The sequence below is a fragment of the Bos indicus x Bos taurus genome, chromosome 10 (assembly GCF_003369695.1).
Source record: "Bos indicus x Bos taurus breed Angus x Brahman F1 hybrid chromosome 10, Bos_hybrid_MaternalHap_v2.0, whole genome shotgun sequence".
NCBI classification, from domain to species: domain Eukaryota; kingdom Metazoa; phylum Chordata; class Mammalia; order Artiodactyla; family Bovidae; genus Bos; species Bos indicus x Bos taurus.
In genome coordinates this window covers 44,362,934-44,507,112 of record NC_040085.1, presented here as the reverse complement: position 1 = coordinate 44,507,112, position 144,179 = coordinate 44,362,934, and the positions used below count along the sequence as shown (strand labels likewise).

At 39.5% G+C, this 144,179-nt stretch overlaps 3 protein-coding genes and 1 long non-coding RNA gene across 6 annotated transcripts; 2 read left to right on the top strand and 2 right to left on the bottom strand.

The window, feature by feature from the left end:
• Positions 1 to 17,817: 17,817 nt before the first annotated feature.
• On the top strand, positions 17,818 to 23,315 carry GCNT3 (glucosaminyl (N-acetyl) transferase 3, mucin type). The gene is made up of 3 exons (XM_027553863.1): positions 17,818 to 18,314; positions 19,742 to 19,927; positions 21,513 to 23,315. The coding sequence occupies exon 3, from the start codon at positions 21,564 to 21,566 to the stop codon at positions 22,884 to 22,886; it is 1,323 nt and encodes a 440-aa protein (XP_027409664.1). The 5' UTR covers positions 17,818 to 18,314; positions 19,742 to 19,927; positions 21,513 to 21,563; the 3' UTR covers positions 22,887 to 23,315.
• Positions 23,316 to 42,368: 19,053 nt separating this feature from the next.
• Positions 42,369 to 74,179, bottom strand: GTF2A2 (general transcription factor IIA subunit 2). Its single transcript, XM_027553866.1, has 5 exons — positions 74,047 to 74,179; positions 49,539 to 49,659; positions 48,831 to 48,935; positions 45,084 to 45,210; positions 42,369 to 42,668 (listed from the first exon to the last, which is right to left on the bottom strand). The coding sequence occupies exons 2-5, from the start codon at positions 49,608 to 49,610 to the stop codon at positions 42,643 to 42,645; spliced, it is 330 nt and encodes a 109-aa protein (XP_027409667.1). The 5' UTR covers positions 49,611 to 49,659; positions 74,047 to 74,179; the 3' UTR covers positions 42,369 to 42,642.
• Positions 42,369 to 100,075, bottom strand: BNIP2 (BCL2 interacting protein 2). 3 transcript variants are annotated; one of them, XR_003513107.1, is made up of 13 exons: positions 92,285 to 92,385; positions 90,683 to 90,859; positions 88,751 to 88,927; positions 85,646 to 85,748; positions 84,926 to 85,057; positions 83,452 to 83,538; positions 83,232 to 83,330; positions 82,460 to 82,495; positions 79,879 to 79,926; positions 49,539 to 49,659; positions 48,831 to 48,935; positions 45,084 to 45,210; positions 42,369 to 42,668 (listed from the first exon to the last, which is right to left on the bottom strand). XR_003513107.1 is itself a non-coding variant. In XM_027553864.1 (11 exons), exons 2-11 carry the CDS (start codon positions 92,332 to 92,334, stop codon positions 79,875 to 79,877), a joined length of 981 nt encoding a protein of 326 aa, XP_027409665.1. In that variant the 5' UTR covers positions 92,335 to 92,391; positions 99,844 to 100,075. The 3 variants fall into 3 exon arrangements, 2 of the variants coding, with proteins under 2 accessions (XP_027409665.1, XP_027409666.1); XM_027553864.1 differs by lacking the exons at positions 42,369 to 42,668; positions 45,084 to 45,210; positions 48,831 to 48,935; positions 49,539 to 49,659 and adding exons at positions 91,331 to 91,398; positions 99,844 to 100,075 and having other exon boundaries at positions 79,875 to 79,926; positions 92,285 to 92,391; XM_027553865.1 differs by lacking the exons at positions 42,369 to 42,668; positions 45,084 to 45,210; positions 48,831 to 48,935; positions 49,539 to 49,659; positions 82,460 to 82,495 and adding exons at positions 91,331 to 91,398; positions 99,844 to 100,075 and having other exon boundaries at positions 79,875 to 79,926; positions 92,285 to 92,391.
• Positions 43,018 to 48,189, top strand: LOC113900266. Its single transcript, XR_003513108.1, has 3 exons — positions 43,018 to 43,313; positions 44,436 to 44,479; positions 45,701 to 48,189. It is a non-coding gene; the product is annotated as an uncharacterized LOC113900266 (long non-coding RNA).
• Positions 100,076 to 144,179: the final 44,104 nt, after the last annotated feature.

Sequence of the window (144,179 nt, the reverse complement as noted above, 5' to 3'; positions counted from 1 at the left end):
GACCTTTTCCAGTCCTGTGGCCACTGCTGAATTTTCCAGATTTGCTGGCATATTGAGTGCAGCACTTCCACAGCATCATCTTTCAGGATTTGAAATAGCTCAACTGGAATAGGCTTTATCTGTAAGAAGGTGGCTGGCCAAAGGAGTGAAATAGTGGAGTGTCAGGCCAGAGAGTAAATGACTATTTTACCACATTGTGACAAGTGCCAAAAGAGGTTCAGGTTTTGACTGGACAATCCTGGTATCTAAGGCTTCTGCTTATAAAACAAAATGGAAAAAAAAATTAATAGGAACAAACATTAGGTCTCAGCCTAGGAGTGACCTTTCTCACAAGTCCTCCCTAACCCACATGTTTGTTTCCAAAGCACCTTATCATATCACCTAAAACATGGTCTAACACAAGCCTGTATTCTCTAGAAGTCTGTTAACTTCCTCAAGATAAGGGCCTACCTTTGGCCCACCAAGAACTCCCTTGTATGCAGTATTGAAATGATAAATATTCTTTGTGAAAATATTCTAAAAAGAATGTATCATTTGCTTCCCCTGATGAATATCTTTTTTTCTAGAAAACTTGCTCTTCATATTTAGGTTTTTAAAAACTCTCCCTTTGAATGTTTAAAAGTAGCAAAATCAATTCTTTAATGAAAAATCTAATAAAATGTGTTATTAAATCTACAGACATGATGTAGATGATCACAAATTGTCATCTCACATTGGCATATTTATTTTGGGGCCAGAAAATATTTATCTGGCATGACAGATATGTTAATTGATATATCTTGATATCTGCAGATGAGGAAGTTGACAAAAAGGAGGATGTCAAAGAAAGGCATGGGTGTGGGGAATCCTGCATCTGTCCCGGGTGCCCTGGATGGCGCTTTCAGTGGTCGTGTCTTTGAGCAAGGTTCGTTCAGTATAAAGGAACCATGCTGAACGGACGAGTCTGGATTTTATTTTTTGAGCCCATTCCCTAAGCAAAGGGAAATTGTAAGGTATTTGTTTTTGGCAGGGGAGTTGCATGGGCAGAGCTGTTTCAGGGAGATAATCTGAAAACAAGGGAGGCCAGATTGGGACAGGGGAATAATATAAGAGGCTGCAGCTATAGAGTTTAAAGGCAAGAAAGGAGGGTGGTGAGGATGGAGAGCTAATCAAGGAGGAATCTGAGGGCTTAGCAATCTGCCAGAAGACTATTGCACTTATTGTCCTTATTGCCTGGGAATTATTGCTCCATAAACGTCTTACTGAACGAGCGATTTCCTGTAGATAGGAAGAAACAAGGAGGAAGCTAAGGTTACTGCCAAGTCCAGCCCCAGTGCCTGGGTAGACAGTAGAGTTGGCCAAGATTTGTAATGATGGGTCTGGAGCAGGAGTGGGAGAGATGTGCTCAGGCTGGGTCAGCAGAGGGGTCATCAGCCTCTATTTCCTTTTCCCAGTTGTGCTTCCTGTGACTATGGTTCTGCCCCGCTGCCAGCTTCTCCCATGCTATCAGCCATCATCATTTTTGGGGGGGAGAAAGCAGGTTGGATATTCTTGTTTTTTAAGAAGCTTCTGGGCATTTGCATGCTCCCCGGGAAAATCTCATCATTTTTGTTGCAACTGTAGTAAGATCTTAATAAGACAAAAGGCTCAATAACTGGCAAAGGATGTTCTGTTTAACTGAATTTTTCTGATGTCCTTCAGGTAAAGTAGGAACCTTTTAAAAATACTTGGATGGCATACTTGTAAAAAGGAGAAGTCTACTTTACTTCAAAGGCAGATGGCTGACAATTATCATTAAGAAAAATTATTTAGAACTTAGGAATAAGAGGGAGAGGTAGGCAGCATACCCTTGCAGTGATGACATGAACACAGGGGCATTCTTCAACAGGCTCACCCAAGGGTTAGTTACTTACCCGAGGCAGGACTTCTCACTTTCACGCTATTCACCTTTTGTGCAGGATACGTCTTGGTATGGGATTTGTCCTCTGCATGGTAGGATGTTAGCAGCATCACTAGCCTCTACTCACTAGATGTCATCCCTCCCCCTGCCTTCCACCCTCACCCCCGGCTGAGTTGTGGCCAGAAGCCATCATCTCCAGATGATGCCAAATATCCCTTGAGAGGCAACATCACTCCTGTTTGAGAACCACTGATTTAGAGAATGAACATTTGACTTGGCTATTTGCTGTTAAGGGCACAGACTCAGTCAAGTAACTGCTCCATTTGCAGATCTTACTCTGTTGAGATGCAAACAATTTCTCCTCAGTAGAAGGAAGATTCCAAATGTTATGGTTTCCTATTATCTTGCAGGGCATTAGCCAGTGGTGTATCTGCAAGAGGAACTTGACTCTAGCCTTCTTTTATCAGTTCAGTTCAGTCGCTCGGTCATGTCTGACCCTTTGTGACCCCATGGACTGCAGCACGCCAGGTCTCCCTGTCCATCACCAATTCCTGGAGTTTACTCAAACTCATACCAATTGAGTCAGTGATGCCATCCAACCATTTCATCCTCTGTTGTCCCCTTCTCTTCCTGCCTTCAATCTTTCCCAGCATCAGGGACTTTTCAAATGAGTCAGCTCTTCGCATCAGGTGGCCAAAGTATTGGAGTTTCAGCTTCAATATCAGTCCTTCCAATGAACACCCAGAACTGATCTCCTTTTGGATGAATTGGTTGGATCTCCTTGTAGTCTAAAGGACTCTCAAGAGTCTTCTCCAATACCACAGTTCAAAGGCATCAATTCTTCGGTGCTCAGCTTTCTTCACAGTCCAACTCTCACAACCATGCATGACCACTGGAAAAACCATAGCCTTGACTAGACGGACCTTTGTTGACAAAGTAATGTCTCTGCTTTTTAATAAACTGTCTAGGTTGGTCATAACTTTCCTTCCAAGGAGTGAGCGTCTTTTAATTTCATGGCTGCAATCACCATCTGCAGTGATTTTGGAGCCCCCAAAAATAAAGTCTGACACTGTTTCCCCATCTATTTCCCATGAAGTGATGGGACCAGATGCCATGATCTTCGTTTTCTGAATGGTGAGCTTTAAGCCAACTTTTTCACTCTCCACTTTCACTTTCATCAAGAGGCTTTTGAGTTCCTCTTCACTTTCTGCCATAAAGGTGGTGTCATCTGCATATTTGAGGTGATTGATATTTCTCCCGGCAATCTTGATTCCAGCTTGTGCTTCTTCCAGCCCAGCGTTTCTCATGATGTACTCTGCATATAAGTTAAATGAGCAGGGTGACAAAATACAGCCTTGACGTACTCCTTTTCCTATTTGGAACCAGTCTGTTGTTCCACATCCAGTTCTAACTGTTGCTTCCTGACCTGCATACAAATTTCTCAAGAGGCAGGTCAGGTGGTCTAGTATTCCCATCTCCTTCAGAATTTTCCACAGTTTATTGTGATCCACACAGTCAAAGGCTTTGGCATAGTCAGTAAAGCAGAAATAGATGTTTTTCTGGAACTCTCTTGTTTTTCGATGATCCAGCGGATGTTGGCAATTTGATCTCTAGTTCCTCTGCCTTTTCTAAAACCAGCTTGAACATCTGGAAGTTCACAGTGTGTACAAATAGCAAGTTTCTCAAAATGCTCTTGGAACAAGCTTTACTATCTGACTGTTTCCATTAAGCAGTCAGCTGAGCATTTGATGCATTTCAGGGGTCGCACAGAGTCGGACACGACTGAAGCGACTTAGCAGCAGCAGCAGCAGCAGTGTATGTTTAGAAAGAGATTTTTTAAAAAAACTTTTGGGAAAATTATGCATCAGCATGGTTAACTTTTCCTGGCAATCTCATGACTTGGGTCTGCCAGTGCGAACTTTGGGTCAGAAGGCTCCTAGCTTTTGGATTTGGTTTCCAAGCCTTCTCAGATCTCTCCCTGTGGTACTTCTACATTCTTCCTGTCCCTCACAACCCTTTCCTCTGGCTGTTCCCATAGACCAGCCACCTACCTGGTTGGGCCCTCATCATATCCACTTGACCACTCGTCATATCTGCCCTGCAGTCCTCGTCACTGCCAGTCTTTTGCTCTTTCCTCCCAACCCTGGTAAAGTCCACCACTAAATAAGGATTTCTGAACCGTGGCTCTGACGTGATGCTTGCAGGACAAAGACTCCAGGCAGCAGAAACACAGAATTTTATTTTCTTTTTAAAAATTTTGTTGAAGTATAGTTGATGTACAATATTGTGTTAATTTCTATTGGACAGCAAAGTGACTCAATTACATATATGTGTGTATATATATATTCTTTTCCATTATGTTTTGTCATCTGTTCAGTTCAGTCGCTCAGTCATGTCCGACTCTTTGAGACCCCATGAATCGCAGCATGCCAGGCCTCCCTGTCCATCACCATCTCCCGGAGTTCACTCAGACTCACGTCCATCGAGTCAGTGATGCCATCCAGCCATCTCATCCTCTATTGTCCCCTTCTCCTCTTGCCCCCAATCCCTCCCAGCATCAGAGTCTTTTCCAATGAGTCAATTCTTCACATGAGGTGGCCAAAGTACTGGAGTTTCAGCTTTAGCATCAGTCCTTCCAAAGAAATCCCAGGGCTGATCTCCTTCAGAATGGACTGGTTGGATCTCCTTGCAGTCCAAGGGACTCTCAAGAGTCTTCTCCAACACCACAGTTCAAAAGCATCACTTCTTCGGCACTCAGCCTTCTTCACAGTCCAATTCTCACATCCATACATGACCTCTGGAAAAACCATAGCCTTGACTAGACGGACCTTTGTTGGCAAAGTAATGTCTCTGCTTTTGAATATGCTATCTAGGTTGGTCATAACTTTCCTTCCAAGGAGTAAGCGTCTTTTTGAATACAGTTCCCTGGGCTATACAGTCAGACCTTGTTGTTTATCTTGTATAATATTGATAGTTTGCCTCTGCTAATCTCAGACTCCCATTCCTTCTCTCTCCTACATCTCCGCCTCCTTGGCAACCACAAATCTGTTCTCTGAATCTGTGAGTCTGTTTTTGTTTCATAGATATGCTGATTTGTATTTTAGATTCCACGTATAAGTGACATATGGTATCTGTCTTTCTCCTTCTGACTTATTTCACTTCGTATGATGATCTCTTGGTCCATCCATGTTGCTGCAAATGGCATTATTTCATTCTTTTTTTTATGGCTGATCAATGCATTGTGTGTGTGTGTGTGTGTGTGTGTGTGTGTGTACACCACACACCACATTTTCTTTATCCATTCACTGTCAATGGACATTTCCATGTCTTGGCTATTGTGAGTACTGCTGCGGTGAAAAAATTGGTCTTTCAGATTCAAGGTCAGAGGTTTGGATTAAGGTTTAGAGTTAGGGTTCCCACACAGTGAGGAAACAGAGACCCAAGGAAGTCAAATGCTGTGTTAAGTTGCTTCAGTCATGTCTGACTATTTTCAACCCCATGGACAGTAACTCACCAGGCTCCTCTGGCCATGGGATTTCCCAGGCAAGAATACTGGGGTGGATTGCCATTTCCTCCTCCAGGGGATCTTCCCAACCCAGGGATCGAACCCACATCTCCTGCATTGGCAGGCAGTAGCTGATTATAAAATCACACAGAGAGGGAGAGAAATCAATTTGAAGAGGTTAGTCATCAGGTTGAATGTCCTGAGGTGGTCTCTGCACACTGGCTTTTGCATAAATCCCAGATACTATTACCTCTTCCCTTGTTGTTTCCTTTCCATTATGTCATTCCATTGCACTCGATAAATCCCAGGTGTTACCTCTTTCCCCGTCATTTCCATTCCATTTCCATTGCAGGGCAGAAAATGGTTGCATTCATGGGCATGAGGAAGGGAGTGCCAGTTAACCCAAGCGTTTCGGGCTTCAATCAGAACTTCTCAGGGCAATCTTGACCAACATTCCTTGAGCTTTAGTATCTTGCCTGCCTTTACCCCGGTAAGGGCTGTCTGGCTTCCTTCTTCTGCCACTCATTGGATTGTGTGGCTGGTTTTTCCTGATACTCCTGTAGTTAATCTGTTTGCTTTCCACTGGCTGTTTCCGCTTTCTTCCAGCCCCCTGGCCTCCCAGCGCTACTTCATTTTCCTGCACGAACACCACCTTCTAAACTCTTCTTTTTGTGCTTCTCCCACCAAGAACCGATAAGTGTGTTAGCTGCTTAAAAAACTTTCCCCCTACGAGTATAATTGAGTCAGCTTTGTGTCAGATGCTGTTTGTCTTTGCACAAGTGTCTGGATCACAATGTGTACCATATCACTTTTCTTTCCTCAATCGGGATTGTGATTAGAGCCCCACTTAGAGTATCGTATTTAATACCTGAGCTCTGTCACTCAGAATGTAGCCAAGATTAAATGCTTCTTAATAGAGGTAATAATATTTCATGTGGTGTGTATGTGGCTCAGTTGTGTCTCATTCTTTGTGAGCCCATGGGCTGTAGCCTGCCAGGCTCCCCCGTCCATGGAATTCTCTAGGCAAGAATACTGGAGTGGGTAGCCATTCCCTTCTCCAAGGGATCTTCCTGACCCAGGGATCAAACCCTTTCCCTCATTGTAGGCAGATTCGTTACCATCTGAGGCACCAAAAATCCCATTTTATAATACCAGTTAAGATTTAGTTTGTTTGTTCTTTCTTTATTCAGGTTCTGATATTCCTCACAAAATCACCAGCAGTGTGGTTTTTCAAAATCATGACCTGGTGTTTATGTAATCAAAATTGAATGTATTTTTAGAGCTTAGTGACACTCCCCCTTCACGCACCACTGTGTTCTTAGGTCCCCATGTCCCCTCCTCCCCCCCATTCATTGGTTCTTGGCATTTTCCTGAAGTGCCAAGTCAAAAGGCTCACAGCTTTATTTCAAAGCATAGTTGTTTGATCCTATTATAATCATTACCTTGCCTATTTCATTCCATACATCAAAATATATTCCAGATTAATCCAAAATTTAAATGTTAAAAATCACAAAATCTTTTTAAAGAAAATGTGAGTGAATAGTTGTATGGCCCTGGAGTGGAAATGAGCATTCTATGCACTATATGAATTTCAGAAGCCAAAGCGAAAGCATAGATAAATTCAACTACATTTAAGATAACTGCAAACTTCAATACATCAATGTTGACCGTTGGAAAGAACCTCATAAAACATAGTCGAACAACACATTGGGAGGAAATGCCTCTAAAACCAGAACAAAGGATAAATAACTGATAAATTCAAAGAGCTCTTATAAATCAGTTAGAAAAACTAACAGCCCTATAGAAAAATGGACAGAAAAAATCAACCGGAAAGAAATATAAGAAGAAATACAGGGACTTCCCTGGTCGTCTAGTGGTTAGTACTTAGCACTGTCACTGCTAGGGCCTGAGTTCAATTCCTAGTTGGGGAACTAAGATCCTGCAAGCCTCATAGTGTGGCCAAGAAAAAAAGCAAATGGCCAAAAACAGGAAAAGAAGCTCAAGCTCACTAATAATCAAAGAAAAGTAGACAGAAATCATAGTGGGATAGCATTTGTCATCTTTTGATTGTGGGAAAGTCAAAAAAGAAAGATAATATCCGGGAATGCTGAGGGGAAACAATTACTTTTGTGGTTAAAGTGGGTAAAACCTTTTGCTGCTGCTGCTGCTAAGTTGCTTCAGTCGCGCTCTGTGTGACCCCATAGACGGCAGCCCACCAGGCTCCCCCGTCCCTGGGATTCTCCAGGCAAGAACACTGGAGTGGGTTGCCATTTCCTGCTCCAATGCATGGAAGTGAAAGTGAAGTTGCTCAGTCGGGTACGACTCTTAGGGACCCCATGGACTGCAGCCTTCCAGGCTCCTCCCTCCATGGGATTTTCCAGGCAAGAGTACTGGAATGGGGTGCCTTTTGGGTAGTGCCAATTTAGACAGTTTTAAAGCTGTATAATCTTTGACCTAGAAATTATTCTTTTAGTAATTTAGTCAATAAAAATAACTGAACAAATACACAAAACTATAATTTTTAATGTAGCAATTTTTATAATTGGAAATGCATTGGGAATAACTTCATTTACATTGACAAAAATGTATGGACAGTGAATGATTTTCAGTGTGTATTGTAGAGAGAAAAAAGCAAGATTCAAAAGGGCAGATAAAACAGCATCCTCTTTTTTCATCATCATCATGATAATATTGGCTTCCCAGGTGACTCTGTGGTAAAGAATTCACCTGCCAACATAGGAGAAGCAAGAGACATGGGTTCGATCCCAGGGTCAGGAAGATATCCTGGAGGGGGAAAAGGCAACCCACTTCAGTACTCTTGCCTGGGAAACCCCATGGACATAGGAGCCTGGAAGGTTGCAGTTCATAGCGTCACAAAGAGTTGGATACAACTGAGCATGCACACACACACACACAATAATAATAATAATATATGTTCACTGCTGTTGATATGCATTTTTCTAGAAGTTTCCTACCATGATTCAATCATTAGGTTTCTGGATGGATTCAGTGATCTTCCCTCCCTTCAGAGAAGGGCAGGTTTCAGCCATTCAACCACCTGGTTACTCACTAATTCCATAAATGTTTGTCGTGCCCCTGAGGCAGTGAGAGTGAGCTTAAGTAAACTGACTCTGAAACTGATTGCCTGTGTGTGAACCCATTACATGGTGCTCTTCTTGGGCAGGTTAATTTCTCCCCTTAGACATGATCCACTCTACCTTCCACTGTGAGTGGAGAAACTGAGGCCCAATGAAGGTAAAGCCTGCGTTCTTGATGGATCTCAGGGAGAGGCAGAGGCCGAGCTGGAATTGCTCCAGGAGAGGCAGCCTGGCTAGGAACTGTATTCCTAGTGTGGTCAGTGAATTGCGGACAAGGGAGTGGTTGTCAGGTCAGACCCCGGGGTAGAAATTCTGACCCTGCCACCTGCTAGTTGTGTAGCCTTGAGTAAGTTCCTCCGTGTCTCTCTGCCTTGCAGGATTTGTTGTGAGAATTAAATGTGAAGGGCTTGAGACCGTGCCTGGAACACAATATGTTTCAGTCCATGTTGCTTATTATTTGCAAGCCTTCAGGGATTAAGAGGTGGGCCAGAAAGCATGGTCCTTGCAACTGAAGGAATTTATGACATCGTGGAGACAGTGTTGGGAAATACTATGATGAAGTAATGTTTCAGGATCTTAAGAGGACAAGGAAGCAGGGGGTCACAACCAAGCTGAGGCCCAGAGGTGACAGGGGTGGCCTTTCCCTCTGGGTGGAGGCAGTAAACTGGGTCAAAGTCCAGAGTTGAGCGGAGAAGTGGTCATTTCCAGGAGCTGAATGTAAAGTGGGAGAAATTCTTGATCTCATGCTAGGGTGAGGAACGCTATTGTTCTCTTGAGGATAAGGCAACTAAGTTGAACCTTCAGCCTGACTGTTTCCTCTAACTCTACTCTTTGCCTGACAGATCTGTACACTCATCCAGTATGAGCCTAAAGGCTACCTCCTTCAGGATGTCTTCCAGGGATCCCAGTTTCCCACAGAGCTTTCTACTTGGTACGAGTATCCTTGGTACTTTCCACACTTAATTGTCCTTGACTGTTGATTGCTCTTCCCTACTAAACTGTGAGCTCCTCCATGACTGTATGATATTTGCATGGCTCTTGTTTACCAGTGCATGCCTGTTGGTATGGATGAGATAATGGAGGCAGGGAGAGGGTCTGGGAGCTTCCCAAGGAGAAAGAGGTCCAATTTCTGTTTTGAATCCCTGAATTCCACACCCATTCCACCATGGGCTCCTGTTCACTGTCAACCATGGGAAGTGTACCCAGGCCGGACGTGGGCTGCAGCTGCCCAGCTTTACTGTCCAGGGCAAAGACAATGCTTGTACTTAATACTCTGTAATAACCTACAAGGGAAAAGAATCTGAAAAGGAATATATATATATATGAGTGAGTGAAAGTCACTCAGCTATGTCCAACTCTTTGCAACCCCATGGACTATAGCCCACCCATTTCCTTTTTCCATGGGATTCTCCAGGCAAGAATACTGGAGTGGGTGGCTATTCCTTTCTCCAGGGGATCTTCCCGACCCAGGGATCACACCCGGGTCTCCTGAACTGCAGGCAAATTCTTTACCATCTGAGTCACTGTATATACATATGTAACTGAGTCACTGTGCTGTGCACCTGAAACAAACATGACCCTATAAATCAATCATCCTTCAGTTTGAAAAAAGTAACAAAGGAAAAAAAAAAAGACAAAACTAGCCTCCCACGAGCTGGAACTACAGTATCTGAAGCCTTGAGAGGTACCATGGACCGAGTTTGGTCTGTCTGGCCTCCCAGTTGCTCAGGAATCCACTCTGCCTTTCCGACCAGCAGGTGTAGGTGGGGGAGACGTCACAGACACCACTGGTCCCTACAAGCCTGCGCTCCTCCTCCTCACCTTGCCCTCTGCTCCCCACCCAAGAAGGTAGACTCTCTCCACCCAGGGTGCAGCATGTTGTTGCAACAGTCTATGACTGAAAGATGGCGATGACCATGACCACACACGCGAAACCTGCTAGGGGTCCACAGGGTGTACAGTAGATGTGACCTTATGGGCTCAGATAGCTAGAGAGGGTCCCATCCTAGGGTGTACGGTAGATATGATCTTATGGGCTCAGATAGCTAGAGAGGGTCCCATCCTAGGGTGTACGGTAGATATGATCTTATGGGCTCAGATAGCTAGAGAGGGTCCCATCCTAGGGTGTACAGTAGATATGATCTTATGGGCTCAGATAGCTAGAGAGGGTCCCATCCTAGGGTGTACGGTAGATATGATCTTATGGGCTCAGATAGCTAGAGAGGGTCCCATCCTAGGGTGTACGGTAGATATGATCTTATGGGCTCAGATAGCTAGAGAGGGTCCCATCCTAGGGTGTACGGTAGATATGATCTTATGGGCTCAGATAGCTAGAGAGGGTCCCATCCTAGAAGTACTTTCTTTTTGTGCTCTCCAAAAGGACGGCATGAAGGGCCAGTGGTTTTTTTATTTCTATTTTGTTTTTTAAGCTCAAGAAACTAGAACCAAGATATGTGTTGTTTTGTCATCTAATGCATTTTAATCTTTCCCTATGAGTTGGCATGGTGGTCATTTTCCTTTAAGAGATAATATGAGTGAAGGGGCATTTGGTGTTCGGTGGTGCAAGCGTTTCAATTATTTTATTTAGGTTCTTGTTAGAACATCCAATTTTACATTAAAAAGATATTTTCTATTAGTATCCAGCTAGACTTAAATACATGCACATACACACAATCCTACATTACGCATCCCCCTCCCCCAAATAAAGACTAGATCTGTTCACACAGACCTGCAAAGAGGTAAAATAAAGAAAAAGCATCAGGCTTGACTTCTGCAATCAAAGACAGCATGATTTTTTTTTTTTAATTGAACTATAGTTGATTTAAAATACTGTGTTAGTTTCTGGTATATAGCAAAGTGATTCATATATATATATATATATATTTCTTTTCATATTCTTTTTTATTGTTTATTACAGGATATGGAATATGGTTCCCTGTGCTATACAGTAGGACCTTGTTGTTTATTTTATATATAGTCGTTTGAGTCTGCTGATCCCAAATTCCCAATTTATCTCTCCCCTAGCCCCTTTCCTCCTTTGTAACCATAAATTTGTTTTCTGTTTGTTAGACTGTTTCTGTTTTGTAAACAAGTTCATTTGTATCATATTTCAGATTCTACATATATGTGATATCATATGGCATTTGTTTTTCTCTGACTTTTTTCACTTAGTGAGATAATGTCTAGCTCTATCCATGTTGCTGCAAATGGCATTATTTCATTTTTTTGTGGCTAAGTAATATTCCATTGTATAAAGATACCACATCTTTATCCATTCCTCTATCAATGGACATTAGATTGCTTCCACATCGTGGCTATTATTAAAGATTGAAGAGCACTATTTTGTTTTGCTTCCTAAGATCCAAAATCACTGCAGATGGTGACTGCAGACATGAAATTAAAAGACGCTTACTCCTTGGAAGTAAAGTTATGACCAATCTAGATAGCATATTGAAAAGCAGAGACATTACTTTGCCAACAAAGGTTTGCCTAGTCAAGGCTATGGTTTTTCCTGTGGTCATGTATGGATGTGAGAGTTGGGCTGTGAAGAAGGCTGAGCACCAAGGAACTGATGCTTTTGAACTGTGGTGTTGGAGAAGACTCTTGAGAGTCCCTTGGACTGCAAGGAGATCCAACCAGTCCATTCTAAAGGAGATCGACCCTGGGTGTTCTTTGGAAGGAGTGATGCTAAAGCTGAAACTGCAGTACTTTGGCCACTTCATGCGAAGAGTTGACTCATTGGAAAAGACTCTGATGCTGGGAGGGATTGGGGGCAGGAGGAGAAGGGGACGACAGAGGATGAGATGGCTAGATGGCATCATTGACTCGATGGACATGAGTCTGAGTGAACTCTGGGAGTTGGTGATGGACAGGGAGGCCTGGCGTGCTGTGATTCATGGGGTAACAAAGAGTCAGACAAGACTGAGCGACTGATCTGAAGATGATTCTAAAATAGCTTTTTTTAAAAATTAAAAATTAGAATGCCTGTGCATTCTAGATAAATCAGAAAACTGATGAGACAAAAAGGGGAAACTGAAAACCAGCAACAATCACATAACCCAGAATACCATGGTTAATATTTTAGTACATTCCTTTCCAGACGTTTCCCTGAAATGTGTTTTCAAATAAGAAACAATAATGGTGGTGGTGTTATAGAGATGGGAGAGGTGGTGGTAGAGAGTACAGAAATTAGAGCTCCTGTTCTGAACTTTGCAGGTTTCAGAACTTCTTTTTACTCCCCTGAAACCTATGCCTGTTTCATACCTATGTTTCTAAATGTCCCTGAGTTAGGAAACAGCTTTTGCATCTGTGATTCATGTCAGAGACCTGAAAAAATAGTGGCCACATAAGGCAGAAAATTTCTTTCTCATATAAATGAAGCCTAGAAGTAGGCAGTCTAGAACTGGTAAAGGGGCTTGATGGCTCCCTTCCTCAATGTTGCCTCCAGGTCCTAAGTAGCTGCCAGAGCTCCAACCATTACATCTGCTTTCATGATAATAAAAAGAAAGGAAAGAAGAGCTTAGCCTCTCCCTTTTAAGGAGCTTTCCTAGAAGCCCATTTTACACTTTAAATTGTATTTTTGTTTATGATTTTTTCACAGTCAAATCTGTTTCTTTTTTGTTTATAATTTTCAGGTTTTGGTATAATAGTTAAAGTACTTTCCCAACCTAAGTATCATTATTCTGTATATTTCCTGAAATTTTAGAACTGTCTTTTCCTTTTGGGTTTAATCTGTAGTTTATTTATGTTTATAGTGTGGGGTAGGGATCTAACATTCTTTTTCCAAATGACTTCCATAAGGGGATGTTTTCTTTAATCCATAATATCTGTTCCTCTTGTAACGATCAGCCAAGATCCTTCCTGAAACAATGCAGGAGGCATTCAGACAAATTCTTAATTTTCTTTTTCTAGATTTCACTAAAACCTACACTAAATTGTTTGCACTTGTACTTCTAACCATCTCTTTTTTTAGTTTTAAACTCTGGTCCTCCATTATATCCAACACATATCTTTTTTTGCACTTATACATGGCATTATAATCTACTTTCAAACATTTCTCCCACACAGGACTATAAACAACTTTGTTTATAGTTGTTGTTCAGTTGCTAAGTCATGTCTGACTCTTTGTGACCCCACTGTAGCACTCCCGGCTTCCCTGTCCTTAACAGTCTCCTGGAGTTTGCTCAGACTTATGTCCATTGAGTCAGTGATGCCATCCAACCATCACATCCTCTGTCATCCCCTTCTCCTCCTGCCCTCACTCTTTCCCAGCATCAGGTTCTTTTCCAGTGAGGCAGCTCTTGACATCAGGTGGCCAATGTATTGGAGCTTCAGCTTCAGTATCAGTCCTTCCAATGAATATTCAGCTTGAGAGTAGGGACTGTCTTAATCCACTTGGTATCTCTAATACTGAAATGTTAGCAGCTTCCTCAATGTTAAATGCAGTGAGTGAATAAAACAGTGTCATTGTATATGTCATTTGTTACAGGTTCCCTTTAAAAGGTTACTTTATAATGACTCAGTAGGAGATAACATCATCTCAAATTAATATGCCTTTAAATTTCAATTTTGGAGGGTTTCTTCTGAGGAAGTTTCTTAAGCAAAATTGATTCCATTAATGCTGCTTGGATTTCAATTGGCTTCAACTCTGTGGTATTGTATTTTTGTGTACAGTTGGAGGGTGCCTCTATCCATCAAGTCCAGTAATTATTAGTAAGCCTTGGTTTCATGACTCCAGTACTTAGAGGACCTTCAAGGGACACCAAGGATGCTGTTGGATTCAGGAAACCTTTCTGGTGCATCGTCATTTGCAAATTCTCGCACGAGCTGCTGTAAGGAGGCAGATCTGAGTCAGAAATCGTCCTTGCCCTTGGGCTCATGACACCACAATGAGGACGAACAAGTGTGTCTTGATGTGTTCATGGAGTGGGAGTTGGGGTGGCACAGAAAAAGCCTGGCCATGGCTGCTCTTCCACCTGTGGTGCTGAGAAGCAGGAACCCTGGGCTTGGTAGAAAGCAGAGCATCACCCAAAAGTGAGGGCAGAGAGAGTGAGGAAAAGGGGCTTCCTTTATAACTTAGCGAGTGATCCACCTTGGGAATGGGAGGAGCAGGGAGAGCTGGATTAGTTTACCTGAGGAGATTGTTTTCTTCTTTTCTCTCAGAAGCTTCCTCTGCATTTAGCGAGTAAGTTCTTACTGAGTTCTGTGGGTGTTTTTTTTTTTTCTTCTTCTTCCTTTTTTTCTTTTATTTCTTGAATCTTTTTTCTTTAGAAGTGTGGAGTGTGTCCAGGGGGAGGGAGAGTTTTGTGTGGGACCAGAGAGTGCCCCCAGCCAGCCAGCCTTAGCTGAGCCTGAGTTGTGTTCTACACCCCTGATTGGAGACAAAGATGATCACGCTGGGCCTCTGAACCACTTCTCTGTGGCTAGAGGCCATAGTCCATCTTCTCCAAGAGCGTACTGACACAGAACACTGAATGAGGTTAGGGCTTAAAGTGCCTACACCCCACCTTTCTCAGCACCTTCTCTCTCTTTCAGACTCCAGTTCGACCTATCTGATAATGTATTAACTTGGCTTGGTTATCTCTTTTTATTTCCTCTGTCTCTGAGTCATGGCCCCTTCTCCTTAGCCAGTCAGTGGGGCTCCCCTTGCTCTCTCTGACCACATGCAAACTTTCTCTTCTGGGGAGCCTTAGAATTCTGCTAATACCTACTGCACTAGGAAGTGAGAGAGAACGAATATGTTTTCAGGAGCTTGCAGTTAATGAGAGGACAAAACTGACAGATACTAGAGGTGAATACCACCCTAATGAAATAAGTAAAAGGATGCATTTGCTAATTTGTAAACTCAGCATCAAATGGTTGGATCTCTGCTGCCTGGACCTTCCTCTGACCCTCTTGTTGGGTGTGTGTGCGTTTGTGCACGCTGGGCTGTGTCCGACTCTTTGCAGTCTTTCTCAGAGTAGGCTGCCAGGCTCCTCTGTCCGTGGGATTCTCCAGGCAAGAATACTGGAGTGGGTTGTCATTTCCTACTCCAGGGGATCTTCCTGACCCAGGGATGGAAACTGTGTCTCTTGAGTCTCCTGCACTGGGAGGTAGATTCTTTACTGCTGTGCCCTCTGGGAAGCCCAGGGTTCCCTGTACCTCCCTCAAGGTTAACACCAAACTCTACTGCATTCTTCCAGATCCATCATGGTGAGCCTGCCTCAGTTTCCCCATTGTTGAAACTCCTAGACCATTTCACAGACAGAGGTTTGTGATTAAAGACCACAGAAGCAGGTAAAACTGTTTGCCAGTAATCAGATGAAACTCATGATTAGGAGAAAAGGGTTGAGTAGTCTGAGTGCGAAAAGTCTGCTATTTCAGAAATGAAACCAAAGCAATAGTCCTTGTGATAACTCAGGACTGTGTCAGATTTATATTTATTATTGGGCTTAATGTTGCTTTCATTTTCAATACTTGAGGGAGGTGAGTGTGTGTGTGTACGTGTATGCTCAGTCATGTGCGACTCTTTGTGACCCCAGTGGGATTTTCCCAGCAAGAATACTGGGGTGGGTTGCCATTCCTTCCTCCAAGGGGTCTTCCTGATAGAGGGATCGAACCTGTGTCTCCTGCAGTGACAGGTGAATTCTTAACCACTGAGCCACCAGGGCCCTCATCAGTTTCATTGCTCCGGACTTGAAAATATCTTTGTCCCCAGGCTCACTTGGCTTTATTGTATCTCAACAAGGCTAAAAGAAACCCACATGAAGGGATTAATTTCCTAGGTCTGGGTTCCTGCCTTGAAACTTGCTTGGTCGCCAGGTACTCTGAGAATGGGCTGTTCCTCCTTTCTTCTTCTACTTTTTTTTTTTTTAAAGTATTTATTTATTCATTTTACTATCTGTATTGGGTCTCAGTTGTGGCACTAGGGGTCTTCCTCGTGTTGCTCAGACTTTCTAGTTGTGGCACAGGGGCTCAGTAATTGTGGTACACAGCCTTAGTTGCCTGACGGCATGTGGGATCTTAGTTACCCAGTCACAGATGGAACCTGTGTCCCCTGCATTGCAAGGCAGATTCTTAACCATGGGGCAGTCCCCTGTTCCTCCCTCTTGCCAGTGCTGAACTTTCTCTTCAAGGCCAGCACGGAGTTAGGTGTGGAATCTGCTGTACTGTGATCTCTGCGGGTTGCCTGGCTCCTGATCTTCCTGTGTCTCTCTCCAGCCATTGTTTTCTCTCCTGAATTTCCCTGGGGTCAGCTTACACTTACCCCTCCTCCCTGCAGTGCTAATACTGACCACTTAGACGAAGAGCACAGAGAAGGGGCCAATTCCAGGTCTCTTCCCTGATCTACCCATCTAGCCACATCACCAGCATCAACATTTTCTCTTGATCCAGAGTTAAAGAACACTATTTGTACCCTCCTTGAGCTATTCTGTGAGAAAACTAGGCCCCATTGGAGACTACCTAACAGTAACCTTCACCAAGGGGCTGCATATGCCAGCTTTAAAGTCAAGCTGCTCACTGTTGTTGTTCAGTCGATAAGTGGTATCCAACTCTTTGCAACCCTATGGATTGCAGAACACCAGGCTCCTCTGTCTCTCATATGTTATCTTGCTTAATCTTTACAACAATTCAATAAAATGGGTATTATATATATAGCCCCACCTATATAAAGGAAGTCGTTGAAGCACAGAGGGATTAAAGAATCTGCCAATGAACACACAGCTAGAAAGTAACAGAGCCAGGATTCAGAGCTAGATCTCTCCTGCCAAAACCCAGGTGTGCCCATAACTACCAGCCACTTGGTGTTGCTAATATGTAGACTATCTTAACAAAATATATCCACCATTTGTTAATGTTCTATTAGCATATATTTAACAAATAAAAGTGGATATCTGTTTAGGTTACCTTAAAAATAAAATATTTAAGATATATCTCTATTGAAAGATTGTGAATTTTTTTTTTTTTTAATGGGAAAGATGGTGGGACTTTGAGGAGGTCATCAAAGCAAAGAAAGATATAAAACAAATTAGAAAGATTTTGCTACATCCAGTGTTATCCTTTAATTGTTTTTGCCTCAGAGTGACCAAAGCTGGCAGAAGACAAGAGCTGATGGAGGGAGGGGGCATCAGAGGGGGCGCATATGACTCCATATGGCTGCCTGCCCTTGGTTTGTCTTCATCTATAGTCAGAAACCGGCAGTGCATGCTAAGTTGCTTGTCACCTCTGACTCTTTGCAACTCTATGGACTATAGCCCGCCAGGCTCCTCTGTCCATGGGATTCTCCAGGCAAGAATACTAGAGTGGGTTGCCATTCCTTTCTTCAGGAGATCTTCCCGACCCAAGGATCGAACCCACGTCTCTTACATCTTTACCACTAGCCTACCAGGGAAGCCTCCATAAACAGGCAGAGGAGGTTCCCCAAAAGGAAAAGACCTAAATTCCCGATGCTTTACTGGGGGCTGCGTAAACAATTCTCGTAGAAGGAAGGCAGCACTAACTCATCCCGGATATTACACTGTTGTCTTTACATGAAGCCTGCCCTTCTGGACTCACCTTTGTTATATGGAATAGGGGAGTCTGCAAATCATGTTAGTGCTTTATCAGTGCCCCTGTTACACTCTGCCAATAGGGGGCGCTGGAGGGAGGCTGGAGGCGGAACTTCCTGTTGTCTTTCTCTGTACACTGCTTCTGTTAGCATCACCATGGCAACTCCCTTTTTCCTTGCTGTGGCCATTCCTTTACGTGCCTGCACTGAATCCGGTTAACAGTAACGGAGGACAGAGACACTAGGCTCTTCAGGAGAGGTCTGGATCTCAGGCAAAGAGGATCTCCACTGAGCTCAGTGACCCAGGTACCATCTGCTTAGAGTTGCCATCTCAGAGGTCTGAGTTGCTCCTTATTGGCACCCCTCTTCCCCAATTCTCAAGTAAACAGTTCCTAAGTATCTCCCTCCTTCCAGCAATTGCTGCTGCTGCTGCCAAGTCGCTTCAGTCGTGTCTGACTCTGTGCAACCCCACAGACGGCAGCCCACCAGGCTCCCCTGTCCCTGGGATCCTCCAGGCAAGAACATGGGAGTGGGTTGCCATTTTCTTCTCCAATGCGTGGAAGTGAAAAGTGAAAGTGAAGTTGCTCAGTCGTGTCCGACTCTTAGCGACCCCATGGACTGCAGCCTACCAGGCTCCTCTGTCCATGGGATTTTCCAGGCAAGAGTACTGGAGTGGGGTGCCATCGCCTTCTCTGGCAATTGCTACTTCCCTAATAATTTAGCATCGACTATCCCTCCCCTGACTTTCACTTACTTACTTGATACCTAGTTAAATTCTTTCCATGAAATTATTAATATTAAATTTGCTATTTCAAACATTTGATGAGGAATGCTGCGTTTTTGGAGAAGTGGCTTGAGGGTGAGAGAGACAAAGAGTGGCAAGCAATGTGAGCAGTTTTTTGTTTTTTCTTGGGTGTGGCATATGAGGATCTTAGTTCCCTACCTAGAAATTGAACCTGTGCCCCCTACTTTGGGAGGTCATAGTGTTAACCACTGGACCATCAGGGAAAAACCTGTCAGCAAAGTCCCTGCCAGCAGTTTTGAAGGAGGCATTTTTCACACTGTATTGACAAAACCATCTATGACTTTCTTGGCGTTATCCTTTGTTCAGACTGCCAAGAACCCTAGAGTCTCAAACATTAGTGAGGGAGATCTACAATTTGGAACCTCAAGGATCTTTCTACAGCCTAAAGATTATTAACAGTCATGGAAAAGCAAATGGATTTTTTGTTTGTTTTATTTTTTTGAGAAGTTTCCATGAAAGAACAAACTCTGTTTTTTACTTACTTTTCCCCTTCAAATAAAACAACAAAAGAAACAACTTTGAAGGTCATTTTTATTGCTTCAGTCTTTTTTTTTTTTTTTTTGCTTCAGTCTTCAGGGAACGTAAGGGGAGTAATATCTGATCTCCAGGTCAAAAGAAGGCGAGGGCACACCTGTATGTGTTCATGGTTCCTTGTTAGGAGGGAAAAAAGCTTTCGGGTTCTTGCATGAGTATTGACAAGTTATGAATGATTTTGCAGCAGGAGAGCATGGCTACAAACTGGACTGTTCCGGATCAAAAAGCTGCTTGCCTTCTCAGACATTGCCAGCATTTTTTTCTGCTTGCTCACCTCCCTCAGTGACTTGTTCTTGAAAATATGACCCTGAATGATATATCTGAGCTTGCTCTCTTATCTGAGAGCAGGAAGCCAGGTGAGTGACGGAGGCACCTGCTGGTCTTTACTTTACAGAGATTAAGGGAGGAGCCTGCCACAGTCTCTTGGATGTCCTGTGGAAGTTAGAAAACATATTCTGGAGAGGCTGAAAGGAGACCAGGAGATATGGTGTTCATGTTCGCTTCCATAGAACCCGACCCTTGGAAAAAGAAACACACCGTGGCAATAGATCTTCCCTAGATAGGACAGAAGTGATTAAAGGTGAGTTTTCTTTATTGTTCATTTTTCCTTCCTCTTAGATTTCCATAAGTTATCCCTCAAGTGGATACAATCTTATGCATCAAAGGAGATTGTGATAAGGGAAAAGAGTTATTGCTGGAAGGATATGTCACATTTTGTTTCTCTTTCTCACCTTTTAGGAATTTTTCCCCCCCTATAGTATCTGGTTTTCTTTGGTACTAAGTATCCTAGTGATTCAAATAGACATTTAAATACATACTTTTTCATATTCTTTTTCGTTATGTTTTGTCACAGGATATTGAATATAGTTCCCTGTACTGTATATAGGACCTTGTTTATTTTTTTACCTAGTAATTTCTAAGTATCCTGTATTATATTTAAAATGTAACTGTGGTGGAGGAACAAGAATCAAGCTTACAGACACACACACACACAGACACACACGCACGCACACAAACTGGGGGGGACCAGGGAATATGGATGAGTCCCAGATTTGCTTCTTATAAGTATGTGGTATTTGGCAAGTTATTTAGCTTCTGTTTTCCTCTCTATAAAAGAGGCTTAATAATACTGTGTCTTAAGCACGTTGTGAAGATCCAACAGGACAACGTAAAGAAATACTTCTGACTCATAGAAAGCACTCATTAAATACTGATATGCATAGCTCCGTGTGTCTCTGTGTGTGGATGGTTGAGTCGCAAAGTCGTGTCTGACTCTTGCGACCCCAGGGACTGTAGCCTGCCGGGCTCCTCTGTCCATGGAATTCTCCAGGCAAGAATACTGGAGTGGGTTGCCATTTCCTTCTCCATGTGTGTAGATATATTTTATTTATCTATGTTTGGCCTCACTGTGCAGCATGTGGGATATTAGTTCTACAACCAGGGATTGAACCTGCACCCACTGCCTTTGAAGCGTGAAGTCTTAACTACTGGACCACCAGGAAAGTCCCTGGATAGACTGTAAATCTGAGTCGGCTGAGAGTTATCTATATGAATAACTACAATGTATTTTTGGAATTATGTTCAATTTTTTGTACTTGTTTAAGAACATTTTCTTTAAAGCATGGCTAAATGCTATATCTAACCAGTGAATTATGTGTGGTGAAAGCATCTAAAATATGAACTGTCAAATAAGACCAAGAAGTGAACTTTATCTTTTAAAAGCACTTTGGATTTCTAGAACTGAAGGTGAGAGTATGAACTTCCTGTCTTTTCTGTCTAGACCAATCACAAATTCTGTCCTCCAGATAAAAGCTATTTTAGACACAGGGTGGTAAGGTGTGGGCAGAAGTCCTCTCTTCCTTGGAATAAAGGGTGGGGACTTCCTCTTACTCAGTACTCCTCCACAACAGCAGGTACCCAGGGCTGCTTCCTTTTCTCTTTCCCGGGTGGAGGTGGAGCCAGTCCTAACTCCAGTCCCAGCATGATCAGCTGGTTTGCAGCATCAGGTTACAGATCTCCATCCACAAGGGTCCTAGGCAGGACTTGACTGAGGATATTTGTCTAGAGAAGAAATCTATCTTTGCCATCACTCTGGAGTTGAACTTGATGTTCCTTGAGGATGTTCCGGATTAGTTTGTAACTAAAGGCATTTTGTTCTGTCCAAGGATCTCCTCCTCCACCTTCCCTGTGCCCAAACTCTACTGATCTCCCATCCCATGAAGATGACTGGGTGGAAGAAGAAGCTTTGCCGGGGGCATCATCTGTGGGCTCTGGGCTGCTATATGCTGCTGGCCGTTGTTGCTCTGAGGCTTTCTCTCAGGTTGAAATGTGATGTAGATTCCTTGGATCTGGAGTCCAGGGACTTCCAAAGTCAGCGTTGTAGGGACGTCTTGTACAAGAACCTGAAGCTGCCAGCAAAGAGATCCATCAACTGTTCTGGGATCACACGAGGGGACCAGGAAGCGGTGGTCCAGGCTCTCCTGGACAACCTGGAAGTCAAGAAGAAGCGGTTGCCTTTCACTGACACCTATTACCTCAACATAACCAGAGACTGTGAGCAGTTTAAGGCCCAAAGGAAGTTCATACAGTTCCCACTGAGCAAAGAAGAGTTAGACTTCCCCATTGCATACTCGATGGTGGTCCATGAGAAGATTGAAAACTTTGAACGGCTGCTGCGAGCTGTGTATGCCCCTCAGAACATATACTGTGTCCATGTGGATGTGAAGTCCCCAGAAACTTTCAAAGAGGCAGTCAAGGCCATTATTTCCTGCTTCCCCAATGTCTTCATGGCCAGTAAGTTGGTCCCAGTGGTTTATGCCTCCTGGTCCAGAGTGCAGGCTGACCTGAACTGTATGGAAGACTTGCTCCAGAGCTCGGTGCCATGGAAATACTTACTGAATACATGTGGGACAGACTTCCCCATAAAGACCAACGCCGAGATGGTTCTGGCCCTCAAGATGTTGAATGGGAAGAACAGTATGGAGTCTGAGATACCTTCTGAGTACAAAAAAAATCGCTGGAAATACCGCTATGAGGTGACAGACAGACTGTACCTAACCAGCAAGATGAAGGACCCTCCCCCTGATAATTTACCTATGTTCACGGGGAATGCCTATTTTGTGGCTTCTCGAGCCTTTGTCCAACATGTCTTAGAGAACCCCAAATCCCAAAGACTGATTGAATGGGTCAAAGACACCTATAGCCCCGACGAACACCTCTGGGCCACCCTTCAGCGTGCTCCATGGATGCCTGGCTCTGTTCCTTACCACCCCAAGTATCACATCTCAGACATGACTGCCATCGCCAGGCTGGTCAAGTGGCAGGGCCACGAGGGAGATGTCAGCATGGGGGCGCCTTATGCACCCTGCTCTGGAATCCATCAGCGGGCCATCTGCATTTACGGGGCCGGGGACCTGCACTGGATTCTCCAGAACCATCACCTCTTGGCAAACAAGTTTGACCCAAGGGTGGATGATAACGTCCTGCAGTGCTTAGAAGAGTATTTACGTCATAAGGCCATCTATGGGACTGAACTTTGAGCTGTACTGTGGGCGGATCGCTACCCAAGGGCCAGGGACATGTGCCAACATGCCCAGGGCGTACTGGTACTGTGTGGGGTGGGGGACGAGGGCTGTGGAATTCATGGCATCCCCCAGGGTCAGAGGGCTGCTTTTGGAGTGTGGAGAGTAGATATGCTGACTTGCAGACTGCTTCCCTGGGTGAACACTGACTCAGCCCACTTCCAATAGCTCCTTCACACACTTTCTCGCTGAGTTCATAATACGAACCAGCTGTCTGGGCAAGTGTGGGAGGAGACCCTGGATTTCAGTTGAATTGGTATTGAGTTTTCCACTCTCTAGAGGTGCCCATTCCTAATAATTCTAGGCTTGGTAGTGGGGAGGGGACTTTGATGGACAGAAGGCCTTCTGTTTTGTACTATTAACTTAATAAATAGCTTTTGATTAAAATCTCTACCTCTTTTTTTTTGGTTTAGTAAGCCAGAAATAAAACCGTGAAACTGTTTCTGATAACTCTTGGTGACATTTGAAATCCCCGGTGGCCAGCAAGAGAATCACCATTATTCCCTAGTGATCATGGCAGGCTGTATAAATGGTTGATGCACAAGAATGTAAAGCCCCCCTTGTTTTGTTAACATTGCCAGTAAAAAAGCCAGGGTGATTTAACCAATGTGACCATCCATATCCTTACAGGAAAATTACAGCACTAATTTTGCAAGCTTCACAGCCAAAGCTTAATGTTTCATAACAAAGATTGTAGCAGCCATTAGGTAAGGTCATCGTATAATTTACTGTCAAAACTGGGACTCATTTTAGTTGGCGGGGGCTGGGTGGCCTGTAGTATTAATGATTATTTAGATAACAAGAATAAACTAGGTCTAGTTACTCATCTTTATGCCTCTTGAGTCAAAACTCTTATTTAGGTATGTGAACGGAATGGTCACTGATTTTGTGGTTTATACATTTCCTTGGGGGAGACAGTTGTGTGTGTATGTTGTATGTGCATTCTCTGCCCCAGCCTTCTGGCCACCTGCCCAACAAATGTTACCCAGTGAAACAGTTCCTTTTCTAAAGCTCCAGGGATAATTATCAGGTTGTGTTAGTTGCTTAGTCATGTTGGAGTCTTTGCGACCGTTTGCGACCCCATGGACTGTAACCCGCCAGGCTCCTCTGTCCATGGGATTCTCCAGGCAAGAATACTGGAGTGGATTGCCATTCCCTTCTCCACAGGATCTTCCCAACCCAGGGATCGAACCCTGGTCTCCTGCATCACAGGCAGATTCTTCACCATTTGAGCTACAGGGAGATCTCACTTTATCAGAAGGCAATTAGCTGCAAGTTATATTCTTCTGTGATGAGGAAGTGATCTTTTGTAAACAGATAAGTGTATCTTGTATATGGTAGAACTGGTTTTCTGCATACAGTACATTCTGGAAAAGTGATTTATACACCAGTTTGTATAATCTGGGGCTTCCCTGATGGCTCAGTTGGTAAAGAATCTCACCTGCAATGAGGGAGACCCCGGTTAGATCCCTAGGTTGGGGAAATCTGCTAGAGAAGAGAAAGGCTACCCACTCCAGTATTCTTGGGCTTCCCTTGTGGCTCAACTGGTAATGAATCTGCCTGCAATGTGGGAGATCTGGGTTTGATCCCTGGGTTGGGACGATCTCCTGGAGAAGGGAAAGGCCATCCACTCCAGTATTCTGGCCTAGAGAATTCCATGGACTGTATAGTCCATGGGGTCGCAAAGAGTTGGAACACAACTGAGCAACTTTCACTCACTCACTCACTTGTATAATTTGATCCTGCAATGAGCCTGTATTTCTTCATTTCTGATTTTGATTCAGTTCATCGAGTGTTCTCTCACAATCAACTTCCCCAGCATTCCATGTACCCTGACATAGCTATGACTATCTGGCACAGTGACTTTTCTAAGTTAGTGATTGCTTCTGTAAGGTTGTATTCCTTTGATAATGGGCAATGCACCACCTTACCTGCACTGTTGCAGGGTCCTCGTCACCTTGCTCTCATCATGGAGATGACTAATGAGTAGTCAGTTGCTCTGCAGTGAGCCCTTAAGGTCTGTTCTTAGCGGCAATGACTGTAGACCTCTCCACCTGTTAGCCTTTTGAATGTCCTTGGTCCCCCTCTGAGTGGGCTGCAAGGGGGCAGAAAAGTTTCCAAGTACACATGTCCTGAAAAAAGAACTTGGGTCTTTGGCTTCATGGTCAACTTCCTCTTTAAATTTTCATGTGGGAAAAAAAGTATGTCTTTATATAAATACATTAAAAAGATTAAAATGTGAACTTATCGTTTTGGGGGAACAAGCTTATACATTCAGGTGAATAGGAAATGCTCTTTATTTAATAACAAACACAAGGTCTTCATATCATAAGGGTCAAATTTCGCCCTCCTTGGATTAGTGTATTTTAGAAATTGTACAATTAAACCAACCCATCTGTTGATTTTTCCTTCTCTCATATCTGTTTCTATACCTTATCTCTGGAAAGGAAACATCCTATTGATGAATTGAGCAATTGTGTTTGTATTCCTTTAGAAAGCTTGAATTTCCTCTTTTGATTTGTGGACTGTTGATAAGTGTTGTTTTAATCACTATATTTTTGCTGCACACTCTGCCCATTGTAATATGCCCTCTTGATTTTGTGAAAATTTAAGAAAAGAAAAGGCAGTTAATCTTGTTTGGAAACAGATGATATAATTTATTTGGGGAGAACAAGTATTTGAATTAAAAATGGACAGAATAATTAAATCCATGGCCTGCCTTAAGTACTTCAGCTGAACTGAATTTATCTACTGTGACTTCTTTCCCTTAGTTAGCCAGTCATTACAGAGATAGAGTTCCCATCTCTATGAAGCTTTGAGTGTATGACAAGCAATGGAATAGCTCATTCATTCATTCCACAAATGTTAATTAAGCTCTTACTATTTGCTAGGCATTGTTCTTGACACCAGGGGTAGTGTAGTCAATAAAACAGACAGAGATTCCCATGCTAATGTTGTTCACATACCAGTGGGAAAACAACTATAAACAGTTAACATATATGTATATTAGCAGGCAAATGCTAGAGAGAAATTGAGGGAAGTGAATGAGACCTTCCAGTGGGGAGGAAAATTTTAAATAGTGTGGTCAGGTCAGGGAGGTTACATTTTAATGAAAAATGTAACATTTGAGTAATCATCCGAAGGAGATGAAGGAATGACCCGTGAGGATAAATGGGGGAAGAACATTCTAGGCCAAGAGGAAAGACTTGCATAGCCCTGAAGCAGGAACACACCTGTCATGTTTAAGGAACAAGGAAACTGGTGTAAATGGAGCAGAGGAAAGGGAGGGGTGAAAGAGTTAAGAATACAGGGGAAGAGGATGTATCCTGATGGCTTTTGTGACCCATAAGGTGGACTTTGTCTTCTCTGAGAGATTATAGGCCACTGGAAGGTTTCGAGCAGAGGGCTGACATGATCTAACGCTTGAATCCTGCACTGAGGACAGATTGGCTGGCTGGGAGGCAGGGGTGGGGGCAGGGAGGCTAGTGTAGAGGCCAGCGTGCTGATCCCAGCACTGCAGCAGTGGCGAAGACCCGGGTAGCAGCAGGAGAAATGGTCAAAGTGGTCAGATCCTGAGAATGTTTTGAAGGATCAATATGAGAGTTTGCTGACAGATGGAGTTTGCTTATGAGAGCAGTGGAGGAGTCAGGGATGACTCCAGTGGTTTTGTTCGGGTGTTAAGTTTAGGAGGACAGGGCTACCATTGACCAAGACAGGCACACTGTGAAAGAGTGGTTGTTTAGGGGAAGACCATGGGTTTGACTTTGAAGATATAAAATTGAAGATGCCTATTAGACATCTGAGAACAGATGCTGAGGGGATGACTGTGACAGGAGTCTGGGTTCAGGAGAGAGGTCTGGACTGGAGACACTTAACCTGGTGCTCCTCAGTTTATATATCATACAAAGCCATGAAATGGGATGAGAGCCCCCAAGGAGTAAACAGAAATAGAAAAGAGCCTCCCAGATGAGTTCTGAGGGCCTTCCGAAATGCAGAGGTTATGGAGGTAAGGAGGAGCCAACAAAAGAAGAGTTGGAGGGGAGCAGCTGGTGTAGTAGAAGGAAAGCAACTGGCTGCGCAGTGTTCTGGAACAGCGACTCGGGAACGAGGAAGTGGACGACTGTGCCCCAAATCACTGAGAGTCGCTTAAAATGAGAACAAAGACATGACTATTGGATTTAACAACGTAGAGCTGGCCTTGATAAGATCAATTTTTTTGTGGTGTTTGGAGGTGAGCATATGATTGGAGGTGGTTCAGAGAGAATGTTAGAGCAAATCTGGCTTTGGCCAGTATAGATAAATGTTTTGAGTTTTGCTTTAAGGCAAGAGAAGGAGAATAAAAGTAAAACAATGGAAGGTTAAGAGTGTGTGTCCTAAAAATTAGAAAAGTGCATGTTTGTAGGTTGATGAGAAAGATCTAGTCTAGAGGAAAAGATGCAGGGATGAGATGGGTTACCTGCCAGAGTGACATCCTAGTGAAGAAGATGGAGTTGTTATGTAGCGCACAGGAGAGGGCCTGTCTCTGATGGAAGCACGGATGACAGTTCACCCACAGCAGCAGGACTGAAGGCAGGATAGATGGACTCAGAGGTACACAGATGGGTCAATGTGGTGGTCTGTAGAGTTTGTGGAGTTCTATCCTTCTCTTTAATTAACATTTTATTTTAGGTATAATATACATACAGAAAGGGGGATTCCCGTGGCACAAGAATCTGTCTGCCCAGGCGGGAGATGTGGGTTCTATCTGGGTTGGGAAGATTCCCTGGAGTAGGAAATGGCGACCCACTCCAGGATTTTTGCCTAGAAAATCCCATGGAGAGAGGAGCCTGGTGGGCTATAGTCCTTGGGACTGAGTCAGACACGACTGGGAGACTGAGTATGTGCACATACACACACACACACACATGGAAAAGTACAAAAATCCCAAATATATAGATTATAATTTTTACAAAGTGAACAAATCTGTGTAACTAGAACCCTGATCAAAAATCAGAACATTATCAGCAACCCAGAGGGCTCCTGTGTCCCTTTCCAGTTACCACCTAGGCTGCAGCAAAGATAACCAGACATTGAAACCCAGCAGGACCCTGCAAGGCCCTTCTGGGCACAAGCCCTTCTGTGTCTCCAGTTCTTGTTTGTAGGAAAAGCTTTCCCTCCCTAGGTATTCCTAAAATTTCAAAGAGCAGACTCGAATTAATGACTAGAGAAAATAAATGTGGAAAGAAAGAGCTTGAACATTGGAGTCAGAGGACTTCTAGTTCCTCCTGAAGGGAGGTAGGTAACAGTCTGATACATATCTTTGAATTGTCCTGCAGAAACTAAGACTCACATCTGGTGGAGGATCACAAGATCATAGACCCCAGACTGGTAGAACCAGAAGATTGACGATTAACATTCCTGAAACCTCATCCAACCTGATCACTCATACTGCAACCCTCACCTCTCAAGTTGCCTTTAAAAACCAAAAACCACTGGGAACTTCAGGTCTTCTGAGTATTTAGCTGCCCAGTCTGCTTGCTTTTGTTGTTTGGTTGCTCAGTCATGACTGACTCTTTTGTGACCTTTGGCCTACATGTTCATGGTTCATGTGTCCATGGGATTTCCCAGGCAAGAATACTGGAGTGGGTTGCCATTTCCTTCTCCAAGGGATCTTTCTGGTCCAGGGATTGAACCTGGGTCTCATGCATTGCAGGCAGATTCTTTACCATCTGAGCCACCAGGGAAGCCCACAAATAATAGTACTTTCCTTTATCACCATCCTGTGTTAGTGGATTGGCTCTGCAACATTCAGGTAAGTGGATCCAAGTTCTCTAACACCACTGTTCTGTGACCTGTTTGAATTTTTCTAAGTATTATGTTCTCTTTTGTTTATGACTCTTTAAACTCAACATTTTGAGTTTCATCTATGTTGCATGTAGTCGAAGCTCAATGATTTTCACTGCTGTGTGATATTTCCTATGTGAATATACCATAGTTTTATCCATTCAACTGCTGCTGAATATTTGGGTTAACTTTTATGAATTGTGCTCCATGAACTTCTTGAAATGTTATATAGGGAATATATGTCTACATTTCAGTTTAGTAGGTATGTAGGAGTGAAATTGCTGGGCCATAAGTTATACACATGTTTACCTTTAATAAGTACTGTCATCGTTTTTACAACATGATCTACCAAAATAACTCCCACCAGCAAGGTGTGAAAGTTGCATTTGCTTCATTTCTTTGCTAATATTACTAATCTTTTTCATTTTAATCATTCTGGTGGGTGCTGGTGATATCAGATGGTGGTTTTAATTTGCATTTCCCTACTGTTCAGTAGCTTTTCAAATGCTTGCCACTTGGATATTCTGAAGTTCTCTTTCAATTACTTTTATTTTGTTCAGGCTTCCCTTGTAGCTCAGTTGGTAAAGAGTCTGCTTTCTATGCGGGAGTGAGTGAGTAAAGTTGCTCAGTCCTGTCTGACTCTTTGAGACCCACAGACTGTAGCCTACCAGGTTCCTCCGTCCATGGAATTTTCCAGGCAAGAATACTGGAGTAGGTTGCCATTTCCTTCTCCAGGAGATCACCCCGACCCAGGGATTGAACCCAGATCTCCCACATTGTGGGCAGACGCTTTACCATCTGAGCCACCAGGGAATGCAGGAGACCCGGGTTCAATTCCTGGGTTGGGAAGATCTCCTGGAGAAGGAAATAACAACCCACTCCAATATTCTTGCCTGGAGAATCCCATGGACAGAGGAGCCTGGTGGGCTGAAACAGCAAGATGATTTTATGAGGAAATGGGGAAGAGATAGTGGAGGTTTAAAAAGAGGAAAATGTATTAAATGTTTCAGATTGGGAACCGGAAAAGAAACCAGGAAAAAAAATGATGCCTGGCAGCATTAAGAACCCATTGACGTTAGGGAAAGTGAATATAAAAAGAAATCAGCCACTCATTCACATCCAGCTGCAAGAGTACTGGCCTATAGTAGGAAGAGTAGGCTTTACTCAGGTTTGTGATTTATCCTAGCAAATATAAGAAAAATTATCAACTCCTGACCAACCTTGCTTTATCTACATGCAGACTAAATTTCTAACCCCAACTGGGCTATTTTGAAGTAAAGCCCAAATATGTTTTTATTTTAATTTATTTTTAAAATAATTTTATGTATTTACTTATGACCATGCTGTGTCTTCCCTGGTGGCTCAGAGGTTAAAGTGTCTGCCTGCAATGCGGGAGACCTGGGATGGGAAGATTCCCCTGGAGAAGGAAATGGCAACCCACTCCAGTATTCTTGCCTGGAGAATCCCATGGATGGAAGAGCCTGGTGGGCTACAGTCCACGGGGTCGCAAAGAGTCGGACATGACTGAGTGACTTCACTTCATGCTGTGTCTTCACTGCTGTGAGGGCTTTTCTCTAGTTGGGACAAGCAGGGGCTACTCTCGACGTGCGGTGTGTGGGCTGCTCATTGCAGTGGCTTCTTGTAGTAGAGCACATGCTCTAGGGCTTGCAGGCATTAGTGGTTGTGGCAAATGGGCTTAGTAGCTCTAAGGCACATGGGATCTTCCCGGACCAGGGACTGAACTCATATCTCCTGCACTGGCAGGTAGATTCTTTACCACTGAGCCACTAGGGAAGCCCCTAAATATCTTTTTAAATTAACTTATTCTGCAGTATGTAAATCTCAACTGAGATAAGTAATAAACATTTAAAAAACTCAACATTTTATATCATACCTAACATAGTAACCACTATGACCATTCAGGTATGACCTAAATCAAATTGCTTATGATTATACAGTGGAAGTGAGAAATAGATTTAAGGGACTATATCTGACAGATAGAGTGCATGATGAACTATGGATGGAGGTTCGTGACAATGTACAGGAGACAGGGATCAAGGCCATCCCCATGGAAAAGAAATGCGAAAAAGCAAAATGGCTGTCTGGGGAGGCCTTACAAATAGCTGTGAAAAGAGACGCGAAAAGCAAAGGAGAAAAGGAAAGATATAAGCATCTGAATGCAGAGTTCCAAAGAATAAACAGGAGAGATAAGAAAGCCTTCCTCAGCAATCAATGCAAAGAAATAGAGGAAAACAACAGAATGGGAAAGACTAGAGAGCTCTTCAAGAAAATCAGAGATACCAAGGGAACATTTCATGCAAAGATGGGCTCCATAAAGGACAGAAATGGTATGGACCTAACAGAAGCAGAAGATATTAAGAAGAGGTGGCAGGGATACACAGAAGAACTATACAAAAAAGATCTTCATGACCCAGATAATCACGATGGTGTGATCACTCACCTAGAGCCAGACATCCTGGAATGTGAAGTCAAGTGGGCCTTAGAAAGCATCACTACGAACAAAGCTAGTGGAGGTGATGGAATTCCAGTTGAGTTATTTCAAATCCTGAAAGATGATGTTGTGAAAGTGCTGCACTCAGTATGCCAGCAAATTTGGAAAACTCAGCAGTGGCCACAGGACTGGAAAAGGTCAGTTTTCATTCTAATCCCAAAGAAAGGCAATGCCAAAGGATGCTCAAACTACCACACAATTGCACTCATCTCACATGCTAGTAAAGTAATGCTTAAAACTCTCCAAGCCAGGCTTCAGCAATACGTGAACCACGAACTTCCAGATGTTCAAGCTGTTTTAGAAAAGGCAGAGGAACCAGAGATCAAATTGCCAACATCTGCTGGATCATCAAAAAAGCGAGAGAATTCCAGAAAAACATCTATTTCTGTTTTATTGACTATGCCAAAGCCTTTGCCTGTGTGGATCACAATAAACTGTGGAAAATTCTGAAACAGATGGGAATACCTGACCTGCCTCTTGAGAAACCTATATGCAGGTCAGGAAACAACAGTCAGAACTGGACATGAAACAACAGACTAGTTCCAAGTAGGCAAAGGAGTATGTCAAGGCTGTATATTGTAACCTTGCTTATTTAACTTATATGTAGAGTACATCATGAGAAATGCTGGGCTGGAAGAAGCACAAGCTGGAATCAAGACTGCTGGGAGAAATATCAATCACCTCAGATAGGCAGATGACACCATCCTTATGGCAGAAAGTGAAGAGGAACTCAAAAGCCTCTTGATGAAAGTGAAAGAGGAGAGTGAAAAAGTTGGCTTAAAGCTCAACATTCAGAAAACGAAGATCATGGCATCTGGTCCCATCACTTCATGGCAAATAGATGGGGAAACAGTGGAAACAGTGGCAGACTTTATTTTTGGGGGCTCCAAAATCACTGCAGATGGTGATTGCAGCCATGAAATTAAAAGACGCTTACTCCTTGGAAGGAAAGTTATGACCAATCTAGGTAGCATATTGAAAAGCAGAGACATTACTTTGCCAAAAAAGATCCATCTAGTCAAGGCTATGGTTTTTCCAGTAGTCATGTATGGGTGTAAGGGTTGGACTGTGAAGAAAGCTGAGCGCCAAAGAGTTGATGCTTTTGAACTGTGGTGTTGGAGAAGACTCTTCAGAGTCCCTTGGACTGAAAGAAGATCCAATCAGTCCATCCTAAAGGAATCAGTCCTGAATATTCATTGGAAGGACTGATGCTGAAGCTGAAACTCCAGTACTTTGGCCACCTCATGTGAAGAGTTGACTCACTGGAAAAGACTCTGATGCTGGGAGGGATTGGGGGCAGGAGGAGTAGGGGACGACAGAGGATAAGATGGCTGGATGGCATCACCGACTTGATGGACGTGAGTCTGAATGAACTCTGGGAGTTGGTGATGGACAGGGAGGCCTGGCGTGCTGCAATTCATGGGGTCACAAAGAGTCGGACACGGCTGAGTGACTGAACTGGACTGAACATAGTAAAAGTAATTCTTTGATACCAAATGTTTTAAAATTTTGCCCAGTGTCTTAATTATGTTGTACAGTGGCTTATTTGAATTAAGACACATTGAGTTGATAAATCTCATAAATCTCTGTTAATTTTAGATTCCTTTCTCGGTCTTTTTTGTTTTGGCTGTTTGTTAAACAAGTTTTTTGTTTTTTCCGTGAATAGTCACCATGCTTTGGATTCTGCTGATACGATGCCAGCAATACTATTTAACATATTTAATATGTTCCTGTCCCCAATATTTCTTATAAACTGGTACTTAGATTTAGAAGCTTAAAAGGATTCAGGTTTGAAGTTTTGTCAAGAAAATTTCATTTTAGTATCTTGTATTTCCTATTCCATCACAGCAGGGGGTAGATATGTCTGTTTGGCCTTTTTTTTTAATGTTGGGATTGAACTATGGGGTTTGGAAGTTGTCAGGTGGATTATACATTTCCTATAACCTTTTCACCTAATCATTTAAGCAGCCATTGAAGATCATTGTTTAGTCCTATTATTTTATAACAAATTACAAAATGGTATCCTAATTCTATAAATCCTTCATTTAAAATTTAATGTGAAGCAAAACTTCCTTATCAACTGTATTGCTAGTCTGAAGAACAATATTTCCCTTTACCAGTTTAATGCAGAATAATGAATTGGTTACCTAATGAAAATGAATCTACGTGTATTTTAGAACTCCAGAAATGTTAAAAAAAACAACTTACATGCTGTGACTCACTGCACTTATTTTAATGATGTTCCATCTTTGGCTAGTGTATTTTCCTATGGCTAAAGGACCAAAGTATCACAAGCCTAGTGGCTTAAAACAACAGAAATTCACTGTTTCACAGGTCTGGATGACAGAAGTCTAGAACCAGTTTCACTGGGTCAGGACGGGTTTTGGCGTGGCCACGCTCCCTCTGGAGGCTTTTGGGGAGAACCTGCTCCTGGTGTCTTCCAGCCTCTGTGGCTGCCGGCATTCCTTGGCTTGTAGCTGCATTGCTCATCTCTCCCTCCACGGTCATATTGCTTTCTTTTCTCCTGTATGCCAAGGCTCCTTCTGCATCCCTCTTATAGATACATGTGATTGCACTTAGGAGCCATGCTGATTATCTTACACTTTCCCCCATTCCGAGATCCTTAATAACATTTGCAAAACTTTTGCCACATGAGGAAACATTTACACATTCCAGGGATCAGAACTTGGTATCTCTGGGAGTCATTTTTCAGCAGAGTGAGAACTTTTTAAAGTTGGCTGTTTCCTTGGGATATGATTCCAGTAATTTTGGATAACTTCCGGATTTTCTGTTATAAAAAGCCTTTCTAAGATTGTATTTCTATCCTTTACCTTTAGTTAGCTATTCTCATAAAATTTTTCTGGTTTTTAAATGTGAATGGTATTTTTAAACCACAATTTTGGCATTAGAGATGCTCTTTGTAAATGGGTTGTCACTGAAACAAAGGATCCAGGAATCAAGAGGGTGAGTGTGGCTCTCAGTAAAGTTACATTCAATAACCCATTGAAAATAATTTTTGCTTCCTGTACCTGCAACTTTGGGCTCTGCTTTTTGGGCCCCAAGGGAGGAATTCTTCCACCAGGAAACCAACAATGTTCCCACTGAACTGGAAATTGAGATTCCCCCTTGAGTATTTAGGGGTTTTGTGCTCCTGGACCAATGGGAAAACAAGGGGGTTATTATATTGACTGGGGTGGAAAGTGAGTACTTGCCTGTGTCTGATTCTTTGCAACTCTGTGGATGGTAGCCTGCCAGGCTCCTCTGTCCATGGAATTCTCCAGGCAAGAATACTGGAGTGGATAGCCATTCCTTCTCCAGGCTATCTTCCCATCTCCAAGGATCAAATCTGGATCTCCTGCACTGCAGGTGGACTCTTTACTGTCTGAGCCACCAGGGAAGCCCATTGTCTGGGGTGGTTGACCCCAATTATCAAGGGACATATAGCTGCTGCTGAACTCTGTGGTGTTGGAGAAGACTCTTGAGTCCCTTGGACTGCAAGGAGATCCAACCAGTCCATCCTAAAGGAAGTCAGTCCTGAATATTGGAAGGACTGGTGCTGAAGCTGAAACTCCAATACTTTAGCCACCTGATGCGAAGAACCAATTCATTGGAAAAGACCCTGATGCTGGGAAAGATTGAAGGCAGGCGGAGAAGGGGACGACACAGGATGAGATGGTTGGATGGCAGGAGTTTGAGTAGGCTCTGGGAGTTGGTGATGGGACAGGGAAGCCTGGCGTGCTGCAGTCCATGAGGTTGCAAAGAGTCAGACCTGACTGAGCAACTGAACTGAACTGAAACACTGTAACTCACTGGAGTGCAGTTCAGTTCAGTTCAGTTCAGTGGCTCAGTTGTGTCTGACTCTCTGCGACCCCATGTAAGAGTCCAACTCTTACATCCATACATGACCACTGGAAAAACCATAGCCTTGACTAGACGGACCTTTGTTGGCAAAGTAATGTCCCTGCTTTCCAATATGCTACCTAGGTTCATCATAACTTTCCTTCCAAGGAATAAGCGTCTTTTAATTTCACGGCTGCAATCACCATCTGCAGTGATTTTGGAGCCCCCAAAAATAAAGTCTGCCACTGTTTCCGCATCTATTTGCCACGAAGTGATGGGACCAGATGCCATGATCTTCGTTTTCTGAATGGTGAGTTTTAAGTCAACTTTTTCCACTCTCCTCTTTCACTTTCATCAAGAGGCTCTTTAGTTCTTTGCTTTCTGCCATAAGAGTGGTGTCATCTGAGTATCTGAGGTCATTGATATTTCTCCCTGAAGTCTTGATTCCAGCTTGTGCTTCTTCCAGCCCAGCGTTTCTCATAGTTTACTCTGCATAGAAGTTAAATAAGCAGGGTGTCAATATACAGCCTTGACGTACTCCTTTTCCTATTTGGAACCAGTCTGTTGTTCCATGTCCAGTTCTAACTGTTGCTTCCTGACGTGCATACAGATTTCTCAAGAGGTAGGTCAGGTGGTCTGGTATTCCCATCTCTTTCAGAATTTTCCACAGTTTGTTGTGAACCACACACTCAAAGGCTTTGGCATAGTCAATAAAGCAGAAATAGATGTTTTTCTGGAACCCTTGATTTTTTGATGATCCAGCAGATGTTGGCAATTTGATCTCTGGTTCCTCTGGCTTTTCTAAATCCAGCTTGAACATCTGGACCAGAAGTTCACGGTTCACGTACTGTTGAAGCCTGGCTTGGAGATCTACTTTCAGCAACTTTTAAACACCCAGTTGACCCTTGAACAATGAGGCCTAGGGTTGCTGACCCTTTGCAGTTGGCCTGTATAACCTACAGCTGGCCTTCTGCACCGGCCAACTATGACTTGCAGTTGGCCTTCTATATGTGGTTTTTCTGAATCCGTGGTTCCGCATCTGCGGATTCAACCTCCTGTGGGTCGTGTAGCACTGTCATGTGTGTGTATGTGTGCTCAGTCGTGTCTGACTCTTTGCAAACTCATGGCCTATAGCCCACCAGGCTCTTCTGTTCATGGGATTTGCCAGGCAAGAATAATGGAGTGGGCTGACATTTCCTTCTCCAGCTTGTGGTACTTACTATTAAAAAAAAAAAAAAATCCCTGTATAAGTGGACTTGCACAGTTCAAACTAGTGTGAATGATAGTATTTAACATTTTTTAAATTGGAGAATTGCTTTACAATGTTGCATTGGTTTATGCTGTACAAGTGTGAGTCTACACATCTCTCTTCCCTCTTGAGCTCCCCGTCACTCTCCTCATCTCACCCCTCTGATGCTGCTGCTGCTGCTAAGTCGCTTCAGTCGTGGCCAACTCTGTGCGACCCCACAGATGGCAGCCCACCAGGCTCCCCCGTCCCTGGGATTCTCCAGGCAAGAACACTGGAGTGGGTTGCCATTTCCTTTTCCAATGCATGAAAGTGAAAAGTGAAAGTGAAGTCGCTCAGTCACGTCCGACTCTTAGCGACCCCAAGGACTGCAGCCCACCAGGCTCCTCCGTCCATGGGATTTTCCAGGGAAGAGTACTGGAGTGGGGTGCCATTGCCGTCTCTGCATCTCCCCGCTCTAGCTCATCACAATGCACTAGGCTGAGGCTCTCTGTGTTATATAGCAACCTCCCATTAGCTATCTTAGCACACGATGTGTATACACTTCAGTCCCACTCTCTCCTTCACTTGTTACCTAGTCATTGTGCTGCACATTATATTCCCTGGACTTATTTATTAGCTGCAGGTTTGTATCTTATGACACCTTCACTCATTTTGCTCACCCAGGTCACCACCTACCTCTGGCAGTATCTGTTCTCTGTACCTATGAGTTGTTTATTTTAGATTCTACATGTAAGTGAGTTTAGATAGTCTATCTTTCTCTAACTTCTTTCACTTAGGATAATGCCCTCAGGATCTATGTTGTGGCAAATAACAAATTTCCTTTTTTAAAAAATGGCTGAATAATATTCTGGTCCTTGTGGGCCACACATAACACTGTATGCATTCACCCATCCATCCACGGTCACTTATTTTCACATCTTGACTACTGTAAATAGTGCTGCTTTAAACATGGGTGCGGGTTATCTTTTTAAGATAAAAGATTTCATTTACTTCACATAAATACTCAGAAGTGGAATTGCTGCATCCTATTCTAAGGTTTTAAATTTCTGAGGAATCTCCAAAGTCTTCCGTAAGTGGTTGCACCAATTTACGTTCCTGCCAACAAGGCATGATGGTTGCCCTTTTCTCTCATCTTTGCCAATGCTTGTTTGTCTTTTTGATAGTAGTATTCTAACAGGTGTGCGGTGATTATCTTACTGTGGTTCTGTTGCAATTCCCTGGTTAATGATGGGCATCTTTTTGTGTACCTGTTGGTGTTACTTATGTCTTCTTCGAGAAAATGTCTATTCAGATCTTCTACTTTTAGCTATTGAGTTGTCTGAATTGTTTATTTTTTGGATATAAATCCATCAGATATGTAATTTGCAAATGTTGTCTTCCATTCTTTAGGTTGCCTCTTCATTTTATTGATGATTTCCCTTGCTGTGCAGAGCAGCTTTTTAGTTTGATGTAGTCCCACTTAGTTTTGCTTTTGCTGCCTTCGCTTTTGGTATCAAAAAAAAAAAAAACCTGCCAAGACTGATGTCAGAGAGATTTACGCATTTTCTTTTAGTCTAATGACTTTTGGTCTTAGGTTCTTTAGTGCATTCTGAATTAATTTTTTGGTGTACTGTAATAGTGGTCCAGTTTTGTTCTTTTGTATGTGGATGCCCAGTTTTCCCAATGCCATTTATGAACAAGACTGTCCTTGTCCCACTGCATATTCTTGCCTCCTTTGTCATAAATTGATCATTTATGTGTGGGTTTATTTCTGGGCTCTCTATTCTGTTCCATTGATCTATGTGTGTGTGTGTGTTGTTTTTAATGCCAATGTAGTACAGTGCTGTTTTTTTTTGGGGGGGGGGCGGGACAGTGTTTTGATTACTATAGATTCATAATATAGTCAGAAAGCAGAAAGTGTGATGATTTCAGGGTTGTTCTTGCTTTAGCTATTGAAGGTGTTTTGTGGTTCACTTTGGGGAACAGAATGAGTAAAAGCAGAGGAAGAAAGGATTAGAGAATAAGACAGTTGGAATATTCAAGAGAGAATACTGTTGACAGTTTTCTTGCACAATGCTCTCTTGAACTAATCCTGCTAAATCCTTTGCTGCATGCTTCATAACACCTTCAGGCATTTACCTTCAGTTCAGTTCAGTTGCTCCGTCGTGTCCGACTCTTTGCGACCCCATGAATCGCAGCACGCCAGGCCTCCCTGTGCATCACCAACTCCCGGAGTTCACCCAGACTCATGTCCATCGAGTCAGTGATGCCATCCAGCCATCTCATCCTCTGTCGTCCCCTTCTCCTCCTGCCCCCAATCCCTCCCAGCATCAGAGTCTTTTCCAATGAGTCAACTCTTCACATGAGGTGGCCAAAGTACTGGAGTTTCAGCTTTAGCATCATTCCTTCCAAAGAAATCCCAGGGCTGATCTTCAGAATGGACTAGTTGGATCTCCTTGCAGTCCAAGGGACTCTCAAGAGCCTTCTCCAACACCACAGTTCCAAAGTATCAATTCTTCGGTGCCCAGCTTTCTTCACAGTCCAACTCTCACATCCATACATGACCACTGGAAAAACCATAGCCTTGACTAGACAGATCTTTGTTGGCAAAGTAATGTCTCTGCTTTTGAATATGCTATCTAGGTTGGTCATAACTTTCCTTCCAAGAAGTAAGTGTCTTTTAATTTCATGGCTGCAGTCACCATCTGCAGTGATTTTGGAGCCCCCCCAAATAAAGTCTGACACTGTTTCCCCATCTATTTCCCATGAAGTGGTGGGACCAGATGCCATGATTTTCGTTTTCTGAATGGTGAGCTTTAGGCCAACTTTTTCACTCTCCACTTTCACTTTCATCAAGAGGCTCTTTAGTTCCTCTTCACTTCTGCCACAAGGGTGGTGTCATCTGCATATCTGAGGTTATTGATATTTCTCCCAGCAATCTTAATTCCAGCTGTGCTTCTTCCAGCCCAGGGTTTCTCATGATGTACTCTGCATATAAGTTAAATAAGCAGGGTGACAATATACAGCCTTGACGTACTCCTTTTCCTATTTGGAACCAGTCTGTTCTTCCATGTCCAGGTCTAACTGTTGCTTCCTGACCTGCATATAGGTTTCTCAAGAGGCAGGTCAGGTGGTTTGGTATTCCCATCTCTCTCAGAATTCCAGAGTTTATTGTGATCCACCCAGTCAAAGGCTTTGGCATAGTCAAGAAAGCAGAAATAGATGTTTTTTCTGGAACTCTCTTGCTTTTTCATGATCCAGCAGATGTTGGCAATTTGATCTCTGGTTCCTCTGCCTTTTCTAAAACCAGCTTGAACATCTGGAAGTTCGTGGTTCACGTATTGCTGAAGCCTGACTTGGAGAATTTTAAGCATTACTTTAGTAGCGTGTGAGATGAGTGCAACTGTGTGGTAGTTTGAGCATTCTTTGGCATTGCCTTTCTTTGGGATTGGAATGAAAACTGACCTTTTCCAGTCCTGTGGCCACTGCTGAGTTTTCCAAATTTGCTGGCATATTGAGTGCCTCACTTTTACAGCATCATCTTTCAGGATTTGAACTAGCTCCACTGGAATTCCATCACCTCCACTAGCTTTGTTCGTAGCATTTACCTTAAGACAAGGTAAATGCCTTGCCTCAAACCTTGTGTACATTTTATCTACCTATGTACTAGAAAAATAAGATTCTATCATTACTACAGCATATAAAATGGTTGAATTTTCACCAATTTACAGGGCATTTTTAGAACAGATCAACAAAACTAAAGTTGCAAATTCTTATTTTAGTTCTGCTAATAGAGGAATAGACTTTTTTTTCTTGCATATTAAGAAGCAAGTAAGCTTATTATCACTAGAGTCTGTGGGAGAGCACAAACTGGTATACACTCTGGCCGTGTCTCTCCTGTAATCTCTACTAAAGTCTGAGTACTACCATGGTGGGAAGATTGAAACAGCTATATCACTATGCAAATGTTAGCCATGTGATGTGTATGCAAATAATTACAACGGAGAGGGAATGTCAGGCTGTGACTGCTGCACTCATGCCCAGGGAAAAACAGGTGTGCCAATGATGGCTGAGCTGAATGCAAGAACTGGTTTCAACCTGTGGAATGTGGTATAATCCCTAGGGACTACACCTGGGGCATTAGAGGTGCACCTTAAACACTTGGCACTCCGTACCTGTTACCTGGGTGAATGTGAGTGAGTACTGAGACCCATGCAAGTCCTTCCTGTCCTTTGCTGTGTTTTCTCATGACTTCTTTGTAAAGAACTCATAAGGAAAGAGATCAATATGGGTTACACTCAATACAAGTGGGTTTAAGTTCTGAAGAATGGGTAGGATTTTGATTCTGAAAGGTAAGTCATGAGAAATGAAGGAAACTACATAACCAAAGACAGAAATCTTTTTTTGTATCTTTCTCAAATTAACTGAGCAGACTATGCGATCGTTGGTACGAAAGAGTAGGAAGAGAACACTGGAATAGATTATGCAGAATGGGCTGCAAGAATGAAAGTTAAGTTTTAATGTTAAGAATCAAGGACTGCACTGACATACTGATGTAACACTAGGGGCACCCAGTCCTTCCTACCATTACTAGGTTACAGTAGTCAACCATTTCCTATAAGAAACTCAAGACCTAGGCCAAAGTGCTTCTGTATCTTTTGCAAACACAATCTAGTGACATCATTTATAGGATTTAAAATTCCCAAAAGTATACACCTCCAGTCATATAGACTTCAAGGTCTGTATGACTGTTCATAACATGAAAGTCTAAACCATTATTCCTTAGGAAACAGAAGTTTTTCAACCATTCTAAGTTTACTATCAACATTACTCATCTTGTAACCATTCTAAGTTTACTATCAACATTACTCATCTTGTAACCATTATCCTGAACCTTCAAAATAAAAAGGTATTGATCTTGACTAACTGCAGTTAAGACAAATCCTAATTACATAAAGCCTTTGGTAATTAAGTTTCTAAATCTATAAAAGTGGAACAAAGTTCTTCCAGGGTCTTTGTGAGGATTATCTAGAAGAAAAACACACAGCACCTGGTGTTTACCATAATCAAGTTAATGATGTCGGTCCTTCTCTTACACAGATCAGACTGACTTAAAAACGTGACACCTACAGCCTAACATGCTTTCTCAACAACAAAAGAAAAGCTGAGGGATTGTGTGCAACATAAAGATCTTTTTAATATTTTAATAGGTTTATGATGGAGTGAGAGTGAAAAGACAGCATCATACTGAAAAGGGTTGAATTGGGGGGGACCACAGGCTGGGGCTCTAAAAGCCTGCTCCTACTAAATATAAACATTCTGCGAGGCATTTTTAGAAATGCCACATTCTTCATCATGTATTCCTAGACTGACAAAACTTTTCCTTCAAGTACACAAAGATATGGCAGATGGTTAACAGGACTTTTTACTTAAAGTCTAGTAACTGATAAGATGTAGAGCACTCTAGAAATGCAACTTGACTGTTATGGCCAATTTAATTACATGTCATGTGAAGACTATTTTATGATGTTGCAAATAGGTTTTTTGGTTTTATTCTAGCTATGAAAGTCACTCAGTCATGTCCGACTCTTTGCAACCAGGATTTGTCCAGGCCAGAATACTGGAGTGGGTAGCCTTTCCCTTCTCCAGGGGATCTTTCCAACCCAGGGGTCGAATCCAGGTCTCCTGCATTGCAGGTGGATTCTTTACCAGCTGAGCTACAAGGGAAGCCCTTATTTTAGCTATATAAGCTGTCTAAAGATGGTCTAATTTTTTCTTAGTTGAGTTTTTCACAACAATGATTACCCTTGTTTTTGCACTCTGAAAAAGATTTTTATAAGGAAAGTTCCAGTCTGGAATTCTGGTTTTGCCCCTGCTAATGCTTTCATCAGCTGAACTCGCAACTGATAACTAACTTGACTCTGTTGAAATGAACGCATGTTCTAATTTCCTTTGCAAGGAACATGGTACTCTTTCAAAATGCTTATCTAGTATCCATATATTGTGAGCTTAGTGGCTCTAGCAGTTATTACTCACATTGAGTTTTAAAATGAATTTATTAAAGAATGGTCCTAGGAAGGCAACAATGTTTGATTTGTCATTAAAAAAAAAGTTCTGTTTCTTCATGCTGTATAATAAAGAGGGTACAGAGTTATGAGCTTCTTTCTATTGGAATTCTCTGATAGTATAGCACAGAGTAGTCATTTCTGCAATGCTAGAATAAATTAAAAAAAAAAGTCTCTTCTATGCTTCTCTTCAAAAAGCGATGAACAGTAACAGGATGGCATTAAAAAGCCATTTCTTTTTTCTATTCATTCTGTAGTATTCGAGCCAGTATCTAGGAAACAGAGGAGAGAAAGAGTAAATTCAAGAAGCAACTTAAATATTTCAAGAAAATCTTTCAAAAGTAAAACAGGAACTAACGGTGGTGAAGAAGCAGAGACAAAAAGCTGACCACAGTAGTATCTTCTGTACTTAAATGTCATTTTACCTTAATGGGAGAGTCAACCTTTAGCCTCCATATTTATGTTAAGAAAAATCAAGCCATACTACATTTGGTTTATATACTTTTTTTCAGGTCCTCTACTTTCCCAATAAAACCACAAAGGACAATAATGTATAATCAGAAGAAATTTGTATTTAATTCCTGGTGAGGAAAAAAACCCCCAAATTCTAGTCACTATCACTTTTTCTCTGCTTCTCTATTAGGAACTGAACTGTATTTCAGATAGCTGACCTGTAGAAAAAATGGTTTTATTTCACAGTAGCACTGCATTTATCTAGTTAGGAATGGTACTACTTAATCTCCTACCTCTAACTGCCACAGCCATTTATATTTTAATGACTGTTTTTTTCTGCTGACATAGAGGAACACGGAACACAATCTAAACTTTTCTTGAATACTCAACAATTTCTTCTTTGAAGAGCAATCACTTATACTGTGCTGTAAGTGCAGCAGGCTCCTCAGAAGCCACCGAAGGAGGTAAGGCTGCTTTGTACTTTACATCCACTGAAGTTTGAGAAAATAAGATATATCTTTTATTTTTAAGAAGCAAGAGAAATATACTTTAAGGACCATTTATAAGTAAAATACATATGTTTACATGGAGTCTTTGATATTAAGTTTGCTCAGGGGCCTTCACTGACTTTTTGGTTATTAAATACGTTTCAAATAATTGAAACCGACACTCTGCTAGTCTATAACTGTGCTGTCCAATATGGTAGCCACTGGCTAGGCACATGTGCTTCAAGTTAACTAATATATATGAGACCATTAACTATCTCAGCTACCCTAACCCATTCCAAGTGCTTAATATCAGATGTGGCTACAGGAGAGTACAGATAGAAAATTTCCATCAGGATGCTGATCCATATAATTAACTCATTTTGGTAGAGGTCTAGAAATTACACAGTAATGCTAAAATCCTATAGTAAAAGTTTGAAAACTTAAGGGTTATAAGGATGCTATCAGCCTAAATTATAAGACAGACTTGGGGAAAAAATATATTATCTGACATACACAGAAATGTTATCACTTGTGATCCAGGAGCTATTTTTAAACAGACTTTTGTTGTTGTTATAACAAGGACCAATGTATATGATAACTATGTAAAGTTATCCTAAAGTTCTTAGAATGATTATTTCTAGTTAACCTTCTGAAACATACAAGCCACTGTAACATTGCTCATTTTAGACTCTGACATCTGGAAAACACAATTTCTTTAAAAAAGGGAGAAAGGTATAATTTCAGGCAGCTATCAAAAATCAGGCTTAAGAGAACAACAGTTAATGAACTGTGTGAAAAACGATGTATTCACAAATGAGTATTACTATAAAGATATATATAAATGAAGGCTAGACGATTATATACTCAAGTGATACGTTATCTCCAGATGATGTTACAAATGATGTCTTTTCTTCTGTGTGGTTTTCTGTCTTTATATCTTTTCAGTGATTAGAGCGTTTCTTTGAAACCCAAATTATAACAATAAAAACCTAACCTATAACCCAAGAAATGTAGGGTTTTGCTCTCCACACTTGTCTTTCTCTTGCTTTTCACAAGTCCCCTTCTTGGAATGTAACAGTCTTTTCTATTGAATTTCAGGAATAATTGCTTTAAATGCAAACTGTTCAGAATACAAAGTAAAAGTAAGTATATTTAAAATACAATTTATACATTTATTTTTGCTAATTGAATTTAATCATGGGACATAAAGCAGGGACATACAGTTTCTGAAACATTAAAGGCGTGAACAAGTTCCTAGGTCTGCTGTGAAAATATCTGTGAGTAGCAGATGAGAAGACTAGATGTTTACCCTTATGAGTGATGGGGCTCTTATAATTATTTAAAAGATTTTAAATAATCACTTTAAAATGTATAGCTATTCAGTAACACAGAAACCATAGGATAAATTGTTGAAATTAAACACTTAAGGAAAAAGAAAAAGCTTGAGAAATACTTCAAACCTGTAACAGAAATAGGGAAGAAAAGCTTACTAATTTGTTCCCCTTTCCCCCAACACAAATTCAACCTGTGCAAGTAGTCTATGTGTCATATGAAATGTTTATACCTAAAGTTAGTAAGAGGACTATTTGAGATCTAGAATTTAGAATCTGAGAAAGGAGCCAGGTCTCTAGCTGGGAGTAGATCATTAGCCAACTTTCCCCCTTACTTTCAGATGATTGTCTAAAGACGCATGAAAACAAGATTTCAAGTAGTTTTGCTTTCACAGTAATTAGGGTAGACACTTACTTTTACCATCACAGGCTACAATTTTCACTTTATCCACTTTAATAAGTTCTGTCACCTCTCTGAATTCAACATCATTCAATACAAAAGTCCACACGTTATCGCAGAATCTGTATGTATTTAGAGAGCCCTTTAAAACAAAACATTGAGGCAAACCATGAAGTCATTTTTGCCCCCTCACATTTTTCTCCAGACAACTTATGAAGTCCTAGCTACAAGTACATAATTCTCAAAATAGGATGAAAATTAAGGAAAATACAGCAAGCAAGCTAAGTGTTAAAATACCATACTATTACTTAAAAAAAATCATAGAGAAATATGCCAAGGTAAGAGTTTATTTTAGTTAGCAGACTATTTCCAGCACTGGAAGAGCCTGCAAATTACTCACCTGAAATCTGAAGGGAAATTTGAATTTGTATTTCTACTGCCCTCATGTGGTGAAATTATGAAAATGTATTTGAATTTTTATGAAACTATTTTAAGAAAGCAACCTATTTTATTGTGTATGTTAATTCTCCAAATTTGTACAAATGCATGGAATTCCTAGAAACATTACTATATTAGCCACTAAGATAACATTATTGTCCTGTGCAACTGACATTCTAATTTATTTCTTTTAGGAAAAATATGTGTCTGAACATTAAAAAGGTCTTTCTGAAGAGTGTGATGGTGCAAGGATGAATGCTAGCAGAGTATAATCAAAACCTGAGAGACATACACATGCACATGGATTCACAAAACACTGAAATTTAGTATGTGATAAGACACTTACATGCCTAAAACCTTCAAACCAGAAAAAAAATTCAGCACAAAACTGTTCCCTGCAGCGTTACCTGTAATACCAAAAATGTGAGTTCTCACTAATGTCTTACAAAGTTAGGATGACTAGGGTAACTATAATGGTTATGACTCAGTTTACTAAATTCATTAAATAATAGGAATAATTACCATCCTAGGTGCTAAGGATACAATGGTAAACAATAGACATATGATCCCTGCCACTCAGGAGGTTTAGCTGAGCAGGGAGGATCGTTAAAACAAGTAAATACGTAGCGTGAAGTGCTATGTAAGCATGAGTTACTTGGAGTATAGCAGAAGACAGGACAGAGGACGCTTGCGTTCCAAAGACTAAGGAGTCAAGGAAACAAAGGTGGGACAGCAGCAATGAAGACAAATACCTGGTATGGGATAAGAAGTTCCAGAAACCAGAATATGACAGGAGGTCCTAAGGTAAAAGAGATCATGAACCTTGGGAAAGCTTTCATATCCTGAGGGTATCAGGAGGTCAGTGAAGGATCTCAAGCAGAGGAGTAATGTACTAAAATTGCATTTTTGGTGATGGCATGAAGACCAGACAACAGGGGAGTGTGACTGGAGGAAGGAGCCCCTAAAAAGCTATAGCTGGCTGTGTCAAACAGGTGAGAGAGGCTGGGAAATAGCAGGAGCAAAGGGTCCTGAGAAGTGGAGAGGTTTTAAAAGATGGATCTGTCAAAACTTGACAACCAACTGGATATGGTTGGATAGTGAAGAGAGAAGTCTCTGTTAGTCCCAAGTTTCTGGCTCCTGTAACAAGCCAGAAAAAGCTGGTTTGAGAGGAAAGTTAAATTTGAGTTTGAGTTACAACTTACTGTATCCAGTGCACAGCTGGACTGTAAAAGCAAGTATGGGAGACTATCAGCTTTAAAGTCAAAGACTGGATGAGATCATGAAAGGAGCATATGTGAAGCCCTAGATAACCCCTTAGGAAAACCAACAATTAAGTGACAGAGACAGCAGGAAAACTACAAAGGAGCCTGAGAGAGGGGTCAGAGAATAGAAGGAAAGCTAGAACAGTATGGTTTCAAGGGAAGTATGAATTTTAAGAGATTAATCAACAGTATTACTGATTGTACACTGGATTTATCAATAAGTAACCTGGCAAGAGAAATTTCAGTAGGAGTGAGATTAATGCATTGAAAATCACTCAGAACATACTGTTAAGTAAAAAGACACAAAGTTGTAAGTGTAAAAAAAATTTTTTAATTAGATCTGTTCTTTTGACTATAGTTTGAGGCTTTTGGAAGGCTGAAAAACCAAATGCCAACTTCAGTGTTCATTTCTGGCATCCCTGAGTGTGTGTATAATCCACGATCCTATGAATGTGTAGGTTACTGTCATTTCCAGTCGGTGGTAGCTGTGTCAATAATGTGAACTAGGTAGGTCACTGTGATTTACGATTAGCATGTGAACATTCAAATATGCTGAAATTCAATACTTTATATTCAAAATATTCCTTACAGATGATATGTGGTTACACTGTATCTTTACTATACATTTTTCCCACTTTTTGTTTTACATATATCTATAACTGAGTACGGAGAAGACAATGGCACCCCACTCCAGTACTCTTGCCTGGAAAAAATCCCATGGATGGAGGAGCCTGGTAGGCTCCAGTCCATGGGGTTGCTAAGAGTCGGCAACGACTAAGCGACTTCACTTTGACTTTTCACTTTCCTGCATTGGAGAAGGAAATGGCAACCCGCTCCAGTGTTCTTGCCTGGAGAATCCCAGGGACGGTGGAGCCTGATGGGCTGCCGTCTATGGGGTCGCAAAGAGTCAGACACGACTGAAGCAACTTAGCAGCATAACTGAGGAACACTTTTTAAATCCTTTAAACAGATCCAGACTAGAAATCTACAATAACTAGATGATCTCTCAGACCTTGTGAACCCTATGACTCTATAAACAAATTCTCTACATGGGCTAAAGTTTATGTACCATCATGGCTCAATTTAAAGGATCAAGTTTTGAATAACAAACTAGACAGATGTATATATATGACTGTACAAAAAAAAGCTAACTTTGCCAGAATTACTACTGTTCAAGAATCTACTGATAAAATTTTATAAAGACATATTTTACTCTAGATAATTATTAGGCATGTGAAACTGGTGTGACTTGTTTACAAATATAAAATACATGCAGATTTTATCCCTTCATGTAAATAAGTCAAATGTGGCCCTGTTTGTCTTCTTTTGCCTTTTATACCCAATATCCAGAACAATGCCTTGTACTAATGGGCACTGAAATGTTTGCTGAATAAATGGCATTTTGTCTTTTGTGTTTTTCATCACCAGCTAAAACCAAAATCCCCAAACACTGATGTTCTCTTAAATGCAAATTAACATCTATGTTCTTTTTATATGATGATTTTCATATCTTTTTTAATCCGAATTTACTATCAAATTAAGATTGTTTGGTTTGGTCTTACTGTTCAAAGTACAAATGATTCCTATGAGACCTAGCTATCAGAAGAGCCCATTATTTGCCAACAGGTCTGCCAGTAAGCCATGCTATCTAAGAGTAGGTGGGACGCAACATGAAGTTTCTAGAAATTACATTATACTTCCCTGGCCAGAGTTTAAAAATCATAACTGATCCTTAGAGATTACTCTCCCTTACCTTCAATCCTGAAGATATTGTTTCAGACGTCTGACATCTCAGTAACTCTTCAAGGAAGGTAGCCAAACATATATAGGCTGATTTGTGAAATAATGGAATAAAAATCTAAAAAGTGTGTCTCACATTAAGTGGATGAACTGGTAGACGTATCATTTAAATATAAAACAACAGGATTCAGTTGGTCTAAAACAAGTTTTAAAGTTTCATTAAGTCATGTCTTTTTATGATTAATAACTACGGAAGTATTTTATAAAAATCACTTTTGTGACAACCATGGTGCAGCCTCTAGATTTCAGAATATATCCTTACCCTGAAGTTGACGCGGTTCCTGACCCTCTGTGCCAGCGCTGCATTTATCGCCTTATCAAACTGAAGTAGAACTTGAAGGGCAAGTTGGGGGGTAATCTGTTGAGACTGAAAAAATAAAGGTCATGAATCCTCTTTGGGAAGAACATTAAAGACAAATAAAAATACATGGGTTATCATCTAAAATTTAACTAAGTTTAATCAGAGCCTCTAAACTCGAATCCCTTGTTCTTTCTTTGCAATGACAGGCAATTAATAAGCAAAACCTGACAGTATTTTCTTATACTATCTTGAAACAAACATAATTTTGAAAAGAAAACATACAGTGATGTTACAACATCAGGACAAAACTTTGTCTGTCATTCCTTCACAGTATCTGGAAAGAAGTTTTCACTGATAAACTGAAGGAATCAAGTCCTGAGAAAAAACTTGGGATCAGTAGGATCAGTAATATGTTAAAAAAAAAAAATCTAATAAAATTCATCAAAGTTCAAGATATATGAAAATACACAATATGTTCTTGGATGAGAAGTTTATGTATAAATGTTAATTTTCCTAAAATTATGAATTCAAAATTCTAATTTACATCTCAAGACTTGCATTAACTTGTCTAAAGTTAAAGCTACACACAATAATGCTATTTTCATAATTATGAGAACAAGAATTACTATACATCCATCTAAATAAAAATGTTGATTTTTAGTCTCTCACCTGTATAAGCTCATCGAGGCTCTCCTGAAGACTGTTTCCCAATGTGGTATTTCTGTACAACTGATATGCCATGGCTTAGGAGGGAGAAATTCCTTTTCTTATTCAGGCTTGCATTGATGTCCTAAAAATTTAATATGAAAGTATTAAAAAAAACATTATAAATCACATATGTAATACAGTCTACTTCATATATTCAAATATACACTATTACTGGGCTTCCCTGATGGCTCAGTGAGTAAAGAATCTACCTGCAATGGAGGAGACACAGGCGACATGGGTCCGATCCCTGGGTCGGGAAGATCCCCTGGAGGAGGAAAATCGCAACCTATTCTAGCATTCTGAAAAATCCCACTGATAAGAGGAACCTGGTGGATTACAGTCCAAAGGATTACAAAGAATTGGAAGTGACTGAGTGACTCAGCTGGAGAAGGCAAGGGCACCCCACTCCAGTACTCTTGCCTGGAAAATCCCATGGACGGAGGAGCCTGGTAGGCTGCAGTCCATGGGGTCGCACAGAGTTGGATACGACTGAAGTGACTTAGCAGCAGCAGCAGAGTGACTCAGCACATACTATATATACTATATATTAACTTAGGAATTACAAGGAATGGTTAAAAACGCTTTTTCTATTTTTCTACTATTTCAACATAGGCATTTACACTCCTTTATACAGAGTGTGTGTGTGTATATGTATATATAAATGCACACCTTTATCATTTCTTTCAAACATCTACCTTTTGATCTACTCTGGACTTTACCATGTACCATTTTTTCCCACTTACTGCCAAGGCAGTGATTCCATCTCCAGCTCACATTTGTGTGCCTTCCCCTTCATTTTCCTATTCTCTTAAAATGCAATATTTATAGAGTGCCTACCAAGAAGTTAACACGGTGATAGGTATCATGGGAGAGGAAGATGAAGATACACTCTGATTTTAAATAATTTATACTTTTGGGAAGGTAAACATAAAAAAGACATACAAAAGAAATTTAATAGAGATTAAGAACTGTGACAGAGACTATACAGAAGCTGATTGATTGAATGAGTTGGCTCACAAAAACTTCCTGATTCTTCAAGCTAGACTTTAGCCAAGCAAAGGAGGAAAGTCACCTTAGGCTGAAAAAACAGAAGGAGTAAAGCCACGGAAGGATGAAATCATCCAGTCTACAGACAGAACTACAAGTTGATCCATATTAGGGTATAGGTATATGAATAGGAAGTGGAAAGGACACGAGGCTGAACAAGATGACATGGATGGATTTGTCAGGAAAGGTGCCAGAATTTTACCAGTGAAGGTAAGGGGAGCCCCTGAAGCTTTCTAGGTAGGAAAGGTCAGACAAATGGGCAGCAATGTAAAGGACGTACTTGAATACAAGTTTAGAAAGAGATGAAGGATGAGGAGTACAGATTCAGCAAATACTGAGCTTCTACCATATGTTGCGTGCAAGATCCCTGACCTTGTCACACTTTCAGTTTGGACAGAAGGAGACAGTTGTACACAGAGTAGCCTCAAGTAAAACTTAGCAAAAAATAACAGCTGCCTTCTCATTACATACTTGGTGAGCATCTGATACACCTGATCACTCCTGCCTTCTCCGAGTCTTTTCTCTGGCTTTTATGACCCCACAGTCAGCCTTCTCCTCCCGCCACACTGGGCACTACAGTTTCTTGTTTCCTTTGGTGGGCTGCTCCTCAGCAACCTGACTTCTAAGCCTTGAGTACCCCGAGGCTTCTTATGTCTTCTCTGTATTTGTTTACTCCCTTAATTACCCTATCTAGGCTACAACTTTAAATACATTGTATTTATCTGCTGATGACACACAAACTTTTTGCCAGTCCTGACCTTTCATATGTCCATGCTGCCACACACAAAATGATGTCCTTGACACTGGATGGAAATATCAAATAGTAGATCAAATTAAATTTGTCAAAAACCAAATTCCTTGATATTCTTTCTTCAAAACTCCTCTGCCCCTGGTTTGCCTACCTCAATTAACAGTAAATCTAGTCTTCCAGAAAGATGGCTCCAAAACCTTACAGCCAAGTCCTCTCACATCCTGCATGCAAGCTATCAGCAAATCCTTTCAGCTATTCCTTCTGAATATAACTAGAATCGGACAACCGTGACCATCTCCACTGCTAGTACTAGATCACCATCATCTGTCACTAAGATTTACAGTGATAGACAAGTAAGGGGTCATCCTCTTTCTGCCCTTGCCTATCCCACCCCTGCCTGCCCCTTGAGTTGTTACAGTGAACCTTTTAAAACAGAAATAAAATCATATCACTCATCTATCAAAACCTCTCATGGCAGCATCCTATTTCAAAGTAAAAACCAAAGTCCTCCTAATGGTTTTCAAGGCCTGAGTGATCTGGGCCCTCCACTATGTCTCTGGAACTTGACTTCTTCTACCCTCTCTCTCACTGATTGCTTCAGCTGTACCAGTGCTCTGCTTCAACATGGCAAGATGTTCTTGCTTAGGGCCTCGGCGTTGGCTGTTCTTTTTGGTTCAAATGTTCTGCGCAGATACCTGCATGGTTTACTCTCATTTGATTCACATCTCTGCTCAGGTATTACTTCATCAGAAATGACTTTTGTGACCAACCTAGAAAAAAGAACTTCCCCCCTTTCCCTTTGCACTGCTTCATCTTCATTCATACCAGTAGCTGAAGCTGACATAAATATGCTTATCCGGTTTCCATCCCCACTAAAACAGATGTTCCCTAAAGATAGGACTTTCATTCACTTATATATTTATCATCTGGAGCAATGCCTAGTACACAGTATGAATTCTGTTCATACTGTATCTGTTCATGAATAAATAACTTGGTGATATGTCAAAATGCCAATAGCAAATTGTATTGCGATTAGGTGTATTTATAATAGGTTTTCTACTTTACTGAAGGAAGTGAAGCAGTAAGAACTTTAATTCTCAAAACTACATCTAAGCACCTATCAGTATCTGCATACTCTGCTTGTCATTAAGTCAAACTATCAATGTTGTTACCTAGATACAACCTGTGTACCAGGTCCTAACCTCTCTAGGACAGGATATTGTTTCAAGAATTCAATTATTCCTTCTCTATCAAATTCCTGTCTATGGATCTTTCCCAGGAACAAACAGGAGCTATTTCTCTCATCTTAAAAAGTCTCAACTTGCTTTTCCCACCAGCCTCTTTTTTTCTCTATTCCTCTATGTAGCAAAAATGCCAAATAGTTGTTTGTATTCATGGTCTCTCATTCCTTTTCTCACATTTTCTCTTAAATTTACTCCTTAAGGTTTTGCCTCAAGCATTAAATGAAACAGATTGTGAAGGTTATCACTGGCAATGATACAACCAAAAATCCTCAACTCTTAGTTCTCATCAGACTTAAGCATTTGGCAAAGCTGAATGTTCGCTCCTCTTTGATAAAGGATCTTGTCTTAGCTAGTGGGACAGTACACTTTCAGGGTCGTTCTCTTAAATATACTGGTCCCTCCTCAATATCGTTTGCTAGTTGATGCTCTTCTCCCCCAACTCATAATTTCACAAGACACCGCCTTGGTTCTCTGACTTTCTGTGTACACTCATTCCTTGCTGCTATCACTCTGTCTCATGGCTTTACACACCATTGCTGATGATCCCCAAATTCGTATACTAGCAAAGACCTTGCCCTGGACTCATTCCTGGATCCAACTGCCTACTCAGCATCTCTATTTGTTGTCTTTCCTGTCTGAGTTGATCAAACTCCATACCTCTATGGGCTTAGGCAAAAACCTGTGAAGATATTCCTGACCACCTTTTCCTACCCTTGGTCTGGCCATCTTACCTCCACATCCAATCTCTAGCATAACCTGGTAACTCTACTTTCAATATGCATTCGGAATCCAGCCGTTTTTCACCGTTTGTACTCTCATCACCCTGATGTCTGCCACTGTAACTGTCACGGGATTACTAAAATAGCTTCCTAACTGGTTTCCTGGTTTCCATGCTTGCCTTCTACATTCTAATCCCAATTCAGCGGTCAGGTGCTCTTTTGGAACACAGTATTTCTCTTCTTTGTGCAGAACTCTCATGTAGCGCCACCCAAGTTGGACAGGTGATAGTGGAGAGTTCCAACAAAATGTTAGCCACTGGAGGGAATGGCAAACCACTCCAGTATACCTGCTGTGAGAACCTCACAGACTGTATAAAAAGGCAAAAAGATATGACATGGAAGATGAGCCCCCGAGGTCAGAAGATGTCCAACATACTACTGGGGAAGAGCAGAGGACACCTACTAACAGCTCCAGAGAGAACGACGCGGCTAGGCCCGAGTGGAAATGGCACTCAGTTGTGGATGTGTCTGGTGATGAAAGTACCATCCAATGCTGTAAAGAACAAGTACTGCAGAGGAACCTGGAATGTTAGGTCCACGAATCAAGGTAAACTGGACATGGTCAAGCAGAAGATGGCAAGAGGAAACATCGACATTTTAGGAATCAGTGAACTAAAATGGATGGGAATGTGTGAATTTAATTCAGACAACCATTATATCTACTACTGTGGGCAAGAATCCCATAGAAGAAATGGAGTAGCCCTCATAGTCAACAAAAGAGTCTGAAATGCAGTACTTTCGTGTAACCGTCAAAATGACAGAATCATCTTGGTTTGTTTCAAGCCAAACCATTCAATATCACAGTAATCCAAATCTCTGCCCCAACCACTGATGCTGAAGAAGCTGAAGCTGATTAGTTCTATGAAGACCTCCTAGAATTAACACCAAAAAAAGATGTCCTGTTCATCATAGGGGACTGGAATGCAAAAGTAGGAAGTCAAGAGATACTTGGGAGTAACAGACGAGTTTGGCCTTGAATACAAAATGAAGCAAGACAAAGGATAACCGAATTCAGCCAAGAGAATTCAATTGTCATAGCAAACACCCTTTTTCAGCAACACAAGAGATGACTCTCCACATGGATATCACCAAATGGTCAATACCGAAATCAGACTGATAACATTCCTCATAGCTGAAGATGGAAAAGTTGTATATAGTCAGAAAAAACAAGACTTGGAGCTGACTGTGGATCAGACCATCAGCTAGCTCCTCACAGCAAAATTCAGGCTTAAGCTAAAGAAAGCGGGGAAAACCACTAGTCCAGTAAGGTATGACTTAAATCTCCTATGAATATACAGTGGAGGTAACGAATAGATTCAAGGGATTAGATCTAGTAAACAGAGTGCCTGAAGAACTTTGGACAGAGGTCCGTAACACTCTACAGGATAATAAACCATAATACTGAAGAAAACATAATAAATAGGATAAACCATAATACTGAACATAGCTGTAATACTGATCAAAACCATCCCAAAGAAAAAGAAATGCAAGAAGGCAAAGTGGTTGTCTGAGGAGGCTTTACAAACAGCTGAAGAAAGAAGAGAAGTGAAAATCAAGGGAGAAAGGGAAAGGTACCCCCAACTAAACGCAGAGTTCCAGAGAATAGCATGGAGAGATGACAAGGCCTTCAATGAACTGTGCGTAAAAAACTGTTCATAAAAACTACCTTCATAAAAACAGAAGGTAACAACAGAAAGGGTTAGACGAGATCTCTCCAAGAAAATTGGAAATACTGAAGGCACATTTCATCCAAAGATGGGCACAATAAAGGACAGAAATAGTAAAGATCTAATAGAAGCAGAAGTAATCAAGGCGAGATGAAAATACACAGAAGAACTGTACTAAAAAGATGTTAATGATCTGGATAACCCTGATGGTGTAGTCTTTCACTCAGAGCCAGACATCCTGGATGTGAAGTCAAGTGGGCCTTAGGAAGCACTGCTGCCAATAAAGCTAGTGGAGCTGATGGAATTGCAGCTGAGCTATTTAAAATCTTAAAAGATGATGCTAGTATAGTGCTGCACTCATTGTGTCAGCAAATTTGGAAAACCCCACAGTGGCCACAGGACTGGAAAAGGTCAATCCTCATCCCATTCCCAAGAAGGGCAGCACTAACGAATGTTCAAACCACCAGGCAATTGCACTCATCTCCCATGCTAGTAAGGTTATGCTCAAAATCCTCCAAGCCAGGGTTCAGCAGTTTGTGAACTGAGAAAGTGCAGATCTTGCAAGCTGGGTTCAGAAAAGGCAGAGGAACCAAAGACCAAATTGCCAACATTTGCTGGATCTTAGAGAAAAGCAAGGGAATTTCAGAAAAATATCTACCTCTGTTTCACTGACTATACTAAAGCCTTTGTGTGGATCATAACAAACTGCAAAATTCTTAAAGAGATGGGAACACCAGACCATTTTACCTATTTCCTGAGAAACCTGTATGTGGGTCAAGAAACAAGTTAGAACCTTGTATGGAACAACGGACTGGTTCAGAATTAAGAAAGGAGTACGACAAGGCTGTTTACTGTCACCCTGTTTATTTAACTTATATGCAAAGCACATCACGCAAAATGACGGGCTGGATGAGTTACAAGCTGGAATCAAGACAGCCAGGAGAAATATCAACAACTTTAGATATGCAGATGACACCACTCTACACACACGCTTGGCAGAAAGTGAAAAGGAACTTAAGACCCTCTTGATGAGGGTGGAGGAGAGAGAAAATGCTGGCTTAAAACTCAATGTTAAAAAAATTAAGATCATGGAAAAATTAAGATCATAGCATCAGGTCCCATCACTTCATGGCAATTAGAAGGGGAAAAAAAGGTGGAAGCACTGACAGATTTCCTCTTCTTGAGCTCTAAAATCACTGTGGATGGTGACTGCCTCCATGAAATCAGAAGATGACTGCTTCTTGGCAGGAAAGCTATGACAAACCTAGAGAGTGTGTTAAAAAGCGAAGACACTACCTTGCCGACTGAGGTCCGTATTGTCAAGGCTATGCTATGGTCTTTCCGGTAGTCATGTATGGATATGAGAGCTGGACAATAATGAAGGCAGAGTGCTAAAGAATTGATGCTTTTGAACTGTGGTGCTGGAGAAGACCCCTGAAGGTCCCTTGACTGCAAGGAGATTAAACCAATCAATCCTAAAGGAAATCAACCCTGAATATTTATTGGAAGGATTGATGCTGAAGCTGAAACTCCAATACTTTGTCCACCTGATATGAACAGCTGACTCACTGGAAAAGACTTCGTCACTGGGAAAGACTGAAAATAGAAGAACAGAGTGATAGAAGATGAGATGGCTGGATGGTACCACAGATTCAATGGACATGAACTTGGGCAAACTCCAGGAGATGGTGAGGGACAGGGAAGCCTGGTGTGCTGCGGTCCATGGGGTCACGAAAAAGTGAGACACGACTTGGTGACTGAACACCACCACCTATTATCTCAATGACCTCATCCACCATCTCCCCCTTGTTCTTGCCCTTCTCCAGACACAATGGCTTCCTTATTTTTCTTAGAACATGACATATACGTTCCTGCCTATGTAAGCCTTTGTGACAGCTGTCTTTTCTGCCTGGAATTAGCTTCCCCTGGATATCCACTTGGTTTTCTTAATCCCCTTAAGAACTTAATGGGGCCTAAACAGACCACATATTTAAAATCCCACCCCCACTCCACTCTGCAGCTCTCAATGTCCCTCACTCTGCTCTATTTCTTTGATGGCACCATGACCTTCTAAAACATTATACAGTTTTCTTATTTTATGTTTACTTTTCTGCATCCTCCAGCAGAACGTAAAACCTACCAGAGCAAGGGCTTTTATCTGCTTTTGTTTACTGAAGTAAACCAGGCATTGAGAACGAACACTACCTGGCACATGATGGAAGGAAATTAAACATCTGTTCAAAAAATAAATGAAGGCAAAAAACCAGTAAGCATAATGTGTGGGGTAGGTTAGGGGGACAGAGAGGGCAAGGAGTACCACTAGGAAGATATGAACTTGACAAAAGTAGAGTATAGAATCTTGTGTCCTCCCCATTTCCCATTTAAGATAAGTCCAAGAGTTACCTAGAAATGAAGAAAGCTGAGCGCTGAAGAATTGATACTTTTTTACTGTGGTGTTGGAGAAGACTCTTGAGAGTCCCTTGGACTGCAAGGAGATCCAACCAGTCCATTCTAAAGGAAATCAGTCCTGGGTGTTCACTGGAAGGACTGATGCTAAAGCTGAAACTCCAATACTCTGGCCACCTCATGTGTAGAGCTGACTCATTGGAAAAGACTCTGATGCTGGGAGGGACTAGGGGCAGGAGGAGAAGGGGACGACAGAGGATGGGATGGCTGGATGGCATCACTGACTCGATGGACGTGAGTATGAGTGAACTCTGGGAGTTGGTGATGGACAGGGAGGCCTGGCGTGCTGTGATTCATGGGGTCGCAAAGAGTCAGACATGACTGAGTGAGTGAACTGAACTGAACTAATGAATTATCAAAAGGAGAAATAAACAATCCTGTTTGCAACTGCCTCAAAAAGAACAAACTATATAGAAATAAATTTAGCCAAAGAGGTAAAAGATATGGATATTGAAAACTGCAAGACAATGATGAAAGAAACTGAATATGATACAAATAAACAGAAATTCCATGCATGTGCACTGGAAGAATCAATATTATTAAAATGTCCATACTACCTAAAGCAATTTACAGATTCAACACAATTCCTATCAAAATTCCAATGGCATTTTTCAAAGACATAGAACAAACAATCCTAAAATTTATATGAAACCACAAAGACCCCAAAATGCCAAAGCCATCTTGAAAAAGAAGGACAAAGTTGGAGGCATCATGTCTGCTGACATCTAACTCTATAATGAAGCTACCGTAATGGAAACAGGATGCCACTGCCAATAAAAACAGATGTACAGATGAATGCAAGCGAGTAAAGGGCCCAGAAGTAAACCTGTGTGTGTATGGTTGATTAACTTATGATAAAGGAGACAAGAATGTTGTACATGGGGAAATGACAGTCTGTTCAATAAAGGGTGCTAGAAAACTGCGCATCCTCATGACAAAAGAATGACACCGGACCACTATATTACACCATACACAAAACTAAACTCAAAATGGATTAAAAGCTTGAAATATAAGACCTAATACCATAAAACCCTAAAACTCCTAGAAAAAAACAGAGATGGTAAGCTCCTTGATACAGAGCTTGGTGATGGTTTTTTGAATCTGACATCAGAAGCAAAAGCAATAAATGCAAAAATAAATAAGTGGGATTGGATCATACTAAAAAGTTTATCCACGACAAAGGAAACCATAAAAAAATGAATAGGCTATGTACTGAATGAGGGAGAACATTTTCAAATCATACATCTCATATGAGGCTGATATCCAAACTATATAAAAACACAAAACTCAATAGCAAAACCCCAAACAATCCCAGTAAAAAAAATTATAAATTACATATGTAATACATAGTCTATTTAATATATTCCAATGTATACTATTAGTTATTATAAAAAAGACAATAGCAAGTATTGGCGAGGATGTGGTTAAAGGGAACCCTTGTGACTTGCTGACAGGAATGTAAACTGGTACAACCACTATGGAAAAGAGTATGGATGTTTCTCAAAAAAGTAAAATAGAACTCCCATATGACCCACCAATTCCACTTTAGGGCACTCATCAAAAGAAAAAGAAAACCCTAACTGGGAAAGACACACGCACCCCCATCTTCACATATTCCCAACAGCCAAGATATGAAAGCAACCTAAGTGTCCAGCAAAAACGCAATGGACAAAGAAACTGTGGGGTGGGAGACCAGATGGCAGAGCAGAAGGACATGAGCTCACTTCCTTGCTCAAAAACACCAAAATCACAGTTAAACGACTGCAACATACCAAAACAAGTTTTCTATATCCACACACAAAGAAGCCAGGATACTGGGATACTCATAGGATACTAGGTCAGACCTGCATGCTGGTACTCAGCTCAGAGAGGTGAGTAGTGTCGGGAGCTCATTTTGAGGACAAAGACAAGGGTGGCAGGAGTTCTGGAGAGTACTCACTGGTGTGAGCCCTTCTGGAGGCTGACACTCTTATTAAACAGCCTGTAGGCCCCAGTATGGGGACACCTCAGGTCAAGTTATCAACAGGACAGGAACACAGCCCCACCCACTGACAGACAGGTTGTCTAAGTCTTTCTGAGCCTACAGTTGCCTACTAAACACACCCCTTGATACGGCCCTGTCCAGCAGAGGGACAAGATGCAGCTCTACCCACCAATGGTCAGGAACCAGTCCTTCCCATCAGAAGGCTTGTAAAAGTCTCTTAGATCAGCCTCATCCAGAAGGGAGCAGACAGCAGAAATAAGAACTACAGCTCTGCAGCCTGTGGAAGAGAAACTGCAATCACAAAAAGTCAGATAAAATGAGACAGGAGAGAAATATGTCCCAGATGCAGGAACAAGGTAAAGCCCCAGAGGGGGAGATAGGCAATCTACTCAAAAAATAATTCAGAGTAATGATAGTAAAGATGATTCAAGATCCTGAAAAAAGAATGGAGGCACAGGCCAAGAAGATGTAAGAAATGTTTAACAAAGACCTAGAAGATCTAAAGAAGAAATGAACTAAAATTAACAATACAATAAAATGAAATGATAAATACTCCAGAAGGAATCGACAGCAGACTAAATGATGCAGAAGAACAGAGAAGTGAGCTGGAAGACAGAATGGTGGAAATTTATGCCATGGAGCAGAATAAACAGAAGAATGAAAACAAAAAATGAGGACAGTTTAAGAGACCTCTGGGACAAAAACAGATGCACTAGCATTCACATTATAGGGGTTCTAGGAGAAAAGAGAGACAGGACCTGAGTAAGCATTTGAAGAGGTAGTAGCTGAAAATATCCCTAATATGGGAAAGAAAAAAAAAGACATCCCTAAGTCCAGGAAGCAGAGTCCCATTTAGTATAAACCCAAAGAGGAATACACCAAGACCCACAGTAATCAAACTGACAAAATTTAAGATGAAGAATAAATATTAAAAACAAGGGGAAAACAACAAATGAAATGCAAGAGAAATCCTGTAGGGCTATCAGCTAATTTTTCAGCAGAAACTCTGCAGCAGGGAGTGGCACAGTACATTTAAAGCGATGAAAGGGAAGAGCCGACAACCAGGGATACTTTACCCAGCAAAGCTCTCATTCAGATTTGACAGCAAAATCAAAAGCCTCACAGATAAGCAACAGCTAAGAGAATTCAGGGCCACCAGACCAGTTGATAAAGGAACTTCTCTTCGTGGAAAAGAAAAGACTGCAACTAGAAACAAGAAAATTATGACTGGCAAGTTCACAGGTAAAGGTAAACATACAGTAAAAGTAGGAAATCACTGACACACAAATATGATACCAAATCCAGCAACCATGAGTAGAGTACAAATGCAGGAAATGGAAACACATTTGAAATTAAAAGACCAGCAACCATGAGTAGAGTACAAATGCAGGAAAATGGAAACACATTTGAAATTAAAAGACCAGCAACTCATGGTAACTGCAAACTGAAAATCTACAATAGATACATACACACAAAAGAAAAAGGAATCCAAATACAACTCTAATTATCAAATCAAGAGAACAGAAGAAGAAAAAATAAGAGTGTCAAAAACAAATCCAAAACAATTAAGATGGCAATAAGAACAGGCATATTGATACACTTTAAATTAAATGGATAAATGCTCCAACCAAAAGACACAGACTGGCTAAATGGATACAAAAACAAGACCTGTATGTGTGCCGTCTACAAGAGACCCACTTCATATGTAAGCACACATATAGACTAAAAGTGAAGAAAACATAGGCAGCGTACTCTTTGACATAAATCACAGCAATATCTTTTGGGATAAACCTCTTAGAGTAATGAAAATAAAAACAAAAATAGTGAAAGTTAGTGGCTCAGTCATGTCTGACTCTTTGTGATCCCATGGACTGTAGCCCACCAGGCTCCTCTATCCATGGAATTCTCCAGGCAAGAGTACCCGCGTGGGTTGCCATTTCCTTCTCCAGAGGATCTTCCCAACTGAGGGACTGAACCTGGGTCTCCTGCACTGCAGGTGGATTCTCTACTGTTTGAGCCACAGGAAGCCCTCAAATGGGAACTAATTAAACTCAAAAGTTTTTGCACAGTAAAAGAAACCGTAAACAAAGCAAAAAGACAATCCACAGAATGGGAGAAAATATTTGCTAAGGATGCAACCAACAGGGGATTAGTCTGCAAAATTTATAAACAGCTCAAGGAGGCAATATCAAACAACTAAATAACCCAATCAAAAAATGGCTAGAAGACCTAAATAGACATTTCTCCAAAGAAGACACACAAATGGCCAAGAGACACATACAAAGATGCTCACCACCACTGACTGTTAGAGAAATGCAAATCAAAACTATAATGAGATATCACCTCAGGCTGGTCAGAATGACTATCATCAAGTTGTCTACAAACAACAAACGCTGGAGAGTACGTGGAGAAAAGGGAATGCGCCTACACTCTTGGTGGGAATGTAAACTGGTAGGCACTATGGAGAATAGCATGGAGCCTCCTTAAAAAACTAAAAATAGGGACTTCCCTGGCAGTTCAATGGTTGGGACTCCACACTTTCAATACAGGGGGCACAGGTCCGATCTCTGGTGGCGAACTAAGATCTCACATGCTGCATAGCCAGTAAGTTTAAAAAGATAAATAAAAGTGGGTGTTAACACAAAAACTGAAAACAGAACTATCATATGATCCACCAAGCCCACTCCTGGGCATATATTCAGAGAAAGCCATTGTTCAAAAGGATGCATGCAACCCAATGTTCATCACAGTGCTGTCTGTAAGAGTCAAGACATGGCACCAACCTAAATGTCCATGGACAGATGAATGAAGATATGAGATATACATATATATATAAATGGATGAAATAAGATATAGGAGATATATATATAGATATAGATATATAGACATATATATAAATGGAATATCACTTAGCCATTAAAAAAGTGAAATAATCCAGTTGCAGCAACATAAATGAACCCTGAGATTATCATACTAAGCTAACTCAGAGAAAGACAAATATCATATGATATCACTTACATGTGACATAATACAAATGAACTTGTTTACAAAACAGAAAAAAGCTCACAGACTTAAAAGACACACTTATGATTATCAAAAGAACGGTGGAAGGAAGGGATAAATTAAGAGTTTATAACTGAATCACTTTCCTATATACCTGAAACTAACACATTGTAGCTCAACTATAATATAAAATATACATTTAAAGAAATAAAGAAATTATGGTATCTATACACAATGATCATTCCGTCAGAAAAAAGAGAATGAAATCTTGTCACTTATTATGGCAGGGATGGAACTTGGCATGATATTAAGTGAATGAAAAGTCAGAGAGGAAAAAAAAAAACCAAATGCTCTGTCTTGTATGTACAATCTATAAAACAAACAAAAAACTCCAAGTGCACAGATACAGACAGATTGCCAGTTGCCAGAGGTGAAGGGAGTCAAAAAAATGCAATTGCAAAACAAATATAGAAATTCTGAATCATATTCAAAAGGCAAACCTTATAATACACACATGTATATGTTAAGCATGTGTGCACACCAAGTTGCCTCAGTTGCGTCCGACTCTTTGGACTATGGACTGTAACCCACCAGGCTCCTCTGTCCATGGGATGTGCCAGGCCAGAATACTGGAGTGGGCTGCCATGCCTTCCTCCAGGGGATCTTGCTGACTCAGAGATCAAACCAGCATCTTCTACGTCTCTAGCTCTGGCAGGCAGCTTCTTTATCATTAGTGCCACCTGGGAAGCCCATACATGTTTATATATACGCTAAAAATACATATGAAGACCTACGAGACCTTCTAAAACTAACACCCCAAACAGACGCTCTTTTCCTTATAGGGGACTGGAATGCAAAAGTTGGAAGTCATGTAACAGTTGCCTGGAGTAACAGGCAAATTTGGCTTTGGAGTATAGAATGAAGCAGGGCAAAGGCTAACAGAGTTTTGCCAAGAGAACGCACTGGTCATAGCAAACACCCTCTTCCAACAACACAAGAGATGACTCTACACATGGACATCACCAGATGGTCAACACTGAAATCAGATTGATTATTTTCTTTGCAGCCAAAGATGGAGAAGCTCTATACAGTCAGCAAAAACAAGACTGGGAAGCAGACTGTGGCTCAGATCATGAATTTCTTACTGCCAAATTCAGACTTATAAATTGAAGAAAGTAGGGAAAACCACTACACCATTCAGGTATGACCTAAATCAAATCCCTTACGATTATACAGTGGAAGTGAAAAATAGATTCAAGCGATTAGATGTGATAGAGTGCCTGAAGAACTATGGATGGAGGTTCGTGACATTGTACAGGGGACAGGGATCAAGACCATCCCCAAGAAAGAGAAATGCAAAAAAAGCAAAATGGCTGTCAGAGGAGGCCTTACAAATAGCTGAGAAAAGAAGAGAAGTGAAAAGCAAAGGAGAAATGGAAGGATATATCCATTTGAATGCAGTCCAAAGAATAGCAAGGAGAGATAAGAAAGTCTTCCTCAGTCACCAATGCAAAGACATAGAGGAAAACAATAGAATGGGAAACACTAGAGTTCCCTTCAAGAAAATTAGAGATACCAAGGGAACATTTCATGCAAAGATGGGCTCCATAAAGGACAGAAATGGTATGGACCTAACAGAAGCAGAAGATATTAAGAAGAGGTGGCAAGAATACACAGAAGAACTATACAAAAAAGATCTTCATGACCCAGATAATCAAGATGGTGTGATCACTCACCTAGAGCCAGACATCCTGGAATGTGAAGTCAAGTGAGCCTTAGAAAGCATCACTATGAACAAAGCTAGTGGAGATGATGGAATTCCAGTTGAGCTATTTCAAATCCTAAAAGATGATGCCGTGAAAGTGTTGCACTCAGTATGCCAGCAACTTTGGAAAACTCAGCAATGGCCACAGGACTGGAAGAGGTCAGTTTTCATTTTAATCCCAAACAAAGGCAATGCCAAAGAACGCTCAAAGTACTGTGCAATTGCACTCATCTCACATGCTAGTAAAGTAATGCTCAAAATTCTTCAAGCCAGGCTTCAAAAGTACATAAACCATGAACTTCCAGACGTTCAAGCTGGATTTAGAAAAGCCAGAGGAACCGGAGATCAAACTGCCAACATCCACTGGATCATGGAAAAAGCAAGAGAGTTTCAGAAAAACATCTACTTCTGCTTTATTGACTATGCCAACACCTTTGACTGTGTGGATCACCACGAACTGTGAAAATTCTTAAAGAGATGGGAATACCAGACCACCTGACCTGCCTCTTGAGACATCTGTATGCAGGTCAGGAAACAACAGTTAGAACCCGACATGGAATAACAGACTGGTTCCAAATAGGGAAAGGAGTATGTCAAGGCTGTATATTGTCACCGTGCTTATTTAACTTATATGCAGAGTACATCATGAGGAACGCTGGGCTGGATGAAGCATAAGCTGGAATCAAAATTGCTGGGTTATCAATCACCTCAGATATGCAAATGACAACACCCTTATGGCAGAAAGCAAAGAAGAACTAAAGAGCCTCTTGATGAAAGTGAAAGAGTAGAGTGAAAAAGTTGGCTTAAAATTCAACATTCAGAAAACTGAGATCATGGCATCTGGTCCCATCAGTTCATGGCAAATAGATGGGGAAACAGTGGAAACCACGTGACAGATTTTATTTTGGGGAGCTCTAAAATACTGCAGATGGTAACTGCAGCCATGAAATTAAAAGACACTTACTCCTTGGAAGAAAAGTTATGACCAACCTAGACAGCATATTAAAAAGCAGAGACATTACTCTGCCAACAAATGTCCGTCTGGCCAAAGCTATGGCTTTTCCAGTAGTCATGTACGGATGCTGAGAGTTGGACTATAAAAAGAAAGTTGTGCGCCAAAGAATTGATGCTTTTGAACTGTGGTGTTGGAGAAGACTCTTGAGAGTCCCTTGGACTGCAAGATCCAACCTGTCCATCCTAAAGGAAATCAGTCCTGAATATTCATTAGAAGGACTGATGCTGAAGCTGAAACTCCAATACTTTGGCCACCTGATGGGAAGAAATGACTCACTGGAAAAGACCCTGATGCTGGGAAAGTTTGAAAGTAGGAGGAGAAGGGGAAGACAGAGGATGAGATGTTGGAGGGCATCACCAACTCAATGGACATGAGTTTGAGGAGGCTCCAGGAGTTGGTGATGGACAGGGAGGCCTGGTATGCTGCAGTCCACGGGGTTGCAAAGAGTCAGACACGACTGAGTGACTGAACGGAACTGAAAAATACCTAATGAGTTAAACGCTAAATCAAATTGAGCTGATCAGAGGACATGTGAATTAGTATTCTGAAAACAATGAATTTATCAAAATACAGTTAAGAGTTTTCAAAGTGATGTAACATATAGAGTCATGCCAAAAAACTAAATAGAAAGGCAATATATAGATGTTTTCTTTTTTTTGGCCACACTGAGCGATACATGAGGGATCTTGTTTTCCTGACCAGGGATCAAACCCAGGCAGTGAAGTGTGGAGTCTTAATCACTGGACCACCAGGGAAGGCCCAACATACAGACTGGGAAAAAATATCTGCACATCATGTATCTGATAAGGAGTTACTATCCCCAATATATTAGGCGTTCACACACCTCAACAGCAAAAAAGCAGAGTAACCTGATTAAAAAATGGACAGAGGATCAGAACAGACATTTTCCCAAAGATCACATATAGATGACCAAAAACTGCTCATGATTAATTACCAGGGAACTGCAAATCAAACCCACAATAACATATCGCCTCACACTTATCAGCATGGCCATAATCAGAAAGACAAGAAATAACAAGTATTTGGTGAGGATGCAGAGAAATAGGAATAATCACAGTGTAATGCTGGTGGGAATGTAAACTGGTACAACAAATATGGAAAACAGTATATAGGTTCCTCAAAATATTAAAGACAATTATCATATAACTCAACAATTCCACTTTTGGGTATTTATCTGAAGGAAAAGGAAACACTAATTCAAAATGATATATGCAAACCACAACAGATGCACACACACACACAAATAACACAAACACAACACTAAAGACAGTCATCAAACCAAAAAGGAAGGAAAAAAAAAGATGGTCAGAAACAAATCCAAAACAATTAAGAAAATGGCAAGAAGAACATACACATCGAAATACCTTAAATGTAAATGGATTAATGCTCCCACCGAAAGACACAGACTGGCTGAATGGATACAAAAATAAGACCAGTATATATTCTGTCTACAAGCGATCTACTTCAGACTAGGGACACATATAGAAAGTGAGGGGATGGTAAAAGATACTCCATGCAAATGGAAATCAAAAGAAAGCTGGAGCAGCAACACTCCTATCAGACACAACAGAGGAAGGACACTACATAATGATCAAAGGATCAATCCAAGAAGGTATGAGAACTGTAAATATATATGCACCCAACACAGGAGTGCCTAAATACATAAGGCAAATGCTAACAGCCATAAAAGGGGAAATTGACAGCTACACAATAATAGTGTGGAACTTTAACACCACACTTTCACCAATGGACAGATCATCCAGACAGAAAATCAGTAAAGAAACAGAGGCCTTAAGTGATACATTAAACCAAATGGACTTAACCTATACAGGACATTCCATCCGAAAGGAGAATACACTTTCTTCAAGTGCACATGGAACACTCTCCAGGACAGATCACATTTTGAGCCACAAATTGAGCCTTGGTAAATTTAAGAAAAATGAAATCATGTCAAGCATCTTTTCTGCTCATAATGGTAAGCAATTAGAAATAATTACAGGGGGGAAAAAACCTGTAAAAAACCCACAAATATGTGGAAGCTAGTGGATGTTACTAAACAACCAATGGATCACTAAAGAAATCAAAGAGCAAATTTTTAAAAACCAAGAAACAAATGACAAAGAAAACATGATGATCCAACCTCCATGGGATGCAGCAAGAATAGTTCTAAGAAAGAACTTTATACCAATATAATTTACCAGAGAAAACAAGAAAAATCTCAAACAACAACCTAATCTTACACCTAAAGCTACTAAAGAAAGAACAAACAAAACCCAAAGTTACTAGCAGGAAAGAAATCCTAAAGATCAAACCAGAAATAAATGAAATCAAGACACAACAACAGAGAAGAACAATGAAACAAAAAACTGGTTCTTTGAAAAGAAAAAACAAAATTGACAAATCATTAGCTAGAGTCATCAGGAAAGAAAAGGAGAAGGTTCAAATAAATCAGAAATGAGAAAGCAAAAGTTACAACCAATATCATGGAAATACAACAGATCATAAGAGGCTACTATAAGCAACTATACACAAATAAAATAGACAACCTAGGAGAAACAGATAAATTCTTAGGAAGGTACAACCTTCCAAGACTGAATCAGAAAGAAACAGAAAACATGAGCAGACCAATCACAAGTACTGAAATTGAAACTGATAAAAAAAGACTCCCAAGAAACAAAAGTGCAGGACCAGATGGCTTCACAGGCGAATTTATCTCTATCAAACATTTAGAGAAGAGTAAACACGTATCCTTCTACTGAGAGAAAGAAGAAAGTCAGTCACTCAGTCATGCCAGACTCTTTGCGACCCACGGACTGTCACCTGCCAGGCTCCTCTGTCCATGAATTTTCCGGGCAAGAATGCTGGAGTTGGGTGCCATTGCATCCTCCAATCCTTCTACCACCCTTTTAAAACTCTTTCAAAAAACTGCATAGGGGGCTTCCTTGGTGGTTCAGAATCCACCTGCCAGTGCACCCAGAAGATCCTACACACCACAGGGCAACTAAGCCAGTGTGCCACAACTGTGCCTTCAGCCCGCGCTCCGTGACAAGAGAAGCCACGTGAGGAGGCCATGCACCGCGACTAGAGAGTAGCCCATTCGCTACAACTAGAGAAAGCCTGCACATAGCAACGAAGACCCAGAGCAGCCAAAAACAAACACATGAATCTTAAAAGAAAAAAAAATCGCAAAGGAACACTCCCAAGCTCATTTTACAAGGCCACCATCACCCTGATACCAAACCAAAGATACCACAAGAAAAGGAAATTACAGGCCAATATCACCGACGAACATAGACACAAGAGTCCTCAAGACAACACTAGCAAACTGAATCCAACAACACGTTAAAAGGGTCATACACCATGATCAAATGGGATTTTTCCCAGGGATGCAAGGGTTTTTTTAGTATTTGCAAATCAAGGTGATACACCACATTAGCAAACTGAAGAATAAAAACCATATGATCATCTCACTGGATGCAGAAAACTTTTGACAAAACTCAACACACATTTATGATAAAAATGCCCCAGAAAGTGGGCAGAGTAGAAACCTACCTCAACATAATAAAGGCAATACATGACGAAACCACAGCTAACATCATTCTCAACAGTGAAACACTGAAAGTATTTCCTCTAAGATCAGGAACAAAACAAGAATGTCCACTCTTGCTACTTTTATGCGATAGTTTTGGAAGCTCTAGCGATGGCAATCAGAGAAGAAAGAAGAGGAATTCAAACTGGAAAAGAAGTGTAGCCACCGCTTCAGATGACACGATACTACACACAGAAAATCCTAAAATGCTATCAGAAAACTACTAGGGCTCATCGGTGAATTTGGTAAAGTTAGACGATACAGAAAGACATCTCTTACATTCCTATACACTAACAACAAAAGACAATAAAGAGAAATTAAGGGGAAAAAACCCCAGGACTTCGCTGGTGGTCCGGTGGTTAAGAATCCTCCTGCCAATGCAGGGGACATGGGTTCAATCCCTAGTATGGGAACTAAGACCCCACATGCCACAGGGCAACTAAGCCTATGTGCCACAACTACGGAAGGAGGTGTGCCCTAGAGCCTGTGCTGCGCAACAAGAAAAGCCATCGCAATGAGAAGCCCCCGCCCCACAACAAAGAGTAGTCCCTGCTCTCCACAGCCAGAGAAAGCCCATGAGCAGCAATGAAGATCCAGCGCAGCCAAAAATAAATAATAATAATAATAATAATAATAAAAATCCCATTTACCATCACATCAAAAGGAATAAAATTCCCAGGAGTAAAGCTACCTAAGAAGGCAAAAGACCTGTACTCTGAAAACTTTATAAGATGCTGATGAAAGTAAGCAAAGATGATACAGATGGAGAGATATACCATGTTCTTGGAATGGAAGATTCAATATTATCAAAATTGTTATACTACCCCAGGCAATCAACAGATTGCCAATCAACAGGGCAATCAACAGATTCAATGCACTCCCTACCAAATCGCCAATGGCATCTTTCACAGAATCACAACAAAAAAGTTTACAAGTTCTATAGAAACACAAAAGACCCTGAATAACCAAAGCAATCTTGAGAAAGACAGAAAGAGCTGGGGCAATCAGGCTCCTTGAATTTGGACTGTACTGGCACAAAAACAGAAATATAGATCAATGGAACAGGATAAAGTCCAGAGATAAAACCATGCACCCATATTCAAGTAGTCTATGACAAAGGAGGCAAAAACAGACAATGGAGGAAAGATGGTCTCTTCAGCAAGTGGTGCTGGGGGTACCTCCCTGGTGGTCCAGTGGTTAAGAATCTACCTTCCAATGCAGCGGACTGAGGTTTGACTCCTAATGGGGGAACTAAGATCCCACGTGCTGTGGAGTAACTAAGCCCACGCAGCCGCAGCTAGAGAGCCCCTGCACCAATACTGAGCGTGCATGCTCTGTAGCCTGTGTGCCACAACAAAGGCCCAGTGCGGCCACAAAGAAAAAAGATTTCAAACACTCAAATATCCTTAAAAAAAAAACGGGGCGGGGGAGGGGGACTTCCTTGGCAGTGCAATGGATAGGAATCCACCTTCCAATGCAGGAGACATGCATTTGATCCCTGGTCAGGGGAGATTCCACATGCTTGGGAGCAACTAAGCTCGGGCACAAGTACTGAGCCCAAGTGCTGCAACTGCTGAAGCCTGTGCACCACAGCCTGTGCTCCCAACCAGAGAAGCCACTGCAACGAGGAGGCCGTGCACCGCAGCTAGAGCGCAGCCCCCAATCTCCACAACTAGATAGAGTCTGTGCAGCGACGAAGGCCCAGCGCAATCGAGACGATGCAACCAAAAATCAGTAAGTATGTAAATGACAGTAATCTAAAAAAGGGGGGTGGGGGGAAGTGGTGCAGGGAAAACTGGACAGCTACATGTAAAAGAATGGAATCAGAATATTCTCAAACACCATACACACACACAAAAAAACCCTCAGCCTAAAGACCTAAACTTAAGACTGCATACTATAAAACTCTTAAAGGAAAACATAGGCAGAACACTCTTTGACATAAATCGAAGCAATATCTTTTGGGATTCACCCCCTACAGCAATGAAAACAAAAACAAACAAATGAGACCTAATTAAACTCAAAAGCTTTTATACAAGAAAACCATAAACAAAACTAAAAGACAACCCATAGAATGGAAGAAAATATTTGCAAACGAAACAACCGAGAGATTAATCTCCAAAATACACAAACAGCTCATGTAGCTCAACATCAAAAAACCCAACCAACCCAATAAAAAAATGGGCAGATCTAAATGGATGTTTCTCCAAATAGGGCTTCCCTGGTGGCTCAGCTGGTAGAGTCCACGTGCAATGCAGGAGACTGCCTGCAATAAGTAAGAGACGTGGGTTCAATCCCTGGGTTGGGAAGATCCCCTGGAGAAGAAAACGGCAACCCACTCTAGTATTCTTGCCTGGGAAATTCCATAGACAAAGGAGCCAAGCAGGCTGCAATCCACGGGGTTGCAAGAGCCTGACATGATTTAGTAACTAAACCATCAGCACCAAATCAGACAGACAGATGGCCAGGAAGCACATGAAAAGATGCTTAAAATTGGAAAAATGCAGATCAAAGCTGAAATGGGGTATCACTTCACACCAGTCAGAATGGCTATCAGCAAAAGAATCTGGAAACAATAAATGCTAGACAAGGTGTGGAGAAAAGGAGATGCTCCTGCACTGATGATGGGAAGGTAATTAGTGTACCCATTATGGACAGTAGTGTGGAGCTTCTTAAAAAAAAACAACTAAATACAGAACGACCATATGATCCAGCACTCCCACTCCTATGCACCCTAGTGTTCACTGGAGCTTCCTAGGTGGTGCAATGGTAAGAATCTGCCTGCCTTACGCAGGAGATGCAAGAGAAGTGCATTTGATCCCTGGGTTGGGAAGATCCCCTGGAGTAGGAAATGGCAATGCACTCCAATATTCTTGCCTGGACAACCTCATGACCAAAGGAGTGTGGCTGGCTACAGTCCATGGGGTCACACAACTGAGCAGGCACGCACACAATGTTCATTGCAGCATTATTTACTTACAATAGCCAAGACTCTTAGTCATGTCTGACTCTGTGACCCCATGGACTGTAGCCTGCCAGGCTTCTCTGTCCACGGAATTCTCCAGGCAAGAATACCAGACTGGGTAGCCACTCCTTTCTTTGGTTCCTTTTGGACCAAGGGACCAGAGCCAAGATATGGAAGCAACCCTAAATATAAATGTGGTACGTATATACAATGGAATATTACACAGCCATAAAAGAGCAGAATAATGCCATCTGCAGCAACATGGATGGACCTAGAGACTGTCATACTATGTGAAGTAAATGAGACACGGACACATAACACATGATATCACTTCTATGTGGAATCTACAAAAATGGTACAAATGAACTTATCTTCGAAACAGAAATAGAGTCACAGATGCAGAAAACAAACTGCGGTTACCAGGGGGTTGAGGGAGTGATATACTGGGAGACGAGGACTGACATGTACACACCATTTATGTAAAACTGATAACAGCGCACATTTCACTGTCTTTTTTTATATTAAGAGAAAAGATATTTCTGATGAGCTAAATAAACCTCTGGAGATGAATGAGCAGCGTAACTAATTTACCCATTACTGTCTGTCATCTTCAGACAACAGTCAATAGCCTCATCTTACATTTTGTATTTCTTTGCATTGTGATGGTTTTGCATGTTAATAAAAATGAAAAAGCATTGCAGGTGTTTTAGTATTTGTTGTATAGAAAATATAACTTTTTAATCTAAAAAATAAAAAAGTAAAAAAAACTGACAATAACGACCTGCTGTAAAGTACAGGGAACTCTATTCAGTAATGACCTACATGAGAAAAGAAATCTTAAAAAAAAGTAGATATATGTATAACCTATTTACTGTACACCTGAAACTAACACAACTATATCAACTATATTCCAATTAAAAAAAACCAAACACAAAAAGATATATACAGTCTTCCACTGCAGCATTATTTACAACAGTCAAGACACAGAAACAACCAAAATGTCCATTCATGGATAAATCAATAAAAAAAGGTTTGGTATATATAATGGGATGATTATTCAGACACTTAGAAAAGTGAAATCTTGCCATCTGAGACAATGTGAATGGGCTTTGACGGCATTACACCAAGTCAAATAAATTACATCGAGTCAAATAAATTAGAGCAAGACAAATACCACATGGTCTCACTTACATGTGGAAACCAAGAAACAAAAGAAAATTAAGCTCATAGAAGATTAGGGGTAAGGGAAAAGCATGATGAAACTACAAACTCCCAATTATAAAATATAAATCATAAAATTATAAATTAATAAAATTTAATTATAAATTATAAAATACATCACAGGGATATAAGGTACAGCATGATGACTAGAGTTGTTAATACTGTATTGCATATTTAAAAGTTCCCAAGACAGATCTTAATTCTTCATAAAAAAACTTTTTTTGCAACCCTGGTGACGGATGCTAACTAGACTTACTGGGGTGATCCTTTTGCAGTATGTACAAGCATGGAATCATGTTGCACACCTGAAACTCATGTAGTTATATGCCTACTATACCTCAAAAAATACTTTTACAAATAGTTATTTAAATATTTGTTAAAATTACTTGCTTTAATAGTTTTAGATTCCGAAAAATTGCTTGTGATATGTTCAATTCCTCTAGATGTAGTTTGAGCCACATAATTTTAGTACTACTCCATTTTGCAGTTTAGAAAAGTAGAAGGCTCCACGTTCGGAAGTAAACCGACAGTCCTAGTCTTTCTTGAGCAATCCAGTTTAAATTCATTCTCGTACGAATTCACAAGGGGTTTGAAAGCAGGCTTCAAGTGACCGAAGACACAAGAATGCGACATTTCAAGAAGGCGACCCCTCGATATTGGGGTGGGGAAATCACCCCTGTAGGCTTTAAGACATTCACCTGGCTAAAAATACGGTGCTAGGCTGAGGACCTTCCTCCCAAACCCCTGTGTTCCCTGGACTGTTTACTTGGCACCCGGTGGACAAGAAGCCTCCTGGCCGCCTCCCTTTCCTTCCCATCCCGGGAGCGCCGCGGGACCATTCAGGCATCGAAACTGGTAACGGGCGAGGCCGAAAATGCCCTCCCACAAGACCCAGTCGACGTAACGCCTGCTCTGGAGAGTGGCAGGGAGTGCGGGCCGGTTCACCCAGTACCTGGGGAATAGGCGCTTCCCGCCTCGGAGCGGACAGAAGTGGCGCAGTCAGGACGTCAGCCCAAGGTACCTACTTCCACGACCACCTCTCCCGCCGCAGCAGAGATCGCAGAGGTGGGCCGACGACCCGGAAGCGCTCGCAGAAGCTGGAAGTGACAACACAGGGGTGGGCCGAGAAGCCCCGCCCCTTCCCGCTCCCGCCATCCACTCACGCCTGAGAAGGCGGGGGTGCGGAGAGAGGAGCTTGGAGGCGCAGTTTTCAAGCCTACATCGCTCACCCCACTTAGATCCCGAGTAACTCACCAGGTTCACTACATAATGAATAAGAATTATAACTTTACAGGTTGTCCTTCACTATTAGACACACTATTAGAAAATCTAAGGCAGTCCCATTTTATGCCTGCAGCGTGTTTAGCGTAATACTGTTAAAGACCCTGTAAACTGAAGACAAACTCTTAAGTTTACAGCAATAATTCAAAACAGTGCGCAATTAACACAGCAAGCGCTTGGTTTGTGAACCATATAGTATTTTGATTTGGGAGAATCTGTATTTAAAACTTGTGCCTGCTGCTGCTGCTAAGTCGCTTCAGACGTGTCCGACTCTGTGCGACCCCATAGATGGCAGCCCATCAGGCTCCCCCGTCTCTGGGATTTTCCAGGCAAGAACACTGGAGTGGGTTGCCATTTCTTTCTCCAATGCGTGAAAGTGAAGTCGCTCAGTCGTGTCCGACCCTCAGCGACCCCATGGACTGCAGCCTAACAGGCTCCTCCATCCATGGGATTTTCCAGGCAAGAGTACTGGGGTGGGGTGCCAGTGCCTAATACAAGACAAATACTTAAATATATATTCGCATTGTGTAATCTCAAGTGGTATCCTGTGGAACAAAGGAAGCTGGAACATGCACAGCTGTTTGCCCTTAAGCAGCTGAACAGTGATTAGAGGGGTAAATGCAAAACAAGCGCTACCATTTGGAACCTCTGAGCAGGTCCACAGAGTCAACAGGTTATTATTTGTGCTGTTTTCAGCCACTTAGTGAACTGATGTCACTGTGGATTCCCCATGACTGAACTAATTCCAAACTATGAAATACAAAGTGTGATTATCCTTAAGATAATGTTTAAAATTAAAGCAGGATGAATTCTTTACCCCTCTGAATAGGAAGCAGCACCCAAAGTACAGAAACGAGAGTAAAGGTCTAAAACTATTTGAAAAGCTTGCAAGATAAACTTTGTAAAAATTCTGTAGTGAAATGGGACACAGAAAAATGTGATAAAATGAGTCAAAAACAAACTTTACAATTAATTTATTTAAATTCATTAATGTTGCAAAAATATGGTGTGCAACAAATCAGGACACAAATTATTGTATTCCTAACAAGTCAAAGAAAATATTACATCTTAGTATCAATAAATCAAGACCAACCCTAGTATTTCTTACAGGGACCAACCACAACAACAGCTTGCACACACAGTTTTTGGAAGTGAATCTCTCTCACTGTAAAAGGAGAGCACTGGGCTACACAACGTTATGTGAATAGTGGTAACATGATCACAGTACGTTAACTGTGTCTAAATGACAGCATGTGAACTTAGAGTAAGAAAAATGTTTGAATTCTTGGAATACACTTATCAAAGTGCGTTAGTGTCTAACGAATTCTGAATTGTGTTCCATGTGCCCCAAAGTCTGTGCAAGTCAGTGCCCTGAACATCACAAATATTTACTAGCTAGTTTACGTAAATAAAACTGTTTAAGGGGCATAACTTTAGAAAATTCAAATACAAAAAGTGCAGTGGAGTAGCTAATTAACATTACTTTCCAAGTTCCTCCCTAGCTAAATTGAATGTGAAAATGTATCAAAATTTCAAAATGCAAATGTTTTAACCTCTTGCAGAATGTCTTATAAAACAGAACTAGCTATCTGAAAGAGATAATAATTCTTTAGTAACATGAAAGCACTAAACCTTTGATTTTCTTCTGTTGTATGATGTATTAAGTGCTTTATGTAGACTTTCCATAGCATTTTTAAAGTAGTTCTCAAAACATAAGAAATTAGGTAGATTTACCATATATAGCTGCAGCAAAGTAACAGTTCTCTTCAAATTTTAGTGTCACTCCTTGCCGGTCAACACATTAGTTTCAATTACCATTTACAACTTCAAAGGAAAGTTACATTACTAGGACTCATCACTGATCTGGGTCTAATTTATTCAGAATCTTGGGGTAGGAAGAGAAGGGTGAAAGGCTTCCCCACGTAATTCTTCTTTACTATTACAACACTAATAATCTCCCACTTCTCTTACCCAGCTGACCTTCTCATGCAAGCATGCAAGTCTAAGTCCTTAACTTTCTGCCAGCAACTCAAATTCCACAATCCCTATTCCCAACAGAGTACTTGGTCTAACTTTTAAGTGCGTTAGTTCTTCTAGATATCCCACCCTTCTGCGATCTGTGATCCATTTCTCAAATGTCTATACAGGATAAGAAAAAACATAAGGCATGTAAAAACAGAATGGGGTAGCCATATCTATCTATTTTCAGTCCATCTCCTCCTCCTCCTGATTAAGCAATGTTAGCAATTCTCCACATATAACATGGGGCAAAGGATGAAACTACTGTCACCTTATATACAACCTTTCCAATCTCATTAGGAAACTGGACTGTTCTACTTGATAATCCTAATGCTAATTTACCTGTCAACTGAAGAAATCTAAAAAGCCACTTCTGTATTAATTCAAACACTTTCAAATTCCCTGAGCACTCCCATGACAACAGCCAGAGTAACAGAGTCATTTACAAGAAGGCTCTATCAAAAAAGCAGATTCCTTACCTTTTTAAGTTCTGGAATTGCAGCTGAAAGACAATCTAGCTACCTATATAAACCTGTCTATCAGCAAATTTCAATATTCAGTATAGTTACTAAATAACGATGTCCATTTTGGAACAATACATTAAATGTTTACCAGCCATGAAATGTCAAAAGTAACCTATCCCATAACCCTACATTTTAACCTGAGCATTGTAATTGCCAACATTCCCTATTTAAACTTGCTTCTGTATGAAGAGACAAAGAAAGAAAGCAGAAGGAAATATACATTCTCATTGGAGGTATTACCAGCCTTTGCACACTTCACTCCAGTCTCCTTATTCATGTATTTTGTATGTAGCCTGCAATATTCTGTAAATTCCTGCTTGATACAAAAAATGGTACCAACAGCTGCCATATATAGTACTTCCCTTAACAAGGACACATTCAGTGGCATCTTAGATAACAACTAACTTTATCCCTAGGCCCTACTTAGAATTATATTTCTTTACATATCCCCCCACCCCCAGTTAAAAAGACTATTAAGCTTAAATTGTGGGATCAATATATTGATTACCCTTGGTGCTAATAAGGAATATGTCCAAGAAGAAACGCAAATTACTTTATGAGAAACTTCTGACTAAAAAAAGAGACACTCCAAACTCAAACACAACAAAAAATAGTGACAGAAGCATCAAATTAAGTTAAATCCATGATCCCAGCAGAAAGATAAAACACAATACTATCTATTTATCTTAATCAGTAATGGAAAATTAAAATTAAATGATACAGGGAAAATGTCACATAGTCACATTACTATTTATAAATAACAATTTAATAAATACTTTTCCTCTAGCCTACGTTTTATGATCTTCAGTCTCATAGTTATGAAACATTATGGGGCATGTCCCTGGACCAGATTCCATTAAGGTATAGGTTAGAACAGGTATTCTTTTAAATGTAGTGATTGATAGCACACCCCTTTGCTTATATCACATTCCCTCTGAATTTTAATGTTCTAATAGAATATAGGCTACCTCTCCTTCAAAAAAAAAGAGTAGGAATATGCACCACTTTTGCAACAAGTTGTATCTATAGTCAGGAACAATGCTTGTGAAAGCAAAAGTCAATAAACAGTAACAGGCTGAAACTGAAGAACTGGGTACTAAGTGGGGAGAAAAGTCACTTATTAAAAAGCTCAGCCCAGTTTGAAACTACTTTTCAGATGAAAAAAAAATCACTTAAAGCACTCTACAAATATACACTCTAATCACAAATAAATTCAGTATGATCCTTTATTCATAATTCTCATGTAATAAATTCAGAAGGAATTTATTGTGCCTAAATTGTTAGTTTGCATTTGCAACACAAAGTATTTCTAAGATCTGAGCAAGCAATATGGTTTTGGTTTTAGTCACTGTAATGACGATAGTTCAGGATCTGCCTACAACTGCTGGATCCAAGTCAAGTCAGAGGGCTGCTGAGGGAAGAGTCTCATCCTGGGAATCCTCCAGCCTCTCTCAAAATAGGACTTGGGTTAGCGTGTCAAGTTTATGAGTGGAGAGGACAAAGAGTAAAGGAAATTCTCTTCTGTAATAGAAAAGTTTATACTGAAAACAGTAATGATAAAAGCCAATCTAGGATAGAATAAAGTTTGAAGGTTTAGCTCTCATTCTTCTCAATTTCACTACTCTTTTCATATAAATTACCTTATGTGAAGGTCTGGAGTATGGTATGACCCTTAAATTAGACAAGTACTGAGTTCACCAAATATATGAGTCCCACAAATATATTAGACCAATCTGTTGCTTCTGGATGATTTTGTGTGTAATTAAGTTCTACCTGGGGGCATAAGTACAATTTCAATGTAGAGTCAAGGTACTTACCAAATTAAACAAGGACTTTATATGCTTATACCAAATGAGTCATCCGCAACACCACAGTATGATGATGCTCTAAGACTTACAAAATAACTTAGTTTACAGTACTGTCAACACAATTTAACAGAAAATGTGAAAACACACCACACCTAACTAGGTCGAACACCTGATAGGAAAGTGTTTTGGTAAAGTGCCCACATTGAACGCAGTTAAAAAAGCAGCCCTGTTTTCTAAAGAGAAGACGTGACAGCGAGTAACTCATCACATTCTCTAACTATTACACTGCACTCACACAAATTCATAAGAGTGATATCCTGGACACACAGCTTATTTCACATTAGTGAACAAACCTAACATTTTTATGAAGTTTTGACTTTTGGCCAGAAGATAAAATGTCCAAAATATACATATATACACACAAACTCCAATTCTTAACCTCTTTAAATTCTCTAATTCTAGAAATGGCTTTTTGATTTGTCTTTAAAAAAAAAGTGTGCAATATACTTGTATTTGTGTCTGAATTAAGAAACAATAAATGTTAAGTGAGAAAAATGTTCAGAATGGTACTAATCTACTTAGATTATGTACACGACCTTTGAATATTCATGAAAACCAGTTTAACTGTCCCTCACCTTATAAGCATATTTTCGAAGTGACCCAGGAAGTATATTTAACCATTTACAAAAACAAAACTTCTAACATGCACTTTAAAAAAATCATGGTCTTATTTACCTGCATATTTGTCCACAAGAAAGGTATACATTAAAAAATATTGCTCAAAAACATAAAAATATATATTATCTCTTTCCTTTTTCCATTTAGGCATATAAATATTTTACTGAAGAAAATGCATCATTTAACAAACAAATGCAAAAATTGCTTTATATAAAGTGTGGTTCTCTGCTATTTAGCAATATAAAGTATAAAATGATTACAATATAATTAGCTAGTAAAGAACTAAATTCAAGAGATCTGCAAACCAATACAGCAGTGAACAGTCCCTTATACAAAAGTCCATTAAGAAAAACTCAAGTCAATTCTGTAACAGGTTACATAAAAATCAGGACCAATAAATGCATTATAAATGCAAAAAAGCACTGCTTCATCAGCACATTCTTCAGTTGTGTTTGGACTAGATGCCAAACTTACTGTTCATTTTTCGGTTCATCTTGTTTTCCATTAAGCTCTTGATCAACTCTGTTTAATGAAAAATAATACAGATAATAAGTTATCAGCAAATGATCAATTTTCTTTTTAAAAATAATGACAAATTTTACCATAGATTATTATTCTGTTAAAAACAAAGCTTTGCAAAGAAGCAGACATAGTAAAAAGGTTACCAAACATTCTCCCAACCAGGAAAAGGTAACTTTTAAAGGCAAGAGGACACTGGCAAGAATGTGACTGCTGCTGCTGTTTTTTTCCTAAGAAGTATAAGATACTTCATATACAAATGCACATAAATTTTATTAGAAGTTCAAATTACAACAGGCATATTAAGATGTTGAACTGTAACATGGCTGGGGCAGGGAGCTAAGCGATCTGAGTGGCAGGAAAAATAACTTGTCAAAAACTATTTTGTTAACTGATATATTTAAATGCCACAACTGCCACCAACTGATCAATTTGTATTTTTAAGTTCAGTGATGAAAGTACATATTTATGGATGCCATAATTATTCTCCAGAATTTTACTGGTACACTAAGAATTTGAATGCTTTTCATTTATCTTGATAGTAAGAAGTCACAGAATTTAATAATCAGAAATATCTAGATGTAGATTAAAAATTAGGAGAATTATGTAATTAACCACAAGAAACTTACAGAAAACCCTTCACAGATAATGTACAACAATTTATAACTATTATATTTGTATATTTTTATTTGTAGTACTTTGAATCACTGATGGAGTTTAAAACATCTTGGTATGATATATGAAGATACTTTTCACACTTGTTTCTATTACTATGACCAAAGCCTTGGCCTGTGGTAAAGCCAGATTAACAACATTTAAAAATATTAGTTATACTGGTATCAAAAATTTGAAAGGTACATATTCTTGATAAGGCATGCAATATATACATCAATCTTTTCAACATCTGAAATATCACTATGAACTAATTTCATAATTGCTTTATTTTAAAACTCTGTTCAAACATTTTAACAGTCAACATCTATCTGGCTACACTTACACTGAGTTGTTTGAAACCAACATCTAAAACTGCTATATTTAAGCATACTTAGCTCTGAATCTTCCTATCACCAGTACTCATTATAGAGATTTTACCTTGAGTAAGTTCCCCACAGGTAGCTTCTGTTAATTTGATATTAAAAACATGCCCTTCTATTTTTAAACTTGAATGTTGCCATTTTCAAGCTGACAAGGATTATTTTTCAAGGCTAAAGAAACTTTGTACAAAAACTAAGAAGTGCCTGAAAGATATATGTAATGATTCTATTTAAGGTTAAATAAAACAAAAGTTAAAAAAAAGTCAAGATAAAAAGAGTATTTGTAAGTTTCAAACAATACATTTAAATAAAAAGTACAATTCCACTTTTTTTCTGGTGCCTAAGTTACTTAACTAAGAATTTTGTAAAAAGATACAACACAGCAGATTTCATCCACAAAGGCAATCGTCTCGAAATCTATGAAGCAGCTGCCTTCAAAATATTCTATAATTACAGACTATATTTCAGCCAGTTGTCTGGCAAGTGCACACCAATGCCCTGAGAGGAGTGAGAAATGAGCAAGATCTAAAACCATTGTTCTTATCTCTATCTAAAAATGTTTAGCTGTAAAGTGTCATATAGAAATGTAAAGCTATGATTTGATCATGTGGTCAACTGAATTCTTGCTCATCAACAGAACCAAAATGTGTTTGAAGTTAAATGTGAAGTTAAGAATATTTCAGCTTTAATTCCTCACAGTGGTCCAAATAATAAATAAATCTCACGCCTTAACTCTTATGAAAGATTGTATGAATCTGTTTTGCTGATTTAATTGTCAATATTTTAAAAATCCATTAACAAGTCAGATCTAAATCCTGTACTTTTCTAAATTACTATATAAAATAGTACTAATTTATACCCTTGCCTTTCATCTTCTATGCTAACATATTAACAGATGACAGTCTGTTATGCTCAAAGCGGAAGTATTCAAAATTAAATTAAAGATGGAAAGCAGAGTGTTTAACTATCAAATGGTACATTGAACTTTTAGGTATTTTATCACATGGAGAATTTGACTAGTTAGCAGGCCATTGTTTAAGCATACAAGGAAATCAATGTTGGTTAGCCAAAGAATATCTGCATTGTAAATATAATTATCAACCCCAGGGGGGAAATCTGATATATTAAAAAAGAACATAAATATTTCAAAAGCACAAATTGGTAAGGTATTATAAGTAATTGATATTTCAAAGAGCATTCTTAGGAATTTACCATCTGTTATTTATACCAAAAGGAGGAAGGAGACGTGGTCTTTATTTTCTAACTGGCATTATTAAGTGGCCTTTATTTTCTAACTGGCCTTTATTTTCTATGTAGAGAGAATCCAAGCCACACTTAGCAGCACAAACTTTGGATTCACTGCATATATGGGTCCTGGGGTATATTTATATTTACAAATGCTGTTATCTTTGTCTACAAGCTAACCAACCGATAAGGAAGAGTTAGTCTGTGCAATGCAAATGGACTAGTCTAGATGCAACCCAGTCAAGGTGTGCATATACCTTTTCTTTTTCTTTTTTAACTTTTCTTCTTCATACCTTGGTGGGGAAGAGTTATTTTAGTAAATATACATGTTATGAAGATGAACAAAAATTTAAAAAAAAAGGCTCTAACAACAAACTCAAGTTTGTAGGCAAACGCAAAAATACTTAATACACTATATAGAAAGTCAGAACTGACGTAAGAAACGTGGTGTTGATATATTCAACAAACTAAAACCTCAGATTATTAGAACAAAGAAACATTTTTCTACATTATAGCACTGTGATACTCAAGTATTTATGTTAACAGCCTTCTGCTAAGTCCTTCTAGAAGTTACATAAGTAAATTTGGTAAACAGAACAAATTACAGCCACTGAAAAGTATCAAGGTTAGGCTGATATAAATATATTTTATTTCCCTAGTAATATGATTATTTGATGCCATAATGAGCTTACTTAAATTTAAAGAGCAGCATGTTCAGGTGTGGAGAATGTGCTTTAGTACTGACCAATCAAGAATCATCTCTTAGACTGTCACTAGTCTTTAAAATCATAAATGAACCAAACCAGAAACAATTTCTCCTACTTCAACTGATACCCCAAAGAAAATGGTGACTTAAAAGGAAGGTGTTAAAAAGTGTCTTCTTCCCCCTTTTCTTCGTTATAAAAAAAAGAGCAGTTACAAAATATTTATAATATATGAAGGGAGAAAGAATAGGTGCCGAAATATTTACCTCTTGTATATCAAAATATAAAGATCCAAATACAATGAAATAAATAAAACACAACATACTGTTTTATGCATTCTGGTATTCCAACATATTCCATGGGGACAAGCTCTGCTAGTTCTGCCAAATTAAAGACGTATCTAATTTTTTGGCTGAATTTTGAGCTATAGAAAAAAATAAAGATAAACACCTTAATATTTTTGACCAACAGAATTGACAAAACATTCATACAAAGAGTTTGTAGATTTTTTTTTTTTTTTGAGTTAATGGCTCTCAGAAAATTACCTAATAAATGGTCTTGTAACAGCCAGAAGTGTTCTTATAAACCAAGAGGGATGTACAATGATTAGAGATTTTAGGTTTTTCCGTAACCTGGAGTTAAAAAAAAAAAAAAAAGTTTGAAAAAACTCTACAAATTCTAATGCTAGAAGAAAAGCTAAGTCATCAATAAGTTTGTGCAAGTCTATACAAAAAACTGAAAAAAAAAAACACCAAAAAAACCCTCATTCAAGAGCTGTCATTTAGATATATTACTAAAGACAACAAAAGATAAAACAAAAAGCACTCCTAAATTGAAATGGCCCTTCCCACTGCCATGAAATTAATTCTACTTCATTCATATTTATTTTCACAGTGTAGCCTGTTATTAAACGTCTCCTAATATACAACTTGTCTTCAGGACTCTGTCAGTCGGGGTAGAGGTCAATGATGAATATAAAAGTAAGCTCTTTTCATTTCTCAGGAATGGAGGGGAAACTGTTACTGATTTCTTCAACAACATGAAAGGCACTGGGCAGGCAGAAAGATTAGAGGGGAAATCACCTAGGGAACAGGCAACATGAATCAGATCTAATGTATTCTTATGGAGTCTAAATGGAGAAGGAAATGGCAACCCACTCCAGTATTCTTGCCTGGAGAATCTCATGGACAGAGGAGCCTGGTGGGCTACAGCCCATGGGGTCGCAAGAGTCTGACACGACTTAGTGACTAAACCACCACTGCCAACACCAAGTCTAAAATTCTGATTGAAAGTTAAATGCATTATCCCAGAAAACTTACAATGATGAAATAAAAACTGCTGTTTTATTGTTATAGTTTACACTTATCATAATCATTAAACACTAAAAAATTACATGAACCAGCCAATGTCATGTTCATGTATGAAGAGAAACCTATTCATAGACCTGAGTTGATTAAACTACTCTGAATTAGCTGTGGTCAAATCAAACCAAAGAGAGAATCAAAATTCCTTCTATCAGCATGCACGACTCTCAGAAGAATACAATTCTAGAGCTCACTCCAAAGAAAGACTACAGATAAATAAGCATCATAAATAATGAAATACAGTAAGCACTATGTGCTCAGTCGTGGTCGATTCTTTGCGACCCCATGGTCTGTAGCCCACCAGGCTCCTCTGTCCATGGACTTTTCCAGGCAAGAAACTGGAGTGGTTTGCCATTTCCTTCTTCAACTAAGCACTATAAATGAAGCAAAACCCAGAATGTAATAAAATAGGAAATGTACTGAATTCCCCATCCTTTCTCAAAATATAAACTATAGGAAAATGTCTGATGTGGTACAAAAGAGAAATAAAGAGCAATTTTATAAGTCTGAAAACAGAAACTTGCTATGAAATTAGTAAATGTAATTTATGAAGTAGATACATGGTACCTGTAAGTGGTAACAGAAAATAAATTTTAAACTAATAAGGACATTATAAAATTTATTCAGACTAGCTTTTAACTTGTATTTACAATACCTTCTATCAATTTGTTGATAGCATTTCCTGAGCCATCCCAGACTGGGCATTTTTCTTCGAGTTGTTGCACCATTTAAATAAACTATCATGTAGTTTTCTGCTACTAACAGCTCCAAAGTGCCAATAACATACCTATAAAAATAAAGTCTTAAACACTGCTATGCAGAACCAAACCAGGTTTATCCAAATAACACAATTCCCTTCCCTCTCCTTCACTGAAAGCAAAAATTCAAAACTATTAGTATTATTGCCTTTTAAAGAAAAAAAAAAAAACAAAAACACTTCTTTCTTTTAGAAATACACATTGAAATGTTTATAGATGATAAATACTTTGCAGGGATTTGCTTCAAAATTATATCATGAGGGAAGTATTTATGGGAATAATGTATAAACTGATAATTGTGGAAGTGGGTGAGAGTTAGACAAAGATTTAATATATACTTCTCTCTACCTTTGTATATGTTTGAAATTTCCCACAATAAAGCACTTAATGTGTCCTCAAATGTAAAATAAAGAAGTTGGAACAAATAATCTGTAATATCCCTTCCAGTTTTAGAATGACAGTTCTTCTGTTGAGTTGGAATAGTTTCAGAATGCCAAATAACAGACTTAAGGAACCAGAACCAGGATATTTACAATTTTTACCTAGCTAAATAAAGTGCACTTTGTTAGAGATCTGACTTACTCAGTTCTTTCCAAATATTGTGATGATCTACTTACTTAAAGAGATTGTCCATCAGGTATCTATAGTTAGGTTGACCACTTTCAGGCATAAAACAGACAGCAAACACAACAATGGCATTTAATCCATCTCCATAATACCCTGAAAAAGAAACCAGTATGATTACACTATGAAGACTTTTCAGGGGATATCATTTATAGTTGATAAATTATAGTGGTTTATGTTCCACACACTTCTGAATCAAAAAGTGTATTTTTTGCTGTCATTGGTCTGACCTTGTATAGTCTTACAAAGATCTTTAAATCCTCTCTTGGGAGAGGGTGGGAAGATTTGGGAGAATGGCATTGAAACATATATAATATCATGTATGAAACGAGTCGCCAGTCCAGGTTTGATGCACAATACTGGATGCTTGGGGCTAGTGCACTGGGACGACCCAGAGGTAGGGTATGGGGAGGGAGGAGGGAGGAGGGTTCAGGATGGGGAACACATGTATACCTGTGGCGGATTCATTTCGATATTTGGCAAAACCAATACAATATTGTAAAGTTTAAAAATAAAATAAAATTAAAAAAATAAATAAATAAATCCTCTCTTCTCAAAAACAATAAAATTTGATGAGGAAATGGTGGCCATATAAACCAGAAACCCACTTAAATTAGCATACTCAAAAAGCTAGCCCTATTTTATCAAGTAGACAGAATGATATAATCCAAGAATATACAACATCTGCAATAAAACATTCTTATGCAACTTTTTTTTACATGTAAATAGTACATGTAAAAATAGTTTCACATTCAGTGATGTCTAGCATTTTTTAGCTTTTAGGGTCTTACAAAGTAAGAAAAGATTATATCTCTGATATAAGACTAAATGAAGAAAAACAGCACTAAAACATGTTTTAATTATAATCTCTAAAATGTAAATGTTTTAATTATAATAGATATTAAGCTGTAACCAGCAACAAGTATTTCTGCTTTAATTTTCATTCCTGTTGTTTACAAACATGCACTGAACAGGTTGAACACTTCATTAGAATCTTCACAACCTTTCTTAACCCCTTAGTCACGAAACACATTGCAGTAACTCAGTAGGACAAAATGGCCCTAATTACTATTTTCTCTTAAATAAAGTGCTATGTCTCAAAAATATTAGGTTTAAACCATGAGGCAGGTCTCACAACTTGCTTCCAATGAATGGAGCTGAATTAATACATTATCTGTGGACTTCCTGATCCATATGCAACTGCAAGCATTCAAGTGATTTGTTTTCAAATGAATGAAGACCATAGAAATAAGCAGGAGAAAGCATTTGGCAGACAGTAAATTAAGCAGAAATGACTATGTGAAAAAACCAATCTGCTTGACCTGTGTGGCACCTTGTCCTGCATTAGGAGGAATTCAGGTTATATGACAGGATCTACAGAGTAACATTCTGGTGCTATTTAAAGAGTGACTATGCAAACTTCTACATACAGGACAGTCAGAATGATAGAAATTATAGCTGTACTTCACAGCTTTTCCTATTTGACTTGTAAATTTCTTAAGAAACCAAGCCTTATATTTGTATATTCCAGAAATACACAAAGTAGGTGTTCCATAAAAATGCACAATGAATTCTCTACTTTGTGGTAAAGCTAAGTGAGTTGTTCACAGTTTTAAGGTAAATTAAGAATCATATTTTAAAGGGCCAGGTTGTATTTATAAACACAAAGACTTGTACAACAACGCTCACGGCAGTTTTAATCATAATAGCTCAGACTGGAAAAATCTCACATGGCCCATCAAAATAGAGATGGATAAACAAATCAGCAGTAACAAGGAATGAACTGCAGATACATGCAACAGCAAGGATAAATGTCAAAATCATTACGCTGAGTGAAAGCAGACGAGTGTAAACTGTGATTCCAGATACAGGAAATTTCGTAACAGGCAAAACTAACCATGGGGTAGGCATTACAATAGTGGTTACTGCAGAGAGGGTATTCATTGAGACGGAGTACTAGAGAATTTTCTGGGGCAATGAAAATGTTCTGTCTGTCTAGAGGGTGTAGATTATATGAGTATATATGGTTATATAGGCATTTGTCAAAACTCAGTGAATTATGCACTTTAGAGCATTTCTAATGAAACAAGAAAGATAAATACTCTGTATCATTTGTATCTAAAATATCTAAACTCTCAGGAACAGAGATTAGAATGGTGATTACCAGAGATGGGATAAAAGGGGAAATAACAGTCAAAGTACAAACTTCCAGTCAGAAGATGAGTAATTTCTGGGGAGTAATGTACTACATGGTGACAACAGTTAACACAGTTAACAATATCTATTATGTACTTAAAAGTTGTTAAAAGGGTAGTCTAGACCTAAATGTTCCAACCACAAATAAGAATTGGTAATTATGTGATGTGATGCAAGTGTTAACAAATGCTATGGTGGCAATCATTCCCAATACAGAATGCATCAAATCAACATATTTTATACCTTAAACTTATATACAATGTTACATGTCAATTTTCTCTCAGTGAATATGGAAAATTAAAAAAGGAATTTGCAAAGACTGCAAAAAGAAAACAAAGGATTAGAGTATTTTACTCCATATAAATTCAATTCAGTTCAGTCGCTCAGTCGTGTCTGACTCTTTGCGACCCCATGAATCACAGCACGCCAGGCCTCCCTGTCCATCAACAACTCCCGGAGTCCACCCAAACCCATGTCCATCAAGTCAGTGATGCCATCCAACCATCTCATCCTCTGTCGTCCCCTTCTCCTCCTGCCCTCAATCTTTCCCAGCATCAGGGTCTTTTCAAATGAGTCAGCTCTTCCCATCAGGTGGCCAAAGTATTGGGGTATAAATGGATAAAAAGAGGAGAGTGTTAAGTCCCAGTTTAAGGGTGTTTAGGGATAAGGGTGGAGGGAGATAGTTTTCATTGTATACTCTTATACTTTTGGAACTTATTGTATGTGTATATTAACAATTTTTAAATGTTTTATTCTTTTACTTCAAGCCTGTTACATTTCTAAAAGGACACAATGTTTATTATACTTTCAAAATTATGTTAATATCTCAAAGGAAAGATTCTCTAAGCATTCAGATTCTGATAGCGTATTAAATAATCTGAAAAATCTTTGGTAACTCTTACCTCCATGGCTGATAACTTTCTTATAGGGTTCAATTGCTTTCATATCAACCCTGTGGTCCTGTTCTCCAATTCTGAACATGCGCCAGCGTCGTCCATCTTCCTTTTCCTCTGCTGCTGTATATTCAGTAATTGAGCCTTTCCTAATAACTTCAGTAGTCTTGGGTTTTGGAAGATCATCTGTCAAAATAAAAGATTTTTGATTCACAGATTGTTACTTACACAATAAAAATCAAATTACATGTTAACCACTTTACTATCTAATTAGACTGTTCAGAGAATATTTTTTATTATAACTTCTGTGGAATATTTTTTAACTTTTTATTTTATATTGGGATATAACTGAGTAACAATGTTGTGAAAATTTCATATGTACAGCAAAGTGATTCAGTTATACATATACATGTATCTATTTTTTTTCCAAATTCTCTTCCCATTTAGGTTGTTATATAATATTGAGTAGAGTTCCCTGTTTGTGGAATTTTAAATATTTCTTCCATAATAGAGGAAAAGGCTTACTCTTGATATAAGGCCATTTTATTTTTGGAAATCATAGTTCTTTAACTTTTTTTGTATTGCTTAATTCACAGAGGACCTAACTGCAGTACAATGTATATCTACAATTTGCAGATTCTGTTGACAACACTGTTCTTGACAGATAGTTACCACTATATTAACTAAAGCAACTCACTGGGGGCGAGTGTTTTTTGTTGTTGAACACATAAATTATTCCCCAAACATTATAATACCAGATAGAAAGTGGTTAACAAGTCAATAGTTACTTCTCATTTGATCAGTTTCATAAAGCAGAAAATTATTTGATAATATTCCAAAGTGTACATGCAAAAGTCTATTTTAAATTGACATTAGCCAAAGCACAAGCACCAGTGATCAGGTATGATTTACACCTTAAGGTTGCATTTTAGCTGATTTTTCATGATGTAATGAATTTCAAAATTTTAGTATCACAGTCCTTACCAAGAAATGGGGGAAGGGGAAACCTACTGTATGTTAGTTGTCTGTTTCCAAGACAAAGTTGTTAACGGAAAATATCCTTCCAGGAAATGACTACAGCAGCATTAAAGAAAGAAGAGACAAAACACATAGGCAGAAAACTATTTCAGTATCTTTATAAAATATTGTTTACTACTGGATTGCTTATTGAACCAGTAAAATGGGGAAGAAAAAAGAACAAAAGATAAAGTACATTAAGAATCTTACTCTTTATTGCGGATAACATACCTAGTGCTAAACTTATGCTTGGAAGCAAAGGTCACTTAAAAGATGAAATATATATATATAAATTATTCCCAACTACAAAGATACTAGACAGCAATTATCTAACTAAAGGAAGCATGCAAAGCAAAACACATGCCAATTCCTTTCAATTCCAAATAGCTAATGATAACAAATCTAAGAGTGGAGTCAAGGAGACCACATTAGTTCAAGCTGGTCATTTACAAAGTGCAGCACTATCAGATGAACCCACTAAAAAAAAAAACTCAAAAAACACACCTCTAAACCTTCCCTATAGAACTCCCTCTCTGCAAATTCTTAACTACTTTTAAGAATTCCCTAAAATATGTTTTTCAGTGCTTTCCCTCTCAGTTGATTGACTGAATAAAAGAACACGCTGTAATTATCAAGCAATATATGGAAGCAAAATGGAAAGACATAACTTTATAGCACTAGGCAATTAAAATAAAGCCACATGTAATCTACTATAAACAGTTTGGAAAGCCATAATATTCAACGTTAGCCAAATTTTGTATCTTTACAACCTATACATGAACTTTAGAACTGATAATATCTTATTTCAATAAAATCCCTTAATCATTGATTTTAGTTGGTTTCATGGTCAAGTGAAAATGCCACTATGTATATACATGAACACAATCATTAATAAAGGTCAGGTAAAATCAATGAAACACCTACCTTCCCACTCAAATTCATTACTGTCCTCCGATGGCGTATCTAAGTCATCTAAGTCAATCTCCCCACTTTCATCCAAATCATCTGACAACACAGAGCCATCACTAGGGTCCAGAGTTAGGCTAATGTCGGGAGCCATTAGTTTCTTTCTCACTTTATTGCCATTAACTTCTAGTGAGCCTGGAATGGTTAAAAAGAAAAATCAAAGATATATTTAGAAAAAATGCTTACATCCATAAATCGAATAAGGGAACTTTAATCACTTTATTCTTGAGAAAATAACATTCATTAAACAATTCCAAAGCCCTTACTTACAAACTTTGGACTTTGATCACTACTGCTTCTGTATCACAGCAAGCTGACACATCCCAGTAAGGATATGCCTTTTTAAAAAACAGAAGCAGAACTTACAGTCACTATTTACTACTAAAAATCATCTTCCCTCTCTCCTTCATGATCAAAATTTCTAAACCCAAGGGTATGTTTTTGCAAAGTATTCCAAAGCATTCCAAAAATGCTTTCCTAAACAGTCAACTTACCCTTTGGCACCCTATGATGGAACAAGAACTGAGTATAATTTATATCTTGACAAAGTGTGTTAGAAAGAAATACCACAGATAAAAGTCTATTTTCTAAGTGTCAAGTTCTTACCAGGCTGACTCTCTGGTCCAGTTACAGCTAATATATCTGCTTCAATACTATCATCTTCTGGTAAAGGTCTAAAACACACAGACATAATTTTTAACCCAGAAATTAAAAAAATAAAAAATCTTTTGACATTCAAAGATCTATTAAAATAGCTTATAGAAACAATTATGTGGAAAACTGAATAAAGCAATGTTTCTTTAAGCTTGAGTAATTTACAAACTACTGTTAAAGAAAAATTTCAAACTGTCTCAATTGATTTACATATCTATTTAAGTAACACATAAAAGTAGGTATATAATCCCTATGTAACAGCTCTTAAATACAACTACAAAACAAATTTAAAAAATCATTACTTTACAATATACTTCAAATGCATGAATTTAATGGGATGTACAATACAATGTACGATGAAGCTAAACTGTCACTTACAGAGGGAATATGAAAATGACGATTGTATGTTTTTGAGCTCAGCATTTCTATATTATGATTATCATGCTGTGCTATGCAATGACTCAGTACTCTCCACCAGCTGTTCCTATTCCAACTGCTAAGTAATCTTCTTATGCACTGAGATGGTCTTCTAACCAAAATGGCATGGACCCCTTAAACATATGGTCTGCCTTTGCTCTCTTTCTCTTACCCTAACCAGTGCCGACAGAACTGTAAACACACAGATGTGTCACGGTCGCTCACCAGATAATATAGAAAGCTTTCCTTGTCTAACTTAACAAGTTTTTGTCTTAAAATAAAAGCATAAAATGTAATGCTTCCTGCAGGCTTCTAAAGACCATCTTCCTCTAGAAATCCTGAAGACTCTATTACTAGTCCTTAATGAACATTTTGCAACACTGGGTTTCTTTAAGGAGTCCAATCAATATTCATTTAGTAAGTGACACCTCAGTAAAGAAGTAGTGAAGTTCTGTTTTGAATTTGTTTTCATTTAAAAACATTGCTCACATTGGAAAATCTTCATCTTGCCATTCTTCCTTAAGTTCTACCCCCTCCATCCTCAGTCTGGATTCAATGTCAACTACAAACTCCTGATAATCGACAGTGCCAAAATCCTGTTAAAAAAGAAAAGAGAGAGAAAGAAAAAAATTCATAGGCTTATTTTCCACATTATCTGTTGAAAAGATGCAATAATCTTATATTTGAGTTCATACTTTCACCCTGGTTATGAAATAACTTTAGTGGGCTGCAACTACTACTTTCCATTCCCCTCCCCCACCCCAAGAATTAGAAAAGAGTCAGAGTATATATATTCTAGAAATTACCGTTTGTGATAAGGGTGCTGTGGAGTGAAGTACTTATTCCACATGTATACATACATGTGTGTGTCCAGGAAATGATTTACCATTTATTAGGTACTGTGAATTATGGAAAAGCAATTTTGGGGCTGAGGGACACAAATAATAAAACTAAATATATTCTCTATTCTAGACCCATCATCAAATTCTCTGTCCTTTGGAGAGAGGTTAATTCTGGAAATTGAACACTAGTAACTAGCATTTATACTCTTAATTCAGCAGAGCCCAAGTGGTGAGCTGTCTCTTATATTTACTTCTCCACAGTTCCAATGCCACGATTTCTGAGCCACTTAAAGAGGGCTATTCAGCACCTGTTCAGTAAATGAATTATGCCATATTTTTATTTGTTTCATATCTATACCAAGCTTTTCTCATGTAGTTTAGCATGAGTTTTCAGACACTGATCTTAGTGAATATTTCTATTCACGAAACCACATGCTTTAACTTAGTTTCAGTTTTTCTAAGGAAGGATATGGGTGTTACTATCCTCAGTTTATGAAATGACGGATCTAGAGTTTGCCAAGGTTGATGGAATATGAAAGAGAGGTTTAAATATATTTAAGAAATCATTAAGGTCAACTGGTTAGCAGTACAACAAAAACTGTGGCAACCTGAAGGGGCAGGAGGTATAAACGGAATATCTGATTTACTTACAGTAGAGTAAGTCAATAGATGAGTAAACTTAACTTTAAAAAATGAAGTAACTCCTGAGAAATCTGTATGCAGGTCAAGAAGCAACAGTTAGAACCGGACATGGAACAACAGACTGGTTCCAAATTGGGAGAGGAGTAAGTCAAGATTGTATATTGTCACCTTGCTTATTTAACGTATATGCAGAGGACATCATATGAAATCCCTGGCTGGCTGAAGCACAAGCCAGAATCAAGATTGCAGGGAGAAATATCAATAACCTCAGATACGCAGATGACACCACCCTTATGGCAGAAAGTGAAGAGGAACTAAGAGCCTTTTGATGAAAGTGAAAGAAGAGAGTGAAAATGATAGCTTAAAACTCAACATTCAAGAAACTAAGATCATGGCATCCAGTCCCATCACTTCATGGCAAATAGACGGGGAAACAGTGGAAACAGTGACAGACTTGATTTTCTTGGGCTCCAAAATCACTGCAGATGGTGACTGCAGCCATGAAATTAAGACTCTTGCTCCCTAGAAGAAAAGCTATGACCAACCTAGATAGCATATTAAAAAGCAGAGACATTACTTTGCCAACAAAGGTCCATACAGTCAAAGCAATGGTTTTTCTGGTAGTCGTGCATGGATGTGAGAGATGGACCATAAACAAAGCTGAGTGCCAAAGAACTGATGCTTTTGAACTGTGGTGTTGGAGAAGACCTGCGAAGTCCCTTGGACTGCACGGAGATCAAACCAGTCAATTGTAAAGGAAATCAGTCCTGATTATTCATTGGAAGGATTGATTCTTGAGCTGAAACTCCAATACTTTGGCCACCTGATGTGAATAACTGACTCATCGGAAAAGACCCTGATGCTGGGAAAGACTGAAGGCAGGAGAAGAAGGGGATGACAGAGGATAAGACGGTTGGATGGCATCACCGACTTGATGGACATGAGTTTGAGCAAGCTCCAGGAGTTGGTGAGGGACAGGGAAGCCTGGTGTGCTGCAGTCCATGGCGTCGCAAAGAGTTGGACACAACTGAGTGACTGAACTGAACTGAACACATACATCTCAAGAGACAGAAAGTATTACTAGTTATCACTAGAAGTTTTAAAACAGAGGTAAAAGTGATTGACACCAGTGGAAGAAGAAGGTGAGATGGGGAGAATGAGGCTTTTCACAGTAAATCCTTCTAAATTATTTAAGTTTTAAAACCATGTATGTGTAACCAGTGATCATGTTTAATGGTTGCCTATCTGCTGTGTCATTATAACATTCAAAAGATACACAAAGCTGTAGCAAAAAACCATTGTGTTCCAGAACAACAATAACAAAATTACAAAGAAGTTTTCTAAAGTGTTAGATTTCACACAATAAACTAAATTCTTATTTCTGCCAAGACTGGGAGGCTTTTTTCCCAGTTTGAATTCTTACTTAGGCTTAAGAGTTTCAAAAATCTTTAAAAGGTTTACATTTTTTAGGAGCCACTTGCAAACAGAAAAAAAAGCAAATGCTGTCTTTTCTTCATCAACATATTTGCTAGGAAAAGTCAGTTAATTTATATGTAGGAATAAGGCATTTTTAATTCTCTGGGAAAAACTTAAGCAATTTTGAGAAATGAATGGAAAACACACTTAAAATACAATAATCTTGACTTATTTAAACCTTTGATATTCACTATAAAGTGAACTAATGTTTTATCCTAGATTTAATAACCAGAGAAGTTTCATTATTTAGTCTCACATTTGTACTGGGTGTTGGAAAAATAACAGGACGCTCTCAGTATTTTTTCAAATACTTCACATACTCAAAAATATTTAATATTTCAAAAATATAAGCAGTGACTGGAGGTTGCTACCTCTATGTTTACAACATCTAGCACAGTGTCTGGCACTAACAAGCCTGTAAATACTAGTTAAATTGAAAAATAAATATTTAATTGTAAGGTGTAACACTGAATAATAAGCATTTGCTTTGCTCAACCTCAAGCTTATTTTTCTAATTAAACTACATAAATAGGCTTCCTGCTAAGTCTTACACCTCAATAAAGACTAGTGAAAATATTTGGGGCAACTAACATACTGTCCATTTCTGCTGGTAAAAATATCCCATGTTTGTAAGAGAAAACACACACCTTGTGCAATTCTAAAAGATAAACCATGTCTTTTAGCTATTTTACCACCTCAGTAAGTCTATCACGTGAAAATACTACTTTAAACACAGAGAACCAGAATCTGTCAGCTAACTAAGCTGATTCATTCAATTTTTACTTTAATATCATTGAGTCACATGATGTTAATACACCCCAGCATGTGGACATGGATATTTAGTTTGGGAATAATTACTGAAGTTTGTTAAACAGGACCTAGAGGTAGAGAAAAATAGGTTCCCTCTTAATCATTTCATCACAAATTTTAGAGGGAAAAACATTGATACACCAGGTAAAGTTTAAACTAGGCAAAGTTACAAAGTCCTTGAAAGCTGACTGTTCTTAGAACCACATTATCAGCAGTTGGAAGAACAGGAAGCAAGAAAGGAGCAATACAAGCACTACAACTCTGAAGGAAATCAGGATATCGCTGACTCACAATATAAATAAATCAGAACGGGGAAGTAACAGTTTAAGATGCTAACTGTCAAAACAACCACATGCAACAGGAATCACTTGATTTCTCAACAAACTTGTGGTAGCAGCAGCACATTATTACTTATGCCAGTTATCAGTGGTGGTGATAGAGATAAATTCAAAACGGTATAGCTGACTCCAGTGAGGTGTGGTGGTAAATTCAACCCAGATGAAACTGGGGATTTCCTCATGCATCCTAACAATATAAGTAAAAATTAAATATTAAGATCATATTTAGAAATGCCCAAATTATAACTTAAAATTTTACATGACAACTTCACTATTATGTAGTTTAACAGATGGTGGAATAAGTGCTAGTAGTCAACATGTACACTCAAATCAATTTTGTTCGGCAAAAGGACATGCTTAGGCAAGCCTTTCACATCCCCATTTAAACGAAAGGACCTTGTTCCAAATGTTCATGTTCACATTTTCCTATGAAGCTGGTAGTACTGGTAGCACACAGAAAATACTTTCGGCCAGCCTGTATGTTCAGGAAGGTCACCGATCCACCTCTGTAAAGATCCTACATGCCTGCTTCTCATTGTTTCCTTGAGAGCAGAGGCATGTAGGTTTTTAAGAATGAAATGACACAAAGATACTAACAGCTTAGAAGGGCTATTCTCAAAAAGACCAGAAATAACAAGCAGCAGTGAGGGTGTGGAGAAAAGGAAATCCTTGGTGGGAATGCAAACTGGTGCAGCCACTATGGAACACAGGAAGGAAGTTCCTCAAAAAATTGAAACCAGAATTCCGGTACAATCCAGCAATTCCACTTTGAGTATTCATCAGAAGGCAATTAGAACACTAATTAGAAAAGATGTGTGTACCCCCATGTTCACAGCAGCATTGTTTACAATAGCCAAGATATGCAAGTAACCTAAGTATTCACTGGTGAATGAATGGATAAACACACACACAGGAATATTATTCAATCATTTAAAAAATCTGCCATCTGCCACAACATGGGTGGACCTTGAAGGCATTATGTAACATAAGTAAAGTAAGTCAGAAAGAGAAAGACAAACACGTTATGATCTCACTTATGTGTGTGTAATCTTAAGAAAACAAAACAGAAAAAGCTTATAGACAGCGAACATACTGGCAGTTGCCAGAGGTGGAGGGTGGAAAGTGGGTGAAATGGATGAAAGGCGTAGAAAGGTATAAACTTTTAGCTGTAAGTTAGTTCTGGAATGGAGAAGGAAATGGCAACCCACTCCAGTGTTCTTGCCTGGAGAATCCCAGGGACGGGGGAGCCTGGTGGGCTGCCGTCTATGGGGTCGCACAGAGTCGGACACGACTGAAGCGACTTAGCAGCAGCAGCAGTTCTAGAAAGGTACAGCATGGTTAGTATCACTGTATTAGATATATGAAAGTTGCTAAGACAGTAAATCTTTAAAGTTCTCATGATAAGAAAAAAATTTTTATAACTAAATATGGTGATGAATGTTAAGTAGACTTATCATATGTATTTGGCAATGTATACAAATATCAAAATCATGATGTTGTATACATAAAACTAAAAAAAAGTTATCTGTCAATTACATACCTCAATTAAATGTGATACCCTATCAGAAATGTTAATACAAAATTCAAGAAAAATTACAATAGCGCTGTTTCTCACAATTGTGAAGAGAAAGCACAGTACAATTATGCCAACCGTAAAAGGTGCATTGATTGTATTATCAGTATGCAGAACATACTGGAGAGCTCTGAGACCTTTAAGAATATTAAAGTCTAATAACTGACTTATAATACTTTCTAGAGTTACAAATATTAGATGTAATATAAAAGTATAACTTTGGAATATTATTATCATCACATTATACTAGCACTCTGCTTTATAGAGTGTAAGCTTAAAATGACATCTTTCGATCCACAGTCAGCCAAGGTTGAATTATCTGATCTGGCTATACATATACTTCCTTTCTTAGGTGTCTTTTTCCATTGCTGCTCCTTCTGTGAGCATTACACCAGAAGAATGAACAGAACCATTTTCCAAACAGTGCTTTTCCCATTTAATGCTGTTGCTGCTGCTGCTAAGTCGCTTCAGTCGTGTCCGACTCTGTGCGACCCCAGAGACGGCAGCCCACCAGGCTCCACCGTCCCTGGGATTCTCCAGGCAAGAACACTGGAGTGGGTTGCCATTTCCTTCTCCAATGCATGAAAGTGAAAAGTGAAAGTGAAGTCGCTCAGTTGTGTCTGACCCTCAGGGACCTCAAGGACTGCAGCCTACCAGGCTCCTCCGTCCATGGGATTTTCCAGGCAAGAGTACTGGAGTGGGGTGCCATTGCCTTCTCCGTTCCCATTTACTAACTCTTCGTATATCCATCTCATACATTCCAACCAAAAATTCTGTATCACATATAAAATATGGGGTTATTATCCCCATTTTAGCCTATATTTGAGGCAAATAACCACATCCTGGTTTCCAGGTTAGACCTAGATTGTTTCTAATACAGCACTGTCTCCAGTTCACTGGCAACTTTCTACAGAATAAGCCTGTCAAGCTAGATTTGGCTAAACTTAGCTTCAAAGGTTTGGAGAAGGCAATGGCACCCCACTCCAGCACTCTTGCCTGGAAAATCCATGGACGGAGGAGCCTGGTAGGCTGCAGTCCATGGTGTCGCTAAGAGTCGGACACGACTGAGCAACTTCCCTTTCACTTTTCACTTTCATGCATTGGAGAAGGAAATGGCAACCCACTCCAGTGTTCTTGCCTGGAGAATCCCAGGGACAGGGGAGCCTGATGGGCTGCCGTCTCTGGGGTCGCACAGAGTCGGACACGACTGAAGTGATCAGCAGCAGCAGCAGCTTCAAAGGTTCTGTAATGCCTAAAGACACCAGTAACACTAACTTACGATGATTGAGTTCAAGTCCTATGTTTGCAGAAGGAGACCTGTCATACTTCCTGTCTAAAACTAAAAATATTATGCTGCAACAGAGATTATGAAAATTAAAAAGAGTGTGTGGAGACAATGTAAAATGATAAGAACTAAGGAGAAGATATGCAAGATCATCAAGAAAATGGTCTATAGGATAACTAGATACAGTAACTTTAGTTAAAATTCTGAGGAAACATCCATTTACAAATTGTAGAAATTCCTATACAATTTTAGATAAAGAATACGTTAAATTTTAAAAGTTAAGTAGTTAAGCATTAGGAGAAGCAGCCTGATTCTTTTTTTTTTTAAAGGTGAAGATGGGGGAAAAAAGCAACATCAAAAATCAATCACACATTTCATTAAACCATATGGAAGGCGCTAAGACTACCTGGATGACTAAAGCCGTGCTCTCAAAGAGCTTGCCAGAGCACAGCAGACCAAGGGGAAGTTTCAAATCGACGTAATAGACGCAAATAAATTTCTGATTTAATATGCGTTGGTCTAGCAGATTATCCATGGCATCAGGTGCACCAAGGAAACCCAAGCTACCTGTGCTAGCTATTTAAGTAAAAGATAGTGTCCATGCAGGAACTCAGCTTTTCACGAATCAAGGTCCATTACAAATGCCGCTTCCTTGTCTATTCCCCAAGGGTGTGGAGCATGTTAGACATCCAAGTTCCTTTGTTCTGTACCAGGACCGACGCTGGTGAGAAATAAGGGACTAACAGGGCCCAGTGACTGCACCCAGACGGGGAAGTGTGCAGGGGGCGAGAAGAGGGCAGGTTCTCAGCCGAGCACAACCACCACGAGTGGAAAAGGGTTGGGAGAAGGGGGGAAGCAAGGGTGGCAAAAAGCAAACAGAAGCCTGGCCAAGGGCGGGGGCCAAAGCGGGGCGGGGATCCGGGAAGCGCCTCCGGGCAGTTTCCAGGGCGCCTCCCATAACGGATAAAGCTCGGGGCTTCCTTTCTCGGACCGCCCCGGGTGTGCGCCCTTCGGATGTCTGCCCCCGAGGCCTGTTCTCAGCTCAGACCCGCCGGCCCCCAGCCTTCCCGAGGGGCACTTACCCCGGAGGAAGCCTTGGCCTCCTCGTCTTCTTCGCCCCTCCAGGCCGGCGACGTGGGGCTGACGGCCAGGTCGCAGAAGGTAGCGCCGAGCGCAGCCTGCTCCTCTCTGACGGCAGCGAGACCCGGGCCCAGCCCCTGAGCCACAGCGGCAAGTACAGCGGCCGACCCGGATACAGAGAGCCGCTCCGAAGGAAGTGACAACACCCCGACCTTCTCCAGACCCCGAAGCTGGAGGAAGCCCAGGCAGAGGCGTGGCGTCTTGTGAGTCCCTCCCCACGCCCACACCCTCAGTGGCGGCGGGCGGGGCCGGGAAGGAGGAACTAACGCTCCCACCAGCTTTCTGCTTTCTCCAGCAGCTTGGACAGCGGAGCTGTCAAGCGTTTATGTTAGGTTGGCAATCATTTACACATCTGCAGGAGCTTCCTCTTCCTGCGCTGGGCCACTGCCCTTGAGCCTCAAAGAGCCATTTTTATATTCTTTATGTTGGCTTTACTGATCATTATGATTTACACTATATAATAAAATGGATGCAAAAAGGGGAGGAAAAATAGTTGATGTCTCATTGGGGAAGTAAAACTCAGAAAAACCCTTCAGTTCAGTTCAATTCAGTCGCTCAGTCGTGTCCGACTCTTTGCGACCCCATGACTTGCAGCACGCCAGGCCTCCCTGTCCATCACCAACTCCCAGAGTTAACCCAAACTCATGTGCATCAAGTCAGTGATGCCATCCAGCCATCTCATCCTCTGTCATCCCCTTCTCCTCCTGCCCCCAATCCCTCCCAGCATCAGAGTCTTTTCCAATGAGTCAACCCTTCACATGAGGTGGCCAAAGTATTGGAGTTTCAGCTTTAGCATCATTCCTTCCAAAGAACACCCAGGACTGATCTCCTTTAGAATGGACTGGTTGGATCTCCTTGCAGTCCAAGGGACTCTCAAGAGTCTTCTCCAACAACACACTTCAAAAGCATCAATTCTTCGGCACTCAGCTTTCTTCACAGTCCAACTCTCACATTCATACATGACCACTGGAAAAACCATAGCCTTGACTAGATGGACCTTTGTTGGCAAAGTAGTGTCTCTGCTTTTGAATATGCTATCTAGGTTGGTCATAACTTTCCTTCCAAGGAGTAAGCATCTTTTAATTTCATGGCTGCAATCACCATCTGCAGTGATTTTGGAGCCCCCCCAAAATAAAATCTGACACTGTTTCCACTGTTTCCCCATCTATTTCCCATGAAGTGATGGGACCAGATGCCATGATCTTCGTTTTCTGAATGTTGAGCTTTAAGCCAACTTCTTCACTCTCCTCTTTCACTTTCATCAAGAGGCTTTTGAGTTCCTCTTCACTTTCTGCCATAAGGGTGGTGTCATCTGCATATCTGAGGTTATTGATATTTCTCCTGGCAATCCTGATTCCAGCTTTTGCTTCTTCCAGCCCAGCATTTCTCATGATGTACTCTGCATTTGATTGTATAGATCATAATCAACTGGAAAATTCTTAAAGAGATGGGAATACCAAACCATTGTGACCTACCTCTTGAGAAATCTATATGCAGGTCAGGAAGCAACGATTAGAACTGGACATGGAACAACAGACTGGTTCAAAATTGGGAAAGGAGTATGTCAAGGCTGTATATTGTCACCCTGCTTATTTAACTTATATGCAGAGTACATCATGCAAAATATTGGGCTGGATGACTCATAAGCTGGAATCAAGATTGCGGGGAGAAATATCAACAACCTCAGATACTCAGATGATACCACCCTAATGGCAGAAAATGAAGAGGAACTAAAGAGCCTCTTGATGAGGGTGAAAGAAGAGGTGAAAAATCTGGCTTAAAACTCAGCATTCAAAAAGCTAAGATCATGGTATCTGATCCATAGATGGGGTAAAAATGGAGACAGTGATAGAGTATTTTCCTGGGCTCCAAAATCACTGCAGATGGTGAGTGCAGCCATGAAATTAAAAGATGCTTACTCCTTGGAAGAAAAGCTATGACCAACCTAGACAGCATATTAAAAAGCAGAGATATCACTTTTCTGACAAAGGTCCATATTCAAAGCTATTGTTTTTCCAGTAGTCATGTATGGATGTGAGAGCTGGACCATAAAGAAGACTGAGTGCTGAACAACTGTAGTGCTGAAGAAGACTTTTGAGAGTCCCTTGAACAGCAAGAAGATCAGACCAGTCAATCCTAAAGGAAATCAACTCTGAATATTCATTACAGGGACTGATGGTGAAGCTGAAGCTCCAATACTATGGCTACCTGATGCAAAGAGCTGACTCATTGGGAAAGATCCTGATTCAGGGAAAGATTGAGGGCAAGAGGAGAATGGAACAACAGAGAATGAGATGGTTGGATGGCATCATCTACTCAATGGACATGAATTTGAGCAAGCTCTGGGAGTTGGTGATGGGCAGGGAAGCCTGGTGTGCTGTAGTCGATGGGGTCACAAAAGTCAGACATGACTTAGCAACTAAACAACAACAAACCTCAGAAAAATCCTTAGAGTTTGGTAAAATTGTCCTGGGTGAACAGCTTTATAACAGTACTTCTCAAATTGTTCCCAGAAAACTGGGTTCACCTCTTAGTCAGGACTGAGCCAAAAGATAACCAAGCTAAAGATCACAGGGAGGATTTCTTGCACCAAGCAAGCAGTATGCTAGGGAATCTTTCCCAAAGTAGTGTCTTCCAAACAGAGAAATTTTGGAAGTTTTAAGCCAAGGATTCATGCATGTGCATGAAGGGGCTTGATCAGAATATATTGCAACATAGAATTGGGGCAAAGTTTGACAGAGTCCAAGCTTTAGTGTCAGACTTTATTTTTGGGGGGCTCCAAAATCACTGCAGATGGTGACTGCAGCCATGAAATTAAAAGACGCTTACTCCTTGGAAGGAAGTTATGACCAACCTAGATAGCATATTCAAAAGCAGAGACACTACTTTGCCAATAAAGGTCCCTCTAGTCAAGGCTATGGTTTTTCCAGTGGTCATGTATGGATGTGAGAGTTGGACTGTGAAGAAAGCTGAGCGCTGAAGAATTGATGCTTTTGAAGTGTGTTGTTGGAGAAGACTCTTGAGAGTCCCTTGGACTGCAAGGAGATCCATCCAGTCCATTCTGAAGGAGATCAGTCCTGGGTGTTCATTGGAAGGACTGATGCTGAAGCCGAAACTCCAATACTTTGGCCACCTCATGTGAAGAGTTGACTCATTGGAAAAGACTCTGATGTGGGAGGGATTGGGGGCAGGAGGAGAAGGGGATGACAGAGGATGAGATGGCTGGATGGCATCACTGACTCGATGGACATGACTATGGGTGAACTCCGGGAGTTGGTGATGGACAGGGAGGCCTGGCGTGCTGCGATTCATGGGGTCGCAGAGTCGGACACGACTGAGCGACTAAACTGAACTGAAGCTTTAGTTGACTGAAGTCGTTTGATGGTGAGAAAAGGTCAATATCATCATTTCTTAGGTTCCCATTGATCTGTTGGTTGAGTGTTCAGGTTAATTTTTACCATTGCAACAGAACTGGGAGTCTTTACAATCGTCTTTGCTATTGTTTCTTCTTTTGCCAGATAATAGTCATTTGTTCTTCTGTTTCTTTAAGATCCTTATTACTCATAGTAGTGTATATATGTCAGTGCTACTTTCTCATTGACATATATACACCACCGTGTGTGAAACAGGTAGCTAGTGGGAAGCTGCCGTGTAGCACAGGGAGCTCAGCTCTGTGCTTTGTGAAGACCTCGTTGGGTGCGTTAGGGGTGAGATGGGTAGAGGGGAGTCTCAAGAGGGAAGGAATGTATGTTCACTTATAGGTAATGCATGTTCCTATATAGCAGAAATGAAAACATTGTAAAGCAATTAGACTCCAATTAAAAAATAAATTTTAAAAAGTGATTTAAAAAAACAAACAAAAAACAATTTAAAAACAATAAAAAGAAAAAAGATCCTTATACTGACAACCATTAAAAGGCAAGCACTGTGGCCAGGGTTGGATCACAAAATGGCATTGGCGTATAATGGCTTCTCTTATGTTAAAACACTGTACTAGTTCCTTTCCTCCGAGGACCCACTACCCTATCTGCTTAAAAAACTATATGAAGAGAATGATCAACTTATTTAGTTGTAGACCATGCTTTAGTAAGATAAAAGTATCAGGAAAATTTCATCATTAGAGTCAACAGCCATAAAATTACCTGCCAAGTTGCTATAAAGTTTTCTCAACATTTATTCTCAGTCTCTGTACTATTTGTCTCACTGTGGCCCAGTAACAAACAGTTCTCTGAAGGGCCCAGGTCTATGAGCCATGTTTTGAGTAGCAACGCTGCTGTATGTGGAGAAGGCAATGGCACCCTACTCCAGTACTCTTGCCTGGAAAATCTCATGGTTGGAGGAGCCTGGAAGGCTCCAGTCCATGGGGTGGCTAAGAGTCGGACATGACTGAGCGACTTCACTTTCAATTTTCACTTTCATGCGTTGGAGAAGGAAATGGCAACCCACTCCAGTGTTCTTGCCTGGAGAATCCCAGGGACGGGGGAGCCTGGTGGGCTGCCGTCTATGGGGTCACACAGAGTCGGACACAACTGACGAGACTTAGCAGCATCAGCAGCTGCTCTATAGCTTCAATGAACTAAGATTAGTTTGGAGAATGTAATGACCCTTCTCAAATCCCAAACCCTAAACCCCTGCAAAGGCCCAGTAGTCAACAATTTGGGTTGACTATGGAATGGTGGGGCTTGAGGGGAACTGCAAAGCTCAAAATTTTAAGTCATTGACCCAAAATGCAGTTTCCTGGGTTTACATTGCTTTGGAAACATTTACTCACAGCTGGCAGGGGGTTAAACTGTGTGTCTCATCTATAAAATGGGGAATAAGGAATAATTCATAGGACTTTTGTGAAATAAAGCCATATGTATGTTAGAATAGTGTATGGTATGTTGTCGGAGAAGACAATGGCACCCCACTCCAGTACTCTTGCCTGGAAGATCCCATGGATGGAGGAGCCTGGAAGGCTGCAGTCCATGGGGTCGCTGAGGGTCGGACACGACTGAGCGACTTCACTTTCACTTTTCACTTTCATGCATTGGAGAAGGAAATGGCAACCCACTCCAGTGTTCTTGCCTGGAGAATCCCAGGGACGGGGGGAGCCTGATAGGCTGCCGTCTATGGGGTCACACAGAGTCAGATATGACTGAAGTGACTTAGCCTAGCCTATGGTATGTTGTAATTGTATATGTGTTAGGTATTATTTTCCTATCACTTTTGTTAAGTATCTGGCAGAGTGAACAATAAAAATAAAACCGATCAACTGATAGAGCTTTAAACAACTTCTTGGACGATGCTCCTTAAAAAACAATTTCATCTTCAATTAACAGATTTTTCAGTTCCATGTTCTGCAATGTGTAATATTCTCCACAGGGTGGCGGAAAATCATTTGAAATCATAAACAGTTACGTGGTTTTACAATCTTTAGTTTCTTTTTCATTTCACTAACTTTATTGTTTAAATATGCTTGGTCAGTATTTGCTTTGGATTTTGAGTAAGCCATTCTACTATTTGACTTTTTATCCCCATCTCATGAATTATCCATTCTTATTGTTGAAATGTTACAAATTATGGATAAGACAAGAAGGATAGTTGCACTATTAACACATTTATGTATAGCCGTTCAGATGTGTGTGTGTGTACATATATATAAAACTACAAAAATAGCTCATAATGTATAAAAATAAAATAATTTATCTAATAGTTTATAATCTAATTTTTTCTTCTCATTTAAAAATATATCCTGAATTTCTTTTCTGGTCAATAAGTATATTTAATACCATCATTTTTATTATGGATAATTTATGTACTGACAATTTCTTATTGAACATTTAGGCTGCTCAGTTTTGGATACTCCATCTAGTGTTAAAGACAACACTGCACAGAGTATCCATAGGTCAGAAACATAGGACTGACTTATTTTCCAAACAATATATTGGCTACATTTTCAAATTATACATTCAATATGTTTTCCCTCAACTTTTAGGTTAAATAACTTGAAGCAATGGGTCCAGTTATTAATCTGAAAAAAGAATATACTATTTTCCCTGTGTTTGCAAACTTTTCACATAATCTTTAGTGTACTGTGAAAATCACTTGCTTTTTTCTATGTGGTTCTGTGAATAGGTAGATGTTTAGACTCCTAAAAATTGGAAAATAATTCAGAGGTGCCCACTAAAGAATGCGCTAGCCGTGTGGTGCTACAGGGATTGAATCATTAGAATTGCAGCTGCTGACTTTTAATAGACGCCGAAAGGAGTTCAGGGTGGAGATCAGAATTGAGGCCCTTTACGATCTGGGAAAACTGGCAGAATTAGCCTTTAGATAGTTAGATGTTTTCAGGAGAAATTTTTTATGAACCTGGATTCTTGCATCTTTCCATATTTAGAAGAGCACTAAAACCATTAACTAAGATGTGTTCCTTGTGACTAGCAGCAAACTTCGGAGATGTATGCTTGGGTGCACATTCCCCCTTTGCCGAAGTCACAGATATACTGATCGCCCCTCCCTCTTTACCTCTTTGGAACAGTATATCAGAGCTATCTGAAATGCTGTCTTCCCGCTATAGTTCTTAGAAAGACACTGAATAAAATCTACTTGCAATTTTTACCTTGTGAGTTTTTTTAAGTCCACAAAGGAAAAATGTGTGGCTTCCAGACCTTAAGCACAAAGCAATACATTAGCTCAGAGCCACCATCGGTCTTTTTCTCTGTGGATTTTGGTTTTGGTGTTATGTTTAAATAGACCCTCCTCACTCTAAAATTAAACAAGTAGTCATAGTTGTTTAGAGTTCATCTTTTTTAAAAAATACGAACGTTAAATCCAATTGGAATTTTATATATGTGCTTATGATATGAGGTAAGAAGGAAAGTTATGACCAACCTAGATAGCACATTCAAAAGCAGAGACATTACTTTGCCAACAAAGGTTCGTCTAGTCAAGGCTATGGTTTTTCCTGTGGTCATGTATGGATGTGAGAGTTGGACTGTGAAGAAGGCTGAGCACCGAAGAATTGATGCTTTTGAACTGTGGTGTTGGAGAAGACTCTTGAGAGTCCCTTGGACTGCAAGGAGATCCAACCAGTCCATTCTGAAGGAGATCAGTCCTGGGATTTCTTTGCAAGGAATGATGCTGAAACTGAAACTCCAATACTTTGGCCACCTGATGCGAAGAGTTGACTCATTGGAAAAGACTCTGATGCTGGGAGGGATTGGGGGCAGGAGGAGAAGGGGATGACAGAGGATGAGATGGCTGGATGGCATCACTGACTCGATGGACATGAATCTGGGTGAACTCCGGGAGTTGGTGATGGACAGGGAGGCCTGGCGTGCTGCGATTCATGGGGTTGCAAAGAGTCGGACATGACTGAGTGACTGAACTGAACTGAACTAAGGAATCTGATTTTTACTAAACTGACACAATATTCTGCTGCTAAGTCACTTCAGTTGTGTCCAATTCTGTGTGACCCCACAGACAGCAGCCCACCAGGCTCCCCCATCCCTGGGATTCTCCAGGCAAGAACACTGGAGTGGGATGCCATTTCCTTCTCCAACGCATGGAAGTGAAAAGTGAAAGGGAAGTCGCTCAGTTGTGTCCAACTCTTCACGACCCCATGGACTGCAGCCTACCAGGCTCCTCTGTCCATGGGATTTGCCAGGCAAGAGTACTGGAGAGGGGTGACATCGCCTTCTCTGACACAATAATTCTACCCAACATCATTTATTGAATAATCCAGTAAATTTTTGAAACTGACTACGACTCAATCAAGTGAATGTTTACCTTCAAAGTTATCATCTAAGGTCACCCACTTTGTTCAAATACCCATTCACATACATTTTGACAAACCTTTGTATTCATTCACAGATCATTAGACAAATCTTTACTGGACAATATTGTGAGTCCTGAGGGTTGGGCCCTGAGGATAAGATGAAAAAGACATGATGTCTGCCTTCAAGGAGCTCGTAGACTAGTCAGAGAAAAGGGCAAGTGAAGACAATAAACAGTTCAGTAGATTGAGTGATCTTAGTACTTCTAGGGTGCAGCTAAACAGAAGGGAGCTAACTAGATTGGGGGGTGGCAGATGGGGTCAAGAAAGGAAGACTTTCTGCAAGAGGTATATCAAGCTTAAGAATAAGAGGAGTAGGGACTTCCTTCCCTGGTGGCCCAGTGGCCAGGACTCCGTGCTCCAAATGGAGGGTGCACTGGTTCTATCCCTGGTCAGGGAACTAGACCTCACATGCTGCAACTTAAGAGTTCTCATGCCACAACTAGAGATCCCATGTGCCACAACTAAGGACCCTGCATGTCATAATGAAGATCAAAAATCCGTATGTTGCAACTAAGATCTGGTGCAGTGAAATAAATAAACATTAAAAAAAAAAAGATTAAGAGGAGGATCTTCTAAGCAGAGAGACTAGCATATAAAATGCCTGTTGTTCATTGTGACTAAAGCACAAGCAGTGGGAGTATGAGCAGGTATGAATGGCTGTAGTAACAACAACAGGCCAGATAAAAAAAGGATTTTTTTCCCCCTGAAAATTGAGCTATCATATGATCTTGCAATCTTACTCCTGGGCATATCTCTGGAGAAAGACATAATTGGAAAAGATACATCCACCTCAATGTTCATAGCAGCACTATTTACAACAGTAAAGACATGGAAGCAACCAGAATGTCCATTGACAGAGAACTGGGTAAAGAATATGCAGTACCTATATCCAATGGAATATTACTCAGTCATTAAAAAGAATGAAATAACCCCATTTGCAGCAATATGGATGGACCTAGAGATTGTCATACTAAATAAAGTAAGTGAGACAAAAACAAATAAACATCATATGATTATCACTTATATATGGAATCTAAAAAAATGATACAAATGAGCTTATTTATGAAACAGAAACAGATTCACAGATATAGGAAACAAATTTATGGCTCCCAAAGGGGCAGGGGAAGGATAAATTAGGAGTTTGGTATTAAAATATACACACTACTATACATGAAATAGATAACCAACAAGGACCTACTGTATGGCACTGGAAATTATACTCAATGTCTTGTAATAACCTATAATGGAACAGAACATAAAAAGTATATGTAGTATATATATATATGTTCAGTTATATATATATAACTTAATCACTTTGCTATACACCTGAAACACATTATAAATCAACTATATTCACACACAACATAAATCAACTATATTTCAAATAAATTTTTTTAGAGTAAAAAAGAACGTTTCTTTAATACTAAGGATTTATTCAAGCCCAATAAATATGATGAGCAAACTGGAAATGCAATCAATTACCACTTTATTTTACACTCCAAAAGAAGAGCTTGAAAATGACCTGCACAATGCAGCTTCATTAGGATAAGCCCTAAGAGAACAACTTTGAGAGGGATAGTACTCATTGGAATGTATGCTTTGATTATCCATGTTCTTTGTCAAACTTCATACATCAAAACAAAAGCGCTCAGTCAAAATGGACTTAAGTGATGAACCTACTCCCCAACCCCACCTCAATCTTGCATCTGAGGTGAGATGAGGGGTGATGAAGAAGACATTTGAGACAATGCTAAGAAAATGTGTGTATAAATTTCAGAAGACATATGTACATTAAACAAAACTCTTCAAGGCTGCTGCACTCTCCACTGTATAATTTTATAGACAGATTGTTATTGTTGCTGATGAGCATATAAATTCAGTGATGTTTGGCAGCTCACTAATAATTTTGGAAAAAAATAAAGTATCCTTTTTACATGGGCTGAAGATGTCTTTGCTAGTTGAGCTTGAGGGTAAAACTGGATACAATTATATATTCATTTAATTATTCATAACTTGAGTCTGAAATGAATGTGTATATATTTTTCCCTTACTCACTTTATAAAATTCAAAACTAAACCCAGCAGCTTTGTCTTTGGTATGGTGACAAGTTTCTGTTCTACAGTGAACCAGTAAAAGATATTGTTCGAGAGAGAATTTCTGCTTCCCAATTTCAGAAAATTCAAATTGGACTGCCTACATACATTACACCTCACTGTTGGGTGATGCTGCCACATTCTACAGGATAGACACAGGGAAGCATCAGCATACATTCCTATGAAATATTTCTATGCATAGAGTTGGAATATGGCCATTTAAGAGGAAAACTAGGCTGATTTACTGGAGTATTTCAGTCTGCAGGATTTTAAGGATTCAACTCATTCAGGGAAATAGCTGGATTATGGGTTAAAGTCATATGAGAATAAGAGTTCAGATCTGGACATGGTTATGTTTGTTGGGGACAGTTCAGTTCAGGTGCTCAGTCGTGTCTGACTCTTTGCAACCCCATGGACTGCAGCATGCCAGGCCTCCCTGTCCATCACCAAGTCCCAGAGTTTACCCAAACTCATGTCCATTGAGTTGGTGATGCCATCCAACATCTCATCCTCTGTAATCCCCTTCTCCTCCTGTCTTCAATCTTTCCCAGCATCAGGGTCTTTTCAAATGAGTCAGCTTTTTGCATCAGGTGGCCAAAGTATTGGAGTTTCAGCTTCAATATCAGTCCTTCCAATGGACATTCAGGACTGATTTCCTTTAGGATGGACTGGTTGGATCTCCTTGCAGTCCAAGGAACTCTCAAGAGTCTTCTTCAACACCACATTCAAAAGCATCAATTCTTCGGCGCTCAGCTCTCTTTATAGTCCAACTCTCACATCCATACATGACTACTGGGGACAGTAGGGATATGCATTTCATTCAATAGAACTTAGGAAAGACTAGTACTAGACTTCCCTGGTAGCTCAGCTGGTAAAGAATCCTCATGCAATGCAGGAGACCCCGGATCAATTCCTGGGTCAGGAAGATCCCCTGGAGAAGGGATAAGCAATCCACTCCAGTTTTCTTAGGCTTCCCTGGTGGCTCACATAGTAAAGAATCCGCCTGCAATGTGGGAGACCTGGGTTCGATCCCTGGGTTGGGAAGATCCCCTGCAGGAGGGCATGACAACCCACTCCAGTATTCTTGCCTGGAGAATCCCATGGACAGAGGAGCCTGGCAGGCTACCGTCCATGGGGTCTCAAAGAGTTGGATATGACTGAGTGACTAAAGCACAGCACACCTTAGACTATTATCAAAACTAATACTGTGAACAAAGCTTAAAGTCCATACTCAAGCCCTATATGAAGATATTAATGCCTGGTGGTCCAGTGGCTAAGACTCCACACTCCTAATGCAAGGGTTCCTGATTTGATCCCTGGTCAGGGAACTAGATCCCAGAGGCCACAACTAGCAGTTCGTATGCTGTAACTAAAAGACCCTGTGTGCTGCAACTAACACTGGGCCCAGTCACATAAATAAATGCTTTTTAAAAGATGTTGATGCAGTCTCATAAAGGAAATGGTGAATGAGTTTAAAACTATCAGATGGTATACATTTTATAACATAAAAGCACAAACTTTGGCAAAATCATGGCAACAAATAGATTTGCCATCATGATTGTCGTCTGGGAAGATGATGGGCAGAGATCCATCTACCCCAAAGAGGAGTCATTACCAAAGTATCACTCCACTTATTAATTAATGCCTTTGCAAACATATGAGACATAGTATTACTATACTTAGATTATTACTAAAATACAGACTCATTTTGAAGAGGGAAGTAGATTTTACTCTTCCTTCTCTCCTTGAAGATACGGAATCTTCTTAGCAGTATGACCATCTAAAATTAGAAACATACAAATAACTAATCGCCTTCAATTAAAAAAGCAGAGTTTGATTGATTGATGATGATGATTTTTACCAGTGTTAATGATTTTTTAATTCTTTCTGGGCTGGGTAACCAAAAGTGGGAATTGATAACTAAAGTGAACTGTCCCACAGCCAATTACAGTTCCTGCACTGAGATTAACTCAAAATTAGATACAGCACTGTTGTTCACCAAAGCATTAACAACTTATTCTGCATCTTTAGAGTTGAAGTACAATTTTACTTGTTTCAAGAAAACAAGTAAGTGCATTTTAAAAGACACAATTTGGGGTCAATTGGGAATTTCATTCTACTTAAAAAATGTTAACATGGCTCTATGTAAGGCAAATGCATTTTTATTTTTTATTTTATATGAATATAAAAATCAAAAGTTTGTATTATCTAATCCACTACTGTGATGGGCTAAAAGTTCTGCAAATGTATTTCCCCAAATACTTTAACCTCCTAAAAGTAACTACCTCAGCTGAGAGAATCTAGGTGATATCATTTATATTTTGAAACACTGGAACTCTGTAAATAAATAAAATGTACTAACTCAGATTCTTGTTAATGAATTTCAGTAAAACTGATGAGAAAATATTAATATTGTAATATTCTTTTTCACTTACAGTTCCCTTATAATACTTAATGACAAACATCTTTCTTTTAATGTAATTACTAAAGAACCAGATTATAGTTACTAAAAACAAAGAATACTTTGTAGTTTTAGGTGTTTATAAAATGAGGAGAGATAAAATGATAGAAGTTTAGCATGAATTATCATCTTTCTTTAATCTCTGAAATTATAGAGTATTAACTCTTCAGCAAAGTCTCCATTAATATGAGGAACTTTATGGGCTTCCCTTGTGGCTCAGCTGGAAAGAATCTGCCTACAATGCAGGAGACCTGGGTTTGATCCCTGGGTTGGGAAGATCCCCTGGAGAAGGGAAAGGCTACCCACTCCAGTATTCTGGCCTAGAGAATTCCATGGACTCTATAGTCCATGTGGTCGCAAAGAGTTGGACACGACTGAGTGACTTTCACATGTATATATATATATATAATATTATACACACACACACGCACACACCCCTATATATGAGATGCTATTCCATCTGACAATAACCTTACCCAGGCACTATTTACAAATATTGTATCTAAAGTTCTTATATGTAGTTTGGGATATGAGAGAGTGTGAGGGTGAATTTAAATCGATAAGATGAATAACGCCTGAAACTGCATTATTAGTCTTTCCTTAATTAGCTTATGGCACTAGTTCCTTTTAGAATGCAATTAATTTTTCATAGAATGGCTTAACACATAAACCTTATGTGAAAATAGAAGGCTAGGACTGGACTGGGATGAGGAGAGGCGTATTAGTTCTTATTCCGCTACAGTCTCTGTGACCCCTGGGCAAGTAACCTATGACCCCAGAACTTCAGTTTTCTTGTCAGTAATTTATGAGGTACCAGAGACTCATTTTTACCTAAGTTAGCATTTTGTTTGAAGTTGGGCTTATTGTTTCATTAAATTTTAGGAATTCACGAAAATGTTAAGTGAATGTTTAAGTACAAACCTCTGAAAATTACCTGCCTTACATGTCATCTATCTTTTTTAAAAAATGGCATAAAAAAAAGAAGACAATCCAAATACATAAATAAAATCCATGCTAGGTCATAGGAAAGATACTTGAAAGAATCTGAGTATTTACCAGGGATACTGGTATTTACAGTTTGCAAGCTTGTAGAATACAGTAGACCAAGTCTTGAACTCATAGTCAGCAAATTTCCTTTAAAATTCCAACTTGGGACTTCCCTGGTGTGCAGTGAATAAGAATCCGCCTGCCAATGCAGGGGATATGGGTTCAATTCCTGGTCTGGGAAGATTCCACAGGCTGAGGAGCAACTAAGCCCCTGCAACACAACTACTGAGCCTTGTGCTCTAGAGCCTGGGAGCTGCCAACGACTGAGTCTGTGTGCTGCACCTCTGAAGCCTGTGCACATACAGCCTGTGCTCTACACCAAGAGAAGCCATCACAATGAGAAGCCTGAGCACCACAGTGAAGAGTAGCCTCTGCTTGCTGCTGCTGCTGCTAGGTTGCTTCAGTCGTGTCCAACTCTGAGCGACCCCACAGATGGCAGTGCACCAGGCTCCTCCACCCCTGGGATTCTCTAGGCAAGAATATTGGAGTGGGTTGCCATTTCCTTCTCCAATGCATGCATGCATGCTAAGAAGCTTCAGTCATGCCTGACTCTGTGCAACCCCATGGACAGCAGCCCACCAGGCTCCTCTGTCCACAGGATTCTCTAGGCAAGAATACTGGGGTGGGTTGCTATGTCCTTCTCCTCTCTACTTGCTACAACTAAAGAAAGCCCACACACAGCAATGAAGAATAAGCAAAGACCCACTCCAAAAAAAATTCCAACTTGACTACCAAATTTGTAAGTCTCCTCCCTTCTCTTCAATGCAACATGCATTCTCTACGACTAGGACATAGATACCAGTAAATGAAGAAACAGATGGCAATCTCAGGGAGTCTTAGGAACTGTCTTGATCATTTTTGTTTAAGGACCATTCTGAAAATGAGGAGTTTCTTCAAAGTTTAGTTTATAAGCATGCTTCTTCTGATAATAGTTTTGGCTTCAGTTCTTTATTTGACCTAGAGGTACAGAAAACACATGCTGGAATGAAATCACTTGAAATTCGTTCCTCTTTTGGATCTTAATAATTCTTGGTGTTTTGACTATTAAAAAAGTCAGTCTCTATATAAACAATTTCTTGGCATAGCTATCTATTTTAAAAGTGTTAATGAAAATGTATGTATTTTCAGGTTCTTATAGTTAGAATACATTTTCTAAAGGTGTCCCAGGGCCTCCTAAATAAGGGATCTTTTTTGTTAAATTAATAAATCTATCAAAAAATAAGCTTTTCACTTCAATCTATTTTAGGAAGAAAAAAAACAACTCATAGGTTGAAGTCTTTATTGCCCTTCTTCCCCCACATCCTCATAAATTGGTTTGGTGTTTAATTTTTGATCTAGGAAAGAATAATTCATTTTTATCTTCATTTAATTTTAATAGTCAAGGAGTAGTCTACAGAGATTGAATAAATTTAATCCTTCTGCAATTAGTGTCAAATTAATTCATTCTGGATGTGGATAACTAAAGAAATACAGACCCTCCCACACACTGACAGAAACCTTTATCAGGTTTAATGTTTTATGTAAATGATCCTACTAGAAAGGAAGCTTGTCTTGTCTCTCCCTCCTCCCTTTCTGTCCTCGTTAATTGTTTGTTTTTAAACTAAAGTTTCTTGGAGGACTGTAGTCTTCGATGGATCAACTGTGTGATCCTATAAGAATAACATTCTGCCACTGATTTGGTTCCTTTGGGTAGAGAAATGAAATTTTTTCCCCCTAATAAAATTCACAGCTACATAACTTCTGTGGGATGCTTCAGCAAGGATGGTATGGTCAGACATCGTGAGGACGATCCAGCTGTGTCTTGTGTGCAGCAAGCAGCTAGGATTATGGTAAGGAGCCATTGTTTCACACAACATGAACCATCAGGCGCATCCCAGCCTTGTCATCCAAGGATGATTTCCTGAGCAGGACTCTTGTCCCTCCTATTTATCGAGAAGCCCAGACACAAAAAGCTACCAAGTAGGTCGGCATCCAAAACATTTACAACTCTTTCTTCTTTCTTTCCTTTAAAATTAGCATTTGGGATTATATGGTTGTTGTCAATACAGGTTTTATAATTAACCATTTTAATAGATGAAGAACATAACAATCTAATACTCTTCCTTTAATTACTTATACAGCTATAAATGCAGAGTGGCAATTGCTAAACATGACTCATCAAGGTTTCTTTTAAAAGATAATTTAGTTATCTCTTGTCAAGTCACTATTTAATGTTACTTTCTATATTTGCTGTGATAAGCATTAAAATTTGTATATTGGTTGATAAATCATTGTTTAGGAGTGTCTAAAGGGTTCAGTAAATGGTATGAAATTGCCATAGTGTAATAAATGGTTATTTGATAATGAATGAAATTGTTTGAAAATACTGTTAAAATGTCAAGTTTAAACATATACATCATTACTCAAAAGGAAGGCAAACATGGAAACCACAGTGACATCATAAATATACTGCAATAAACACATTTATTTATACTGAGCAAGTTGTAGGTACTTTGTATAAATGTGCACGAATTGATATATGAAGTTAATTTCAATCTGCAAAAGTAATTGCATTGGTTTAACTTATTTAACTCTCCTTACAATAATATTTACTGCAGAAAAAGAAGGTAAAGAAATAAATGATGATAAATAGATAAAATACATAGGAAATGGGAATTGTTTTACAATTTAATTACACTGTCACATAAAATTATCACACAAATACACCAACCCGACAGCAGAAATACATTAAAACTCTATTATCTAATGCAGAGAACAATTTTTTGGTTGGCTATTATTTCATTTGCACATTTAAGATAATTTTGTTTTCTTTCCACCAGCATGAAATGTTAAACAATCTCAAAAGCAAAAAAGAGTTGGTTGGAAACAAACACTGCCTAAAGGAAATGTTTTGCTTTGTCCAATATTATGAAGATTGACACAACAATTTAAGAAAAGGGCAACAAAAGCATGCCATCCTTCATGACTGATAAATAGAAGAAATATAAACTCAGGATAGAAAGTGAAGTTAATTGATTTGTTAGACTTCAGAACTCACAGGAAGTGTTGAAAATAACTTAGTAGCTGTGCAGCTTAAATGACCTAACATTTCATTTTGGGATAAATAAATATACATGGCAAAGATTCATTGGTCTTACAAAACCAACTCAAATATGTATTTCCTAACACTTTCTAGCCTTATGCTAGATACTGGGGCATTATTTTGGCTCTGTCCTTAAAAAGTTAACCATCTAATAAGGGAAATGAGACATGTTCATAAGAATAAGGCTTTTATGTCACAGTTGTTTATTTATTGATTGATTTGTATATGTATCAGGTTGTTTTGCTCTAAGTTTCCAAGCCATAAACTGCGACCAGAATATAGTGCCAAAACCTTTCTATTAAAAATCCTGAGCTTTGGTATCAATTTTTGTCTCTGATATCTAATCCTAAAAATCCTGCAACATATTTATTAACATCTAATTTTGTTACATTACTTAGGTTATTAGGGCAAGAATAATTTTATTTAGTCTAGGAAAATACAAAATAGAAAAGTACAAACTTCAGTTTGAGAAAAGTGAACTACTCAAAGGGAAAAAGTAATTGAAGGAATGAGCGAGAATTAAAAATAAATATCGAAGTGAAAACTTAAAGGTTTAATGCAACTAATAATATACAGTGATTTAAACGCATATTCTGCAATTTTTTCATGAGTGTCAAATATTTACCCAGGGCCAATAAACTAATTTTTTATATGGTATTTAGTATTTATGAAATAAAGCCTTATTTCTCTTTCATTTTTCTCAATATCCATTGAAATAGAAGGCAAATTGGTGGGTCTTCTACAGTCTGGGGGTTAAATAAGACTGTAACACATACTTGGATCTCAAACTGGAGTTATTCTTTTAATTTATCAAATGACTAGTGGGGAACATAAATGATGAATGAAAAACAAGAAAATTTTCATGGGTTCAATTGACCACTTAGGACTTATCTGAAATTAATTATGCTATTTTCTAAGCTAAGGAAATCTCTGATAATTTTCTGATCACTGTATTTGAAGCATTTTTAATGGCAGAAGTTTTAAAGAGTCATTTTACTGTTTTGTCTGCTGATATGTATGTGTGTATATAGTCATTTTATGTATATTTATTTAGGTATAGCCTCTATTACATGTACATTTTCAATGGGTAACATTTCTTTCTTAAGTAAAATAAGCAGAGATAATGATGAATACAGTTGCAACAGCATTCAAATAGTTTTAAAATTTTAAAATAAAATAAAATACAAATTTTTAGTATTTTATTTCTATTTTTATTCCTGTTAAAATATTCTTTTTAATCTGAGATGTAATGATTAGATAAATGTAAACATAATTCTTATTAGAGAGCTATATCTGATTTTTCTTAATGGCATGATATATGATAATTAAAATGTGCTTTAAATCTTAAGGGCTTCCAGGCTATTTTGGCTCCAGTTGGTGAATTCATTTATAAAAGAAAAGAAGCAGACATTGAAATAGGTAAAATACAATAATAAAAGTAATTCAGACATGACAATGGAAAATGGAGATGCTTAACAAGAAAATTTAGAGTATCAGATATTGATGAGAGTAGAATCATAAAATGTTATTCCTAGAATGGTTTTCATATTCCTATAAATTAAATAAACTGACTCACTTCTGAACATTAGGGTCTTCAAAATGATATGTATATACTGAAAATATGATCTTTTTTATTGGCTATTGCTACAGAAAGGGTCATAAGTAATGCCAGCCATTATTAGAATTTAGAAGACATCATTTATTATACTTCAGAATGGCCTGTTATATACAATCGTTATTTAAGAAAATATTGAACATGGGATGTAGTTAACTTCTAACATATTGGAAATATCGTTAATTTAAAATTCAAATTCCTCTATTCTCAAAAAGTGTGGTGTTTAACCGCTGTAAAAAATTTATACCCCATCTTAAATTTAAACATAAAACTCAAGAAAGATAACCAATGTTGTAAAACAGAAATGCCTACATCTCTCTGAACATATACGATGCTATCATGTAACACAGAACACTTGCCCTTCTTTTCTAACGTCCTCTCAGTATTAATGCTTTCACTAATCCTCGTACTATTTTTACTGCCCCTTCATGACACCAATTCCTCATTTGACACACTTTCCTAAACTGTGTCATTTGGGCCCCTGTTTTGTGTGATTGTGTGTGAAATTGCAAGAAGAGAATAGAGTAAATTCTCTTCCTCTTCCCTAAGATTAGAGGTGGGCAATATAATAGTCCACACCCCCTGTTTATATAGAAATTACATTCAAGTCAGGTCAAATTAAAATAGAAAATTACCAGTTGTGTCTGCCTTTTACGTCAGTAGAAGTATGAATCCTGAAATGCTGCACAGACCTTCCTAAGACGTAACCTGTCATGGATACCTGTAAAAGCCTACAGGCAGAGACCTCTCTAAGATGTGAAAAGTAGGGGTCAAGGCTAGATAAAAAATGGCTTAAGCCAAAATTGACTTCTCTTCTGTCAAGAAATCCATGCCTGGTTCTCTTTCCCTGAGGACCTTCTACTCTATCTTCTTACAGCAGGAAAGCTATCAAAAGTTCATGATTGATTCCAATGAATTGTGCAGTTAATCATTGCTGTTGAAGTTAACTACCCCTGAATGCTTTTGTGAACACCAAGTCTAAAGGACTCTTCCTTCACAATCTGTTACTAGATTTTTCTTACTGGTATCATCTCATCCTTAGATTACTACAGCAATTTCTAACTCATTTTTTGTCCTCTAGATGCTTTCTACTATAATCTGTGCTAACTATAGCCATTGAACTAATCAACCTAAAACAGTTCTATTGCTGCCTAACAAAGTACCACAAATTCAGTGGCTGAAAACACTCTTTTTAATGTTCACAGTTCTGTGGGTCAGAAATCTGGACACAGTGTGACTGGGTTCTCTGCTTAGGGTTTCACAAAGCTATTGGTAAAATTAAGATGTTGGCTGGATTGCATTCCCATTTGGAAATGGGGCCCTCTTCCAGCTTATGTGGAGAGTTCAATTCCTTGTGATCATAAGACTCAGATTCCCATTTCTTACTGACTAACAGCTGGAAGATGCTTTTAGTTCCTTAAGGCTATTCTCATTCTCTGATAGGTAACCCTCTTTGTCTTCAAAGAGCAATCTTCCATTATACTTCAAATATTTCTAAGGAGTGATTGATCCCACTTAAGGGCTCACTGGATTAGACCAAGTCCATCCAAGATAATCTACTTCCCTTAGAGTCAACAGTCGTGAAATCAAAAGCTGCTTGCTCTTTGGAAGAAAAACTATGACAAATCTAGACAGCATACTAAAAAGCAGAAACTTCACTTTGCTGACAAAGGTCTGTGTAGTCAAAGCTACGGTTTTTCCAGTAGTCACATGTGGATATGATTTGGACCATAAAGAAGGCTGAGTGCCAAAGAATTGACGCTTTTGACCTGTGGTTCTGGAGAAGACTCTTGAGAGTCCCTTGGACTGCAAGGAAATCAAACCAGTCAATCCTAAAGGAAACCAACCCTGAATATTCATTGGAAAGACTGATGCTGGAGCTGAAGCTCCAATTCTTTGGCCACCTGATGTGAAGAGCTGACTCATTGGAAAAGACCCTGATGCTGAGAAAGACTGAGGGCAAGAGGAAAAGGGGGCGACAGAGGATGAGAAGATTGGATGGCATCACTGACTCAATGGACATGAGTTTGAGCAAGCTCCAGGAGGTGATGAAGGACAGGGAAGCCTGGCATGCTGCAGTCCATGGGGCTGAAAAGAGTCAGACATGACTTAGCAACTAAACAACAATGATAACAATTTAATGTAACATAACCTAATCATGGTTGTGATGTCCCACTCACACTCAAGGATAGGAATTAGACAAAGTATATACTAGAGATTACTAGAACTGGGGGATCTTGGGGCCATCTTACAATTCCATCTACCTAAACAGTAAGTAGCTATTTAAATTTAGCAACATTAAAAACAAACCTAATTTCAATGCTGTTTATTGCATCTTACTTCTTTCCTCTAGGTTCACTTTTATCTTTGACAACATTATTTGTGATTTGACATTGGTTATATTATTATTTGACAAGATCCTTTAGTGATTATTTTATTGAGGGTCAGTAACAGGTAAGCACTTTTAGTTGCCAGAAAATGTCTTTATTTTAGTCTCACTTTTAAATTATAGTTCAGACTTGTGTGGGACTCTAATTGACATTTACAGCTACTTCTCTATTGCCTTCTGGCATCTGAAGACTGAAGCTGGATATTAGTTCAATTGTACTTCCTTTGTAACTAATGTTTTCCCTCCTTTGATGGGATTTAACAGTGATATTTTCTAGTTCCACAAATCTAATTGTGTACTTATTTATTTTCCTTTTGGTTTCTAGAATATCTTTTCAATTTAAAGATTCCCATCTTTCTTAAATTTTGTAAAATTCTGTATGTTTTCAAATGTTGCTTCAGTCAGTTCGGTTCAGTCCCTCAGTTGTGTCTGACTCTTTGAGACCCCATGGACTGTAGCATGCTAGGCTTCCCTGTCCATCACCAACTCCTGGAGCCTACTCAAACTCATGTCCATCGTGTTGGTGATGCCATCCAACCATCTCATCCTCTGTCATCCCCTTCTCGTCCAACCTTCAATCTTTCCCAGCATCAGTGTCTTTTCTAATGAGTCAGTTCTTCGCATCAGGGGGCCAAAGTACTGCAGTTTCAGCTTCAGCATTAGTCCTTCCAATGAAGATTCAGGACTGATTTCTTTAAGACTGACTGTTGGATCTCCTTGCAGTCCAAGGGACTCTCAAGAGTCTTCTCCAACACCACAGTTCAAAAGCATCAATTCTTCGGTGCTCAGCTTTCTTTACAGTCCAACTCTCACATCCATACATGACCACTGGAAAAACCATAGCTTTGACTAGAAGCATCTTTGTTGGTAAAGTAATGTCTCTGCTTTTTAATATGCTGTCTAGGTTGGTTATTGCTTTTCTTCCAAGGAGCAAGTGTCTTTTAATTTCATGGCTGCAGTCACCATCTGCAGTGATTTTGGAGCCTCAAAAATAAAGTCTGCCACGGTTTCCATTGTTTCCCCATCTATTTGCCATGAAGTGATGGGACAGAACACCATGATCTTAGTTTTCTGAATGTTGAGTTTTAAGCCAACTTTTTCACTCTCCTCTTTCACTTTCATCAAGAGGCTCTTTAGTTCTTCTTTGCTTTCTGCCATAAGGGTGATGTCATCTGCGTATCTGAGGTTATTGATATTTCTCCTGGCAGTCTTGATTCCAGCTTGTGCTTCATCCAGCCTGGCATTTTGCATGATACTCTGTATATAAGTTAAATAAGCAGGGTGACAATATACAGCCTTGATATACTCCTTCTTTTCATAGAACAACCAGTCTGTTGTTCCATGTCCAGTTCTAACTGTTGCTTCTTGACCTGCATACAGATTTCTCAGGAGGCAGGTCAGATGGTCTGTATTCCCATCTCTTTAAGAATTTTCCACAGTTTGTTGTGATCCACACAAAGGTTTTGGTGTAGTCAATAAAGCAAAAGTAGATGCTTTTCTGGAACTCTCTTGCTTTTTTGATGATCCAGGGGATGTTGGCAATTTGATCTCTGGTTCCTTCCTTTACTAAAACCAGCTTGAACACCTGGAAGTTCACGGTTCATGTACTTGAAGCCTGGCTTGGAGAACTTTGAGCATTACTTTGCTAGTGTGTGAGATGAGTGCAATTGTGCTGTAGTTTGAACATTCTGTTGTATTCTTTTCATTATTTTTTTCCCCAGGAACTCTTAATAGAATAATATCCAAAATAATTTATTCTCCATGTATGTTAACTGCTCTTTCATATTTTTATTTTTTTGTATCTAAGTACTGCATACTGAGAGAATCCCCCATTTTGTCTTCTAGTTCAGTAATTCTTTCTTCAACTCTTATCCAGAGTTTATCCCTTCTACTGATTTTTAAAAAATGTCTTATCAGTGTAATATTCCATCTGAACACTTTAGTTTGCTTTATTAGCTATGCATTTTGTGTAATTTTTTACCTATACTATAATATTTTTAAATTTCAGAGGAAAATTTGTATTTCTTTGCAGAAACGAACTATATTTGTTAGATTTTTAAAAAACTATTTTCTTTTGTCTCAAGTAAACTTGCTTTTTTTTTTTTTTTAACCACAGTTTTATTTGGCTCCTCTGTCCTAGAATTGGTTTCCTGGTTATATTTTAGAATTTCAGTTTTCAGATTCTGGGGTAGGAGGTTTTTATTTTTGTTTCTTTTTTTGTGTGTGCTCATCTCCTGCTATCTAGTGGTTTCATAGTTGCCTCAGAGAATCACCCCTAGCGGCCTCAGGCAAGAGCTCAGTGTACTGGCAGCTGTTCCCAGGTCCCATCCTAGGTGATATTATTAATATACAAGGCAGTATTGGGTCAGATCCAGGTAAAGAGGATGTGTCTACGTCCTTTCACCTCTCCAGATGCTGACTGTCTTGTAAATTATATTCTTGGGCCAAAGCATCCTTAAAGTTGACAGAAGAGCTCCAGCCCTAGTCATGGCTTCAAGCAGTAGAGGAGATTAATTCCCAAATATTTCATGAGAATGTTACTCCCTGTTATCCCTCAAAAGCTGTTCTGCTACCTCCTCTACGTGCTTCCAGACCCAAAGCATGATCCACAGCTTCAGCCCCATCGATCTGCTCAAAACTGTGAGCAGAGGACTGACATAACCTGGGAAACATTTTAAAGAAGTATATCAGCTGCTGAAGTGAGAATGGGCTTTGGGGATCAATGGCGTGGTTGATGGAGCAAAAGTCAAGGCAAGGAGACTAACATTAGAGATGATGGTAGCTCAGACTGGCACAAAGGGAAGCAGAGAATCAAGGATGACTGCGAGAGTTTTGCTCTGGGCAGCTGGGTGGATGCGGCACTGTTCACTGAAATAGGGAAAGACTAGATCTTTTCCCAAATAAGTGAGGTGTTTTTCCAAACCCAGATGATTAGGGTTTGTTGCAGGCCCCTCGATTCCAGATGTGAAACAAAAAGTTAGAGGAAATTTGGTCTCCAGCATTAAGGTCAGAGATGTATTGGACCAAGGGATCAGAGATCCTAAAAGGATGGGTCCCTCTAAACTTGGGGTAGGTTAAAGGAGCCTCTTGGTAGTGATAGTCAGTGGCTGATTTACTCTAAACTTAGTTTAGCTTCTGTTTCTATATATTCACTGCCACCTAATTGTGTGAATCAGCCTGTGTCCAGTATGATTTTGGGGGGTGAGGCTATTTCTCCTTTCTGTGTGATACCTCTGGTTTAATTCTGTTATCTTGGAAGTTAGCACTGGTAAAAATACTACTCATGAGAAATCAAAAGATAATTTAGATTCATAACTGAAGTATCATTTAGGGCATGTCTCTGTGCATAGAAAGTGAAATCAAATGTTCAGGCAATTATGAGAATTATTCAGGCAAAGACATTTCTTCCTCCCTTATATGGATATTTCATGAAAAATTTCTAGGCTTGTCATTAACTAGCTCATTACTTTAATTAACCACTTCATTATGTAAGTGTAGACACAGTCTTAGAATTATTTGTACTGTTTCTTCCTGTGTGTAAATAACTGTGAAGTAAAAATATTAATTTATGAATGTAATTGTGTAGGTGATCACTCCACATTTACTCAGAATTAGCAATTAGTGCATGCAAATCAGCTAAGACAAAAGTCTCTCTGATCCTGTTCAGAATACAGGAAGAGTTAATTTGCAAGAATGCCTGCTTCTGGCCCATTTGATTCTTAAAAGTCACGTTCTTGCCTCTGAAAATCAGAAACGGACCATATTTGTTGTGAGCTTTATGATCACCGCTAATGCCCTTGCAAACACAAGAAATAAAATGCTAACAAATCATCAGCCATTACCTAATTATATTTACCGAGACAGATAAAGTTGGGGAGGGGAGCAGAAAGAGTGGATCACATTCTTTTAAAGGCGTTTCTCACTTTGCAAACAAAGATGAAATTTATAGCTTAATTATTCTTCATAGTGCTATACTGAGCCTTTTCTGTTAATCATACCCAAGTCCTAAGATTTTTTCCCAAAAAGGTATAAAATGTGTGTTGACTCCCAATTAGATCAGATTCCCTCCAGTACAGGTAATGCTAATGGGATTTAACATTCCTGAGGCTTCACTGGGGCTCTCAGTAGGAAAAACTCTGATATACATAAAGTATCACTCTTTCAGCAATATAAACATCAACTAGCACAGAATAGTACATTTGCCTTGGACATTTTGAATTGTGAAAGTTATTAGAATTAGTTATCTTCATTAAAGATCATGCTTGTGATTGAATAGCAGCAGTGGGTTGCCTTGATCATTGAACAATATTTGGACGCTTATTTCTAGGTTGTGTGTGTGCCGGCTAAGTCGCTTCAGTCATGTTCAGCTCTTTGTGCCTCTGTGGACTGTAGCCCGCCAGGCTCCTCTGTCCAGTGGGATTCTCCAGGTGAGAATACTGGAGTGAGTTGCCATGCCCTCCTCCAGGGGATCTTCCCCACCCAGGGATTGAACTCAGGTCTCCCACAGTGCAGGTGGATTCTTTACTGACTGAACCACCAGGGAAGCCCAGGGAAGCCCTTATTTCTAGGTTATCTATTTACAAACATTTGTGGTGATTGTTGTTCAGTTGCTAAGTCGTGCCACTCTTTTGCAACCCCATGGCCTGTAGCCCAACAGACTCCTCTGTCCATGCAGTTTTCCAGGCAAGATTACTGAAGTGGGTTGCCATTTCCTTCTCCAGGGGATCTTTCCATATTAGGGATCAAACCCATGTCTCCTGCACTGGCAGGTGGATTCTTTACCACTGAACCACCAGGGAAGCCCAGATATACTGTCCCTGAAACAGAGCAGGAGCCTGTGGGGCCTTCCTAGGACAGACTCACCCCATGTCCTCCACCTGTCTTCTGTCTGTAGAAGAACTTAAACCAAAGAATAAATGTATTCAGAGAAAGCAGTCAAACAAGACAAAAAATAATAATAATTTAGTCATTAAACAAAGTCAAGGACCTTTAGTTCCTTCTCAAAGGCTATAGATAATGTTCTGAGCCATATCCTCTGAGCTGTTTTATATACACTAAAACCCCCACAAGGTGGAAGAAGTTAACTAACTATATGACCACACTGTAGCCATGACGTGTGTGTGTGTGTGTGTGTGTGGGTGTGTGTGTGGGTGTGTGTGTGTGGTGTGGGTGTGTGTGTGTTTAGTCGCTTTTCTGCTGCTACTGCTGATAAGTCACTTCAGTTGTGTCCAACTCTGTGTGACCCCATAGATGGCAGCCCACCAGGCTCCCCCATCCCTGGAATTCTCCAGGCAAGAACATTGGAGTGGGTTGCCATTTCCTTCCCTCAGGGAGCCATGACATAAGCTGCCATAACTCTAAGAACTGGCTTCAAGGCAATGGGAACAAATCAACCCTGGAACTGAAGATTAACACATAATTGACCGGGGGATTTCTGCAGAAACTAACAGTTCTGGCCAGCAATTTGTTACGCAAGCGAACGCTGAAATACTCTAGTCAATATGCAAGTGAATATTGAAATACTCCAGTCAATAACATTTGGGTAACAAAAGACGTATCAATACATCTCTGGTTAATAATTTGTTAACTGTACTTGGAACAACATAATGCTGATCAAACCACTGCATCACTAATTTCATGATGATTGTCAGGGCTGACCATACTGGTCTACATGTAGGCCTCTATTTGTCTGTACACTCCTGAAACTCCTCTTTAAAAGCTCTTGCCCACTGATGCGCAGGGGGCATCTGGTCTTTGGACATGAGTCTGCCTTCTTTCCCAGTGCCAGTCTCATGAATAAAGCAACCTTTTTTTTCTATCAACACCTACCTCTTGAATATTCGCTTATGAGCAGTGAGTAGCTGGAGCTGAGTTTTGATAATATCCTGAAGTTTTCTAAGATACATCCACAAGTCTGTGTGAACTGAGCTATATGTGCTGGCTACTGTGATCACATATATTCTTAACTCTTCATATGCTTTGGGGAAACTCTTAGGTGCCAGACTATAACTTGAGAGCTCCTTTGAAAAAGCATGGACTGAAGTGGTTAGGGAAGATGAAGGTAGGTATTTAATCCGCTTCTTATTTACTCATGAATTTGATGTTTCAACTTTCATTCTCCTGCTTAGTGCAACTCTCTGGCATCATCACCAGAAGGAGCGAGGTTAATGTCTGGCGAGAAAAGCAGGTAGCTTTCCATCACAACTCACAGCAGTGTTAGATAGCTTATCTATCAGAGGCTAATATCTAAATGTCAGTCACATGCTAGGTATTTCACAACATTATTTCTTTATTTTTAATGTCTGATGTTTAAATTATATTATTTCTTTTTAATAATATATTCATAAGTTTGAAAATTTTTCAAGTTCAACAGACTATACAATGAAAACTCTCCCCTGCCACCTTTGTCCTTCAGCCTCTCAGCTATATTTCTCACAGGCAACTGACATCAGGCAACTGACATTACCAGTTTCTTGTGATATTTCACTTCACACATATGTAATGTTATCTGTTTCTTTAGAGCTAATTTGTGCATGCACGTGTCTGACATTTTACGACCCCCATGGACAGGGCTCCTCTGTCCATGGAGTTCTCCAGGCAAGAATACTGGAGTGGGTTGCCATTTTCTACTCCATTTATGTATGTGTGTGTGTTTACATATGTAAACAAACACATTCTTTCCCTACCCTTTTAAGATAAATGGTAGTATGCTACGCACATAACTGTGCATTTAATGATATATCTTAGAGACAGTTCCGTATCAATACAAAAGGATCTTTCCCAATCGTTTTTATGCTATCATTGCGTGCATGTGCTACAATTCATTCAATCAGTTCTTTATTGATGTGCATTTAGGTTACATACAATCTTTTGTGATTACAAACAATGCTGCAATGAATAAACCTGTAAGTATACTACTTTTTAAAATGCAAGTTTGCTTTCTGGGAGGAGATGTCAGCAGTAACTCTATTTTGTACTTTATGACTCCATAAAGTCCTGACCAAACTCTGCTTTCAAAAAAAGGAGGGGTGGGATATTTGCTGAGAATGTAATTCCTGAAAACTACATAGAAAAGTGCCTTTACTAAGACATCCTTGACAAGGCAAGAAATTGTTTTAAAAAATTGGCTTGGCCAAAATGTTCATTTGGGTTTTTCTGTAACATCTTATGGATGGTTCAATCATAGTTCTTGGCAAACAACTTATGTAAACTAAATGTACTTTGCTGTTTTACTTTTAAAACCCAATACTTTTTGTTTCTCAGACAGGACATTATTCTGGTTGCTGCCAGAATCTGTGCTCTCAGATTGCCATTCCAAGACCACAAATAAATGCATTTCTTTGTTTGCAGTCTGCCTCTTTTTCTCACATGACAACCTGTAAGATACATTCTTAGAACAGAGTACCTGGGTCAAAGAGCATACATGCTTATAGGCTATTTCCAACTACATCACCATTTCACACAGAGGAGGTTCTCAGAGAAGTCAAATGACTCACAGTTATTAAACACTGGAGCCAGAATCCAAACATGCGCTTCTTCTATATCACCACATTGATTTTTCACTGGTTGAAAAGATTTTTCCTCAATAATAAATGAGTATGTATAGGTACAATGTGTGTGGTAAGTGCTTTATAGGATACAAATGAGTAAAAACATGGATACTCTCCTCAAGTAAGCTATGATTCAGTAGTTTCAATAAAATATTGGAAGGAAGGAAGTAGATGAAGCTATGGGATATATATGCCTCACATACTTACATTACACACATACATATATATATATGTGTATATATGTATGTATATTTTTACACACATGTGTCATTTAAAGTAAATATAAATACTGGATGTGACAAGTCAAGCAGTATAAATAACCTCTACTACAAGTCTGCTACCTCATTCGCTCATTCCTTCAACAAAATTGACTAAGAACTTGCTGGGTTTTTCTGTATAGTCCTCAGTCTTAGGTTTTATTTGTAGATTTCTACCTTGGTCCTGATTCCTCAGTCCTTATCTAACCTGTTAGAGATGTTTCCCTTCAGACTAAAGTGTAGTCTTGTCCTTTGTGTTCCTTCCCTGAGATGAGTCTTTGTTCTGATTTCTAGGCCAGTGGCTGGTGCCCAGCTGTTTGTTGACAATGTTTCCAGAGGTTGAAGCTTAACTATATAGTCTCTGGCTTTCACCTAGCCTAGATCTGGAGTGCCAGGTCTAGAACTTCCCTACTGTTCTGGCTCATTTTAAATAAATGGACCCAATTTTATATGGATAGAAATGTTTGAAAGATATAATATATGAATAGGTAGTTTTGGGGGGGCTTCCCCAGTAGCTCAGTGGTAAAGAATCCACCTGCAATGCAAGAGATGTGGGTTCAATTCCTGGGTTGGGAAGATCCCCTGGAGAAGAGCATGGCAACCCACTCCACTATTCCTTCCTGGGAAAATCCCATGGACAGAGGAGCCTGGTGGGCTATAGTCTGTGGGGTCACAAAGAGTCAGGCATAACTAAAGCATCTGAGCACAAGCAAGATATAGTTTTTCTAATTATAAAGTGTTATACAAATTCTAATTATTATTATGAAAGGATAGTGCCCTAGGTGTAAATTTGGGATGTTATCAGCACAGAGGTATTCCAGCAACCCACTCCAGTATTCCTTCCTGGGAAAATCCCATGGACAACGGAGCCTGGCTATGGTCCATGGGAATTCTATGCCTCTGACTTGGTTCTGCTGTTAAAATTTCTGATTTATGTAATTAAAATTACCTGCCAAAATACAATGACATGATTAAAGAATATCCTCACCACTCAAAGTATGCTGAGAATTTTGTTTCAGTTAATTGGAGTTATGCATGTACCTCCAGGGTTGAATAGTTTGCAAAGGTGCACTATCTATTTTCTTTTCAGCTAAACTGACCCAGGAGATGTTTTGTTCCTAAGTTGTCACACAAAAAGGTGAATTTAGGGACTTCCTGTGGTCCAATGGTTAAGAATTTGCTGTCTAATGGATGTGAGAGTTGGACTATAGAGAAAGCTGAGCACCAAAGAATTGATACTTTTGAACTGTGGTGTTGGAGAAGACTCTTGAGAGTCCCTTGGACTGCAAGGAGATCCAACTAGTCCATGCTAAAGAAGATCAGTCCTGGGTGTTCATTGGAAGGACTGATGTTGAAGCTGAAACTCCAATACTTTGGCCAACTGATGCGAAGAGCTGACTCATTTGAAAAGACCCTGATGCTGGGAAAGATTGAAGACAGGAGGAGAAGGGGACAACAGAGGATGAGATGGTTGGATGGCATCACCAACTCAATGGACATGAGTTTGGGTGGACTCTGGGAGTTGGTGTTGGACAGGGAGGCCTGGCGTGCTGCAGCTCATGGGGTCGCAGAGTCAGACACGCCTGAGCGACTGAACTGAACTGAACTGAACTGAATGCAGGTGATGCAGGTTCAATTCCTGATCAGGGAATATCCCACATGCCACGGGGCAATCAAGTCCATGTGCTACGACTAGAGGTCTGTGCTACAACTACTGAGCCTGTGTGCTGTAGAGCCTGTGCTTTGCAACAAGAGAAAGCCCACATGCCACAACAAAGAGCTTGAATGCTACAACAAAGATCCAGCAGAGCCAAAAATAAAAAAGGTGAATTTAGTGTACATTCTCAGTTGTGTCCTATACATTATGTGCACAATGACCATAATTGCAAATTTACTCAAAATCTGATGAAGAATCTCATTTTTTAGATATTTCAAGGTTCTTGTTCTGCAATACCAGGCCTCATACTACTAAGGGCTTTACTTTTGCAAATGACAAGAATGTTGAACCCATTTCAGTGAATACAATTCAACAAAATCTCAGATTCTTTTAGTAAGAGTTTAATAGATAAGAGATATTGTATACTTTGATAATTTCAGTCTTATTAGTTTTTCTCATTATTCCTTACAATGATGTTCATAATTGTAACATGCTTTTGAATGAAGAAAAACAATAAAAAGATGCTGAAACTCACAAAAGGAAAATAGAGTATTTTCATGTTTTTTTAAGTTCAGTTCAGTTCAGTCGCTCAGTTGTGTCCAACTCTTTGTGACCCCATGGACTGCAGCACGCCAGGCCTTCTTGTCCATCATCAATTCCCAGAGTTTACTCAAACTTATGTCCATTGAGTCGGTGATGCCATCCAACCATCTCATCCTCTGTCGTCCCCTTCTCCTCCTGCCTTCAATCTTTCCCAGCATCAGGGTCTTTTCAAATGAGTCAGCTCTTCGCATCAGATGGCCAAAATATTGGAGTTTCAGCTTCAGCATCAGTCCTTCCAATGAATATTCAGGACTGATTTCCTTTAGGATGGACTGGTTGGATCTCCTTGCAGTCCAAGGGACTCTCAAGAGTCTTCTCCAACACCACAGTTCAAAAGTATCAATTCTTTGGTGCTCAGCTTTCTTTATAGTCCAACTGTCACATCCATACACGGTATTTTTTTATATCTAGATAAATAGTCTTTAGAAGACTATTTTAAATCCAGTCTAAGATTAGCCTAATTTACAAGTTCTATTGTAAATATTAGAAAGGAAGTGATTCAATTACAGTAGATTATTTTTCAGGAATATTATCAATGAGCAACAAGTAATACAGTAGAGATAAATAGCATTTCCCAAATAGGACTATTTTTCACATTTTAGACAATGTGAAAACACAATCTTGCAGTGACTTGGAAATACAAAACTATTTATTGTGGAAGCTAACTCAATTATAAATGAAGCAATTATGCTTTATAATATAATCTTACAGTTTAAGGCTGGACATTACCAAAGTGCACACATACACATTAAAAAACAAAAATAATTTTTAAATGGCAAACATTATATTCATTTTTAATTACAAAATACAGATAAAAACAGATAAAAAATAAAATATAAATAAACATGGTCCCATTACTCAGAGATTACCATGTTTTGATGTATATATTTTGACCTTTCTCTTTGTGTCATGTATATTACAATGTACAGTTTTTACAAAATGAGATTATAGCTTACATATTGTATTATATCATGAGTTTTTAGTTTGAAATGATTTAAAACTTACAGAAATTTTGAAAGTACAATACAAAGATCTCCCTAAATCCACCATTCAAAGAACCTATTCAAGTTTTGTTAACTGTACAAATAAATGTTCTTTATACAAAAGGATCCAATCCAGAAATAAACATTGCTGCCTTTTTAATCTTTTTCATTAAAAAGGACATTCATTAAAAAGACAGTTCCTCAGTCCTTACTTGACTTTTATGACCTTGACATATATGAAGATTACCGGTTAGTTGCTTTGTCAACTGCCCCTCTATTTGGTTTTGTCTGCTATTTCTTCATGATTAGACTCAGTTTATGCATCTTTGGTAGGAATATCACAAAGGAATGTTGTGGCCTCTCACTGCATTTTTTTTAAATTTTATTTTATTTTTAAACTTTCCAATATTGTATTAGTTTTGCCAAATATCGAAATGAATCTGCCACAGGTATACCCACGTTCCCTATCGTGAACCCTCCTCCCACCTCCCTCCCCTACCCTCCCTCTAGGTCGTCCCAGTGCACCAGCCCCAAGCATCCAGTACCGTGCATCGAACCTGGACTGGCGACTCGTTTCATACATGGTATTATACATGTTTCAATGCTATTGTCCCAAATCTCCCCCCCTCTCCCTCTCCCACAGAGTCCATAAGACTGATCTATACATCGGTGTTCACTGCATTTTATACAATGGCATACTATTAGATTTCTCCACTATTAGTGCTATTAACTTTTGTCACTGGTAAGATGGTTTATAGCAGGTTTTTCCCTATAAAATTGCTTTTCCTTTGTAAGTAGTAAATATTTTGTATGGAGATATTTGGAGATCATAGATAAATATGTGTGTGTGTATATCTCCCATTTTTAAACCAACTCTCTTCCACTAGTTTTAGCACTTCTTGATGTTTCTTAATTAAGTTTATTACTACTATGATAGCTACCAAGTGGTGATTTTTCTAAATCCATTATTTCTTCTATGTTTGTTAGTTGACATTCTATTATAAAGAAGAGCTTTTTCTTCATTCATTTATATCAGTGTGGATCATGGTTTTCTATTGTTTTTCTACTACTATATATTTCTATTACTGCTATTAATTAATTATTCTGACCATGAAATTGCCCCGTATTTAGCCAATGGAAGCCTCTGAGAGCTAGCTTCCATGTGAAGGCCCACACTGTTCTCTGAGCACTGCCTTACCTTCTGGTACAAGATGTCCCAGGCATATTGTACACTTTTCCCGCTCTAGCCCTGGAATCACTATTTCTCCAAGAAGCCCTGCTTCTTTTTCATGGAGGTACTTTTTAGTGGAGAAGTCTTGCCAGACCTAGAAAGTGGTGTGCTTATTGCTTCTGGAATGTTGATGCTCCCAGACACTCAGATATGTATAATACATGTACATTTATATCTGGTTTTATGTTTATGCATACTGAAAGCCATAAATTTGCAACAATATCACCAATTCTAGTCCAATACTGCAGGGTGAATTTTAACCTTCACTCCTTCCATATATGTAACTCTCTTCTCTGACAGTGAATAACCTCGTTCTCTTAATCCATCGTTCAATCTGCCACCCTCTGCTCAGTCATCATAAACCTCACTAAAAAGAAACTTAATAATATATTACTATTTTTCCAAGTCACTAAATAATTATCTACAAGACCATTTTTAAAGGCTGAATGTTAGTTCACTGAAGGTATACTTGGCCATTTAAGTTGCTTTCCAGTAATAAATATTCTTTTATCTGAATCTTTACATAATCCATTATTATTTACTATTTCTGAAAGTGAAATTACTGGTGAAAGGTAAACACATTTTTAAGACTCTCAATTTATAGTGCCACATTTTAAATTTGAGTAAAACTGTGTGAATCTGGATCCCACATATATGGAATTGATAATCACTTTTTCATGGACTTAACTAAAACTGAACTTTGCAGGGGCTAAAAAAATGTGGCAATTACATCATAAAATGAAAAATATGGAAGAACTGTTTACTCAAGGGATAAAATGGTTTTCAAACTCCTCACAACTGCAAGCATCTATTTAGTAGCTACTTCCTGAATTTCAACTTGGTTCAAGCCACTTGCTGCGCACTATAGGTGACATAAGTTTGCATTAGATGCCAATTCCCTCCTCAAGGAGGGGCCTGCTGCTGCTGCTGCTGCTAAGTCGCTTCAGTCGTGTCTGACTCTGTGCGACCCCATAGATGGCAGCCCACCAGGCTCCCCACTCCCTGGGATTCTCCAGGCAAGAACACTGGAGTGGGTTGCCATTTCCTTCTCCAACAGGAAACCATTAAATCAGTGAATTAAAAATTCTTAATTTATTCATCAAAATAAGGCCCTCCAGGACCTTTGTTTGGCAGGACTTTATTAAGGATTAATTTTCATTATTTAAGAAAAACTTTTAAAGGGCATTTTTTAAAAGTCTAAAGTTGAGACTAATTCAGAACAAAATTTTCCTTTATATCCTGTTGTACAGTTTTCTTATTGGAACACCATAGGGTACATTTTTTATTTTTCCTATTCTTCAAATCCCCCTTTCTTTCCACTTAAACCCTAAGTTCTACATGCTTATAAGACACTGCCAAACCACCCTCCCCCAAACAAGGCAAAAACATATAAATACATAGAATTTAATGAATCTATCCAACAAAACGTGAACATTTCAGTGCTCAAAGCAAGATAGACCTAGAATATAAACCCTAATCATACCAAGAAATTACTTAGATATATACCTACTGACATACACAGACATCTCCCTAGATCTATTGGTCATTTATATTAAAATTTTAACACTATATCTAACATAAATTATATAAAACAACTACATCTATGGTACTTTGTATGGAACAGTCTTATGGACTCTGTGGGAGAGGGAGAGGGTGGGAAGATTTGGGAGAATGGCATTGAAACATGTAAAATATCATGTATGAAACGAGATGCCAGTCCAGGTTCAATGCACGATACTGGATGCTTGGGGCTAGTGCACTGGGACGACCCAGAGGGATGCTATGGGGAGGGAGGAGGGAGGAGGGTTCAGGATGGGGAGCACATGTATACTTGTGATGGATTCATTTTGATATTTGGCAAAACTAATACAATTATGTAAAGTTTAAAAATAAAATAAAATTTAAAAAAATAAATAAAATAAAATTTAAAAAAAATTAAAAAATAAAAAAGAAAAGGCAGAGGAACCAGAGATCAAATTGCCAACATCCACTGGATCAGGGAAAAAGCAAGAGAATTCCAGAAAAAATCTATTTCTGCTTTGTTGACTATGCCAAAGCCTTTGACTGTGTGAATCACAATAAACTGTGGAAAATTCTGAAAACAAAAAACAAAAAACAAAAACACAACCTGTTTATGTAGCTTAAATCTTAAAGCTTAAATCCTGAAAATGCCTAGATGAGTTTATTAACTCCATAAATACATAGGTTTTGTCCCAGCCTTTCTACTAGTTTTTAATAAAATTACACATGCAAGCATCCACACCCCAGTGAGAACACTCTCTAAATCATTAAGATTAAAAGTAGCAGATATCAAGCACACTAATAGGAGGAGCTCATAAGGCCTTGCTTAACCATACCCATAGGAAATGGGACTTCCCTGGTGGCTCAGTGTAAAGAATCTGTCTGCCAGAATCTCCTGCCTACAGGAGATGTGGGTTTGATCCCTGTGTTGGGAAGATCCCCTGGAGAAGGAAATAGCAACCCACTCCAGTATTCTTCCACTCCAGTACTCTTGCCTGGAAAATCCCATGGATGGAGGAGCCTGGTAGGCTGCAGTCCATGGGGTTGCCAAGAGTCAGACACGACTGAGCAACTTCACTTTCACTTTTCACTTTCATGCATTGGAGAAGGAAATGGCAACCCACTCCAGTGTTCTTGCCTGGAGAATCCCAGGGACGGGGCAGCCTGGTGGGAGGCCGTCTATGGGATTGCATGGAGTCGGACATGACTGAAGCGACTTAGCAGCAGCAGCCAGAATTCTTGCCTAGGAAACCCCATGGACAGAGGAGCCTGGAAGGCTACAGTCCATGGTGTGGCAAAGGAGTTGGACATGACTTAGCGACTAAATAACAACATCAGCAACACAATCATGGGAAAGAGCAGTGATAAAAATTACACCATAAACAAAAGTTCAACTAAGGTATATTATCTAGGGTTGGTGAATTTTGTGCCAGCCACCATGGGCATACAATTGACCCAAATTAATAGAAAACTGATGTGAAGCATATTAAAGGGTAATAAAAAAAGAAAGTTAAATTCTAACTAAGCCAAAAAAAACCCATGGCTAAAATAAACCATGAAAGTGACTTTAATATTTTCTAATTACATGACAGCTAAGACCCAAACTGGGATTAGATACCCCACTATACTTAGCCCTAAACCTAAATAATTATAATCAAATTATTTGCCAGAGTACTACTAGCAGAGGCTTAACACGCAAAGGACTTGGCATTTTGTCACATTCCTTTAGAGGAGCCTGTTTCATATATATAAACCCTGATAAATTTCACCAACCCTTGCTAATTCAGTCTATATACTGCCATATTCAGCAAAACTTAAAGAGGAATAAAAGCAAGCATAATTATACATAAAAATATTAGGTCAAGGAGTAACCTATGGGATGGGGAAAATGGGCTACATTTTCTACTTGAAGAATATATTTCTCATGACAGGAAGTTTATTTGGAGTGTAATTGCTTTACAATGTTGTTAGTTTCTGCTGTACAACACAGTGAATCAGCTATATTTATACATATATCCTCTCCTCTTTAGCCTCCCTCCTACCCACTCCCATCCCACCCCTCTAGGTCATTGCAGAGCACCAAGCTGAGCTCCCTGAACTATACAGCAGGTTCCCACCAGTTGTCTGCTTTACAGAGTGCAGTGTATATATGTCAACGCTACTCTCTCAATTTGTCCCAACCTCTGCTTCCCCAACTGTGTCCACAGTCTCTATGTCTGCATCTCTATTCCTGTCCTGAAAATAGGTTTATCAGGACACAAAAGTTTTTATGAAAACTAAAAACCAAAGGAGCATCTAGTAGTAAATTAAGAATAGAGAGCTTAATTGAATAAGGACATGAAGCACACACATACCACCTGTCACCCTCCTCAAGTATTAAAACAACTTTCTATAACCTATTAACAAACACTAACTATAAGAGGAGACAAGTTGTAACAAAGTAAGCACACAAGGTAATTGGGCTTTGATAAATTAAAGCTTAGCTGCCAGAGTCCAGCTCCAGCAGCCAGGGAATCAGCCTGAAGGGATGAGCAGTGTCTGCCAAGAATGATGTAGCCTCTGACTGGAGGTTCGTGGGACTACATGTTTATTTCAAGCATCAGGTCTTCTTTTATACTTTGACAAAAGCATTAGGTCAGAGGTTTGACATTTTAAGTTCCCCCTCACCCAGATTTATTGTCTCATTCTTGCCCTTCAAACAGAGTTCCTGCTTCAGCAATTCTCTCAGAATTGTGTTTACTTGTGATTACATTGTAACTCATACTTATGTCTGGGCTGCATACCACATCCCTCAGTTTATTTCTTATCTTTCTAAATCTTGCTTGCCCCTAGTATCCTAAGCTCACTATCTCCTAAAAAGGCTTCTAGCTATTCTTAATTATTCCTAAACCCTAAGCTCACCAAACTTCCTTCGCCATAAACATTCCCCTCACAAACAGGTCTCAGATAACAATCCTTCCCATGGCCTCAAGCTGCGGCCTATGTGCTCATCCTGGAACATTCTTTGTAAAGATCCTTGAACAAATGTCAATGGTTATTTTATAGATTGTTTTCTGGGCACAACTGCAGAAGGCTTTGTGCTTTCTCAGCTTCTCTCAAGAACAATAAGCACCTTAACATTCTTTCCAGCCAACTCAACCGAAGAAAGGAAAGAACAAGTCAGAATCACAAAACCTAACTCCTTCATCCCAGGACCATGCCTGTGGGATGAGGAGAGGGGGTTGGGGCTGTGCCTCCATTTTGTCAGTAGTGCCTAACGCGGGTCCCGACACATGGCACCTAGTTTGGACCTACATTCATAGTCCATGAATGTTTTGAACTAAATCTAGCCCTGTTGCTGCTGCTAAGTCACTTCAGTCGTGTCCAACTCTGTGCGACCCCATAGACGGCAGCCCACCAGGCTCCCCCGTCCCTGAGATTCTCCAGGCAAGAACCTCCACAAACTTTACTAACACAGGCAAAACAAATCAATCATTCACTCAACATTTAAAGTATAGGAGACAGAAATTTAAATATTTGGTACTATAGCAAAGCAATAGGGTACTGTGGAGAAAGTACCCTAAGGGAATGATGATAAAAACATTGAAAGTAATTAAAAGCAGAATTTACCCCTTTCACCTTTTGCATAATGATTTAACTAGTAAACATTTAACAAATAGAACTTAAGCTAAATATTTCAAAATCAGATGAGCTACTTATGAACAGTTTGTAGAACAAGTTCATCTCTGAAGCAAAACAGTGAGAAGATGTACAAATAGAGGTGATAAGCCTAACAAGCCTGGTGATACCAAGGGAAGAATCTTAGCTCAATTTTAAAAAGTACAAAAAAATGATAAATTTAATGTGTTTTTAAAAGTTACCCTAAAAAGGCACAGCTTCTTAGAAATGGATAGAACCTTATCTATTTGGTGTGCTGCAGTTCACAGAGTCGCAAAGAGTTGGACACGACTGGGCAGTTGAACAACAACAACAACCTTATCTAGAGAGTAGAAATAAACAACATCACAGTTGGCTTTAAAAGTAGCCATGAATTAAGAAAGTGTTTGTGCTGAAAGAATAACTTAAATATCAACAATAAGCAAATCAACTCCTAGTTTTACACTGGACTAATCTATTGGGTTGACCAATAGAAGCAATAACTGTTGGTATAACTAACAAGAAATACTTCTCCTTGCATAAGTTACCATCAGTAACTGATACTTTGCTGATAGTTAACAGCAAATGAACAAAACTCAACATAAATTATTACGTACACTGTTAACCCAACATAGGCATGCACCCAAGGGAAAATTTAAAAAAAGTAAAAGGAACTTGGCAAACATAAACCCTGCTTATTTACCAAAAATCATCTCTAGCATAACTAGTATTAGAGGCACTGCTTACCCAGTGACAATTGTTAAACAGCCATGGTAACCTGACCATGCAAAGGCAGTATAATCATTTGCTTTCTAAATAAGGACTGTATGAAAGGCTACACAAAGATTTTATGCCTTTTTTTTTTTTGGCCACTTGGCTTGTGGAATCTCAGTTCCTTCACCAGGGAATGAATGCAGGCCCTCAGCAATGAGAGCATAGAGTTTTTACCACTGGACTGCCAGGGAATTCCTTGTCCCTTACTTTCTAAATCAGTGAAACTGACCTTCCTGTGAAGAGGTGGGGAATAACAAAATGATGTGAAGATCCTCAGTTCAGTTCAGTTCAGCTGCTCAGATCAGATCAGTCGCTCAGTCGTGTCTGACTCTTTGCGACCCCATGACTTGCAGCATGCCAGGCCTCCCTGTCCATTACCAACTCCCAGAGTTCAGTCAAACTCATGTCCATCGAGTCAGTGATGCCATCCAGCCATCTCATCCTCTATCGTCCCCTTTTCCTCCTGCCCCCAATCCCTCCCAGTATCAGAGTCTTTTCCAATGAATTAAATCTTCACATGAGGTGGCCAAAGTACTGGAGTTTCAGCTTTAGCATCAGTCCTTCCAAAGAACACCCAGGACTGATCTCCTTTAGAATGGACTGGCTGGATCTCCTTGCAGTCCAAGGGACTTTCAAGAGTCTTCTCCAACACCACAGTTCAAAAGCATCAATTCTTCAGCACTCAGCTTTCTTCATAGTCCAACTCTCACATCCATACATGACTACTGGAAAAACCATAGCCTTGACTAGACGAACCTTTGTTGGCAAAGTAATGTCTCTGCTTTTGAATATGTTATCTAGGTTGGTCATAACTTTCCTTCCAAGGAGTAAGCGTCTTTTAATTTCATGGCTGCAGTCACCATCTGCAGTGATTTTGGAGCCAAAAAAATAAAGCCTGACACTGTTTCCCCATCTATTTCCCATGAAGTGATGGGACCAGATGCCATGATCTTTGTTTTCTGAATGTTGAGCTTTAAGTCAACTTTTTCACTCTCCTCTTTCACTTTCATCAAGAGGCTTTTTAGTTCCTCTTCAATTTCTGCCATAAGGGTGGTGTCACCTGCATATCTGAGGTTATTGATATTTCTCCCAGCAATCTTGATTCCAGCTTGTGCTTCTTCCAGCCCAGCATTTCTCATGATGTACTCTGCATATAAGTAAAATAAGTAGGGTGACAATATACGGCTTTGACGTACTCCTTTTCCTATTTGGAACCAGTCTGTTGTTCCATGTCCAGTTCTAACTGTTGCTTCCTGACCTGCATATAGGTTTGTCAAGAGGCAGGTCAGGTGGTCTTGTATGCCCATCTCTTTGAGAATTTTCCACAGTTTATTGTGATCCACACAGTCAAAGGCTTTGGCATAGTCAATAAAGCAGAAATAGATGTTTTTTCTGGAACTCTCTTGCTTTTTCGATTATCCAGCGGATGTTGGCAATTTGATCTCTGGTTCCTCTGCCTTTTCTAAAACCAGCTTGAACATCCTATGGAGCTTTAATTAATTAAACCCCACATCCCCCCAACTAAACCACCAAAGGTTAACAACACTTTCACATGGGATAACAATTTTGGTTGGAGTGACCTCAGGGAACAAAAAAGCCTCTGAATGAAGTCTATACTAGTCTATATTAATTCAAAACACACTATCACAAAAAAATGGATCAATGGAACAAGTTATCCTAGGCATAACAATCTAGTTTAGAGTTCATACTGATAATAGGGTTTATAACCTTGATGTTGGATCAGCACATACCCATGGTGTAACTGCTACTATTAGATGTTCATTTGTTCAGTGATTAAAGTCCTACATGATCTGAGTTCAGACTGGAGCAATCCAGGTTGGTTTCTATCTATTACATATTTCTCTCAATACAGGAAGACAAAATGTGACAAAGTTGGGTAATTGCATAAAACTTAAATCTTTATAACCAGAGGTTCAAATCCTCTTCTTAACAAAACACTCATAATTAACATCTTAATGCTCATTATCCCTATTCTTTTAGCCACGTGTTTGCAGTATAGTTGTGAATTCTTCCATTCTTACAGGATAATTCTGAATCAAAATACTAAAAACTGATTTTTCAAGTTCTAGGAGAGTCTGGTCATTTGGTCTTTTTTAGGTAACATGAACTTAGTATAAATACTTTGGTCTAGATGCAGAAATGGACCTACTTAAGGTACAATATGCTAAAAATCCAGGGACCAGATTTTGAAAGGGAAGTGCTGAACATTGTATTCACTGCTTTTATTGGATCCAGTGCTCACTACCGCTAGGACATCAAGATACATGAGAAATACCCTGCACACAAGATGTCCATCAGCAGATGAATGGATAAGAAAGCTGTGGTACACAATGGAATATTATTCAGCTATTAAAAAGAATGCATTTGAATCAGTTCTAATGAGGTGGATGAAACTGGAGCCTATTATATAGAGCGAAGTAAGTCAGAAAGAAAAACATCAATACAGTATATTAATGCATATAACGATGACCCTATATGTGAGACAGCAAAAGAGACACAGATGTAGAGAACAGACTTTAGGACTCTGTGGGAGAAGGCGAGGGTGGGATGATTTGAGAAAATAGCATTGAAACATGTATATTATCATATGTGAAACAGATCTCCAGTCCAGGTTCAATGCATGAGACAGGGTGCTCAGGGCTGGTGCACTGGGATGACCCTGAGGGATGGGATGGGGAAGGAAGTGGGAGGGAGGGTCAGAATGGGGAACACATATACACCCATGACTGATTCATGTGAATATATGGCATATTGTAAAGTAATTAGCCTCCAATTAAAATAATTAATTAATTTTTTAAAAAGTGGAAAACAAGAAGGTGACTAGCTTAATAAAACAAAGACCTACTCTCCCTGAGTTAAGAAAATGAGACTTTCTTAATTTCCAAGGTGGCGCTAGTGGTAAAGAATCTGTGTGCCAATGCATGAGATGTAAGAGAAGCTGGTTTGATCCTTGGGTTTGAAAGATCCCCTGGAGAAGGAAATGGAAAATCCCATGGAGAGAGGAGCCTGGCTGGCTAAAGTACCAGGGGTCACAGAGTCAGAAAGGACTGAAGCAACTTAGCACTGCACTGTGACCTCTAAGACATGGGCAACCCAGGTGGCTCAGTGGTAAAGAATCCACCTGCCAATGCAGGAGATGCAGGTTTGAACCCTGGGTCAAGAAGATCCCCTGAAGAAGGAAATGGCAACCCACTTCAGTATTCTTGCCTGGAAAATCCCATAAATAGAGGAGCCTGGTGGGCTACAGTCCACAGGATCACAAAGAGTCAGACATGACTTAACAATAGGGCACACAGTCTCTAAGACATACTGTCTGAGGAATCCAGTCTGATGAATGAAACAATAGTTCAGGGGGATCAGGCAAGTCCCATCCATGTTCTACAGCAGGACTCCCAAGGGCTGAAGTCACTAACAAAGGGTTGGTTTATTTAAGTGTATCTGCCACAACATAAGTTTGCAGTCACTTTGAGGTTGACATTCTGTGAGTACTTTTCTTTTTCCCACTTCTGAGAGTTCCTAATGAAAAACAGTTCTGCAAGGCTCTTATAAGGACCTAACTCAGATCTATGAGTCTTGCTGATTCTTGTTCCAGGGATAAGAAGATCCAATTCTTTGAAAAAGTCTCATTTCTCTAATGAATAGCACTGTGTCTTGTTTCTGTAGGGCTTCTTACATCATTCTCAAGAAAAATCTCTCACAGACAGTATCATATTTTCTGTTTCTCATGGGTTCTAATACTGGAACAACTCTCTCATCACCCTTTGGGAAACTTTTCTAGTTTAGAAACTAAACATTTTTAGTTTAGAAACTTTAGAGGACTCATTATATTTCTTTGAATGTTTGAAGGCAGATTTCTAGATTTTAAAAACTTAGTAGGGCACTTCCCTGGTGGTCCAGTGGTTAACATTCTGCTTTCCAACGCATGGGGTGCAGGTTCGATTCCTGGTTTGGAGGCTAAGATCCACACGCCTCAGGGCCAAAAAACCAAAACATAAAACAGAAGCAATATTGTAACAAATTCAATAAAGACTTTAAAAATGGTCCGTATTAAGAAAAATCTTAAAAAATAAAGACTTAATGGGATGGTGACAAACTCATTTTAATCTGAGTACCTATAATGCTGGATTGAGGTTCTGAAGTTTATCTGGGCTTTGTGGAAAAGAGCACTGTGTCTGATTGCCGACATATGATAGGCTTGGGAGAGGGCATCAATAATTTAACAGAACAGCCAGTGGCTCTTCAACTTTTTCTCTGATTCCTGTGTTATTTTGACCACTGCAGGGTAGAGCTATGGTATGTTTGGTTCCCTGGAGAGTTCCTTCACCCAAACTCCATTTTTCAAGTTTAATCTTAAGGAATCTCTCTGATTTGTTCCTGAGGTCTCTTTTTCTGCAGGTGGATTTCATGCAATGGGAGAATGGGAAAGTACTTGGGATATCAACTTTCATATGATCTATACCAGAGCTTAACAGAGGAAAAATGTCCCATCACTGTCAATGGAATGAATATTCTATCAAAATGGCTCTCTCATTCTCCAGGATTGAGATTAACTTTACCCGCTGAACGGGGTAAAATTTATTTCGGTGGCCTATGACCACCATCTATCAGCATCCGACCCCTATCTATAAAAAACAATAAGCATGATCTTAAGGCACTCTTAGGGGCTGTCTAAGAGATGTATATTTGCTGACATACAACCTGACTGAAGCCAAACACCATTACCCCTGTGAGTGATTGGAGGGTGGCCATAAGTGAACAGTTTTATTTCCCTCTAGCAGCTGAGCTCCCTGACCAGGCGAGCTGAGCTGACACGGCATTTCAAGTCCTGTTACCAGCTCAATGGTTCTCTTATATAAAAAAAAAAAAAAAAAAAGCAAGCAAGAAAAAAAAAAGCACCTCTTCATTTAGCCTCTCCATCTTGATCATTGCTGATGGGCTATCAATAATTTCAAGTTGGTTGAGCAGTTGGCTGAAGGTTAAATAAATCCTGCCGGCTGTTTGCATGATTGTACCCGAGCGGAAGGCTTCCAATTTGAAGTAGTTTTCTTGCAAGTGCTCCATGGAAATGTTTCTAGGGTCAAGAAAGTTAAGAAATTCCATAACAAAGGCCCCAGTGCACTTGAAATGAAAACCCAGTCAGGAGCCACAAGCATGCATATACAAACAAAAATAGGTTTTTCTCTGTTTCAGATATTCTTCAGAGTAATTTAGAATCCAAAGAATGCATGCAATTAATTATTAGCAGGAAAATTCTCAAGACTCTAAAGTGGTCTTTTGGATATTGGTATTTGTTTTTTTAAAAAAGGAGTCAGATTATAGTTTCAGAAGCGTGGCCAATAGCAACAAGCAGAAGAAAGTGCATCACATAGTCATACTATATAAGGTTTTAAGTTGCTATGCAATAAACTTTTAAAATACTTTATTCACATTCAAGACATGAGTTTTTTAAAGTAAAATTTGGTCCTGTTTCTCTTGTCCCCATATTACAAAAATAATATACATTAATTATGGAACATGACAAAGTCCTCTTAAGCAAAAA

Bases quoted from the DNA above. Each gene is read 5' to 3' on its own strand.
- GCNT3 (XM_027553863.1), top strand. From the start codon at position 21,564: ATGAAGATGACTGGGTGGAAGAAGAAGCTTTGCCGGGGGCATCATCTG.
- GTF2A2 (XM_027553866.1), bottom strand. From the start codon at position 49,610: ATGGCATATCAGTTGTACAGAAATACCACATTGGGAAACAGTCTTCAG. The intron at 48,936-49,538 runs GTGAGAGACTAA...TTATTTTTTCAG, and splicing joins GCCTCGATGAGCTTATACAG to TCTCAACAGATTACCCCCCA. The intron at 45,211-48,830 runs GTAAGGATATAT...TTTGTTTTAAAG, and splicing joins GGAACCGCGTCAACTTCAGG to GGCTCTCTAAATACATACAG.
- BNIP2 (XM_027553864.1), bottom strand. From the start codon at position 92,334: ATGGAGGGGGTAGAACTTAAGGAAGAATGGCAAGATGAAGATTTTCCA. The intron at 90,860-91,330 runs GTAAGAACTTGA...TAACCATTCCAG, and splicing joins TGGACCAGAGAGTCAGCCTG to GCTCACTAGAAGTTAATGGC. The intron at 85,749-88,750 runs GTAAGAGTTACC...TTTCTTTTTCAG, and splicing joins GAAAGTTATCAGCCATGGAG to GGTATTATGGAGATGGATTA.